General features: G+C 40.4%; 2 protein-coding genes across 3 annotated transcripts; one reads left to right on the top strand and one right to left on the bottom strand.

Moving 5' to 3' along the window:
* The first annotated feature begins 12,311 nt into the window (after window positions 1-12,311).
* On the top strand, window positions 12,312-19,400 carry LOC121876149 (perlucin-like). Its single transcript, XM_042381086.1, has 5 exons — window positions 12,312-12,817; window positions 14,790-14,873; window positions 15,195-15,363; window positions 16,604-16,656; window positions 17,279-19,400. The coding sequence occupies exons 2-5, from the start codon at window positions 14,825-14,827 to the stop codon at window positions 17,500-17,502; spliced, it is 495 nt and encodes a 164-aa protein (XP_042237020.1). The 5' UTR covers window positions 12,312-12,817; window positions 14,790-14,824; the 3' UTR covers window positions 17,503-19,400.
* A 6,258-nt stretch (window positions 19,401-25,658) lies between these two features.
* Window positions 25,659-98,321, bottom strand: LOC121876295 (early growth response protein 1-B-like). Of its 2 annotated transcripts, none has more exons than XM_042381341.1 (2): window positions 97,818-98,321; window positions 25,659-27,755 (listed from the first exon to the last, which is right to left on the bottom strand). In XM_042381341.1, the coding sequence occupies exon 2, from the start codon at window positions 27,737-27,739 to the stop codon at window positions 26,387-26,389; it is 1,353 nt and encodes a 450-aa protein (XP_042237275.1). In that variant the 5' UTR covers window positions 27,740-27,755; window positions 97,818-98,321; the 3' UTR covers window positions 25,659-26,386. The 2 variants fall into 2 exon arrangements, with proteins under 2 accessions (XP_042237275.1, XP_042237277.1); XM_042381343.1 differs by lacking the exon at window positions 97,818-98,321 and adding an exon at window positions 49,331-49,402.
* Window positions 98,322-144,179: the final 45,858 nt, after the last annotated feature.

Genomic DNA, 144,179 nt, shown 5'->3' with positions numbered 1-144,179 from the left:
AGTTAAAACTGGTTTGACTTATTCGGGTTTTAAACAAACACACACACACACACACACACACACACACACATATATATATATATATATATATATATATATATATATATATATATATATATATATATATATATATATATATATATATATATATATATATATATATAATATGTTGTCACTAAATTTATATATATCAGATCAAGGTATACCTGTAGTGTTGCATTACAGGTCAAACCATGGTTGCTCTACAAAGGTGAACTTAATTGTAAGATACTTTCTCTCCTACTGACTCGCATACATAAATAACGTCAGCCCTACCTTTGATATTGTCCCCAGTGCCTCTGACAGTGTCCATTGCATAAATGTTTCCAGGTCTCGCATAATGAGATTGATCTCTCTTGAGAGCATCAAATTTCTTTGCTGTTTTTCATCTACACAGACAGCTCTATGTTTCTCGTCTCGTGTGTTATGACACAAACTTTCATATATCTTGGAACCTTCCTTGTAATATGCAGTTCAAGCACATATTTCCTCATTATGATACATGCATGTCAGAAAGTGTTTTTGGTTACTTTAACAAAAACATTTCAGAAAGCCATACTTTGTCTAACCTTTAGCGCAAACAATTCCGGATTTTTCCCTGTTATATGACACGAATAACAGGATTTTATAGAAGAAGTAACATAGGCACTTTGTTTACCTTGGTTGGACTCCGTCTTGGAGTACCACCTGTATTTTCACCAGCCAACACGGAGCCGGTGAAGGTCTGCTACTGAGGTCTTTATGCTGGATATTGACACCTTACCGCTCGCCCTCTCAACTTAGTGTATCGTTTCAAAGTTCTTCGTTGTTTCTGGCGAGTATCAACTGTTTTAATGTTCGCTGTTATCGTGACACTTCGTTGTCATCCATCACCAGCAGTACGGCGTTCCATAACGATCATCATCACCTCTTCCTCCTTCATCCATCACCGCCTAACACCTCGTTAACTGTAGCACCATCATTACCAGCACCATCATAAGCACTAGCAACACCACTAACAACAACACCGTCACCACCTACCCCAGCTAAAATATCCTGACTACTGGACTCTGGTTATAAATACCCTTAGTGACCTCTACTCTGAAATCCTTGCGCAACCGCTCACAGGATGAGTATAGGGTGCACAATAAACTAGCTGCTGTTCGTGGCAAAATTAAAATAATGAAAAATTTAGCATCACTAATACCAATATCACCACCACTACAACCATCACCACCACAAACATGAACACCCAAAGTGCAATCACCAGACTAACACCACCAACACCCTCACCCCCTCCATTATAAACATCTCATTGATCGCCCATTAGATAAAAATATACCCCGTAAAAATATCTCAGTGAAGGAAATACTTGGCCATGTAGAGTGACTGAGTAGCTGTGTCGACTATTACTCAAGGTTAGAGGTGATCTGATGGAGTCTTGGTGACTGATGGTGAGCGCCTTCCATCAGGGTGTCATCTCCACTCCTCCTTACCCTCACTACACCACACACGGAGGAGAGGAAGGAGGATACCGTGACCTATGACGTCTTTTTGTCTCTTGTGTTTATGTTGAAATGTTCTGATTTTTTTCTTTCGGTTTTTGCCAACCTCTCTCCCCTTCCCTCTTCCCTCTTCCATTCTCCTCTCTTCTTCCCTCCTCCCTCTCCCTCACCTTTCCCCCCTCCTCCCCTCACCCCTCCCCTCCCTCCCTCACCCTTTCCCCCCTCTTCCTCTCTCCTCTCCCTCCTTCCTCCTCATGAGACCTCGAGGTGGAGGAAGGACGAAACTGATGCTGTCTGTTAATACGTTCTCCTGTCTCTGGTAAATTTAGGATCCCGCTCGATACCTTTTCATAGACTCAATGGATGGATTTCAGTTTGGTGTGAACTTTTATGTATCATTAATAAGTTCTTGTGTGTGTGTGTGTGTGTGCGTAAGATGAGCATTGCTAAATTAAGTAAATTTCAGCTAAAGACAATCTAAGTGGCCGGAGCAACGAGTCATTTACAGAGATTTGATTAATTTCTCAGTTCTGTATCGTTGTGTTGTCATAATAAACTCCATATCGTATATATATTTGGAGTTTCCCATTGTGAAAAAAAACAGACCTGAAAATCAATAAATAAATTCATGGTATCGAAAGGTCTCGAGCAAAAATCCGAGACCAAGGATATCCCAGACCGAGACCGACACCTGAATAAAAGACCTCTAGATCTCCATCACTATTACATACACATATATACAAATGCATAAACGTACAACTAGCATGAGCACACCAGTTGCCAGGACCTGTTAATAAACAACACGTGGGTGGTAATTGTTTCCTCTGATGCTGGAAATCTCATTTATCAGATTATCCCCTGCTGTATTTGATCGAAACCGTCAACACAATTTATGCCAAACCTAGTGGTAGGTTCGTTCTGGCTGGCTTATTATAATCGAGCCAACTCATTTCACAAAACTTCAACAATTTCTCTGCGGCTCCTGACGTGGAACACATTTTCTCCTGCTTTTATGTCATTCATGTTTATATACGTAACTGTCCCTCATACCTTTTCATTAATACGTTAAATAAAATATATATATTCACATTTCTCCCTATGACATCCTATTTATTTTTCAATCAGTGCTAATTACTAGGAATAATTACACATTTTAATAACTAAATGTTGGAATATCAAATTATGAAATCGTAGAATAATATCGAAGGATTTTGGTAAGAATTTTCTGTCACAGCGCCACGGTCACATTGGACGTACGTGTGTAGTCAACCAATTTCATCCCGACTAGATAATTTACTAAACGGTATTTACTGAATTGTAAATCGTATATATTATTTATTATTTTGGTGTATCTTTTACTTTTAGCCTTTTGTATTTTATTGATTTGGTTATTCCTCCATTCTATCTCTCAATTATTACCTAGTTCTTATTCTTCCCTTCTTCAACGTTTCTCTTAAGTATTTCATCATTTTCTTCTTCACACTCTTTATCTTTCATCTCCTTCTTCTTCTCCTCCTTCTTCTTCTTCTTCTCCTCTCTTCTCCTCCTCCTCCTCCTTCTTCTTCTTCTTCTTCTTCTTCTTCTTCTCCTCCTCCTCCTTCTCCTCCTCCTCCTCCTTCTTCTTCTTCTTATTCTTCTTCTTCTCCTCCTTCTTCTTCTTTCTTCTTCTCTTTAGTTATATATATTATCTCATTCTAATTTTTTCTCTTTTGTGTCCTTTCCACGATCTTCATATTTCTTTTCTCTTTGATATATTTCACCTCAAATTTTACTACTTCATTCTCACATTGTCATTCACCTCCTCATTCTTCCTTCTCATTCTTTCTCAAAATCCTAAGACCACGTTAGTGTCCCATCTCTTCTCTTCCTCATTTATCTTTTATTTACTCTTACTCATTCTTAAAACTTCTCTCTCTCCTGCTGTTTCTCTCCCTCTTCAACTTCTCAAGAGGAAATAACAGGAAGATTGGACGTCTTTTTATTACGTTAATATAAACAGACCAGTTTCTGAAAGAGCCGTGATAGAGGTTTAAAGATGGCCTGGCTGGAAAAGTTGAGTTTATATGCCTGTGTGGGTATTATACAGGTCTTCACACACACAAAAATACACACAAAGAAACACACACACACACACACACACACACAACCACAGAGAGGAGAGAGAGAGAGAGAGAAGAGAAGAGATCAAAGGCATAGGTACTGTGTTTACTTGTATAATATTGCATCCTACCAGACAATATTAAATAAAGTTCACTTCAATTTGCTCCCCACTGACCTGACTCCCTCTGTGAATCTCTCTCTCTCTCTCTCTCTCAATCTCTGGTTCTCTCTTCTGTCTCTTTCTCTTAATATGAAAAATTATATTAATACACTACACAACCCAAAGAAATACATTAATTATTACTCAGCCAGGTAAAGGTGATGGTAGTAAATAAATACATCTCACTATACCTAAGCTATGAGTCTCCTCAATGATACATCAACATACAAACTCTTAGAAGCTGACACCTCATTACATATTTTAGAATTAGATATTAGAGTATAAAAGTTAAATATGTTATTATGGAACATCAAAGATCAGATTTAGGACGACGTGTGTAATGAGTTGTGTCCAGCTGGCATTAAAACAGTGGCTATGTTTAATGAATTTCTAAGGTTGCGAGGTTTGGTTATCCTATTAGGTTTATTATTTCATCTATAGACACTAGTGAAAGTAGCCTGGTAGTGGTAGGCTTAGGTTAGGTTAGGTTGGTTTCTGTCGCCAATATTTGTAAACCCCACAAAGTGTTGCTGTTTCGTAAAGTATCATTACTAAAGGTACTACATAGGTTTATAGTATTATTTATTCCTCTCACACCTAATAAGTATTTTTAATTTACAACAAACACATCCTTGAAATCCTGCTAATATATAATGTGGTATAAGTGGTGACTTTATCCTTAACCTTTACGGAAAATATACTTAATTTGATTGTTTTTGTTTCAGGTAGGTGAAAGTTAACAGCTCTTGAGGGACCGTAACACACCACAACACATCTCACTACAGGTATGTCCAAGTCAGTTTTATTTATCAGTTATCATTGTTGTTGTACTTGCTCGGGAGTCTTGCGTCTCCACTAATTGAGTACAGTCGCCGTTACCTCCCGTGTTGTATAAGGTCACTCCGGGAAAATTTCTGAATCCAGTGATTTTCTAGACCTGTGACTTGCGTATGTCATTAATTCAATCAACTTCCGGAACTTTGAATTCCTTTACGCCATTATTACCAGACCATTTAAGTCATTTACCATTCCAGCATCATGCATCCACTTAAAACTGATACTGTAATATCGTCCAGTGTTTCTTGTCATTACCAAAGTTCAGGACCAGATTGAAGCTGAATCCAATCACATCTTGATCATCTTTCCTGGAACGAGGAGGACGTGTCTTAGTTATCGGGTTCTTCCTTTAATACATCCCTCCAGTTTGTTATGGTCTTCCTCTCGCATACGTTGGTAGTTATTTGAAACACAATATTACTTATGATTGTCATATTTTGGTTTTCAAATAATATATATCGTGGGGTGGGTGTTGTGGAGTAGGGTGGGGTGTTGTGGAGTAGGTTGGAGTGGGGTGGAGTGGAGTGGGGTTGGGGTGAGTGGGGTTGGGGTGAGGTCAGTAGTATTTTTAGTCTCGTCTTCCATTCGTCCTTTCTGATTGGCCATAGACGATCATAAAGATAATTATAACAGATACAAATGACGAGTTTCATACATAACCTAACCTAACCTAACCTAACCTAACCTAACCTAACCTAACCTAACCTAACCTAACCTAACTAAACCTATCTATCTTCTAGTGGTAAAGACGTCTTAAATAAAACATATCAAATCCTTACCCTCAATTAAAGACAGTGGAGACATTACTACTGAGTGCTATATAATATAACATCGTTCACTCTTCAGCAAGGGAGGATGAGGAATATTTCACCCTGTGCTCATTGGTGGAATGTTCAACTGTGCCACTATTTATTGCAAGGATATTAGGAGTCATGCATGTTGAATATATTACATCATTTAGAGTTAATAATGGGAGAGAGGAAAATATTTTATTAACCTTGTGCTCGAGTAAGAAAATAGAGGTCAAATCCAGCACCTAATTAGGTATGCCAGGAAGGAGATGAGAAGGTGATTTTTTTTTTTTTTAATGAGGAATCCAATTGTAGTTAATCATGTGGTGGTGAGTAAGTGAGTGTTGGTGGATAGTGGATATTAGTGAATGTGATGGTGAGGGTTGGAGGTGAGGAGGGGCAGGTGGTAGTGGTGAGGGGCAGGTGGTGAGGGGGCAGGTGATGGTGTGAGGGTTGTAGGTGATGGTGAGGGCAAGTGGTAGTGGTGAGGAGGGCAGGTGGTGGGGGCAGGTGGTGGTGAGGGGTTGGAGGTGATGGTGAGGGGCAAGTGGCATAGTCAAGGATAGCAGGTGGTGTTGGTAGTAGGAATGTGGTGGATGAGAATTAAGGTGAGAGATGAGAGATATAGTGATAGTTGGTGTGAGAGATAGGTCATAGGTGGTGTGAGAGATAGGTCATAGGTGGTGTGAGAGATAGGTCATAGGTGGTGTGAGAGATAGGTCATAGGTGGTGTGAGATAGGTCATAGGTGGTGTGAGAGATAGGTCATAGGTGGTGTGAGAGATAGGTCATGGGTGGTGTGAGAGATAGGTTATAGGTGGTGTGAGATAGGTTATAGGTGGTGAGGGGCAATTTTTACTCGTGAGTGCCAGCGGTTGGTTAGTGGGGGAAGGGAGGCAGTGATTGATGAAGAACGCTGATGAGGAGTGAGAGGGAGCGGATGGTGGTGATGGTAGTGGGCGATGGTAATTTGGTTATGGTAGGTGATGGTGGTGTGTTATGGTGGGTGATGGTGATGGGTGTTGGTAGATGATGATGGTTGGTGGATGAAATTGATGGGCGTTGGTGGATGATTGTGATGCATAATAGTGGTTGGTGATGATGGAGGGTGCTAGTGAATGTTGGTGCAGTGTTTGTTGACAGGTTGTTAAGGTTGAGTAATCCGAAATGTGAAATAGATAGAAGGAAGAAAAACTGACATTACGAAACAGTCCAGTTTTATTCCCTTGTATTAAAAAAAATATATGCTAAATGTTTTGAGATTCTGTCAACCAAAGAACAAAATAAGAAAAGGTCAAATTACAGAGGAATTTGTATTATGAGTGAGTTAAATTATTATGACACAAACAAGGTTACAAATATTGGCTCCAATTCTTGACTGACGATCTGGTCGGTGCAATTAAGATCGTCAGTGATTGTTGCCCAAAGTTCTAATGAGTTGCTGAGGAAATTAATGATTGACTTAGTAGATGGGGCGAGGGTGGGTGGTGGGACTGATCGGCCACTTGATAATAATACTAATTTACCTCTACTGAATGTATCTATTATAATTAACGTTTATTAATTTGGTAACTACAGAATGAACAGTTACAGTTGGGGACATTTCCGACAAGTACACAGAGCGTTGTCAATCCATAATGATCAAATTTACATAGTTTCCTTTCATTAGTTGTTTACACACAATGGACGGTACACAACACTTGTATATTTACGTGTACTAAAAAAAATTATCTTTTGTTTTCTTTTTTAAGTCAGCTGATCCTGGTCTGTGATTCTTGGTGCCAACCGAAGTGGTGAGCGGATGGCACCAGTCGTCACTTACCAGGATCCCCCCACAACAGTCCCACACGGGTGATCAGCCCGGGTAGTCTTGACCTAAGCCCACAGAGGACGGTGCCAACAGTCCGTCAGGCCACACGAGGTGGTATACCAAATAGTTTTGGAAGTTGTATTTATGTTTCCTGAACCTTTATACTGATTATTTACCTGTTATTGTATTATTATGGTGTATAGTTAAGATTAAAGGTGATATATAGTGTAGTGTGGTGAGGATAAGAAGCGCTATACCAAGAGTATTGACAGTATAACTAATTTTTCCCGATAATATTAGTTATTAATGTCAACTGGCAGCTCTTGTGTATAACTCAACAGTAAATGTTATATGGCAGCATTACAACAATACCTAGTACGTTATTTTCACCTCATTATCATCCATAAAACGACTAAATAAAGTTATATATTGGTAATATAATGCAACATTTTCAATATTTTCTGTTGTGATAACCGAGAACTATTTACATTTCGAACATTAGTTGTCAACATTGTACGATAAATTAGCCTTCAAACACATCTTTAATACCTGTAACTCTCTTAATATAAACAACTGAAATGACGTCAGGGAGATGTTAAGGGAGTGGTGTGACGTAAGGAGACGAAGGGGAGGAGGGAGGAGGAGGGAGGGTCTCTGCGCTCGCTGGACAGAGGACGCTTACTGTAGCAATTGAATAAAAAAAGTTTTCACCCATTTAAAAATTTCCTTTCTAATTTAAGTTAGTGAGGCAGTCCCTAAAATAACCATAAGAGTTAACATTGCTATTCCTGTACCTCCGTTGATGATTAGTGAATATAATTTTTTTATTTTTTTGTAGATGCGTCTGTAAGTTTCTTTCTGTTTTTCACTATTTAAATGTTTATCGTTTAATGTGTGTGTGTGTGTGTCCCATGAAAACTCATCAATTTTTTTGTCTGCGGTCGGAGTACGTGTTTTAGTTTGGTTTCCTCTACTGCATTGTGAGAGGAAGGAAAGAAGCAGGGAAACACGGAAGTAGAGAAATGCTCTTTCTAGGTAACGCTTCAGCCACCAAGCCGTGGCAATGACGTCTCGCATCCTCTTCCGCATCGTAAAGCAAGACTCCTCGAGTTTGGAGAACATAATATTCTCCATTATATTTTCCCATCAAGGATATTGATGAGATTCGGTCTTGTCATTTCGTAAGATGGTTCCTCGTTAGCTTTATGATCAGATACAAATTGAGCCTTTCGTAAACAGATCACATCTTAAGTGGTAGGGGTAAGAGAGTCTCACAGGAAGCATAGCGACAAGGACATTTTAGGAAGACTCTTACTTGGTGATCACCTTATAGTACTGTTTCGTTACATACACCACTTTGAGTCAAGATAAGCGATTCTGCTGCACATTCTCTACGTGCTGGTGTTAAGTGGTACCGTAGATCTTTGGCTGGTGTGAGGGTGTGGTTCTGTGGAAACATAATGTGTTGTCTAATGGTAGACCCTGCTGCTATATGGCATCACAAAAATTGTGACCAAGTCCCAGGTTGCTGATCTGACTTTCTGCCTCATTTACACACAATTGCAGTCTCAATTGTTTCTCTTACTTTGACAACACAACATACATATATTGTTTCTCACTCTTAATTTTTTTCATTTTTGCATTTCTGTATCGTTCTTTATCATTATTAATATTATTATTAGTGTTGTTATTATTATCATTATTATTTTATTTTTAAATTTTGTATTTCTATTATAAATTTTATTTAATGTGAATGGGCGGTCAGACGGTGTAGTGAGGATAGACCGTGTTAGATAACAACAAAACAAAAAATATGAAAATGGAGTTAACGTTACAGCGTCAACACAGGATGCTTGGCTAATTGAAGGTGGACTCTTGTGTCACTAAGTTCTAAATTTGTAGGTAATTGAAATATCTTTTAATATTACTAAATATATATTATATTTATATAAGTTATATAGATTGTATAAATAAATAAATAATTTAATAAATAAAATGTATCACATGTGACTCCTATCTGCAGGCGGTGAGCCGCACATCTTCACTACCATACTGCGGCCACTATACTGTGGCCACCACACTGCGGCTCTTGGATTTTACTTCAGAATCTCAACATTAACTCTTCACGGTGTTTGGAGGTCAACTGCTCCTTGGTTAACTTCCAGTGTTTAGCAGGAACTACAAATATCCAGGGCTGTCAAAGACTCCTTATATTTATAGTATTATCATTAAGACGTGAATCTGTCTGGAATCTCTGGAAGAAGTGCATAGTCCAAGCGTGGTCTACCTTGGTTGACACTCAAAAAGATTAGCACAAACACAGCCACGATGCCATTCCTCGCCGAGTGAGTTGCCATTTAAGTCAAGGACGGGCTGCATCAGCTGGACACAGAAGCCATTTTCGTGGCACCCACCTTGGCACTTGCAGGACAACATTGGAAGCTCATGCATCTCCCCGCTGGTGGTGGGGTGCCAGCCACTAAATGTTTCCGTACAGACACCTTTAGAAAATATTTAAGAAGAGCTGGTGACATGACAACAGGTAGCAGATACAAGGAACAGCATCAGTAGCATCTTGGTGTTCATGGTGGTGATGCAGTGTTCCGGAGGAGCAGGTGAGGAAGAAAAGTCTTGTAAATGTCGCTATGACAAGAATGGTATGGTCAGTAGGTGCCAGGAGTCCTCTCTGTGTGTACACCAAGAGACCAGGAGAGGTGATATGGTAGGTTATATACCACTGAGTGACGTATGACAGAGAACATTCCCTCTTGTCGGGGAACAGAGACGTCACCGCTGACGAGGAAGCTGTTTTTTAAGGATAGTCACCCTGTAGCGGTGACGTCAATATTACCCCCGGGCCAGAGAGAATTTTCTCTCTCGTACATCAAACGGAGTACTGTATAATTATAACCTGTTATATATAGGATCCATGTTTCGTACCTATTTATATTATGAGCGTCATCACCGGTTGTAAAAAATACACCAACATCAACTGATAGACTGAGACACCTCACCTTTCAGACAGGATGTGTAGAATTATAAGCCGCCGCTACTCACTTGCCCCTAACTGGACCCATTTCTCCTTCGAACCTTTGCTCATAAGGTAACCGCAGAAGCAAAACGACACTACCAGTGTCTTTTGATTCTACTATGACAGACCAGCACCCTCTCAACAGCCCAATGGTTTGTGGAATGATGTAGGATCAGCTTCCACCATCCAGTCACTGAGTTCTGCCATGTCGGCGGTGTGGACTCCAAGCTGGTCGTAACACAAGAATGTTAGACTGCAAAAGAAAATCCAATTAAGCTAAACTAGAATTCTAGACTACTAGTATAATTTTATATAGGAAAATACCTGGTTATTGCAGGTGTAGTTTGATGATTTTGGTCTTGATAAAACTTACTTAAACGATCTGAAAATTTCCGTAAGTTAAACTACATGCCGTCACCTTGTTACAAACGTTATAAATGTTCTATCAGAACATTCTTAACTTAACCTTATTACTGATGATTAGCTTGACCATATACAATCTCCCTGACACTCCCAACAAGAAAATATAGGACTTCAATAGCCTCAGTTTAAATATGATTGACAGTCCCAGTTGAACGTTACATAAATACAGTGAAATATAACGTTAAGTCTCTAGAATAATATAGAAACCCTAGCCGTGAAGTGTAGTGTTATTTAATCTTCAAATATCATCACAGTCAACAGAAATTGAAAGAACAACAGTGTATGGTGTACGGCCTGAAGTCTGGAACGTCTCCGTCCGTTACTTGATGGCACGTGTCTGGGCTGGCTCACTGATACGAACCTTCCCGACTTCATGCTGGTATTACAGTACTGTATTTTTCCAATTCGGTTCCATTTAATAGCTAAAAGTTACTAAAACAATTTAATATAAACAAATTATTAAGAAATTTCATTAATAATTATTTCACTTTTCTCTTAGATGATAATAGTTGAACTGATTATACTCAACGACTCAATTGCAAACCTCCAATTGGTGAGGAAAGGCTTGGAACATCCATTCTCATGAATCGAGATGAATCCCTTGGTACTAAAAACTCGAGAGATTTAAATATCATTTCATTCCACATAGAAAAATATTGCGAAGGATCACAGAAAAAATTTAACAGCCATATTGTCTCTTCTGTGATGTTAGGGCTTACAACGCAAAATTCAGCTTGGTAACATATATTTTTTGGATTCATCAAGTTCAAATATTTGGGAGTCAACTTGTTAGTAAATATTAACAATAACCTAGCCTAGCCTAACCTAAGACTCCAGGCACTGGGGTACGTGAACGATGTATGGGTGAAGTGTGATGGTCGGTGAACGGGGCCGGGTGATGCATTCATGGGGAAGACGAACGTTTGGTTTTCCATCACCAATATTGATCTCAGGGACTTCTGGGCGTCTGGCCGGAATATTGACCTTATTACTCCCTAAGAGGTTTCTAACAACCTTATCATCAAGCCCTAAGTTGATGATTAATGAACGACTAACGCCAGCTTAAATACTTAGGTGCAGGAGTCTTACGTGATGCTCACTGATAAGGACAGGTTATATTTTGTGAACAGTAAATTGAGTTTTGAGCGATTTCGCGTGTGAGTAAGTATGTATGGATAACGAAAATTATATCAATAAGAATACGGGAGTAATTTATTATTATTATTATTATTATTATTATTATTATTATTATTATTATTATTGTAGTTGTAGTTGGGTAGGTTGTATGTAGGCTTGTAGTGTTTATGTAAGTAAGTTTAAGGCAAATATTTATCAAGATGTAGAAGTGTGAGTATCAACCCATTCCTTCCGTACCTCTCCCTGTGCCTCCCCAGACCCTCCCCCCCTGTGCCTCCCCTAGACCTCCCCCCTATGCTTCCCCCTGTGCCTCCCCCCTGTGCCTCCCCTGTGCCTCCCCCAGACCTCCCCATGCCCCCCCCTGCACCTCCTCGTGCCTCCCCAAGACCTCCCACTGAGCCTCCTAGCTATGAGAGACACATGATCCCTTCCATCTGGCTTCCTCATCAGAACTCCTCCGTCGACCCAGCTGACCCGCCTTGATCAGCTGTACCCAGTCAACCATAGCACCAGTACAGCAGCGGTTGAGGCAGTAGAAGGTCACCGGGTATTTAGAATGTGGTGTGGGTGATCACTTCTGCCTTAATATACGCTATAAAGAATACTATAGTGTTGAGTAAAGTTGAAGTGGATTATAAAGTGATATTCGTGTACGGTTTTGCAAGGAAGTTGGCAGAACAAGCACTTAGTACTCTGAAGTGGCGTTTGGGATTTGTTTGTCCTCGAACATACAGATATTAGTGGTACTGTGTTCCATCCACCCAATCTAAGAACACTAGGAGGATATCGTGTTTGTATGCTTCAATCTACGCTGGTGACGTCACCCATGCTCCAAACGCTGGTGCTGTCGCTGGTGGTGGTGGCTCCCCATCACTGCTTGGGTCAGGAGGCCACAACCCCTGCAAAACACAGAGGGGGATAACTTGAACCCCTTAAGGCAAAGGCAAGACTCGGAGAACTTGCTCAACACCTCTCGCAGAGCGTGATACCTGCTGTTGCGCTAAAGGTAAGGAACTGTCCATAATTATCTATCACAAGTGAAATATATAATTCTACATTGAGGTAAATACTTTGATAAAAAAACATGAATAAATGAAAATTCTTATATAAACTACATAAAAAAAGGCAATAAAATACTTCAAATAGATACTTCAATAAGTCTAAACAATATCAAAGATAAATTTATTTGATCGTAGAATTAATTTATAAAGTTAATGAAGTGTCTTAAGCCCCACCCAGTCTCCACAGTCCCTCCCATCACTCCCCCGTGCAAACAGTATAGCCTGCCTTCTACTGTATCACTGTTCCTCCATACAACCATGATAAAACTCCCATGCCATCACCTCACATACCACCATACTATTATGCCTCCCATATCTTCCATCCTAACGTGTCATAGTCTTTCCCATCTCCTGCCGTACTACCATAATACTGCCTCTGCCATAACAGTACCTCTCACGTAATCTTCAATATGACCATGAGAGAACCTCCTCCTTCCATCACTACCCATCACTACCCATACCTCCCATATTTTGCTCCATTCCTAACTTAGTGGAAATGGGAAAGATGCCCCAGTCAGACAGACAAACAGACAAACAGACAGAGTAATAGACTGACAGAAAGACAAACAGACAGGAAATCTCTCGACACTTTAATTACCATCTTGTTTCCTCAACATGGACGGAATCCAAGTCCCAAGTACTCAAAATCATTATCACCTCCTCACACTCCCTGTCATAAACAAATGGCAGATGTTGTGTGGATTGGCTTAGTTTGGTCCCTGTTCTGACTCTGACTCCTTTAGAGGCCTGTCAGATTAATGTAGAAGTTAAAGGCAAGTGTCAACCTTCACCATATCTCTGATGACGGCTGACAAGAGGAGTAACTTCGTAGGTAGCTTAGTGGAGGTGAGGTACTGGTGTAGAGGTGTACTTAAAGTTGGTGTGGTGGTCGGTAGCTCCAGGCGTTGAGATTTGCCTCTATTTCTTCTTTTATCTCTTTTCCTCAATGGCATATTAATTAACTAATGCAAATTGCTAACAATACCTCACTAGCCAAGGATTCGAACCCAAGACCTCCGAGTGGAAACTAGAAGTGTTAACCAGTGCACCACAATGACTCTAAATATTAAGTAAAATTTTGTTACACACGTAGCCTGCTCTTTCGTCTTTACAGCATCGATAACCTCACTTGGGGTTAGTCAGAGACACTTATGTAGTTCTGTCGAGAAAAAAAATACAGGATCCAGCAAGATCCATGACGAGTGAAGTATTGCTCGTGTACATGAACTAAATGAGACATTATTGATTGCCTCCATATTCTTTGGTCATACCTAAGTCTGACTGACTTACTAACGGATATAGTACATTATACTGTAGGTAAGACACTTTTCACGTGAATTCATTAAATGTTGAATAACTACATTCCAGTAAGTTTCATCCGTCACTCACGGAAACTGTGCTTGAGAACTCGAAGTCATACTTTACAGGCTGGTGAAAATTACGTCATGCAGTTACAATACTGCGTGCATGCATTTCAGAAATATAATTCAAATACCGTAAGAAAGTAATGTTAATTGATAATTTATCGATACAAAGTTCTTGATGAAATACGAAAAAAAATGAAAATTTGTTAAGACTATAGGTACTGTACTCAGGACAACTCCCCTCGAGAACACTGCACCCGTTACAGCTCTTGTTTGTTATTTCGCTTTGTATTACCCAGAAGTACAAAATTCCAATTCTGAACTTTCAACTCGTCATAGAAGATTAATTCGTAAAGTAACAAGATGCTCTGTATATATTTCGTTGTAGAAAGTCTAGTTTGGTAGTACAAGTAAAGTATTACCTCATATATAGGTGTTTTCTTAAATGATTATTATTTGTCAACAAAGTACAAACAGCAATAGACAGGTATAATTAACACTACATGGTAATAATAAATTCGTGTTATTACCCTGAGGTGCTCCTTCTCCCCAGCTATAGATCGAGCAGTGGAAGTCCTCGATGGATTCATGAATACCTTGACGTCATTACTCAATAAGAACGCCACAACTAACACAGGTACGTGATTGACTCAGATATCTTCACACCTGCCATAATTCACTTAATGGAAATTTGAACAGTTTGTATGACTCCCCAGTGTTCTTGTGAGGTTAGTATCCTTTCTTTAATGCCGAAACAATAACATTATACTAGAGTCAAAATATCATGTCATCATTCAGTTACATTATTGTTATCGTCTACTTTTTTTTAATATTAAAGTCTTGTATACTTTAATTTTTATGGTGAAATACTGTGACAAAACAACGGTCTTACCACTGTGGTCACTGGTATTAGCCAAGGGTACCTCTCATAACTTGACTTCCTATCTTCTCCCTGCAGTAGCTCCGTGTCCCTACCCCTTCACCCAGGTGATCTACGAATGCTTCTACGCCCACCAGAAGAAGCTGACATGGCCGCAGGCGAGACGAGTGTGTCAAGGCATGGGTGGCGACTTGGCAAATCCCGAGCACCCGTTTGCCCCTTCAGACCTACCTGGCAGACACTTATGGTAACCTCACCAGCACTCACTACAGCTTTATTATATATATATATATATATATATATATATATATATATATATATATATATATATATATATATATATATATATATATATATATATATATATATATATATATATATATATATATATATATATATAGATTGTCACTACAGGCTGGTAGCATAGTGGCTGTAAACTGTCTTCCCGCTTTCCTAAGTTATTTATTCATTTAATCATTGATATCCTTAGCTCCTATTTCTTGCTTGTAGACGATTTATATGATTTAATGAGAAGTTGTTTTAATTGGACGGAGTAATGTAGTACGTGGTGTACCTCAGTCATCATTGTTGTCGTCTGTTTTCTTCTTACAACATTTGTTAATCTTGTTCCACCATTTTTATTCTTATACTGTGTACTGACAGCGAGGGAACTAAATAATGACTGAATATATCCAAATCCATGTTTACCAATTACTGTAGCTCCTCCATTGACTTAATGCATGAAAAGATTAGCAATTATTGGTACACTAACAGGGAGGATAGTCATCACAGACCGTACACGTTAACACAGATGAACACCACAAACAATAGCCACAGTTTCATACACTATTCTGTTAATATTCTTCACTCTAGTTGCTATCAGATTTCATTACCAAGTTTATGAATATTGTTTTCCTACTATTTAAACGCAAAATATTTTCAAACAAAAGCGAAGAATCATTCATATAGAGTGCCGCCGAGCGTGACCTGCGCACTGGAGGATTCATCTCGTGCCAACACAACTCATATTGGAGACGATATCCAAACTCAAAGGAACCAATCTCTCTCCTCATCGTCAAAGATGTTTTCAGAATTAACCAGCAATCTCTCTCTCTACACCGTCAGGAGAAAGGTTAGCGGCTTTCACACACTTAAAGCCAATGTGTTGACGTCCTTGCCTAGTTTATGTAGATATTCGCCAGTGAACATTATTTCCCTCTGTCTCTCATTAGTACGTATTAAATGAGCTAATTCTATCTTATATTAAAATAAATATTATTTATCTTTTTCTTGAACTATTTCACCTAACCATACTCTACCTGAGGGGCTAGATTAGGTTAGGTTAGGTTGGGTTAGGTTAGGTTAGGTTGGGTTGTTAGGTTAGCTGAGGGAGGAATATTCAGGTGATTTAATCTTTGGAAAAAATATAACTTGCGTCTGTCTCATAATTGTATTCTGTGTGCATAATTTTACATAATTGAGTCAAGGTGGAAAAAGGCTCCTGGATCTGTTAAAATTTATGGGACAGAAAGATGGATTGGTGAAGCATAGAAGAGAAAATGGATTAAGGAGAATGGGAAGTAAAAGGTAGTGAGAGATGGAGAGAGATACAGAGAGACAGAATAGGATGGATGAGAAGGAAGAGGCTGTGAGAAATGGAAAATGAACGATATAGAGATAGAGACAAATATACTAATAGAACGATTGACAAACGTACAATGAACGTGAAACAGACTGACAGGAAGGGAGGTAGAAAGAGAAACAGATAGAGGAGAGATAAGTAGAGATAAAGACAGAGAGAATGAACAAGGGAAGACAGACTGAAACATATAGAGGGAAATATCAAGCCAGACTCTAGCTCTCTCTGTATGGATTTTGAAGTGTCTCCCAGAAGGCTACTCTCTCTCTCTCTGTTTCATTCCCCACACACGCTCTCTCTCTCTGCTTGTATAACCATTTCACACCTGCTTTCTGGTCTTATTCAAACTCGTTTCAATTTTGCATGTAAAATAATTCTTTTGCCCGCTCTTGACCAAAATGTACTACGCACACACACACACACACACACACACACACACAACACACACACACACTCTCTCTCTCTCTCTCTCTTTCAAACGCATCACTACTTAACCCCCGTTCGTCTTTTCTCCTTCCCTCAGGACCCGGGTACTTCTGGGTAGGAGGCACAGACGTAGGTGCTGAAGGGACATGGCAGTGGGTGTCTGATCGCCCCGTGGACCCTGAAGAGTGGCTCTTTTCTCGCCCGGACAACAGAGCCGGCGACGAACACTGCCTAGAGATCGTTATGTCAGACTACCCTGGACTCTACAATGACGAAACCTGCTCCATAGCTCAAAGGTTCATTTGTCAGTATAGGCATTAAGAGATACGAAAAATATGTGGATGTACAATAAAAGTTAAGAAATTTATTGAAACGCATATAAGATTTATGAAGAATATGAGAAAACATGAACATTTTAGTAAAATATAGATGTATATTAAAGGTAAAATGGTAGATGATTTGGTCTTGTATATTTCTGGCTATTGTTGATACATTCACTTTAACGTAAGAGCCAAGAGTCGACAATCTATAAAATCTGTGTTGTATTTTCATATTTATTTTTTTACAACTACAAGTGTATCCACGTATGCTTATTCAACCAGTAAGGGTATTTTTCTTGTCTGGTAATTACACTAAAAACAAATTAATACATGTGTAAAATAATAGACAATTAAATAGAGCCTCACATTTCCTTATCTATTGTTTATAAGTACAAACAAGTATATAAAATATGTAGACTATTATCATATAAAAGTTTGTATTTGTCTGTTTACTGTTTACATATATATGGACTCATTAATGTACACAGGTATATTTGTTGGCTATTTATATAATGTATTTAGTCTTTTCTCATCTATTGTTTAAAGGTATAAATACATTGATCAGTGTGAAATATAAAGACTATCTAAAAACTTCCTTATGCTGAGTCCTATGATTGGTTGATTTGTCTAGGGAGATATCCAAAATGTTTAGGTAAAATATATTGTATCGGTAACATTAAAGCTAAGGTGTAAAAATTCCCTCTTAAAATGTTAAATAGAAACTCGGAATAAAAATATTTCCTAAAAAAATTGATCCCATTAATATTTTACTTCCGGTATAATTAACTCACCACTTTACTCATCTGTTCAACGTTTTCAAGGACAATAATGATCATTCTTAACGTTTTTATGGCATTATTGAATCCTCAAACGTTATCAAGGACAGGTAAACTACCCAACGACCTATGTAATTCCTTCATTCTCTGGCTGGAGTCTTTCATACACTCCAGGAAATTTATCACCGACTAACAAAATTATTTAGCAAAAGTCTAAAATAAAAAAAATATAATAGGCTTTTCTCTGAGTTCCTGTTTACATATCGAAGGCAGTATTCCGACATAAGCCGCTTCCACAACCTGTAAAAGAATCTTTGTAAACGAGAGATTTCGTAAAAGTTGAATTTCCTCACCCGGCGACGTTGCTCTGTCCTGCCGCCGGCCTGACCTTGGCTTTTGTGCCTCTAACCTTGACCAGGAAGATAAATTCTCCTTGGCTTCTTTATTAGTATTTATTGATCTTTTTTTTTTATTGTCTGACGCTGTAGCTGCTGCTGCTTCTAGTGGGACTTAAGGTGAGAAAATGTCAAAAGTTGATATAATGCTCTTTTCTTCTCTCTCTCTCTCTCTCACCTGTTTGTTCTCATGTTCCGTCTTTTCATGTGGCTTCTCTTGCTCTCATTTTCTCATCGTTTATTATTCCATCTGCTTCTGTGTATTTCTTAATGTCGCCTTTTCTTCTCTTTCTCAGAAATATAACTTACATATAAATGCATCTCAAGTTTTACCAGAGTTACCGCAAACAATTTACCTCGCCGTTTTCTGTTACACTAACTGAACCTGATATTTTTGGCTTCCGCCCCGTAGAGTTGTTTTGTTTTAATTTTGTATCCAGTTTATAAGGCTTTTAATTATGTTTGTTCTTGTTTCTGGTGAAGGAGGGGATAAGTCTATTATAGGATAATTACATTTTAAGGATTGGCTGGGTGACATGTTCTACCTAACTTTTTCCAACAGGAGGAAAATAGGAATTCAGTTCATCCCGTTCTGATCAAGTTTTAATTATGTGTCAAATTTGAATTACTTAGTGGAATCAGGAGTTGTTTCTTGTCCTAATACTAAATGATACTAAATGTTACATAATACTTCCTTGAGATAAATGTATAGTATATATCAGGTGCCTCAAAGAGAGCTCAGGTTCTCAACTGGCTCAGCCATGTTAATATTGTTATTATTATCCACTCTGTATCTGTGTTTTTCTGGCTAAATAAACTGTTTCAATTCAATAGTCACTGGTTCGTGCTAAAGTCACCACCACCGTTCTACTTATTTGTGAGGTGGTGCCTAACTTCGCAGTTGGGGAATTGAAGATAGTCAAATGCAGTGCCGCCCACACTGCCTCCTTTTCTACCCAAGGTTTAGTGCATCGTATCCGTACTGCCCCTATGGCCCTAGCTGTACTTTCACATCTATTATGATAATATTGTCATTGAAAATATCACGTAAAGGAAATGTTGCATGATATAAGTACCATCTATATATTGCAGTAGATTCCTTAAATCCATGACATATATAAACAGTTTATTCTATATCAATATTTTCTTCACCGGATCCTTAATTGTACTGTATAGTGTATTAAGTTTTGTGGTAATCTCTCTCTCTCTCTCTCTCTCTCTCTCTTTCTCTCTCTCTCTCTCTCTCTCTCTCTCTCTCTCTCATCTTCACCTGCTACCTACCTGCACCCAACTCCTTCTCACCTGCCTGTAGTCTCCTTACATTTCATCAGCCCGTGGTTGAACGTCTCGCCTCCACTTCTCTTTCTTTTTTCTCATACATTTTGTTTTCTTTTCTCCTTTACTTTTCCTTTACTGTTATGATTCACAGCAGTTTAGAATCAGTGTCAAGTAACACCTGATGATCTAGAGGATTCAATTATCCATTTTAGTGTCTACGGTGTACAGTTTTCTGCCCGTTCTTGTCAACCTTTTGTGGCTCTTGTGTTTTGGATCAAAGGTTCGTCATTTTTACCTTGTTCCATTTTGTGAATGAATGAGAGAGAGAGAGAGAGAGATTTATGATAATAGGGTTATCAACTACAAAGTAAAAGAAAGAAATGAGATTAAACATCACAAATGTGTGTATGGACACCTGAGTGACGTTGTGTTTGCAATGTGGTATATGGTGTGTGTGTGTGTGTGTATGTGTGTGTGTGTGTGTGTATGTGTGTGTGTGTGTGTGTGAACCACTAGTTGATGTTGCATATGTGAGGCCGTGCGTGTATGACCCAGTGTGAATAGACCACTTATTAATACATTTTAGGGTGTATATATTTGTGCATTACTGGACCAAAGACCTGCAGATTGAGTAAAGGTTTTGAGGCTGAATAAACAAACAATGGTGGTAAGATGTGGCGCGGTTTTATTGAACTCTTATGTACAATTTTCTTCGTAAATACATGATAATCAGCATTCAAAATGTAACAAAGATTACAAAAATATATATAAGATAAATATGAAAGCCGAATATCAAACGAAGCTTGGCCATTGGCTTCGTACTTTGTCAATTGCTACCTAAATATTTATATCCGAGAATAACTTTTTTTTCCAATCATCTCACACAAGAATGATGCTGGGATGCATTTTAAGGGTTTTTAGGTGAACATTTCATCTCTTGCCTCGCACAAGCTTCCTGAGACTGGTATAATTTATCTGGATTGTTTATTATTATTATTATTATTATTATTATTATTATTATTATTATTATTATTATTATTATTGATATTATTATTATTATTATTTTTGCTGAGTATTTTCATCTAATGATTTAGTTTGGGATTCTAGGTATATCTTGTAAATTGTCTTCCTTATTGCACATAACTAATATAAATCAGAAAGTTTGGAGAGTTTGTCATGATAAGATTTTTATTTCATTGTCTTTTTGTGATCACAGATTTTCTTTCCAAATTTGGATACGTTGTAGTCTTCAGAAAACTTAAGCTTAACAAAGGATGTTAAGTTACACGTAGCAAGAGAAATAGATCTCGAAACCCAAGGCTTTACTTTTGGTTGAGCAAATTCTTAAAGCACAAATTCTGTATCTTCAGGGGATGGCAACCGATCCTTTTGTATTAAGTTAAAAATAGCTATTAAAGCTTAATTATTGTTTTTTTTTTATTATGATCAGCTTTCATTCAGTTTTGACTTCCAACTTTATCCAATCACCACTGAAACTCGCATATGACGTCAGATTGTTCCGTAGCCAATGAGAACTTTGGTTAGCCTTTAGTCCGTAAGTCATTCTTTAAGCAATGTCAAAGTTGAACTTGTAAAATTTATTTGTATATCAACCAATCATAACTCATCTAATATTATACATAGTATCATCTTACAGTCATTAAGCTTTACTCATTAATTTCTAACAAGATTAATGATTCTTCAAAGTTACTACATAATGTTTTATATCATTGTGTATAGACAAATAATACAGCTATATAAGTTCATACTCCGGCCAGCCTACTTATAAAGTGGCCCATCTGCTCTCGGAATGACCCTATGACTTAGGCACCCTCTCTGACCAATCACAGTTGAGAGTGAGGGCTTGACGTAAGCCTTGAGCTTCGAGGAGGCAACAAAAGCTTGAAAGAGAATGAGGTAACGGATAATATATAATGGTATAACATATATTACTCTGTGACATCTCGGTGAGGAGGCTAATTTGTAACAAACAAGTAACGGATAACAGAAACAAAAATAAAGGAGAAGCGATGAGACACACTCAGGAAAAGTATAACAAATTAACTAACACGCTGACTTTTATTATCACAGTAGAGGGAAAAAACAATAGTGAGAAGACCTTTTTTATTTTCTATGCCAGATATAAGTCACAAGTGCCCACAGGAGGCGTCAGAATATAATATGAAAAATAAAACAGATTTATATCAAAATACACTTTATTAATACAGATTAATTATTATTATTTTCTCTGCAGTTAATAATTATATATAAATTATGCTTTTGTATATTTCCGTCAAATTTCATATTGATATTTTATTCTGATCAACACTAATTTTGAGCAAGTATTGTGTACTGTTTATTACACAGTATATTGTATTATTTCATTTAATTATGCATGTTATAGAAGAGATATTCTTAATCTCCTGGGAACTACTTAACATCTACCTAGCAAAAGAAAATATCCATAAATGTTTTAATGGTGTAAATGCTCGACCATCAAATTGTAGCTCATGTGGTAACAAAATAAAACCATAAGGCTTCCATAACTATAAAAAATATACGGCTTTCATAAAGGTTTTTTTCCGGGTCTTAAGGCAACCCTGCAGGTGGGCGGGACACAGGCCTTTCCCACTTTGGTAACAGCGAGATAAATTATAAAAACAATATTTGGCGTTTAAAGCTCCTCTGGCTATTATTTCCAGGCTGCTTTTGTTTACTGATGACTTAGTGTAAAGTCTTGTCCGCGTACCATAAAAGAGCGCCATTACAAGCAACAGTTTGACGTTCCATCACGAAGTGCATGGAAACACCAGGAGCTGTTGAGTGCTTGTGCTGGCAATGTTTTTACGGGCCTTAGAATTGGGATAGGACCAGCCGCGACACCTTTTGGGTTTAGCCCCTTACATACAATTCCTTTCAATCATTTTCTTTCACTCTTTCTCTTTTGCACGACCCGGAGCTAACATCCTACTGTCCCCCTCACCCCACAATAAGTTGGAATGCCGGAGTTATTTAATTTCTCAAACATTCCGACATGGAGCAATATTACATAATGGTTAGATGAATAATCTTGTGATGAATGCACATAACAACTAACAAATACATAATTATGATATTATTTTAAAAATATTACAATTTCGTTGCGTCAGAGGTTGTTTACAACTAAGGCAACAACGATCGTGGCCCTTTGGGTGGATCCACGTAAAGCTCAAATCCCTTTATCTTGAAATGATAATCAAGAACCTTATTTGAACCCATCCCAAGGGCCGATATTGCGCATTTCGTCCCAAAAATACTGCATAGCAACCAGAAATGTTGAGAACATCTAAGGTACAGAATTATCTTCAGTATAGAACTTACAGAAGAACGAGAGAATAATAGTAAGGCAGCAGACGTCGGCCCTGACTATTGTTTCAACATTATAATCTATTTAAGTATTTCCATGTTTGGTCTAGTCTAGATTAACGAAGGGAGATATTTTCGTTTTTAAAGAAGGGGTACAAATGCAGTTAGTTAGTACTCAATGCAATCAAATTAATATATAATGAAGGTTTAATTTCGTCACCTTGTACATCATAGAGTTAGAGTTAAATAATAATGAAACACTGTAATTCTCAGTACTTAGAGAAATCTTAGTTTCTTAAACACTATAAAACTACAGGTAATCAGTCCCTCGGGTAAACAATATACAGCTGCAATGAATTAGAACTTTAAAACGACACAATTGAAACAATAATCTAACCTTGAATGCTGCTTAAATAAACTTTACCATACACACAGGAAAAAAGACTGAGTTTCAACATCTTCACTCTCTAGCTACACTGAAAAGTTAAGTACATTTGCTTTGTAATAAATTCCCTATTAATGTGTTAAAACTCTCTTCACCTAAATTCCAATCTATTCTCATTTATAGAGACTTAATAATGACGTACTTAACTTGTGTGTTGAGCTGGTGTGTGGAAGTGGAAACTAGAGCATAATAATAATCATAAAATAGATGATGGATAAGCTCAACAGGGATAGTTGTACTACCTACAAAAGTGCCAGGGACTGGGTATAAACTTCCAGATCTCCTCCAATCACAGTGTTCAGTCAGGTTTTGGCAGACGATCATTGTACTTGACGCCACAAGATATGTTTAGACTGCCAGCCAATTAAAAAGGCACCACGTCATATCCAGTGATCATATTCGTCAGCTAATTGGACGGCACCGTATCACAAGTCATTACATGTAAGCTAACCGAAATTATAGGAGCCTTAGCTCTTTGTGGAGAGAAGTGACGCCAAGGTGATCTACGGTAATTATCTTACAACAAATTATCTTAAATTTGGGAGACTGCAAAGTTTTCTTTGTTATTGTATAATGATTTTAAACCTTTGTTTTCAGTGGGAATGATGGAACACTGCTATTTAAAAAGGAGAGCATTTTAGAGCAGCATCCTTTAGCATATACCGTATCCTATATTAAGAGTAACACCTGTCACGCACGGAAATATGTTACACTAAGCTAGAAGGAATAATTTAAATAATGACAAAGAAAATGATGCACCTTTCCCATTAGCTTCCGCACGACGCTAATTAGACCTGTATTGTTATTTACATCCATATACATATATGACGAGCTCACTAGTTAATACATTCAGTACTGCACCAATACATGATTTCTTTATCAATAAGTACCATTGGAAATACAAGAGAGATGAACGATTTGACTATGAGAGTAAATATGATTTTGTGACATCCGGGGAACGATGGGACCTCGTAGGAAGGTTTTTCTCATGAAATGAATAAATAATTTCTGTCGTTATTCTTAGTCTATTTACATGTGAATAGTTATCATTAAATAATTGCCAAATGGAAGACCGATTTGCAGTGACCAATGAATCGTTGACTTTAGAGACGAGCGCCATTGTTGTGGTTTATGAATCCCAACTTGACTGTTTTGCCTGTGTGGTGTAAACTTTAGTCTGGTACCTTCACCTATTCCCCTCATCAGCACCCTCACCTGACACTCTCTCATAGAATCACCAGTTAGAATTCTCACCTAACACCTTTACCTGTTTAGGTTCTGCTTAGGTGAAAACTAAGATAAGCATTAAGGCGACCTATCACAGGTCTCACATCTGCCGTCGCAGGTGCTTTAGTGAGGCCATGTAATACCCAGTTACCTCAGATGCTGTGCCGAGTTCATTAGCTATCAGAGAGACTTAATTGGAGACTAAACTCCTGCATACCTTATGCTTCTGAAGTTATCTCGGTACATCACGTATACAGACATGCATATATGTTCGAATAGTTGCATATATATATATATATATATATATATATATATATATATATATATATATATATATATATATATATATATATATATATATATATATATATATATATATATATATATATATATATATATGGGCAACTTTAGTGAAATTTGCAAATTGCCCGACGCCTGACCTCGAACCTCTTGACAATATTGTGTCAAGGCCAGGTGCAAAGTGCATCGAGACAGACACAACCAACCTCACAGCCTGGCACAGTCACAATGTAGTCAGTTGGCGTTAACAATATTACAGACAGTATACGTATCTGAATGATCTTCCATGCATGAGGAAATCAGATTACCCATGGAACATTAATACCTTTGAAGCGACTTCAGCTGGTTCCCACTCACTCAAAAGGAGAGAAAATCTCTATTCTTGGAAATAAGTGACCAGGAGTCTCAGGCGAGGCCACTGTTGAGAGGACATCAGCAAGGACTGTCCTCTTTATCACGTGTTATATTCACTTTTGACGCCTTCACCTTCAAGGACTTCACGACCAAACCTTGTCAGGTACCCCCTTCCCCCCCTCCTCGTAGCCTCCAGGTGGTCATGTCGATGAGGTTGTGTGTGGCAACACCAGGCTGCCTCTGGAACCATATGCCTCACCTTCATGACCACACTCCGCGCCTCAGAATTGTGAAGTAACGGACCAGAGACTCGAGAAATAATGGCACCCAATTATGCAAAAGTACAACCTTTTTCAAATCATAATTTCTTTTGTAAGAATATGAAATATATATGTGTGTGTGACACTAGCCAGCTAGTGGTAATGTATTCAGTGTTTTGTCTGTAGAAATAACAAGTAGAACAATGATGCAACTCTCCTACATGAGTGCACAACATGCTTGGGACAGGTTAGTGGCACTATTTACATACATGAGTATTGGCTGCACCGTAGGCTAAACTTATTGTTAATTACTGGATTCCCTTATCCTTCTAACAGTAGGAAGCTGTGAATAACGCAAAGGACGGCTTAAGAACGAGGAGCAGGTACGACAGTGAGACGTGGAGCGAGGCCCATAACTATGGCCTAGCACGGCCCGACACGGCCCGGCGCGGCCCAGCGCGGCCCGGGGCTTCAGGAGGCTTGGTGACAGTGTCGGCCCCTCCGCTCACCTCTTTCCTGGTGGTTTTGGAGCGGTGTGGATCTGCACGTGTTTGGCCAAGTGAGCTTTCTGTCGGAAACACTTCCCGCAGAGTTCACAGTTGAAAGGTTTCTCGCCGGTGTGAGTGCGAATGTGCACGTTAACGCTGTACTTGTCTTTGAAACCCTTGTTGCAGATGTGGCAGAAGTGCAGTAAGCGGCCCTTCGTGGATGGCTCCTCTCCCGCTGTACGTTTCGTGTACTTGCGTTTCTTGGGTTTATGCTCAGAATGTTCCATCTTGGTAGTGGTGGCGGTGGAGAGCTTGTTGAAAGAGGCATCGAGTGTGGTGTACTCTTCTGCAGGTGCTGGGTGGTAGTCGTAGCCCGTCGTTACGTACATCCCGTTACTGCTGCTTATCTGCGTGGAGCCCGCCACACCGTTGAGCTGTTCCGCTTTGAAAGCTGAGGTGAGGGGTGGCAAAGGCGTCATATTGGACATGAGGGTAAGTGTCTTCACATCTGAAATTTTCGCGAGGGGCGGAGGCTGTGAAGGCCCTACCGGTCGCCGGACTGTGCCCCTCAGTGCTCCCTCCAAGATAGAGGAACCATCACTGCTCTGTGTGACATGCGTGGAGTAAGGCATCGGTGTCGTGGCCATAAATGCTGCGTTGTTACTTTCCATGCTCGGGTTGTCTTCTACGGGCCCCAGAACCCCGGCCCCTGGAGAGTACACGAGAGAATCCACTGCCGAGTCCACCAATCTTTCGAGGTCGACATGATCATGGCCACCGGCATTGGGTGACGCCGTGTCCTCTAGTGACGTAGAAATACCTGAATCGCTGTAGCCAGAGCAGACGCTTACGTAGGAGACACAGTCGGAAGCCGGGGAGCGGTGATTGTGAGAGACCAGGCCGTCATAGGGCTTTTCATTCAGAATGGAGTTGAAGAGCTCGAGATTGTTGTGTTCTGTCATGGGGGGCGAGGGGTTGTAGGCTGCCTCGGAGGTGTCAGGTGCGGGGTGGGGGCCTTCAGTAGAGGGAAAGGTGATAATGATGGTGTTGCCCGTCGCGTTGTTGACCACCTTCTCTGACGAGCCACCACCGCCCCACATCTTATCAGTGGTCTCCTTATCCTTGTCGTGAGCTAGGTGAGCGTTCATTGAAGTGGAGGTAGGCGGATCTTGATAGCTCCCATACGGCCAGGATGGAGTCATGACATCCCCCACGGAGACGTTGTTGTTGTTTACGTTGCGACTCACGGGGTCGTCAAGGGGCCAACAGACGGACCCAAGATCCGTGCCGCTTAGGTCGTACTCGGTGCAGTTCACTAGGTCGAAGAAATCAGCCTTGAAGTTGTCGTGGAGTGTGGAGCTCGCCTCCATGTTGATGGTCACCGTTCTGGAAGAAATAAATTAACGTTAGACACACAAACAAGTAATTCATGCTACCTGTATTCCCTGTCATAACAAAATAATTTAAAACTACTACGAAAAGTTTTTGAGTAAGACTTTGATACTTGCACAGTAATAGTGTCATAATTTCCCCATCTGCAGGTTCACTGACTGCCAATCACACATAGAAAGACGCTGATTGCAATATCTTCACCCCATTCTTTAAGAGAAGCAGGTAAATCCTTTTACTAGCGCAAATGGCTAGTAGCCACAGTAGCCACAGTAGCCACAGCTTTGATTACGACCACACACACGCTCTTACGGCGTCTCCCACCTTCACCTGAACCACACCCTCGTTAGGCTATACCTTTTAGAAAGGGCTCCACTTTCTATTTCGTAGTTGAATTATATTGAGCTGTAAGTCGACTCATTTTCCTCCATTCTTTAGTACATAACAAATAAAGATGATGAACGTAGAGTAGGGATTTTATTATGCTATTAGTTACCAGAGTCTATTGTCCCTGTCAATAGCATAGGTTGGGGGAGGTGGTCGCGTCGCTCCCACCATCATTGTCTGGTTACTGACAGCGACGCGGGGCATAAACTCTCGGTAATGTCCAACGTCGTGACGAAACGTTCTAGTTACTACTGCATATAACTTCAACCATTAACCTGAGCAAGTGAGCACTCCTTCTCTCGCGTCTGTGTGTATGTGTGTGTGTATGTTTATCTGACGCCATGGAGCGACCAATCTGATGAGAACTTTGAAAATTTTGGGGTGAAGTATAACTAACTCATGTTAAATGCCCTATCAAGTGTCCTTTACCAAGATAATAGATTTCCTTCCTAATTCCCGGATGTTTTTTACCTTGACACAGATCTTCACTACCTATCATCCAAAAACTTTGCGTAATGGAATCGTGTGTATAATAATTTTGAAAAATAACCTACAGTAGATTCTTATTGATTTTTCACATTCATCTTACACACACACACACACACACACACACGCACACACACACACACACACACACATTCACTCACACACACACACACACACACTTACGCTCCCACGCACACACACACGCTCTCACACACATACACACTTTACGCTCACACACATTTAGGTATACTCAAACCACATACACATCAACTTCCGGAAATCAATTGTGTTAGGCTCTATACAAGAGACACATTAAATATTACAGTCATTAAGGAAACGTAAATGATGCAAGTATAGTTCTTCAAAGATATTTTTTTTCTTTACTCAATAAACGTCAGGTTAACTTTCTTGTATTTGTAACGTAACGAAAAGGAACGAACCAAGTGAAAAATCTGACATGAATTAAGCGGTTTCACTTTCTCTCGAAGACAGTTGCCAGGTAGCGCTATGTTCACCCCAGAGGCTAAGGCTTATATAACCTACGCGCCTATGCACCGTCTCTTGCTATAAGAACTATTTCAGGAACATCATATCCCGAAGATTAATTGACCATTACTAGATATTTAAGTTGTAAATAAACAGTTAGGCTGGTATCCTTCCTGAGACTTGAGGGTTTGTTTACAATTTACTGCAAGGATTGACAGCGTCTCCGTAAATGACGTATTTACATTTAACCTAAGAAAGAGCTTCATGTGTGTGTGTACTGTATGTACAGCGTGTGAAACTTCTGGTAGGTGTGTAGAGTGTAAGTGAAGGAAACACTAATTAAGGGTTTGTTGTACGTCTGGCAGTGGTGAGTCAGCCTGCCAACAGTAAAACAGCAGTTAACTCCGTTTCCCTCTTAGAAACATCAGTCATTACAGTCACTTGAATTATTTTAAAATGTTAAATGTATAAGAGAATAAACAGTGTTAGATTTAAGGAAAGTAAATCTGAATGGGTTTATTGTTGATGGGAATTACCCCCTATGAGTGTTTAAATATAAAGAAAATATTAGAAAGTGAACTAAAATAACGTAGATATGGATTAAACCTTACGATAACGGAATGAGTTTGTAGAGACGCATCCTTTAAAGGTCGTCTAGTTTCAGAAAAAAAATATATAACTGAAAATTGAAAAAAGTCATCACAGACATTGTTGCGTCATTACTTAATAGCCAGCAGACATGGTGAGGTAATAGTGCGCCTCGGGTGTCTGAAGCACCACTGGCGAGCGAGGCCATCACTGGCTATGTCACCATGGGCTAGGTCGTTACTGGGTCACACCACTAGCTAGGTCGTTGATGTGTCACACCACTGGCTAGGTCGTTACTGGGTCACACCACTGGCTAGGTCGTTACTGGGTCACACCACTGGCTAGGTCGTTACTGGGTCACACCACTGGCTAGGTCGTAACTGGGTCACACCACTGGCTAGGTCGTTACTGGGTCACACCACTAGCTAGGTCGTTGATGTGTCACACCACTGGCTAGGTCGTTACTGGGTCACACCACTGGCTAGGTCGTTACTGGGTCACACCACTGGCTAGGTCGTTACTGGGTCACACCACTGGCTAGGTCGTAACTGGGTCACACCACTGGCTAGGTCGTTACTGTGTCATACTAGTTAGATCGTCACCATAAAGTCAACAAATGTTAGGTCAATATCGGGTTACTACTAAGTCACCATACGCTTGGGCACTACTGGGTCACCACTGGCTAGGTCATTACTACGTCACCACTAACGGCAAATATCTGGATCACCGTCAACTGGGCAACAAGTAACAGCCATTCACCAAGTCAGCCTTACATGAATCACCACTCATCAGGTCACCAGGTCACTATTGGATGAACCTCTACTATTTGTACTGTACCCTTGTTACATAGAATTATCTTCAACACCATTGTCTGGGTACCATTAACTGGGTCACCATTAACTAGGCACCATTAATGGAGTCACCATTAACTGGGTACCATTAACTGAGTCACCATTAACTGGGTCCATTAACTGGGTACCATTAACTGGATACCATTAACTGAGTCACCATTAACTGGGTACCATTAACTGAGTCACCATTAACTGGGTCCATTAACTGGGTACCATTAACTGGGTACCATTAACTGGGTACCATTAACTGAGTCACCATTAACTGGGTACCATTAACTGAGTACCATTAACTGGGTACCATTAACTGAGTCACCATTAACTGGGTACCATTAACTGAGTACCATTAACTGGGTACAACTGGCTGGGTCACCTTTGTCTGGCTACCCACTGCTTAAAATTCTGTGTACAAATCGGTACATTAACCCAAGAATGGAAATGGTTACCGTACACGTCCAGTTCATCTATTTTCCATTCAAATGAAAGTAAATAGCATGCATATATATATAGTCTAAATACCACTATAAGAAAGACTCTATTACCTTGCACGATATAAGATTCTATTATCTAGTTTCCACCATATAGAGCTGCCCTTTTGGAATGTTCCCCCTCTGTCTGTCTGTGTTGCTATATCAGAGTATACAGTAATACTCCTAGACTACCCCTCCCCCCTGGGTGCTGTAGCCTCAGTCTGTGTACAGTATGGTCAGTTGGTAGCCACTTAGAGTAGAGTTAACTGCAAATTCTGACGAAGAAAAGCGAAAGCACTGCCACCCCCATAACCACTTTCTCTTACTCCCACTCTTCCCCCCCCCCTGTCCCCCCTCTTCCTCTTCCCCTCCTCCTGTTTCTTCCTCTTCACCCCTCCCCCGCCCCCACTCTCTTATCTTCACATCCATGCGAGCGTTTAAAGGAACAACAGCAAGCACTTTTGCCAGTATCATGAGAAGTAGTAGTGGTGGTACTATTAGATATTTACTGTATATTAATAACAAGAATAATTGTAACGTCATTATTAGCAGCAGTAGTAGTATTCGTATTATAATTACTCTCTTTTCAGTTTTGTACCTCCATTATTTACCAGAAAACTTGGCGCAGAAAGTTTCTCCTTAAGTTACTAAAGATAACGAGGCAACAATGATAATTATATGTAAATTAAAACATTACAACGTCTTCCCTGGCCTAAATCTGATAACATACACTACTATGTATATACAAAAAGAGTCTGTCTACTGCTGGAGGAAAGTCTCCCCCTTACACTTAAACAGTTTTCTGTGGTGAGTCTTCCCCAGAGAGCGCCTACCAGCCCCCTAGATTAATTTATCCGTACGGTACTTGATCTTTTCCGGAATTTTCTTCATTCCTTGGATTCCAGGCGAGATTTTCCTTAAACCACTAATGACGTGTTGTTCTTAGACTCTACGACTTAGAGCATATCTTGCCCACAGTTCTTTAGTCCTTGTAATATTATCGCATATTTTGCTTTGAGATGGCTAAGAGAAAGAATCTATTTGTATAAGATATATTAAAGTAATATTGGTAGATATAAAATAGGAGAGAGATACTTAATACTGGGAGAGATAAAAGTGTCAATATCTCCATACCTAAATGTCCAAACATGAGGTAGGGAGACTAGCCAAGAATAAACTGGTTCAGTATTATTCACAAGAACCATCTTAACAGACCTGTATTGGCTGCAGTAACTCTTGTTCAGCCTGACACGGTAACAATTAAACCCAGTGGCCCGTGGCTACACCACCACGGGTTCATCACCTCAAGCCTGGAAGGGAAACTTACTGGACTGGCGACTCAGGGAAGCTCTTGGGTTTAGGGAAGACCAATTTAAATTTCCGATTCCCGGGCTCGTGTTAGAACGGTGACCAGGTCATATCAGAGCCAAGATCTACACTACACGTGCTTTCCTGCTTCTAGAACCTCAAATATCCGAATGTTTCAAAATTTGAGAACTAAAGATTATAAGCAAACACATTTAATTATGGTAGAGCCAGTTGGGTTCTTCTTCGTTTATAGTGAGGGAGTTAGAAGAGTTCCCTATTCTTAATTGGGAAAGTAAATTTGACTTATGACCATTTCAAATATGAATCTACAAAAGCGTCAGAAAACACTGTTTGATCAAAGTGTTTTTTTCTAACTTGGGTTACAACTGGTAACAAAGGTATCTATATCCTATAAATGAATTGAATGGTTTCTTTATCTACCTGGCAGCTTGGCTCTCTCTATCTCATCGTGTTTGTATGACCTGTTGACAGACCCTTGGCTGGTTTGCCTGCTCTTATATTTGCGACACACAAACATATCTTACAAAAATTTATCACGTCGTAAAAATCAGTACTACACGCCTTTGGTTTTCTCCGGTAACTCTGTTTAGTGATTTTATTCCCATCAACACGCAGAGCAAGTGGCTGAAGTAGTAATATCTCCAAAACATGATGCTAAGTAATTGCTGAGAGTGGCGCTATATCGGTCACTAAACAGCATCAGTGGTACAGAATCACTAGAATCATGTTCCGTGACGCTACAACCCACAGATTTTAGATTCAAATAGCATAATACTCTGAGACATTGGGAAGAAATTCAGCCTTGGTCTCATAGACAACACATAACCTCGCAATTTAAAGATTTATCCTATTTCATTCTGGGAATATCTGCAGTAATGACATATATTGCTGCCCTGTAATAGTGGTTGTGTTGATCTTGGAAGGAGTGATCGTTTTACGCTCTGTCTTTTCAAGGTAGCTGGTACTGTACTTATTAACACGAGGGAAAGTGATGCGTGTTTGAGAAAATCGGGTATAAAAGCATCCAACGGCAGGCCGAAAGCGTGCAAAAAATCCATTGACGTAGTTTCCCAAAGAGTGTCATTTGGGTTTACTGTTAGTACTGATACGTTCATTGTGGTTCAGCCTAACTCCCTCGACCATGAAGACATTTATCTCACTTAGCTTGACCATCAGGACAGATAACATGTCACTATTCTCTAATGTATTGTTGATCTTCCTCCTCAAGCATCACTGTCACTTTTTCCACCATCAAAGATTAACTTTAGTAGGTTTGTTGTTCAAGATTCGCTTGATTTTGTTCGATCGTTTAACAGACAGACAGACAGACAGACAGACAGACAGACAGACCGAAAAAGCGATGTTTGGTTGTTTTACCAAGGAAACTAATTATAGGCGTGAAAACTCAGTAACATACCTTATACAGCAATAATAACAATCATCACTCCGTTAACCCAGAGGATCAGAGTTTAGATGAACTTGGATCCAGACAAAACAATTAACATAGTACATAATACCCAGAATGTGGAGGACCTCCAGCAGCAGTCACCTGCAGGCAATGGCCGGGGTCCGCGGCCTGATGACTCCGATTAAGAAACTGATATCTCAATAGCTATTAATAGTTAGAAGGTCTAACTGTGACAGGGTACAATTATGTAAGCTGGCAGAGCGTCTCATCACCCAGTTTCAGTCCATTCGCCCTTGAGGAAGCCACTATGCTGAGACTGGCATTTTTCACCACTGATATTAACAGCTGAGTGACAAAGTTCATCCCGTCCAACTGTTGCCAAGGGTCTCCTGATAGGTTGATGTGGTCACCCATGGTGCAAAACACTACTTACTAATGACTAGTCATAAAAGTTACAAAACTGGCTGATAGTTTCACGAACGCTTTTTCTTCTATACACAACAACCTTCTTTCCGATAATGTTTCACTAAGACATCTGAGTTTTTATTTATTTTTTTTGCATAATCTTATACACTCAGCATCGTGTAAGAGGAAATAATACCAACGTTTGTTTATGATGAAGCTGAGCAATTCTTCTGGTATTACAATGATATACAACATAATCCCTCAACATTACCGTCGGCCTAATATTCAAAGATGAGATCATTGTCCTCGAGTGTTGCACATCTGACATACCACCAGTTACAGTAAATCAGCGACCATGGCGTGATAACTTTGTTGATGCTAAAACTAATCTAACTTTTGGCTACAACAATACAAATTGGAAGTCAGGACACATGAACTTTAGGTTTTGCCAGAATTAACAAACTGTATGTGTTGCGTGTGTAATACTGCCACGCAGGTACGCATTATATTTGACCTCTTTATATATTAAAACAAAAAATATTAAAAACTTTTATATTTCACGTACTCTTCAAACTTTCTCCGTCTAGGATTTTTTTATTCTTTACCAAAAAGTACATTTGTTACTATGTTTGCTCAAATGTTTATGTATGTCTCAGTGCTTTATGTGTGTGTGTGTGTGTGTGTGTGTGTGTGTGTGTGTGTGTGTGTGAGTGTGAGTGTGTGTGTGTGTGTGTGAGTGTGTGTGTGTGTGTGTGAGTGTGTGTGTGTGTGTGTGTGTGTGTGTGTGTGTGTGTGTGTGTGAGTGTGTGTGTGTGTGTGTGTGTGTGTGTGTGTGTGTGTGTGTGTGTGTGTGTGTGAGTGTGTGTGTGTGTGTGTGTGTGTGTGTGTGTGTGGTAGTTTACACATATACATACACACGCAGAGAGATTTAATCATTCGAAGAAAACAAGAACACGTTAGTTCACAATCATAACATCCACACAACCATATACCTCCACAAACACACACACGTTCGGTATATGCACAGTACACAAAACAATCGTCCGTGCTTCATATAAAAACATACGCTTATGTCAGTGCACATGATACTGACAGGTGTGCACACGCATGTACAAGTAAAAGACGGTCACAGGTACACACACAGCAGACACACCCAATAAGTGAAAGGGACTGAAGTGACCGCGTTGTCCAGGCCGCAGCGTGGAGCCCACTCACACCACCTGCACACACACACACACACACACACACAGGCATGGTTTTACTCACAGTCTTACACATATTTACGCCTACTCGCTATTTAACTGTACAGCAGAATCGTCCACACACACACACACACACACACACAAACATGAACACATGCACACCTATGCAAATGAACACCTCTGTAAATCGCAAACACAAAAAAAATGCATTTATAATTTACATAACTGTAAATGAAACATATGCTGTATTGCAGATAAAAATAGATATACCTGTAAATGAATGTTGTTGACAGAAACCCAACCTAACCTAACCTAACCTAACCTAACCAAACATGGAGAGTAATAAGACCATAACAAACTAGTAAATCAAAATAAGGAGAAACATGTCACACAAGACTGCTAAATCGGGTTTGTTATCTCTGCTAAACTCCACCACCTATTGTGACATTATCCTCACCTCCACCAGCTGCCACGCCACCACTAACTACTATGCTAACAACACCTCACAATACCACCAAGCACCACCTGTCGCACTACCACCAACTGTCACATCAAAACCAACTAACGAGACGACAACCAACCTGCCACACCACCACCACCAGCCACACCACCACCGCCACCTATTACAACACCTACCACACCACACCACCCGTCACACCACACCACCTGCCACAACACCACCACCTGCCACAACACCACCACCTACCACCATCTGCCACTCAGCTGGTGAACCGGAAGTGTTGAGTGACGCAACAAAGTCTTCCGAGATTGTGGCTGAGGCAGGAATCCCGCCCTGTAAGTAGGTCACGTGGGAGGCGAGGCTGGGGAGTGGGGGGGGTAATATTGATGGTTGAATGTGGGATGAAGTGGTAGTGGTGGTGGTCTGGTGGTGGTGGTGTCTACTGGTGGTGGTGCTGGTGGTGGTGGTGGTAGTGGTGGTACTGGTGGTGGTGGTGGTGGTGGTGGTGGTGGTGGTGGTACTGGTGGTGGTGGTGGTGGTGGTGGTGGTGGTGGAATGAGTTGATAACGGTATGAATGCAGATGGAGCTAGTGGTTGGAGGTAGAGTGATGGTCGTGTTAGTAGCGATGGTAGTGGTGGTAGTTGTGGTAGCTGGTTTAGAAGCTTGTTGGAAAAAATGGTATTTGTGGTGGTGAGGTAAGTGGAGGTGATGGTGGTGGTGGTGCTAACAGTGGTGGTGGTGGTTGTGGTGGTGGTTACAGTGATGGTGATGGTGTTGCTAAAAGTGATGGCTAAGGGTGATGAGATATGTCATGGTGGTGTAACATGGAAGGACAGCGGGAAATGGTGGTGGTGGTGATGATGATGGTGGTGAATCTAGTGGTGGTTGGTGAATTTAGTGGTGGTGGTTGTGATGGTGGTAATAATGGAGAAGGAGAAGAGAGAAGTAATGGTGATGGATATGTTTTTTCGTGGAGATAGTGAAGTTGTTGATTGTGTTGGTGGTGGTGGTGGTAGTGGTTGTTTTTGGTGGTGGTGGTGGTGGTAGTGGTGATAGTCGTCGTCTTGCTGGTGGTAGAAGATGGTGGTGATAGTTGTCGTCTTCAATGTAATGATGGTTGGAAATATTTTGTTTTCATACTTTAAATTATCTCACACACACACACACACACACACACACACACATCAATTACAGCAAGAATCATGCAAATAAAACAACATCTCAAAGCAAAAAAAAATATTTATTACGACACGACTTGGCAATTTTCATACACGGCTGGAAGGAAGTGTCTGTTATTGAACAAAGTCTGTCTATACGTGTTTGTTTTTCTTTCGTATCTTTTGTTTCGCGTGTTTGTTTATTTTCGCTTATTTTTGAAGGTGTTTCACTATCATTATCATAAAGGAAATATTTTAGGTTGAATGCATACGTGTCTCTCTCTCTCTCTCTCTCTCTCTCTCTCTCTCTCTCTCTCTCTCTCTCTCTTTCACTGACGGACTCGTGTGTGTGTGTGTGGGTGTGTGTATGTGTGTGTGTGTGTGTGTGTGTGTGTGTGTGTGTGTGTGTGTGTGTGTGTGTGTGTGTGTGTGTGTGTGTGTGTGTGTGTGTGTGTGTGTGTGTGTGTGTACAGTACCTCAAAGGCCTTACCCAGGAGATTTATCTGACTCCGGAAACATTTCAGGAAGTCTTTACCCACAATACATCTCTCAAACATCCTAAAACACCCCCGAATACACCCCGGATACACCCCTGGATACACCCCGGATACACCCCCGAATACACCCCGGATACACCCCGGATACACCCCGGATACACCCCTGGATACATCCTTATCCACACCAAACACACACCGGAACCCTTGGGGATATCCGTCATCCTGAAGACATATTTCACCCTGGATGAATTTCCGGAGCATTATTTCCACCCACACACACCGTACTCACCCCGGACACAACCTCACATACCCTTTACACGGTCCCAGATACACCCCGGATACAGCCGGGACACCAAGACGCTGTAGCTATCTGCTTGGTGACTAACTATACTCTGGCTTGTGGTTCATCTCTGGTTTTGCCGGGATTTCGACATCGGAACCAATGACACCTTGTAAATTATAGTTGTATATTTTTTTTCTTCTAGGAAACAACAAATTCTAAAACATCATAATAATTATATTTTTAACCTTTAGTAGATCATTGTCTTACCTCAGAAAATGTGTGTAACATTTAAGTATGATATTTACGTGTTTATTATAGTAGCTATCATCACACCGTTCCCAGCCTGCATTCAGCGATGTACCCCACGTCACCCTTAACACGTCTTCCATTTATTATTAGGCTGATTTGAAATTCGGAATTTTTTTTTTTACGTGTAAGTGAGACGTGAATGTGGTAGTATGATGATGGCGGCTCTTTTTTTTTTTTTACGTGTATTTTTCTTTATATTTCAGGTCCCGTCATTTAATTCTTCCTCTTGAAATACATAATAGACAGGAATATTTTAACATTATATGAGGACACTTGGCTGTATAAACATAAGATAAGCAATTCATTGATTTTATGACATTTGAGGGACATTCAGGAGCTTCTCTTAAACCTTCTGGCCATAGACAACACCTGGACGACAGTAGGACACCTGAAACCTTATCATCCATGGTTGTTTACTTGGTTTCTTTTGGGTTTCACTTCCTCCGTCTTGGCAAAACACACACACACACACATGATTAGCATATACCGTATATGTAACTATCAAGAATATAGTACAATAGATAGATCCTATTGAGAGAGAGAGAGAGAGAGAGAGATCTAAAAGTAGCAGCAGAGGGTGTGGTTCATGACAGCTGCTGTAATGGCTGTTAGACATAGCAGGACTACGAACACTGAGCCACTGACAGATGGCTACCCACCAAAACACACAACAACTAATTTCTTATGTAATTGCTCAATTTTCTCGTAAGACAAACAGACAGACAGACAGACGAGTGGATATACTGGTTGATATACTCACCAAACAGACATAAGAATGACAGCCGACATAAACACAAACAGACATACTGTACAACTGCATCTCCCTCATTTTCTCCATCTCTCCTCTTGATTATCCTCTTTTTTACCTTTGTCCTCTATCTTGCATTTTTTTTATTCCTCTCTGTTTCATTTCTCCTCTCCCTCTCTTTTATTTTTTTTTCGAATTTTCATAACTTTTTTCCTCCTTATACTGTATCTTAGTTCACTCTTCCTTATTCTCTGATTCGCATTCCTCTTTCTTCTAGTTCTTCCTCATTCGTGTAGCTCTTTCATTTCTTCTCCTTTCTTTATTATTTGATTCTACTCTCACACCTCTTCTCATCCCCTCAAGACGTCTTTCCACTCTATCTTTCCCTTTCTTTCTCCCTCCCCTCATTCTAGGCCCTCTCAGACGCTCATCACGAGGGGGAAACAAAACAACGGATGATAGGGTAGTGACAGTCAAGCAGCTCACGACGGAAGGGTGTCAGAGTGCCAAAGAGGATCCCAGGGTGCCAAAGAGGGGAGGATGTGAAATAGAGTACAAAATGAGGCCGACAAGAGGACAGGGAGAGGGAGATCTTAGGGCGATTAGTTAAGGATAGGCGTCAGGGAAGGGCTAACAGTGAGAAGAGAGACTCAGAGTGCCAAGGAGCTGACAAACAGGCAAGGAAAGTATCAAGGAGTATGGAATTCAGGGATCCAAAGAATACTCAGGAAGGAGACTGTGCCAGGGAGAGGGAAGTGCCAGGTAGGGTGCCAAGGAAGATAGGATATTAAGACGAAGATGATGATAAGGACGGGTATACCAGAGAGGTGGGGGAAGAGAGAAGAGGGGGCGGGAATGTGAAGCTGACAGATCAGGAGAGAAGAGAGAGAGAAAAAAGGGAATACAGGAAATAACTAGAGCTGGGAGAGATAGAGAGAGAACATGAGCACAAAATATCAAGGTATACTTATGAAAAAACATTCATTATTGTATGCAAGTCAATAGAGAGGATGTTGTGCAGAACTAAATCAAACTGACAGACTCAGCCCCAGCCCTACGTCAATACAGGTGTGGGCAGCCAATGAGCGGCCACACCCAGCCTGGGAGTATCTATGTCACATATCACGCCTACGTTCGGAGATACATCCGTGACGTCACTAGCACTCACATTTAATATCACAAATCATACTAACGTCACAGATCCTATTGACGTCACCATCACGTCAGTAGCAACGTCATTAACACAGGACCTACGTCATAGGTCAAGGATACTGGGAGAGGAGTGGGGGAGGGGTGTGGACTTTCAACACGTGATTCTCAGTGGAGGTCAATGCAAGCCAGGACTTCCCACGCCCCCCTAGGAGAGTGCTGTGAAGACGTGGGGCGATGAACGTATCTGCTATCCGACCCCCACTGAGCTACCTGAGAAGAACGTCAGTGGCTTGTTATGTTCCCCATTGTTCTTGAGGAGCTTGTCTGGGCTAGTTTAAAAGAATATTACTGTTCTTGTCCCCGCCTCTTCGATAGGTAGGCTGTTCTGTCGTGTTGCTTATTTGTTTCAAGAAATTCTTCCCTTTATCTGTCCCACGTGACAACCTCACTCTTTTAAGTGTGTGTGTGTGTGTGTGTGTGTGTGTGTGTGTGTGTGAGTGTGTGTGAGTGAGTCTGTATATGTGTTTCGGTGAGAATGTGTGTGTAATAGTAATAGTAGTAACACACACACACACACACACACACACACACACACACAGATCGGTCATTTGATTCTATCCGATTCGACGAACATATAACATATAAAAATACAATTACTGTAATGGTCTACGGTGGTCCACAGGTACATGGCCACAGCCTACCAGTGATGCACTCGTACAATACTAAAATAATGGAGTGACGTATTAATACAGTGTTATAGTACAAGAACAATACATTAACACGATTATAATGACATGAAACAAGCACACTATACAATAAGGCGTTAATGTAGTTATAAATTGATACAATAATACAGACTTATATAGTGTGTGTATGTAATGAAACTAAATCAAATAAGACAATATATTATCGGTCGTAGTGTTGTGTTTGACTGTTAAAGGCTCGTCAATTACCCCGACTTTTATGTATTTTTTTTTATCTTAGGTTAAACTTACACAGCAATGTGACATGAACAAGACGATGATTTGCTGTTTCTGTGTAAGTTTGACTTAAGATGAGAAATTCTCTTGAAATATGGAGGAAATTCTTTTTCGTCTACAAATATTAGATTTAAATTCATCAGCGAGACTTTTTACATTAAACAAGTCTTTCAAGTGTCTCTCACTCAGGTGATAATGGTGGTAATGGTGATGGTAATGGTGGTGGTGGTAGTGATAGCGGTGGTAGTGATAGTAGTGGTAGTAGTAATAGTAGTGGTGGTAGTAATAGATGTACCAGCACCACCCAAAATCATCTGCTTGTAGACCCTAGTAGTAACACCACCACCGCTGCCACCACCGCTCAGCAGGTTGTGGCAGCGTTGGTGGTGGTGGCACTCACACCCGCCCGCCCACCACCACCACCACCAACGCTCGGCCAGTGGTCAAACAACTTTCACACACACAGCAAGTAGCGTGTTTTTGTACCTGTGTAGTACACCAGATGACTATCAATACGCTGCAGCCCGACTGGAGGTGAGGGATGAGGTGGGAGGGGGAGAGATGAGGGGTTAAGGGGTAAGAGGGTATATAGTGAGGGGATGAGAGATACCTGGTGAGGGAGACATTGATTGAGGGAAGAGAAAGATTATAGATGAAAGGTAAGTTGATGAGGGATGAGGGGGAAGTGTGAGGGGTATGGAGGGGGGGATAAAGACTAAGATACAATACAAGCTGATGAGGGGAACTGTTGCAGTAAGGGAGGTAACCGTTGATGAGGTGAGGGGGTACCTGGTCTAGTGAAGTGTACTGTAGATCACACACACACACACACACACACACATACAAGCATACAAAACAGTTACCTATAAATACAAACACACAAACATGTATAAACGCACACAATCAACGAAAAACACACACATCTATAAAACACCTCACGCATACATGGAATCCCCACATATGCAAACACCACCTCTAAACATAAACACCATCCACACACATCCCCCCACACACAATCCCCCCCCACCCCCAACCTCCATCCCCCCCACACACACAAAGACTAATGATCTCAGGGGATTTATGGGTGTACACAGGGCCAGGGGAGGAAAATAACCCCTGGAGCAGGTATAATTAAGGGTCATCACCATGTTGCCTAAGTCGTGAGGCAGACAGACGGGAATTACACTCGTCCCATCTTTATCCTCTCTGAGTTTTAATTTGGCGTAAGATGATAGTGAGTTTGTTCCGTGATTCTCAGACCTCCGCTTGGCGTATTTTTTTTTTCTTTATTACGAATTATGGGATTTCTCGTATGTCTTTTGTTTTGTGGTGTTGGCTTTCAGTGGTGTTTATGCTATTTTTTGTCCTAAGACGTATATATATGATTTCCTTATAATGAATTCATAAAACGTAAGTATAGTCCATATTAAGAAACTTACATTCAACTTTTCTCCAGTTTCAGAATTTGTAAGAATGTTTTTTTTTCTGTTTTGTTTTTTTGTTTTAAACCTTTTTTTTTCTTGAATCAACTAATTTAATCTTTGCTTACATTTTCGAGTCCTCAGTTTCGTGGGAAAAAGAGACAGATAGTTTGAATACATATTTCCAAAATGGGTTAAAAATGTTAAATAAACACAAACAAACTCTCCCTTAACGACACACTGCAAAGAAAAACATTAAGGTCAAGCTGATTAGTGATCCCGTTCATCACCATTAAACATTAACACTAAGACGTAATAGAAAGAGACGTGTATGTGTTTCAAAAAATCATCAAATATGACCTCCCATTACTTCACCTTTGCTTTATCAAGGACGTTCACACTCTTTAGTAAGTTGACCAGTTTATTGACCTCTCTAGGATTAAAGTCTTCGTTAATTATTTTTCCTCAGTAGTGAAAAGATGCTTTGAAGAAGTGCGCGTGTGGGAGAAGAGCAGTAGTATTAGAGGGTGCTTGTGTTTCTGCATTTGCCCGTGTTGGTTACGAGGTCTCTCATCTCACTCTCTGGGTAAGGTCAAGATCAAGTGACTGAGATGATGGGTTGGTGGGTTGGTGGGTTGGTGGGTTGATGGGTTGGTGGGTTGATGGGTTGGTGGGTTGGTGGGTTGATGGGTTGGTGTGGAGAGAGTCCCTTATCCTGAATGGTGTGGATGAGGACAAGTGACTAGTTTGTGGGTTAGTGTGTGTAAAGTCCCTCATCGTGAACGTAGAGGTGTGGGCGACTCACTGGTGGGATGCTGTTAAAAATTACTTCATCCTACACCCTGGAGATGAGGACAAGTTGTTGGTTTGATGCTGTTAAGATTTCTTTGCTTATATACAGTTAATATTGATATGAGACTGACATAAAACGGACAGCAGCTTCCAGTGACAGTATTTTATGGACATACGTTTAAACAAAATAATAAAGATCGTTAAAAATTGATTAGCTATTTAAATTACTACATATGTGTATTGATGCATGAACATACATAAACCGACAGTATATACACACACACACACACACACACACACACACACACACACACACACACAAACAAACACAAATAATCCTAAATGTCAGCCACAAAACCCCCACTGAATCTGCCACGGCACATCTGATTGGCCTTCCCAACCAATACCCATCCAATAACACTCCACCATTTGGAGCGTCTCAGCCAATCATAGTCTCTATAAGATTTCCCATACTGGCCCATCTGCGAATAACGTAGATGAATAAGTTTTCCATTCGTTTCATGGAATATTAATCTCGGTGGCTCAAGTCGTCCACAGAAGACAAATAATTTAATTCCGTAGGAGGAAACTCGTCCATAGCAAATAATTAGAAGCTTGGGGGCAAATAACAGAGAAGGAATGTTATATAAAAATTTGTATAGCTATCTATATATTAATTACTCTCCCTTTTATATAGATAATTAAAATAAATTCATATATATATAGAGAGAGAAATATCTACGTAGGCCTAATCCAAAATGTCAGAATTCATTTAGATTGAAGGCATAATTTTCTCCTATAGATTATCTGTGGTACTGCTTATAGGAACATAATATAAACAGCCTTGATATTAGGAGTATATGGAGGAAAAATCTTAGTATGGAGACTATGTAGTAATATATTTCCCCCCCAAAAAAGAGCAAGTACCACGATGAGGTTAGATTAGGTTACTTATTTTTAGACAACACAAATCAACCCTAACCTATACAAACTTACTATAACAATTAACCATTCTGAATAACTCAGTAATTAACTTAAAAGATAATAGGACTCAACTAAGATTAACTGATGAACTTGCACATTGTATCTTTTTAAATAATATAATTTTTCATTGTCTTCTTCATATTTCTAAAAGTAGTTTGTGTGATTTAACGAAATTAGGGATAATTCTTTAAATAGCCAATTATACCCCAGAAGTAATCTCGGCAGCGATTAAGGTGAAAGTTGCTAAGTTCATCCAGAAATATCCTTAACTTTCACTCGCAAAACTTGTCTGGATAGTTATGCACGTAACTTGTTAATGATAATGAATTAATTTACTCTTTCACATAACTAAAACACGGAGAGATAGAGAGAGCGGGAGAGAGGGAGGAAGGACAGAGGATAACTAGATAACACATGCTATTCAAAATACTAGGCTCAGTAAAAACTATTAATAACTTGATATCATATAATTCTGACGGAGTATAATAAGACATAATTATTATACTCAAAGACATGAACACACTGTTTAAGTCTCAGAAGTCATTCATCTGAACACAATGGAAAGATATGAAAACTATCAATGGTAAAGACAGATTATTATACCTGTACCCCACACTATGGACAGCTAATTAACATCAACCCAGGTAACCCTCACGATTATAAGACGTGAGAAGAGTTTGTAAAGTCTCGTTCCTTCACTAACTGGCGAACTTTGAGACCACACTCTGGAAAAGTGGCAATTTTCACCGTTAGGAAGCATTATGGTAGTCCCGACAGTGAAAGTTTCATTGTTGGCTTCACGTAATCATAAGAGAGGCTTAACCAACCAGTTCCCGGAGCCTCTAAGATACGGTGGTTATTTTCACCCGGGGGGGAAAGGGGGCGTAAAATACACTAAGCTATCGATAAATTAAGCTATACATTAATAAGTGTACGTGTGTGTGTGTATGTGTGTGTGTGTGTGTGTGTGTGTGTGTGTGTGTTTATCTCCCGCCTCTCCCTCTCTCTCTCTCTCTCTGTCTGTCTGTCTGTCTGTCTGTCTGTCTGCCTGTCTCTCTCCAACATCCATAAGCGTGTCACTGCTAGTATGAGGAAACACCAATAGCTGGTAACTGCTCGTGCTGGGTACTGCTTTTATGGTCTGGACTTGAGGCTTCTCGCATGACTGGTCTGACTCCCTCTCGTTCGGCAATAAACAATGAAGCCTTTATCGCCTTTTATTAATATAGACGATAAACACATCTCACCGCAGTGTATCCAGAGTTAGTATAAAGTCAAGAGGGATTAATATGAAAATAAATAAATGGCTAATCAAAAGGTTTACATTCTGATTCACACAGAATATAGGGACATATTTATCTCTTTTTTCTTCTTTTATATCTCATCTATTTTCCTTTTTATTTTCGTATTCTTTCGTATTATTGTTATTTTTCATCATTATCTTCTTTATCTTATCTGTTGTTTATATATATTAAGAACACACACACACACACACACACACACACACACACACACACACACACACACACAAACACACACACACACACACGTACAAACAAGATCACTAGAGGAGGAAGATAATAAAGTAAGGTTACTTTCCTTTGTCATCTGGAGTTATCATTAGCCAAGTTATCATCAAAGGAATGCGAGTGACTTTTGTGTCCTGAGAGATAGGAAGTGAGTGCAAGTGATAGCGGAAAGGAGGGGAAGGGAAGGAGAGGTGAGGATGGAAAATGAAAGGGTAGGAAGGATGAAAGAAAGATAAGGGCAAAAGGGAAATAGGAGGGCAAGGGGAAGAAAAAAGCAGGGAAGGTGAGGGAGGGAGTTGCCTTTTGTGCAATCGTGATAATCAAGGGTAAGTGAAGGGGGGGGGATGAGAGAGAGATAAGAGAGATGAGGGAGGCGATAGGGAGAAGGTGGGCGAACGAGAGGTAGAAGAAGACGAACGAGAGGGAGATGAAGGTGGACGAGAGAGAGACAGTCAAACTGACAGACAGAAACACAAGAAAAACATAGAGGCAAATACATAGTCTGGAGAAAGAAGAAAAGATAACATGGATAGACAGAATGACAATCACAGACGGAGACAGACAGACAGACAGACAGACAGACAGACAGACAACAAAAAGAAAAAAACAGACACATTAAAAGAAAAATAAAGAATGTACAAAAAGGATAAACAAAAATACACAACTACGATTAATGGCAACACCAAAGATGTACCCCCGTGAAGCTTAAACAACGTAATAATACATAATAACAAACCTTTACAAACAACCAATGAGAAGGCTGGAAGATCATGACCCCATCTGCCGTAAATCATCGCTTGTTGTCTTGACCATTTTACATAATTAGATATATCTTCGTTTACTCTTCAATAAAAGCTAAAATATGCTGGTAGATAATGGTGCAAGCTAAGATAGTCTTTTCACAGGGCAATTTGAAAGGTTGTAGTAATATTCGTAGGTGAAAGAAATCTGATTATTTTGTTTTGACAGTCTAAGATTTTTCTGCTATGTATTGTTCAGTGTTAGGTTCAATAGAGAGGGGAAAGAAGAAGAAGTGAGATGTGGAAGGAACGGAAAGTGAAATAAGCAGAGAGGAAGGCGAGAAGGAAAGGATGGGGGGTGAAAAGGGAAGGAAGTCTACACACACACACACACACACACATACTCACATACTCACACAAACCAACAAAGAGATACGAGTTTATTGATGCTTAGAAAACATTTATATAAAGAGAGAGAAAAATAAGAGAAAGGAAAAAAAAATGTATATATGAACAAGTATTATTTGCGTCTTCCTCAGCTCTCTTTTCACTGCAGCGTCTCAGTCATCCGTTTGTTTACATCTGCTTGAAGTACCTTGCCAGCCCCACACACTTAAAGAGAGGGCCATCTCTCTTCTTACGCTCTCCCTCCTCTGCTTCTCACACTCCTTTCCCTCTCCCTCTTCCCCCCTCTCCCTCTTCCCCCCTCTCCCTCTCCCTCCTCTCCTTCTCCCTCATCTCCTTCTCACACTCCCCCATCTTCCCTCCTCACCCTGTCTCTGTCTAATTCTTTGACTCTCCACCTACTTGTTTCCCCTCTCATCCACCATCACCCTTGTCTTCCACTCCACCCTCGTACACATTCCTGCATCATTCATCCACAATCATAGAACCTCAACTACTACTATAATTCCCACCCCTCCTTTCCTCCACCTTCAGTTCTTCCACCCACCTTCCACCCACCACACATCTTCCACCCATCTCCCTCTTCCTTCCTTCCCCCTCCTTCCCCCTCCTTCCCCCTCATAACCCATCTCCCTACCATTCTTACATCCTCGAATACCCCCATTAAGACCCTGGCGACGAGCTGGGCTGGCAACGTGTGGCAACTCAGGCGAGGTCACAGCAGATGACCTGAAATATTGCCTGAAAGGTCAAGTGATGCAAGGGTCGTGGCCGGCTTTGTTTACATCGTAGAGGAGCCTGTTTTCTCATTTACCTTCATTTCCTCCTCTTTTATTTCTTTTGTTTTGGTTTGACTGTTCATACCGGTTTGGGAAGATGCATTAGTATGTATATATAAACTACGAACCAAGACCATTGTAAACTAAGAACCAGGGTGACTAGGGGTGGTACAGTGCACATGAGGAGGTATCTAGCACACAAGGAATTTACGAGTCTTTTAGATACGCAATTCTGGCGTTACGTATCACAGATTGGCTCAGATAGGTTAACTGAACTTCCTTGTACCCTAGATAATTGTATTCCAGTTAGGGTTCTATGTGACAACCCGGTGGTAATATTACAGTATTGGTACAGTAAAGGCTGATACAAGATACCAATCACACGTTGTCTACTAGGTGAGGATTCGAACCCACGATCAAAGACTGCAACCCCCGCACGATTATCTTCCCGTTACGGTATCAACATATATAAAAAAAAATCCGTTTTCCTGCCTAGCTTCCTGTAATTTCCCCTCAAAAATTACTTAAACATTATTTTATATAAAACCTGACAACTTTAAACATTATGATAAAATAAAAATGTTGGCAAGTTTCCTGTGTGCTCTAATGATACACCAACAAACTTTTGACGCACGAGAAAAGACAGACTTTTTGCGTCTTATCCACACAAAAACAACAAGTCACTTCAGACAGCTCAAGCGCTCACTCCTTAACGGTGTGCTGTCAACGATCGTAAGTAACATTAACTGTGTCTTAAGCTTGTTATCTTCCAACCTTAAGGAAACATAGGTGTTATTTATTAGCCACACGTAAACAACAACAAAATACAGTATTGCCATATTTTCGCCATAATTAAAACAGCCTTAGGGGTGTTGCTTTAATGTTGGTTGTGAGTACAGCGGTAGTAAAGGGTGTTGGTATAACATAAACTAATTAAATTTCAAGACAGACATTCGAAATTTATTGCATTTGTATTTATAACGACTCTAAACCTTTACTTTCTACAGGAAATAAAATGATAAGCATGAGAGTTAACTTAAAACTCTATACAATAATTAACACATTAAGGAAAAGTGCCATAATTGTTAACAGAATTATAATAACAATTTTATATTCTCCATTAAAATTCAGATTCACATAAAGATCAATTAGTGAACCATTGAGAGTTTAAAATAGAGAATAAAACAACTTATAATTTCATCTTACACAAAGGACATTAAAAGAACTATGCTGTCGTTTGTACTACACCTGATCAAAGAGTTACCTTGAATTCCAATACCTTTAACTCCATTGTAAATTTGTAGACGTAAAGTACCTAAAGAATAATTCAATTACTTCTGCTAACAAAACATTTATAATTAGAAAAATCACAAAAGATACATTATGAACCTAAGAAATACCTTTTACAGCAAATATTGAATGATTTTTTTTTAAATAAGATGAATATATGACATTCACAAACTGTTTGACCTTCATTAAATGTTTGACTCTAGCTGAACGTGTAAACTTAAATGAATATGTAGACAGTGTTGAGTATTTATCGGACCTAAGCCGGGCATTTACCTTCAAAAGCAGCATATGTTTCCAATAAGAGAAATAACATAAGATAAATGCTTAATTCATCTAAATACTTAAAACACTTAGGTCATGTTCAGAGCGTGTGTGAACTTGTCCAGAGTGACAGCAGATAAACAAGGTCAAACAAGGTCAGCACGATCATAGTTACCATATCGGTGGGAAATCTCCGGTCTGGGGAGGACGCACCTACAGTATCTCCACACACACACACACACACCTGTGATGGGAAAACACGTGTTCAGACACATACCTGGGACACAGGCCTCAGAAATAGTTCATTAAATTAATTATACAGAGTGTATCAGAAAACCCTTTTATAATATGGCTAAACATTTTGTATATCTTTATGATCATATTTAAGCAAATAATTTAAAAATAATATTATCAAGACAAAGAATAAGTGTGTGTATGTGTGTGTGTGTGTGTGTGTGTGTGTGTGTGTGTGTGTGTGTGTGTGTGTGTGTGTGTGTGTGTGTATTTCATATCTAACTCTCACAACAACTCAACAAAAACTCAGATATAGATCAGACACTCTCTTTTACTCTTACAAACACCTACTTTCCCAGGATACACAAACAGATACATACAAACAAACAAACACACACACAAAAAAACCTCTCTCTACACTGGAGGAAGTTATTGTCTTAGTTCTATCTCTCATCTCACATCCACGCGCGCGACTAAGAGATAAAACCACTACCCCAAAAAAGAGACATTGGGAAGAGATAAGAGGAGAAGGGAGCGAGAATGACAACAACAGGAAACAGGAAGAGATTATAATAGTGATAGTGATTGAGAGAGGATGGTGAGGTGGTGGAGTCCGGGAGAGTGATATAGTGACATATATAGTATACATGCTTGCCACCCACACAATCAATACAAGCTTGTTTACATAGTTACACCTCAGTCATTTGCATCCCACAAGCTATTTACCCTCCTCACAACAATAGCGCTTCCAACAGGCAAAAAAATATATAATTATAATCTACCTAACGATTATAATACAAATAAACCTGTAATTTATCTTGTTTTAGGGGGTTTTGAATGCATCCCTAGTCCGAATTCATGTGAGGTCTTTTCGTGGTTTTTTTTAAATGAGTTATAGAATTAAAACAATTGAGACGAGAGGAAATTGATCCTTTAAGGTGAATTTCTTTCTCTCTGAAGTTAGGTTAGGTTAGGTTAGGTTAAGTTAGGTTAAGTTAGGTTAAGTTAAGTTAGGTTAAGTTAGGTTAGGTTAGGTTAGGTTAGGTTAAGTTAGGTTTGGTTAGGTTAGTTCCTGAAAGAAAGCTGAAAGGAATCCAACTAATTGTATGTGTATGTGTGTGCGTGTGTTCTTATGTGTGGGTTTCTATTAGAGTAGGTATGCATATGTACGTGTGTATTTTTATTGGTACATGGCTGAAGTGTATGTACGTATTTTTGTTCGTGGTTATACTTCCAAATATACTTTAGTAACCATATATTTATTAACCTGAATACCTTAGATATTCACCCAACATACCATCTCAATTCCTAACTAATATATTCTCAAGCATATCTCTCTCCATATAGACCTGGTATCTCTCTCTCTTTCCCTCTTTTACCCACTCATTTGAACACTTATTCATTCTTTCTCTCTCTACCCCCCCCCTCTCTCTCTCTCTCTCTCTCTTTCCCTCTTTTACCCACTCATTTGAACACTTATTCATACTCTCTCTCTCTCTCTCTCTCTCTAATTATAATTGACACCTGAACCTCTCTCTCCTCCTGTGTTATTGTCCCACTATCTACCTCCCCGCGGCCAGACGTATAACACACACAAGGGAAAGTGGTAGAGGTGGTTGTACGGTCTGAGGCGTATTAGAGGGGGGAGCCCTTAAATCTTACCTTTACTTTCATTGGCGCGTCTTTGTTACCTGAGTATAGTACGTTGTGCGTTGTGTTAGCCTGTGAACACCTGACTGAGCAAAGACATAATGAGTTTTATTTTTAGTATTAGATGTAATAATAGTTGTTGTTGTTATTGTTGTTGTTATTGTTATTGCTGTTGTTGTTGTTGTTATTATTAGTAGTAGTAAAAACGAAGGAATATTTCACACATGTTTACTCGGGAAATGTACAGTAGGAGATAATGGTTTCTGTCTGTCTGTGTATCCAAAAGACGAACGAAAATTAATACTAGACAAAAGTAAAGAGGTTTGTATATTGAAACAACACTTAACACGTTAATAAAACAAAGACATCCGACATAAAAGAACACCAAAAACTCTACACCGTCCCAGCAAAATACACATGAACAAAGAAGTGAACAAATGAATTCAAAACAAAGACATTACCAAAAACAAACAAAGACTGAGGGTGATGAACACAAGTAGGTAGAGAAGGATAAAGAGAAAGAGAGAACAAAAATAACAAACACTTTTAGGGATTACAGCAAAAAAAGGAGGGATTTACAAGTTAGACTTTTCAAACCACAGCCAACATCAACCCGGCCACAGCTAAACTCTCCTGATCTACATCTAATACATTGTGGTTATACCTATGGTCAATGGAATGTCAGCTAATTATTACTAGTGGTTATAGCTTACCTTTTGGAGCCACAGCTAATTCACAAAAGCCACAGCTAAGTCGATAGAACCACAGTTAACTCCTTAAACCATAACTAATTAACTAATTACCACAGCCGAGGGTGATTCACTTTCAGGAAATATATGTGGCCAATTAGGTATTCATATCCATAAATGAGTCAAGGGGTTGTTTTGCATTATCCTCTCTCTCTCTCTCTCTCTCTCTCTCTCTCTCTCTCTCTCTCTCTCTCAACTCCTCCCTTAGTGTCACAGGAATAACAAAATGACGCGATAACAATAACAACCAACAACAAAACCAATAATATTAACCATGTAACGATAACAATAACAATACTCAAAACAAAGACAACAATAACGACATAACAACCACAAAATATTGTAATTAGATAACAAATACGACAAAGAAAACAAATATAACAACAAAATCGACAAATACAATACAAATAATAGCAAACCACAACAACAAGAACACCAATAATAACAACGAAAGTAAAATCAAACAACCTGCCTCGAGTCTTGGAGGTGGTGTCGGGTTGCCGTGAGGGGAGAGGAAAGGAAAAGGAGTGTGGAAAGGGTTATTGGAGGAGCTGGAGTAACTATGGGACGGTAGATGGAAAGGATACTCTGATCGATACATGGAATGGAGAAGGGTTAAGAGAGAGAGGGAGACGAGATATCAAAAGGGGTGGATAATAGGGGAAGAGAATAATGAAAGGTAGAAAAGTGAGAAAGGGATGAATGAAAAGGGAGTCTCTCTCTCTCTCTCTCTCTCTCTCTCTCTCTCTCTCTCTCTCTTATAGCACGTTCTCAAAGAAAAACCGAAAGGGTAAGAGAGGGATAAGAAATAAAAAATAGAAACGGGAGAGAAGGTGATAAAAGAGAGTCCTAAGGCGAATAAACTGCAAATAAAAGTCAGAAAACAGGAGATTAGTAAAACAAACAAAAAAGAGTAGTGGGAGAAGGTAGAACAATCCAAAGAAAAATTACACAGGTAGGAAGAGAGAATACGGGAAAGAAGATGGAAGAGGTGTTAAGACTACGAGTGAGGGTAAGTCCTTGAAAGCAGTAATCTCATAATCAGTAGAAGAAGAAAAAAAAACACAAAGTCACTGAAGTTACACACGGCAGCTCATAACCTTAGCACCCCCTCCCCCCCCCGACGTAATACTTCCACTTAAGAAAAAAGAAAACATAATTCCAAAAGTAAAAAAAAAAACCTGTACTTTTAAATCATCAATAGTTGAGTCGTGTATCAGTAATTACAAGTGTTTCCAGGTCCACAGTGGAGGCTTAGTGAGGGTCGGCAACCGCTTCCACTCTCAAAGGTTCGTTAAGTTATTTTGTTCAACCTCCTCGAGATGTGGGAACGAGTTAAATAAGTTTACTGTAACTACGGTACTAATATGGCAGCTAAATGGCGTTCAGAGCTGTGCTGAGACTATAACTAGCTGTAATCTTTTAAAAACTTTTATTTAGGAGAGAAGAAATAACGTTGGTGTTTACTCATAACATAATCAGGTTAGCAAGAGCACTTAGGTCTGGCAATATGGTGTCAGAATTGCACCGAGAATGTCAAATTATACCTTCTCTTAACTCAGTTCAAGAAAGGGGAAAATAACGTAGGAATCTTGGAGACTGTTGGCAGGGGTTGAGCAGGTCAACTCACCAAGACCTGTTATTCCCGGACGATACACCGTCACCTCCCCCACCTGTTCTTCCAATGATTAAATAAAACATCGAGAAAGTGAAGGTGTTTGGGGCGCCGGAGGGCAGAGCGAGAGAGGCGCCGTGGTGGCTTGTATAGGGGAGGAGCACTATAGGGGAGAGGTAGTATGGGGGTGAGGCAGTATGGGGGAGCTGTAGTATGGGGGGGGGAGAGGTAACGTGGAGGTTGGGTGGTCGGGGAGGAGCACGGATGTGGGGAATTATGGGGGGGAGGGAGTAAGGTATGCCGAGGTAGTGAAGGCGCTAGGCTGTAGGGAAGGGGTTAGGGTGCAGCTGGTAGGATGGAGAGGTTTTCTGTGTAACGGGTATGAGGGAGTGGAGGGGGCATGGATGGGAGGGGGCAGAAAGAGGTGTAAATTATGGCTATGGGGGAGGGTGGTAGGAGGTGGTTATGGTACAAGAGACAGGTACCCCGTCTCCTCTACCCCGACGACGCACCTGCCCACCAACCTACACCTCCACCCCCTCAACCCTACCCCCTGTGACCTACTTTTTCCTGCCCACCTGAGCTCGAGATGAGAGTGAAAACTGAACCCACGGGACTCAACCCACCGGCTAACGCTCACTAGAATCTGACTCATATACATTTCTGCATAAGGGCGGTAGTTGTCCGTCGCTCAGTGTGTAAACAAAAAGAGCTCCCATGATGACTTGGCTCCATGATCGTTTCTGTGAATAAAAGGCTTATTTATGCTTCTAAATTTTCGTAAGGCTGCACATTTGCTAAGACATGTTGATTTAGAGGAAGAAAACTGTACGTAGAGGAATATTCCACACAACTATTAAAACACACTGACGCTTGACTTCTAATCAGAGGATACAAGACCTTTAAAACCCAAAGTAAACAGTTAGCAAAGGATCCTCTTACGCTAAAAAATATATTCACTGCAACACGATTAGTCTCTCTTATTTTCACAACGATTCGCTGATCACCTTTTATAGCGTTCCTGCAGGTAGAGGCTCCTGGGTGAGTAATCCTAAATGGAAATGAACGATAGTAGTATTAGGTTCTCGGTTAATAAACATTAAAGGCCAAAAAAATAACCAGTTATAATGCTTACCGGGACCTTACCTGTGCCCAGGGTAAGTGACCTGAGTATAAAACCACAAGAACTCTGTATAAGGCCACGGGACCTGTATCTAAGACCACAAGACGTGTATATAAGACCCCTAAGACCTATATAAGACCACAAGACCTATATGAGACCCCAAGGCCTATAAAAGACCCTAAGACCTATAAAAGACCTCAAGGCCTTTCAAAGACCCCGAGACTTATAAACACTTCAAGACCTGTGTAAACAACAACCCTAAGACCACAAGACCCATGTGCAAGACTACAAAGCTTTCGTATAAGGCGAGACCAATTTATAAGACCGCAAACCCGCGTAAAGACTGGAAGACGCATGTATAAGACTTCAATTATACCTGTTGGTGTTGTGTAGTGTAATAAAAGCCGACACAGCGGCTCAGGGAAAGTATGATAGTGGAGCAGAAGGTAATGATGAGGAGAAGACAATAACGAGAGAAACACAATAACGAGAGAAAGACAGAGACATGAAGAGACTACGAGATGAGGGAACATTAACGAGATAAATTATCAACCTAAAATGAAGGATAAACTAAAAATTTAGGGTTCTACTACTACTACTACTACAACTAATAATAATAATAATAATAATAATAATAATAATAATAATAATAATAATAATAATAACTACTACTATTTTTTATATGGCCTCCAACCTTCCCTTGTAGCCATACTTACGCCACTACTACTACTACTACTACTACTACTAATAATAATAATACTATTACTACTTTAACCGGGTTCTACTACTACTATTACTACTACTTAACCTACTACTACTACTACTACTACTACTACTACTACTACTACTACTACTACTACTACGACTTTTGCAACTACTATATAATAATTTCACTACTAGTACCAACGTGAGAAAACCTAGCAAAACATTCACAGCTGGCGGCCAGATCAAGAAACGAAATATACATACACGATATAATAAAAAAATACAATCAATAATCAAATGACCTTCCAAAATATAAATATAATCAGAATAAAAGAATAAAATAAAATTGCAAATAAAAGCATAAAAGGAAGAAAGATGAAGGAAAAAAAAGAGTTAAAGAAGAACAAGAGAAAACAGGCCATCAAACTTGAGTGATTACCCGTGGCGCCCTTCCTGGCCCATGGCGAGGCGAGGGTCCTACCATCAAAATAACAATAATCGACACAAATACCGGTGTGGCGGACTAGAGGAAAATTATACCGTGGGTTGCCGTCGATATCTGGAATCCTAATTTGATGATGATATTCTTCGTGTCGTCAGTCCTTTTAGCTACTTTCCATGGACAGGTTAAATTCTCAAAGTTTCCTATACGTTTAAATGCATTTGCTACACCTACGACAACGTATCTGGAATCATTTAACAATTTATCTATCTCGAATGTTAAAATGGCGTCCATATTGTATCGAGACTAAACGTAACTAGCGGTACTTTTCTCGTCCCATATTACTAGGAAAATATTGACGTACGAATCGTTGATAATTTGGAATCTGACCGCGCGCTCGATCCTTGTACATGGAACTAATCAGCCCACTTCAGACATGTTGTATCAGCTGCCAAATTGTTATCATCAAATCCTTTTTTTTTCAGATTTCTTTTCACTTTGTCTTAGCTTTTGCCTTAGTACTATTTATTTTTTTTTACAGTTTGTTTTCTTATTCAGATCTTTATTCTCTGATGTATTTTCTTTCAGTATATAATTCTTTGATGAAGTTTATTATTATTATTATTATTATTATTATTATTATTATTATTATTATTATTATTATTATTATTATTATTATTATTATTATTATTATTATTATTGTTATTATTATTAGTAGTATTATTATTATTATTGGTAGTAGTAGTTGTAGTAAGGTTGTGTGTTTGCGGCCGCTTGTAGTGTTCATTTTAGTAGGTTAGGTTAGGTTAGGTTAGGTTAGGTTATTACTATATGTTTAAACAGACTTTAATAGTGAACTGGAAACAATAGGCTGGTCGCATGGTTCAGTTGGTATACTGGTGAACAAGGTGAACAACAGGAGCTTTGACGCTGTTGTGAAAAAATCAAGCTTTTGTGTTTTGGTCAACAAATCAAGCTGGGGATATTTAGAGAATAAGACAAGTATCGTAAAGAAGCCAGCTGGGTGCACTAGTCAGGCTAAGTTTTAACAAGATAGTTAAGAGGAATAAACCAGATTTGGTTTAAGAAGCCAGATTTAGATAAACTAGCAAGAGCATGTTAAAAAATACTAGGCTAGGTTTAACAAGCTAGGTGAGGTTTAACAAGCTGGACTACGATAAGAAGATAGACTAGGTTTAAGCAACTAGGCTAGATTTAAGCAGCTAGGCTAGGTTTAATCAGCTAGGCTAAATTCAACAAGCTAATATAGGTTTAACAAGCCAGGCTAAGATTGAGAAAGTCAGATTATTGTTAACAAGCCAACCATGGAGGAACAAGCGAGATGAAATTTAACAACCCAGGTTGAGAGGAACAAGCCAGACAGGGAAGGCGGAGACGAGGTTGTGCAAGGTCTGAATTGGGGTCAGAGTTGGCGGGGAATTACTGCAGAGTCACCCACTCAGGCCTGGCGCTCCCTCCCTCCCTCCTTCCCTCACGCCTCCCTCTTCTTTGTTCCTCTTCCTTCCTCTTCCTCTTCCTCTCTTTTTCCCCGTTCTCTTGATTGATCCCTCTTACATTTTTGTCACTTCCTCTTCCTCCATCTACTTCCTTCCTCTTGCATCTTCTTCTTTCCTTTTATCTCCATATCGTTTCCCTTCATTCCTCTTATTTTCATCCCGTTCAGTCTTCTTCCTCTCTCTTCTGTCTTCTTTTTTTCTTTATTCCTTTTCCTTTCTCTGGTGATTTATCTTTATTATCCGTTATTTTCCTTTCTCTTAGTTTATCGTTCTTTCGTAAGCCATTTCTGTTGTGCACTTTTTCTTTTTTTCTTTCTGTTGTTTTCCTTTTCTTTTCATCTTCTTTGACTCTTAACCATCGTCACTTTTTTCTCTCTCTTTTATCTTTATTTCTTTATTTTACTCCTTTCGTGTCATTATCTTTCTTATCATTTTATCTTTTCTTATTTCATGTCTTTTATTTTATTGCCATTCTCTCTTCTTTCTTTTCTTTCCTTTTCTCTTTATCATACCTGTCCATTCTCTTTTCTTTTCTTTTATGTTTTATTATCTTAATTGACCATCCCTCTCTCTCTCTCTCTCTCTCTCTCTCTCTCTCTCTCTCTCTCTCTCTCTCTCTCTCTCTCTCTCTCTCTCCCTCTCTCTCTCTCTTTCATTTTGCCGACTCAATTTTTTGCTCGTTTTACCAGAACAAGTTTCAGGTTTTTACAGAGTTCAAAATTTATTTCCAAACAAAAATTAAACAATAAAATAAAATAACATTACTAGGAGGAGAATACAATTACTAAACATAATAAACATTACATGAATCTGATATTAAAATATTACCTTAGATAATTATGACAGCAGGTAACATAATAACAATAACAGGAAGCTTCCTAATATGTTCAATTTCTGTTAAAGTAATGAACAAAATATTATTCATTATCTATGTCCTATGAGGTATGAGAATATGTGGATATTTATATGTTTATTGTATGAATGTAGTTAGGTGTGTGTGTGTGTGTGTGTGTGTGTGTGTGTGTGTGTGTACATACTGTTGACAGGCTATAAGAATCAGCGTATACCGGACATTATGCTGGTATGTCCTTATGAGACGGATATGATTAGGGGCAATTATTTCTGTCTCTCTGTTATTCCTTATGTTATCCATCTATCTATTTATTCCCAGTCTATTCCTCTCATTTAGTTCAAGCTCTCGCTGTGTCGTTTTTATAAGTGAATCTCTCCTGCACACACAGGCGCTCCAAGACCTGCCCTCATAGGCCCTCCAAGACCTGCCCTCATAGATCCTCCAAGACCTGCTCTCATAGACTCCTCCAAGACCTGCCCTCATAGACCCTCAAGACCCCTCCCCTCATAGACCCTCCAAGACCTGCCCCATAGATCCTCCAAGACCTGCCCTCATAGATCCTCCAAGACCTGCCCTCATAGACCCTCCAAGACCTCCCTCCCTCCAAGACCTGCCCTCCATAGATCCTCCAAGACCTGCCCTCATCCTAGACCCTCCAAGACCTCCCCTCATAGATCCTCCAAGACCTGCCCTCATAGGCCATCAAGACCTGCCCTCATAGACCCTCCAGACCTGCCCTCTAGACCCTCTAAGACCTGAGACCCTCTAAGACCTGCCTAGACCCTCCAAGACCTGCCCTCCTTAGACCCTCCAAGACCTGCCCTCATAGACCCTCCAAGACCTGCCCTCATAGACCCTCTTACCGGCAATATTAGAATCTTCTTTGTTTACTTCATCCTCCTCCAGGTATAATTATAATATACACACACACACACACCTGCTCCTGGATATCATTAATTGTTAAAAAAATACTCAAATTATTCCACACACACTCACACACACAAATAATTCTCCAAAGTTAAAGCCCCGAGTGAAACGTGTGTGTGTGTGTGTGTGTGTGTGTGTGTGTGTGTTTTAAAGGTGTTTCCACTCTTTTGTGTTTTAAAAACTGGGGCATGAAGGTCATATTCTAACACTACTTCCTGTGTTGGCTGCCATACCTTCATCACATGACTCCTCCCTCACCTCTTCCCACTACTTGACTCTCTCTCTCTCTCTCTCTCTCTCTCTCTCTCTCTCTCTCTCTCTCTCTCTCTCTCTCTACTACCTCACCCATTATACACCACCTCCCACCTCCAACCTTTCTCCACCACTCCTTAGCCACTCCACCACTCATTTAGGCACCCTAGCCATCCATTAGCCTCTCCACCACACAACACAGCCAAGATCTCTCTCCTCCACCCACCCACCCACGAAAATCTGGTCACTCCACCACAACCTGTCTTCACCTCTTCTCACTCATCAATATTTGCACTTTCTCATCCCTTCCTCAGCTCCACCCAAGGCAAACACTAACAAAAGTAAAGTAGCGTGAATATATATATATATCGATGTGAATTTAAAACTATTAATAAAACAAAGAAACATTTAGAATATGGAGTGTAAAAGGCACCAAGCGAAGGTGATGGGCTGAGTATAGCTATAATGTGTGTGTGTGTATGTGTGTGTGTGTGTGTGTGTGTGTGTGTGTGTGTGTGTGTGTGTGTGTGTGTGTGTGTGTGTGCGCTATACATTCTACTGGAAGCTGACCATTTTTCATTTTCCTCACAGCCGTCTCTACTTCTCTTCCTAGAATCGTTAGTTTAATCATTATTTCCTCTTCGTTTCTTACCTTTACTCTGTATCATTGTATAATTCTTCTACGTCCTCTGTCCATCTCTATTTTACTATTTCTGCCTCAAATAGGATCTTATTGTCTTTACTTTTAATAATCCCTCCATATTTAATTTCTCTTTACTGGTTCTTTTTTTTGTTAATCTCTCTATGCATTTCCTTACAGTTATGTCTCATTTTATCATTTTCAATCTCCTTGTATTTCCTATTTAGATAATCTTCTTTATCCCGTCTACAGTCCTTTCTCATATCTTTGTTGAGTTGTTTTGTAAACCTCACTTCCTCTTATCATCTTTCTTCGTCTATCCACTCACTTTTAGCCTCGTTTCTCCTCTGTCCTATAAGATATTTCCTCTATTCTCTCTCTTCACTTTTATTTCTTTGTAATTATCCCACTTTCGTTATGTGTCTTGTTCATAAATCACAAAGTAACTCACAAGACAACTCATAAAATAACTCGCAATATAAATCACAATATAACGCAAAATATAACTCACAATATAACTCACAATATAAATCACAGTATAACACAATACAAATTATAGAATATCACAATAATAATCATGAAATAACTTAACATAAATCACAATATAACTCACAATACAACTCACAAAAACTCATAATACAAATCACAAAATAACTCACAAAAATCACAAAATACGTCACAATACAAATCACAAAATAACTCACAATACAAATCACAAAATACGTCACAATACAAATCACAAAATAACTCATAAAAAATCACAAAATATGTCACAATACAAATCATAAAATAACTCCCAATACAAATCACAAAATAACTCATAAAATTTCACAAAATATGTCACAATACAAAAAATAACTCACAATAAAAATCACAAAATAACTCACAAAAAATCACAAAATGAGTCACAATAAAAATCACAAAATACGTCACAATACAAATCACAACATAACTTCACAATAAAAATCACAAAATAATTCACAATAAAAATCACAAAATAACTTCACATTACAAGTTGCCTCACCAGAGTAACATAAAAACGGAAATTCTTAGGAGTCACATCTTATATCCCACCTGTAAGGCTCCTGATGATCGACCTGGGGAAAACGAAGTTCTCTGGGTAGCTTGACCTTTGACCTTTAAGCGCCGCGGACAAAGAGATACGGGAAAAAAATTATATACACAGAAAAAAAAAACAGAGGGAATGCAGAAGGCAATTTCTCATAAGGGCAAAAAGTGTGTGTGTGTGTGTGTGTGTGTGTGTGTGTGGCTTTTAGGGGAATTTTAGGGAATATATTTATATTTTAGAGTTGATATAATAGTTAAGATTGGGGGAGATAGTGGTTGAAGGGTTTGTGTTTTTGAGTGCGTTTCTCTGTGTGAAGTGTGTTAATAAATTGTAGGAGTGTGTGTGTGTGTGTGTATAAGTGTGTTTGTGTGTGTGTGTGTATATGTCTCTGTGTGTGTGTGTGTGTGTGTGTGTGTGTTTATCTGAGAGAGAGAGATAGAGAGAGAGAGAGAGAGAGAGAGAGAGAGAGAGAGAGAGAGAGAGAGCCCATCATACCACCTTCATTCATAACACATTTTGACCAAACAAGTTAATTATGATACTACCTGTACAAACACACCTGTGATAATATTTACACCGCATCATTAAACAAACTTTATAAACAGGCAAACAAGGATTGCAACATTCATTAGGCCTGTATACTGTATTAATAAACGACTTGGCTAACATGACAGAGGAAAATTCTCTCAGTGAGTCAGTGAGTCAGTGAATCAGTGAGTCAGAAGAGGGATTCATAAACCTAATGTACTTAAGATTACAACTAAACCTAAAATAAATGATATTTCGTATAAACCCAAATTACGAAGAACAATCTGTTGATATATTCAGGTTTTTTATATTTTTTCCTACAACTGATAATATTCTCAGATATATATCCTTGGTATTCTTATTTTATTTATTTTTTAATCTAAATAAAGAAAATTAAGTAATTATGATCAGTACGCAATTATCAACGGGGATAACCAGAGCCAGGGATACACACGAGGGTATATTCCCAGAAGGTAGAGTTGTGTGGGTGGAGGAGGGTAAGATTACAACACTTGGCTGACCCACCCTCACCTCACCTCACTTCACCTCACCTCTTATAACTTCAGAGTAAGTGGTCCAAAGGGATGCTGGGATGTTCAGTGTGTTGTTGGGGAGTCACGGTTTTACTCTCTCTCTCTCTCTCTCTCTCTCTCTCTCTCTCTCTCTCTCTCTCTCTCTCTCTCTCACTCACTCACCAGACTTCCATTTCGATTCCTTATTCAACAATGTTTTGATTTCATTTACTGTGCTTAGTCCTGAAAACACAGAAATTTTTCCTTAATTGTTTTCCTCTCTCGGGAAAACTATGGAAACAAAGGGAGAAACAGAGAGAAAAATGAAAAAATAACAAAGTGAAAAGAGGGACAAAATTATGAAATAACTACCTATTGTTTTCAGATCTATAATGAATGAAAAGTACAGTCCCCTTCACTAGTGCGTTTACAGGGGCTCGCCATACAAACATCCCACAAATCATTACATTAATATATTTGATTTAATATTGTTTTACTTTGATTCCATAGTATGTTTACTATTAAGAGTTTTCCTCTGTCGAACGTAAACAAACACAGGGCTGCCACGCTGCACAAAACCTGACGAGTCCTTGTTAACGCACTATTCAAGGGGACTGTACATTATTTCAAGCACAAAAGACCCAATAGTTCAGCAAACTCATCAAACCACAACTATATAAGGATTCCACATTACCTATTCAGTCATGACAGCGACATCTCTCGTTAACCAACATTCACATACCTGCAAATAATAATAATAATAATAATAATAATAATAATAATAATAATAATAATAATAATAATAATAATAATGATGATAATAATAATAATGAGGAAAAATACAATAAACCGGAAATTAAGGCTTGTGAAGTATATAATGAGAGAGACGGAGAGAGAAAAGGGGACACAATGATAACTAGAGAGGAGAGAAGCGAGAAGGACAAAGGGATAGGAATAGAGATGGTAGTAGCTAAACAGCCTGACAGACAGACAGACAGCCAGACAGACAGCCAGACAAACATAAGGCCCTGACTTGGCTCCCCGGCCTTCGCGTTGAGAAGCTGATGGGATGTGAGCCAGTCTGTGTTGAAGACGTGGCCGTCCCTGAATGGTGTCTACTGTACTTCCTACTCTCTCTCTCTCTCTCTCTCTCTCTCTCTCTCTCTCCGTTGCTGTGCTTAATTTTGTTATATTTCCTTATTCACAACAACTGAGAGATCACATTTGAGACTCCCTACCACTGAAAGATGCTCCCCTAGACTCTTCACTTCTGAGAGAAATCTAGTAAGGCTCCCCTCACCAAGCCAAGCCAAGCAGGTGATGAGTATCAGACGTGTTAATCAGGCTGTGTGCGGTGGGTGACCCCTTGACTGAAGGAAGGAGGGAGGAAGTGTACACCGCCTTTGGGATGAGCAAGTGGCCTTTGTGCACAGTTTCCCCGAGACCTCGTTATCCGCTCTCGGGTTCGCTCGTCTGAACGCCTAGTGGATACAACACCGAGCGGGTTCACCTGGATCATCATGGCTTTGTGATCGAGTTTCGCTTCATTGGACTTTGAGAATAAGTTTTTTTTATGATCTTCTCCTCGATAAGCTCTTGATAAACACCTGGTAACGTTTTTCTCTGAAGTCTTACAGTGCAGTTTTGATAATATTTCGTCTTTTCTCTTTCCGTCTCATTAGAATTTTGTGAACAAAGTATTCTTCCAGACTTTCGTTGCACTAGAATTATGAAAATGAACACGTCCCAAAGTTCCATCAAGTTATACAGGAATTTTAAGGATAAATAGTTAACTTTGTGATGTGTTGCACCTCACAAAATTTTAGGCGTAACCTTTTCCATGAGTTGACTTTCATGTTACTAGAGTTTTGAGATAACCCTTGATAACATTCAGGTCACGAGGAGTGTGAGAAAAACTTTTCGTAATTACATATAACTTATATAGAACTTTAAGGATTATTTTAACCTTTACCGTGTGAGTAAGATTAACCAAATTAATCTATTAATATTTTCCAGCCTCTACATTTGTGCCATTTTAAATTCTGATAATGAGAAATATCAATTAAGGGAAATTTTTCCGGCAATACTTCTGCTCACAACAGCTTTAACTAATATTTTCCTCATAAAAATATATTCTATTTAGATTTACATGAAATTTAGTTACGAATATAGAAACTTAATCACGAGAATATTGCCTGAGAGATGACTGTTTACCAAGAATACTTCACCCTATGACGCCTTTTCTACCTTACTTCATTAGCGACGTTTTCCAGGTAATAACATAACGTAAGTTCACCTTAACGTGTGTGTGTGTGTGTGTGTGTGTGTGTGTAAACTATTAATAACAGATCGAGGTTAATCAACACTCCCACCAATATCATTTTCCTGCCATACTGTGTTTATGTTGACACTAATTGAGTGAAGGACCACTAGGGGGACAACCCACACTACCTCACCCTAATGAGTTATGAACATCCTAGGGAACAGACTAACGATCAAGGAAGAATGACCCTTATGATGTGTTATTATAAGGGCGGGAATGTTTGAAGTAAAAGTCGAAGTATAGTGATTTGCTGTCAGGATCATTTATATGTTATGAAACACACACACACACACACACACACACACACGCACACACACACACACACACACACACACACACACACACACACACACACTGAACCCTCTACATAACGGACTACCCTTTCCATATAAGCTGTCAGATAACTTAAGATATTCTAAAACACAACCTCACAACCCCTTAAGAAACCTGATTACAACCCAAAAGAGAAATTTATAATTCACAACCCAGAAATAAACTTCCTGATCAGAACGCAAAACAAATCCTCCAAATCATAACCTCAATGATCCATCCAATCATAACCTTAGTAATCCTTCCAATCATAACCTCAATTATAGCCTCAGTAATCCCCCCAGGCCCTAATCATAACCTCAGTAATCCCTCCAATCATAACCTCCTCAGAAATCCCCTAAAATCCCCACCTAGCCAAAATAACAAACTGTGGCACCTCAGGTATTCTTCCCGTAATCCTTTGTGACTGTGTCTGTCTCGCGTGACCTAGCGTGACCTCACCAGGCCCAGGGTAATGAGTTGTGACCTGTGAACGGCCCCCACACCCCACCCCCTTCCCAGCTTGACCCACACAAGAGTTTTTGTTTGTTTTAAAGATGTTTGTGTTGGATTAGTACCTGTTCTTGTGGTCTGCTGTTTTATTTTGGGTTTTTTATGTTGTTTTTTTATTGCTGCTGTTATTTTTGTTTTTTAATCTAGTTGTTGTTTTTGTTGATGTTAGTGGGGTTTTGTTATTGTTATCTTTTGTATGTCTTGTTTTTGTCTCTGTCTTTGTTTGCTGTGGTTTTTGTTGTTGTTTATTTTGCCGTTTTGTTTGTTATTGTTGTTCTAAATGTTGTTTTAATTTTGCTGTTGTTTTTTTTATAGCTTTTGTTCTTGCTGTTGTTTTTTTTGGTTTATAGTGTTGTTGTGTTTCGATGATATGACGTGTGAAAAATATTAACCCAAAACAGTTATATTATTTTTGGGGGCTTACACACACACACACACACACACACACACACGCACACACACACACACACACACACATCCACACACATCCACACACACATCCACACAGATACACACACATACACACACATCCCAATAAGATAGTTGGGTATGAATCTTTCGGTTGCTAAGCTCATAGAAGACATCCCGGGGCTCGAACTTTCCATACGAGATGTCACAACCAATCACTTGAGACCACTGGAAACTCCTGGCGTCTTGTGTTAGTGGTGTGGATTACGGTAGAGACTGTTGCTAGGGTCTGACGAGATTGAGTGGCCAACAGGTGGTTATTTCTCGCCTGAGTTGTTACAGTGTTTGGATCAGGATATTGAACCAGATTGATGGTTTTCTTGATCTCTCTCTCTCTCTCTCTCTCTCTCTCTCTCTCTCTCTCTCTCTCTCTCTCTCTCTCTCTCTCTCTCTCTCTCTCTCTCTACCATGACCTCATTATATCAATCTACATATATTTAGCGGATCTCGTTGTATATGACTGTGCTATTAACTTTTTATTTTTATATTACCCATCTTCGCTAACTGTCAACTTACCAGCAAGTCAGATGATGAGTTAGTTATCTGTTAAGCCCTGTCATAGGCGCTGGATTATAACAGGTTCTTAAGTGTGACTGGACAATGCGCCACTGTTGGTTTAGCCTCGATATAAAACAGTTCGTGCTTGGTGTTGTCTCGTCATTCTCTTGTAGATTAGTCCACCCTTCCATGGCTCCTACAGTTATTTTTTTTTCGCTGGTCTCTTCTTTATTTTGTATCTTGCACACACTTGTATGGTCTTTTTAATCACATGTGAACGAATTATCAGCTTATAGGCGAAATTTAGACATTACTGAAATAAATGTTTTTATTCCCCCTCTATTAAATAGGAATGGTACTGTACATAGTATTATCCCTATTATCTGTTCAACTATATAAGAAAGTTGTTGAGGGTCGAAATTTGTAATGCAGTTTCACACCAAGAAAATCTACTCTGAGTTCGATAATCAGTATTTTTCATTCGACCTAGAAATTCAGTCCAGTATGAAGCCCAGTTTAAAGTTCTTTATTCCACTACATTAATTTGTCTCTAGATATGCTGGTAACCTCTGCTAAAGCCAGCATTTGAGTGTAAACAACGGGTCCTAATCAAATGTTAATCCGCGTCTCTAATCTTCCATCAAATCCCTTTAATCACGATTAAGGAGCCTATAGCTGGTTATTTTTATATATGGTGGGAGTCCTGCACCTCTACCTTTCTCTTTCCTGATTGCAGGTTCGATAAGCCTTTATCTGATGGGCGAGAGACGTGATAGAGCCATCAGAGTGACGGGGCGTGTGGTGCCTGGGGGTGAGGAGGAGAGAGGGAGTTGGAGATGAAGAGGGAAGGAAAGGGGTGATGGAGGAGGGAGGGAGAGAGAGAGGGAGGGGTGAAGGGGAATAACCAATAAAGAAAGCACAGAGGGTTAAGGAAAGGAAAAGTAATGGGTAATTAAGGAGAGTTTGATAAAGGGAATAAGAGGGAAAGCGTTGATGGAAGGGGGGGGGGAATATGAGGGAAATAAGGAAAATGAAAGGGAGATGGAGAAATATAGAAAGGAATTAAGAGAAGACAGTCAAGCAGTGGTAGGAGGAGAAAGGAAAGAGACTAGAGTAAACAAAATGAGAGAAAGAAAAATAAGGAGACTTGAAATAGGAAGGGAAGAAGGGCAGTGGAGGAACGAGAGAGGAGGAGTAACAAGAGGAGAGAGGAAGCGAGAGAGGGCAAGCAGAAGGAGGAGGTAAAGTGTGTATCTCTCACAACTTTGTCATGGGTTCGACTTCTGGCCAGGGACACACGTGAGAAGGGTGTTATCCAGAGTGACCCTACGGTACTCCAGTGTTTCATAACAAAGTAACAAAGAACAGACCAAACGCCCAAAGGTAATAAGTAGTGAGATGGCAAAGTAATTACATAAAGAGAGAGGGCAGGAAATGATGGGTGGGGCAAGGAGGTGTGTTGTGATTGGTCAATGAGATGATGATTCTGGCCAATTAGCATCTGGGTTTCTATTCTCTTCATCATGCTGTGTGATCGGAGAGACAGACAGACAGACACAGAGAGACAAAGCACTAGTCAGAGAACGTGAACGTGCGGGGTGAAGCGAGCGACCTACAGAACGGCCTTGCCACACTCAACATCGCCACCAAACCAATCATCTGAATCTCCCATGGTAAACTGCTCACAATTCTTCCGCGATAAACACAACTTCATGATCTACTCCACAGCAGCAGCAGCAGTATCTCGGGCAGCAACAGTGAAGTCAATGACCCACTTCTTGCTTGTCTTTACAACGCAACAGAGAGCAAAGAGCGAGGCGGCAGTGTGCAAGGCAGCCTTTGGAAATTACGAAAACAAATTCCTCTCATTGTTTCTGAGGGCGAGTTCTTAACATTTAGTTTTAAAGAGACTTGATGCCTTTGTTGAGAGATGGGAGGGAGGAAAGAAGGTGTGAGGAAGGAAAGGAGGGAGTGAGGAAAGAAGGAAGGGACTGAGGGAGGGAGTGAGAGAAGGGAGTGAGGATAGAAGAGAGGGAGTAAGAGAAGAATGGAGGGAGTGAAGGATGGTGGGATGGAGGATGGAAGGAGAGAAAGGAGGAGGAAGAGATGCTGGGAGGAATGAGTGAGTGACTGAGGAATATAGGGAGGAGGGATAAAAGGTGGATATATTGGAAGGAAAGGGGAAAGAAAACTGGAAGGGTGAATAATAGAGTGGGAAAAAAGGAAGACAAGGAGGGAGGAGCTGATGAAAGTCGGAGAGAGGGATAGAAGATAAGAGGAAAGAAGAAGGGAAGATGGGGGAGGAGTAAAGGCAGTATTAAGGATATCAGAAAAGATGTGCGAAGGAGGGAGGGAGGGAGGGAATGAAGAATAAAGAGAGATTATCAGAGAATCAGAAGAGAATATGATATTAAACAGAGGAAGAGAGATTGAGAGGTAAATAAAGTCAGGAAGCCAATACGCCAGAGAGTAACCTGGATATAATGCCCTAGCAACAACTAACAAACATAACCTAAGCCATAACAAACATTGAGATAGTCATATCCTTTTCCCTTTGTAAAATATCATTAAAAAGTATTATGAAAATCTGTAGTCATTACGGTAAAGGTGAAGAGTGAGACTGAATAAGAATTAAAGATGTGTGTGTGTGTGAATCAGTATCTAACTAAATATCCCTCACCTTATACCTGTGACGCCGCGACAAAGCCTCAGTATAGCGGGAAAACTTCAGCTCACTCTGTGTCTTGCAAGGTTCTTTGAAACTTCTCAATGACGGTGGGGTCGGGAGGTGAGGGGAGAGGGAGGGGAGGGTAGAAGGGGTGGCGCTGGGGGGACAGGGTGAGAGAGGACGAGTGGAGGTGTGTGAGAGAGGAGGGGGAGAGGCGGGGAGGGGGGTGAGAGTGAGGGAGAGTGGTGGGAGATGTAGCGAGTGAGTGACCGACCTTTGAAGGTGACTGAGCTCAACACTCCAGCTTTTTGTTGCTTGTTTTTCCCGAGTGTGGAAGCTGCGGCCCAGTCTTGGTAAAAATAGTGTTGTTGTTGTTGTGTGTGTGTGTGTGTGTGTTTATGTGTGTGTGTGATGCACCAGGGGGGGTACACATAACAGCACGTCAACTGAAGGGCGAACGTAACTGACAAATGACCTATATTTTATTCGCTACACCACCACGGAGAGGAAAGAGGAGGTTGCACGATTTTACTCCACAATAAGTGGTGAGAGTCAGTCAGTCCAACATGGGAAGTGCTGTTAGTTACATATGTAGAGCAGGACGTGAGCGAACAGTGAGCTCCACACACGGGTAGTAGGAGGACTGAGTGTGTGTTGGGTGGGGGGGGGGGTGTAAGAGGTTTATTTGTTGTCGAGTGTCTGAGTGTTAATAGCTACGTGGATGTTACGTAACAGTAAGTGTACCTGTGTGTTTAATCCACGGTGTGTGTGTGTGTGTGTGTGTGGACGAGTGTACGATTATGTGTTTGTATGTGTGTGCTGGCTGGCAGGGAATGTGTACACACTATACTGATAACTAATCTTAGCTTCCTGTGTACCTTACCAACCCACCGTCTCTCTCTCTCACACACACACACACACACACACACACACACACACACACTCGCATCAATGTCTTCTACTTCTTTTGTAGGTAAAATCTAGTTGTTGGGGAAAGAACTGAGAGTCTGTACAAGAAAACAATTTGTGAGCTGTACAACAAATATATAGTCCTCCTTTGTGTATGTGTGTGTGTGTGTGTGTCCATGTGTGTTTTACTTCGTGTATAAGTGAATGTGCATCATTGTACGTGTACGTATCAGTGTTGTGTGCGTGAGAATATGCGCGTATGTTCCTTCGTGTGATTATATGTGTGTGTGTGTGTGTGTGTGTGTGTGTGTGTGTGTGTGTTTTATTCTGTGTATGTATAATTGCGTGTTTGAATGTGAACGTGTGTGTGTGTGTGTGTGTGTGTGAGAGAATATGCTCATGTGTGTGTGAGTGCCGGACAGAAAATTCACAAACAATGAACGAATTCTGATGAAGAAATTATCAAACGCAAAAAAGCCTTGACATTTGTAACATTTAACACCGTGATCAGTGAAACGTTAACAACAAGCTGTAAGAGAAAAATCACCAAGTCAAACACACCTGTAAATTATTTCATTGTGCAGGTATAAATATGATAATTTTACACCGTTTACTCATTTTACATTATAATTATATACCGTTTGTTCATTTTACATTATAATTTTAACAAGTTATTTAATTTAATTTTAATATTTAATTATTGTGTTGTTGTTTCATTGTAGTTACTTCTTTTCTCTCTGACTCCCTCCTCATCCTCCTCCCCCACCACTATCTACACCGTACTCTGATATGTAAATTTAATAAGAACATAAGAAAATAAGGAGTCTGCAATAGGCCGGTTGGCCTGTGCATGGCAGCTCCTGTCGAGAGTTACTACCACTCTCTATCATCCATGAATCTATCTAGCCTCCTTATGAAACTTTCCAGAGTTCCCGCACTTACTACAAAGTTGCTAAGCTTGTTCCGCTCGTCCACCACCCTATTTGTGAACCAGTTTCTTCCTATCTCCCTCCTAAACCTAAACTTATCCAACTTGAATCCGTTGCTCCGAGTTCTATCCTGCTCGGATATTGTAAGAACTTTATCTATATCGCCTTTATTGATTCCTTTCACCCACTTAAATACTTCTATCATATCTCCCCGCACTCTTCGTCTTTCTACGGAATGCAAGTTAAGTTTCTTTAACCTATCCTGATATGGAAGGTTTCTAAGTCCCGGAATCATTTTTGTCATTCTTCGCTGCACCGACTCTAGTGAATTTATATCCATTCTATAATAGGGGCACCAGAATTGAACCGCATAATCGAGGTGCGGCCTGCTTAGCGCAAGATATAGTTGCAATAAGACCTCTGCACTCTTGTTACTTACACTTCTAGATATAAAACCCAATACTCTGTTTGCCTTATTTCGAACATTAACGCACTGTTTTCTAGGCCGTAGGTCCGGGCTTACAAGTACCCCTAGGTCTCTTTCACAAGTCGACTTCTCTAGGTTGATTTGTTAAGGCTGTATACATTATCAGTATTTGTTCTTCCAATATTAAGTACGCTGCACTTGCTGGTGTTGAATTTCATTTGCCATTTTTCAGACCACCCCTGCAGTTTATTTAGATCCTCCTGTAATGCATTTGCATCCTGCCCTGAATTAATCTGCCGCCCTATTTTGGTGTCATCCGCAAACTTGCTTATGTCACTGCTGATCCCAGTATCTAGATCGTTTCACCATCTACAACTTGCCCCTACCCTACTCCAGGTCCTATTCCTCCCCTACCACCATTCCCCACTAACACCCCTCCCTCCCTCCCTCTCTCAATTCTCTTACTGAGCTAAATCCGCAGCGTCAACATATTTGTCTCGGGAGCAATACTGTGCGAAAGAAAACGGTGGGTGGTTTAGGCGAAAGTGACAAATTTCTCCATTAAATCTAAAAGGTGGTGGGTGTGAAGAAGCCCGCTGGAGGCCTTGTGTATGAAGTTCCCAGCCCTGGTGTAAAGTTCTTGAAACACCTTCGTGATAGAGAAAGTTCTTCCCTTTTCTTTGGTCTTTAGTTTATTAAAGTTCCTTAATCAGCTACACTTATATCCAGATCCCAGCCCCATAGGAAGGTCTTCAGAGTCATGTCTTAGTCTTTAAATCTATGTAAAGGTCTTTAAATGCATCTATTTTAAATCCTCAGATAATGGACAGGTCTTCAAGTACGTACAACACAGATTTTCTTTTCTTTTCTTACATGTCCGACTCAACAATAGTCTAAACACCTAAAAAAGGTAAAGAAAGTTTCTTTGGGGTGTCTTGGTTCACGGAAAAGTCTCTCAACACTTCCAAAATAAGGAAACTTTTCAGAGGGTCAGAACCTCAAGTTTCTCGGCTCTTTGTTCTGGCACGAAAACAAATGAAAGTCGCTAAGCGTGTCCACACAAGACTCAGTGCCCAGAACACACACACACACACACTAATGCGCGTTAGCTTGTTACAATGTGATCCTTCATGGAATACAATAGATCATTTCGAGGAAGACTTAGTTTAGGTAGTTAATAGATCAATTGGGGTGAGTGTGGCGGTGTGAAAGAGAAAACACCTCACTCACGACTGGTGCAGTGAACCAGACTGTGGGCGGGTGGGTGGCTGAGTGGCTTCTGTAACTAACGTATCTCTCTCTGTCTCTCTCTCTCTGGGTATCATTAGAGAATTATTAATGATAACACAAAGCAGACTACCTGTCTCACTCCATGGTAAAAAGTCGTTCTGAAGTGGATTGAGGAACCAGTCGCAGACATTCAAGAATCCACTTTAATTCGGCATTGCCTGGGGAGTAGGCTGAGCTCGCAAGATCCTATTCTCGTTTATCATGGGTTAAAGATTCAAAGGAACCAATTGTTGATTCGCGTGTAACTTTTCCAATTCACATTTGATTAGGGAATTGTGAAGAGAACCAATCACATTCTCATGGATTTATCTTAATTTATCATTGGCTAACGAGTTGGCTGAAAGAATTATGGAAGACTTTCGTGTGTGTGTGTGTGTGGTGAGTAAACTCTCTGCTTGATGATGACATGTTCTTTCCTATAACATACATATTCAACAGTTCTCTACCAAAACTCTCTTCACACACAAAAAGGAAAGTGCAAGAGTCAAAAACTATCGCTTTACTTCAGCTGTTCGTTGTTACACGCTACCGTTAACAGTACTGTAGCCTTACCGTTAAAAGGTTATGCGAACAAACAGGAACAAAATGCTACTCACAGAAGAAAATTCAGGTAAATAAATTTCCCGAGGCGACACCGCTGAAGAGAGCACGTCTCAAACTTTCTCTTTCTATTCTGTTCGAGTCGTCAGTCTGGCTAATGTTCACCAAAGTCACTCCTCCTTCCGTGCCTCATGCTCTCACTGACGGCTAAAATTCCACACTTTATGTGTGTGTTTTGTGTGCAATTGTTGGTAATTTTGTCTGTTATATTGTAAATTGTCGGGGTTTCTGTCTGGCTTCTGTAGGTTTGCTCTTGTATATCTATGCCTGCACGAACATGTGTGTGTCTGCGTTTATGGGGTTGCGTGTCTGATTTCGTGGGGTTTTATGTGTGCACGTGTATGTGCATGTACTTATATCAACACACATACACACACACACAGATATGTAATTCTACTAGATGCACCATTCAATTAGTTAATTAATTACAGATGGATCGAAATTGCTTCTTTCTTGATTCAATTAACACTCTCTCTCTCTCTCTCTCTCTCTCTCTCTCTCTCTCTCTCTCTCTCTAACATTCTCAAGCTTACGGGCTATAAGTTGACGTGTCTGAATAACATAAATCTATATGTTTGGAGCTCACTGGACCCAACTGTTATTTGTTACTTCTTTTGCAACCGAGAAAGAGAAGATATATTACCATTATTTTTCTTTTACGTATTTGTGTTATTTGAAGTTTGTTATAAGCCAGCGTTGTAGGCCCTATTCAACTCTACAGTACAAGGGTCGTTTATGCAGTTTGGCGTTTAGTATAAGGCAACAACTTGATATATTAACTACCTTTTGATATCCTGACAATTTTTGAAAATTTTTGATAACTTTAGAAAAAATTTTGGACAGCTTCTTGGCAATTCGAAAATTGTCTTGCACCTTTACTGCTTCTTGACAGTTTGACAGCATCCTGCCAGCACCTTCTTGAGTGCTTTCTCCTTCCTTTGTGACCACGGAGGGATCAGTGTGGGCCAGCTGCTTCCACTCCTTTGTTTTATTGTTTACCTCTCAAAATATTGTTTCCTTGTCAAGTCGATGTAGACAATGGCATTATAATAGACGGAACAGAATCACAAGGTCTAAAATAACAAGGAAACCTTTTGTATCATGTAATGTTAAAAGGTTAGACAAAATAGTGAGATAGACTCAGAGAAGAGATGAATTCAAGATATATTTCTTTACTTCAGAGGAGTTTGAAAAATATTGGCACAGCCTGTCAATGGTAATAGTAAGGACAGATGACAGAGGTACAACTCCACTAACTATTCCTTCTAATCGTCGTTCTCTTATCCCGTTAATTATTCAGTGTTAAGCAACGAAGGATAGTGAACTTGGTACTTTATATACTGGAAGAGTTATTGTCAGTGTTTCATTCTGAGTCAACTTGTGTCCTTTTGAACTTGATGTAAAAATTGTATGTCGATTGTTCTCTCATTTCTTTCCTTTTTGAAGAAGTGTGCTCTCTCTCTCTCTGGTTAGGGTGACAACAACAGTAAAGGTGATTTAGGTAATGGTGGTCATGGTTGCAGGTTGCAGTATTAGTGGTAGTGGTTGTATCACAGGTGCCAGGTAGGTGTTGATGGTGGTGGTAGTGTGGTTGTAGGTGGTTGTGGTTGTAGCGTGAGTGATAATGGAAGTCTGTAAAGTAAGATTACAGGTTGAGTGTTGGTGTTGAAGGTGGTGTTTAGGAGGAGGTCGTAGACGAAGAAATAACAGTGGTCGTAGAGGTAGCAGCAGTAGGTCCCGGGTCGTGGTAAGGGGAGGGAGGGGGGGGAATTAGGGGAAGGGAATGGAGGGAAGGAGGTGCTGAGGTACAGCACCCTTCCTCCTCCACAATCAACCTACCCTTCCCCCCTCATCCCTCCTCCCTCTCTCCTGCCCCCTCCTCTTCCCCTACCCCTCCCCCCCCCACACGACTCACACCACCACTTTCTCCTCTGGTCTTAACGTCGAGTCATAAACTCTACTTGAACCTCCTCTAGCTAGCTAAGATCGTACCCAACGGACGTGTTAGTAACTCTCTTGTTAAAACCAGTGACGGCTTGATCCAGGTGAAGATGACCGTTAACACGATCATTTCATTTCCTTCACCACAGGTAGAAATTATATCGTATTGTAAGTAATGTTTATTTAGGGAACTTTCAAATTTCCGGATTTTCTTTCTTCTTTCTTTCTTTCTTTCTTTATTTATTTATTTTTTGGTGCAGAGATGAAACACAGACAGAAAGTGAATAAATATCGGAATCAAAGAGGGGAATAGAGGAAGAAATACACTCAGAACTGCTATCTTCTTCTTCCTTCTTTCTTCGTCTTTCTTCTTCTTTCTTCGTCATTCTTCTTTTTCATCTTTTCTTCTTTGTTCTTCTTTTTCTTCTTTTCATTTTCCTCCTCCCCCTCCTCCTCCTCCTCCTCCTCTTTTTCGTAGTAATGAAACTCAAACAAAATAAAAATGAGAATCAGGTCAGAATCACAGACAGGAACAGAGGAACAACAAGCTCTTGCCTCTCAGTACCTTCCTGACACTCGCCAACATTAGTAATACTTCCACGACTTGGTCCGCCTGCTACCCGAACGAATGGCAGCCTCAGGGGGTAAGTCTGGTTTTAGTTATGAAGCGCTGTGTGTGTGTGTGTGTGTGTGTGTGTGTGTGTGTGTATGTGTGTGTGTATGTGTGTGTGTGTGTGTGTGTGTGTGTATGTGTGTGTGTGTGTAGTGAGGTATATTGTTTATGTGTGTGTATTTTTTTATTCGCATGCATGAATAACTATGTATATTAAGTACTTTCATTTGCACATGTGTAATAGTATTGGTCACAAAATACACATAAATACTCTTGTTTTTGTATTCCACTTGGATATACAAATTAACATCTTCAACTCACAATACAACAACAATTAAAAAACAACCCATTACAACTCATACAGACAATTCAAAACGAACGCATATCTCATTAACCCGCGAGTATTACGAACACAGTGGGAATTAAGACAACATAAGCTTCACGTCTCAATAAATGACTACCTGGCAACCCACTGAGAAAACAGATATAATGACAGGTAACAAACTCACTAATTACTTTCACTGATAAATAGTGTTCGGTTATAGTCGGCCAGGTGACTTGGACCTTTATTTTTTTTCTGGAGTCACACACACACACACACACACACACACACACACACACACACACACATGGATGAGTGGAGAGGGGTGAGTCATTTACAATACTCATTATTCCTCGTTGATAACTGATTGAGGAGGGAAGAAATTACACTACATGTATCAGAAAATGAAAATAGTGTGAATGTCAGTAAGCCGAAAGGGAAAACGGTAGTGTGTGTGTGTGTGTGTGTGTGTGTGTGTGTGTGTGTGTGACCCCAGTACGACCTGTGAGGAGGAAACTAACCACAAGTCGCTCACCACAACTGTGCTTGTGTGCCCCGCCCTCTACCATCAACCCCTCCCCCCAACTTCCTCCTCTCACTCCCCCCTAACCCTCTCCTACCTCATTTCCTTCTCCCTTTCCTTCTCTTCTTCCCCCTTTCTTTCCTTCTTTCCCTACCCTACCCAGTATTCTTCATCGTACTCTTTATCTTCTCCCATTACGCTATACTCCAACTGCTCTTGTCTCTTCCTTCTACCCCTCTCCTCCTCTGTTCCTCCCTTTCTTCAGCTCCCTGCTTCTTCTCCTATCTTCTTCCCCTAACCCATACCCCCAGGCAAGTGATCAGCGCACTAACCACTCCCACGGGACACACAGACACAGAGACGGCTCGTGGCTTACAAATGGCTGGAACACAACCACCTGCCCTGCAGCACTCCTACATAAAATTATATATACCCGAAGGAGTAGTACAGATTTACTAGTTTTGCTTGACACGTTGCAGGTCCCTGGCGGCGGCACATTCTTTATAGTTTCAGCTATTTTGTTAACGTTTCCGTGTTACTGGGGGTGCGTTTGAAGTACTAAGTGGAGTTCACACTGAGAGGGTGCACCAGAGTGCGGAACGAAAGTCGTACCCAGAGGAGTGACCCTCCGTTAGGTTTAATGACAGACGGCGGAGGGGCGTGTGTGTTCCTGTACTCACGCCGCTCGTCTGGTTCCACTCCGTTTGTAAACAAAAGTGAAGGTGAGACCTTGATCCAGCTCGATTGGTCGTGGCGCTACTAAAGTTATCACCGAAACGTGGTAATTAAACTAACCTCACTAGAATGGTAGTCGTTTCGTTGTTGGTCAGATAATTTTTAATTAAAATAATTCATATGATAATAACTACCTATCACTTCACACATTCAGGAGCTTTTCTTAAGGCTTGGTCTGACAGTCGTGAGTTATCCGGCGGTGCTGTAAGACAAGAAGCTATTGAAATAGACGTGAAAATTCTCGCAGTGTAAGAGATCATTGGTCCTATATCAAAGTGAACAAACAGTCTCTCAACATGATTATCAGGACCCTTCAGGAAAGTGAGAAGGCCACTAAAGAGAATTGGCCCCATAGATGAAAGGAAGAGTGCCGTAAGAGGAGGGGAATGGCTCTTGAGACGGAGAAAAGGTGTCACCTGAAGAAAGGGATCCCGGGAGATTGACATCTTGAAGTGCCTCTAGACGGTGGAGTGGTCGCCACCTTAGAGACGTCGTGAGCCTTAAAGTGAATGTCTGTTGTTGGCTGGACCACCGCGCCGCCACACAAGATAACTTAAAAGCCAAACCCAAAACTCCCCCGAGTGTCAAACTGAGGTCCCAAACTTTCTTTTCGTGACTGCACGCCTGGAGTACTATCAGAGGCTCGTTATTGCAGGTGTGTGGCCCAGCAGATCACGGTGGTTGAGTTGCCTGGCCATGCATCATCAGATCACGAGCTTCTGGCAACAGACAGGCCAGTCAGTCCAGGCAACTTTTTTTTCATCTTCCTTGGTTCCCTTGTTGCTGCAGCTATCATTATGTCCCATCATGCTTCATCATAGTCGTACCTGCTGGACGCTTACCTGTTCTGTCTACCTCTTTCTTTGACTATTTTTGGACGTTAACGACTTGACTAAATAAGGCCATGAGAACTGCTGGAACATGTACTCGTAAATATTAAAAGTGCAACTTCTAGTAACAAACTTTTGATGAACGAAGTGTTGACACTTTGGCAGTTTGAATTCCTCATTCATGCATTAGATTCTATGTTAAAAAATCTAAGATATAATGTAGTGAAATTAAGTACCCTAAAACACTTGTATATGCAAGTAAATCACTGTAGGTGCGCGTGATCCAAGTATATGCTGTTTTCTTGTTTCCTTGTGGTTATCAGCACATATATATATATATATATATATATATATATATATATATATATATATATATATATATATATATATATATATATATATATATATATATATATATATATATCCCTTGGTAAATTTGAGGCAGGGGAGAAAGCACTATCAAAACTGTCATTCACGACGCATGATAAATTAAACCCACATTTTCACCGCGGGATCATGCACTCCTACAATTTATTGAGCTGATAACAAAATTTCCTTTTCACCAACTTTCTCTGCGTGAAAATGGAAAGTTAACGTGATGTAAGACAATTTAGGCGGTGTGAACAATGTCGGTAACCCGAGAGCAGAGGTCGGTGGGGCAGGTGATGAAGGTGGTGATAAGAGAGAGAGAGAGAGAGAGAGAGAGAGGAGGGAGACCGATACTATAACTCACACGACAGTAAGAAGTCAAAAGTAATTTGATAAACGGATCAGAAGGAGGACACAGAAAGAGGTGACGGAGTATGGAAAGACTGTCAAGATAGTGGACAAAGGCAAGAATTAGAAGATGTATTCAGGAATGGCGAGTAGGATACAGGAATGACTGGTTGGTTTATACACTTTGGGAAGATGGTGGATGGAGTAAAGATAGAAGGAACTTGCAAAGATGCTTGAGTGGATGTGAAAGAATGGATGGGATAGATGGATGGATTTCATTAAGATGGTGGATAGGACGCAAGAATAAAAGTGTGTGTGTTTGTTTTTTACCGAGAGGAGTAGGTAGGTAAGTGGGTAGGTGTGGAAGGATAGGTGAGTAAGGCAGGTGTGAGATGGTGAGTAAGGCAGGTGTGAGAGGGTTGGTGAGGCAGGTGTGAGAGGATGAGTAAGGTAGGTGTGAGTAAGTGAATGAGTCAGGTGTGAAAGAGTGAATAAGGCAAGTGTAAGGAGGTGAGTAAGACATGAGTGAGTATGTGAGTAAAACAGGAGTGAGTGTTTGATAGTGGATCAGAGGAGCAGTAGACGTGGGCGTGGGTAAATAGTATGCAGACGTTAGTTGTGTGTGTGTGTGTGGACGGGTCAAGGATATGGAGTACGTGAGGGAGACTACTGAGAGAGGTGAGGGGGGAGAGGTACTGGGGGAGTAGATGATGAGGAGGTAGAGGGAGACTGCTGAGAAGGGGGGAGGGAGGAACTGGTGGAGGGACACTGCTGAGAGAGGTGAGGGGAGAGGTACTGGGGAGTAGATGATGGGGGAGTAGAGGAGACTGCTGAGAATGGGGGAGGGAGGAACTGGTGGAGGGAGACTGGAGAGAGGTGAGGAGGAGAGGTACTGGGGGAGTAGATGATGAGGGAGGTAGAGGGAGACTGCTGAGAAGGGGGGAGGGAGGAACTGGTGGAGGGAGACTGCTGAGAGAGGTAAAGAGGATAAATGGAAAATGAAAGAGGAGATAAGTTGACGAGGAAGACGTAAGGAGAGGAGAGAGAAAGTGAGAGAAATTGATAAGGGAGCTACATAGAGGAGAAAAGAAGAGGGAAAGGGAGGGATTGATGGAGAGAAAGAGATGTAATTGGATAAATAGAAAAGATAAAGTCATAAAGAGACACTGAAGAGGATAAAGAAGAAAATGAAAAGCAAAAAAGTAAGAGTAAATATAGGAAAGAAAGAAAACAAAAACAATCTGACGAACAAAATTAGAAACAAAATTATGAAAAAAGTGAAAGAAACAGGAAAACAGAATGAAGGCGAACAGGATGAACTACACGACTCTGAACTGTAAATAAAATGAAGTACATATGAGAGGAGGCTAAATGAAAGGGGAAAAAGATAGGCAAGTGGAAACAAAGAGATAAGAAGGGAACAGTGGTGAAGTATGAAGAAGAACGAAAAGAGTGATAAGAAACAAAGTAGAAAGGAGTTGCAACCAAGAAACCAGAGTAAAAACAAGATTGGAGAATAAAGAGGACAGCAGATAATAGAATAAGAAAGAGAATAAATAGAAGATGAAATATATTAACGAACGAGATATTAAAGCAAATACCGAGAGAAACTCAACAAACCTCATTAAATATATAAACAAAACGTACAAGAATATATTGACCTATTCTCTTACTAATTCCTATCCTATTCAACCTATGCCTTATATCTTCCTATCCCTCCTATCGTCCTTCCCGTGATCCATACTGCATAAAGATGGGAGATAGAGTAGATAAATAAACGAAGGGGCATATAAAAGGCATCGTAAAGATAGTAAATGAGGGAGAGACGAAGAGAAAAATAACATACATGCCACAACAAAGGAGCTGAATATTTCTAGGCACTCGAGAGAAACCAGAGGGGGAGTGTAAGAGTAAAAGGGGGGGGAAGGGGAGGGGGAGGAGAAGGAGGGAGGGGGGATAGAAGGAAAAAAATATGAAAGTGGACAGACAAGGAGAGGATGAACAAAGGCGAACTGCAATGAGTCATGTGAACAGAGGATAAAGAGGAAGAAAGCTCAGAAGGGAATAGAAATAGGGAAAGTTGATGTATGTTAAAAATGAGAAAGACGAGAATAAGAAATATGACAAAAAAAGAGAATGAAAAGCACAAAAGAAGAAGATGGGAAAATTAAGGAAGAAATAAATAAGAAATAGAAGAAGGAAGAGGAGAAGAGTGATAAAGAGGAAGAGAAGGACTGAGAAGAAAGAAAAGGAAGTAAAGGTTGCAATGTGTAAGGAATAGGATAAAAACTAAAACTAGGAGGAGGAGGAAGAGGAGGATAATAAGAGGAAGAGTGTGAGTGAAAAGGGAAAATGAAGAAACGTGGATAGACGAAAGAGAAAAGAAGAGAAGAGAAAGATAATAAAAAAGGATGAAAGAAAATAGAAAGAGGAGATGCGCAAACGAGAGGAAGAAGTGGAAGAAGAAAAAATGGAGGCAAAACAGAGGGAGAAGAGAGGAGATTACTGAGAAAGACGGAGAAAGACGATGAGAGGGATAGAGAAGAAGATTATAGGAGAGGAGAGAAAGTGCGAAGGTACAGGGAAAAGGGAATAGAAGGAAGAGGAATAGGGATGGATAAGATAAGTTTACGGAAAATTTAGAGAAGGAAGGAAGAGGAAGAGAAGAATATAGAGGAAGATGAGAAGAAGAGGAAAAAAGGTGAAGGTACGAGGAGAAAAGGAAGTAGTAGGAGGAGGAGAAGAAGAAGGAAGAGAAGTAGGAGGAAGAGAAGGAGAGGAAGAAGAAGGAAGAAAAGGAGGCGGAAGAGGAGGAGGAGGAGGAGGAGGAGGTGAAGGAGGAGGAAGAGGGTGAGAGGAGAGAGGAAGTGTAGGTGGCGGGCGTGGGAGGGCGGAGACAACTTTCTCCCGGAGGCGTGTTATGGTTGAGAAGGCGACCTAACTAACTGACTCTTCCCGCCCCCCCCGTCTCCCACAACCCTCTCAGGCCGCCATGGAGACTGGGGGAGACGGGACGTGGAGAAAAAGGACCGAAGATGGAGATAGAACGTGGAGAAAAAAGACGGAACATGGAGAAAAGGGACGGAAAATGAAGACGGGAAGGAAGGGAAAGGAAGAAAGAGACAGATGAGAAATATGAACGAAATAAAGAGACTGTAATGGACGAGAGATAAAGATGATGTGGCAAAATGGATAGGAAGATGGAAGGGGAAAAAAGTTAGAAGAAGAATGGGATATATTGGAAGAGAACAGAAGACAGGGAGAGAGAGAAAGAGAGAGAGAGAGAGAGAGAGAGGGATGATCAGGCAGAATAGGGGGAGACAAAGATAAGAAGAGAGAAAGGTTAAAATGTGGTGTAAGAAGAGTAATGTGGAAGAGGAGGAGGTGAAATATAAGTGACAGGGATGAAAGGAACAAGGAAGAATGACACTTACAAGAAAGATTTAAAACCTGTTGGATAAGTCCGTCGGGAAGAAGGAAATAATGAAGGTTGAGAGAAAATTCGATTATTAGGATAATTTAGAAGAAAAAAAAGATGAATTAATAACAAAAAAGGAGGAAGATAAACAGCATAACAAGAGATAAATTGGGACATGGGATATAGAATAAAGACGAAAGAGTGGAATAAAGGAAATAAAAATAACCCGGGGAGTAGTTCACGTCACTAAAAGAGGAGCTGGGAGGTAATCAAAATAAATTGAGACAAAAAATCAGAAAAGTACAGAGGGTGAAGTAACAATACGCGCGAGGGAGTGAGAGGTCAGGTCAAGAATGAGGAGGAGGAGGGTGTGGGAGGTAGTGATAATCTCCATGCTTGGGTGAATTTTTGTGTTATCACCGCAGCCTAACACCGAGGAGGTGAAGTATCCTGCTGGGTGTTCGAGGTGTTAAATGTATTGACTTTGGTGGTGCTCTAAGAACCACCAGTATGTATTAACTCTTCCATTTCTTAGAAAATGTGTAAACAACTGACGTCACAGCATCTGTAAAGTCACTTAAGTATATGTAATTATTTAATAGATGTATCTGTTGACCTCAGTAAAAACATCTCAGAGATTCTTGTATAGACGTGAATTGAAGGGCTACTTAGACCCTGAAAGAGTTAAGTAAGAAAAATAAATGTTCATTGTGTTAAAAAACAGAATCTATGAATCTATAATACTCTCACTTAAGAATAAATAGACCCTGAACGTTGTTTGTACCATGAGTGTACAGGTCCCAGATGACTACAGGGACTGGGGTGAATAGAAAGTGCTCCAGGTAACCAGATGAAGGGTTGAGTACCTAAGGCCCCAGTTGACAACAGTGAGTGGGGTGAGTAACCCGGGTAGTGAGCCAGGTTAGCTGGCGGGTCGAGGGAGGGGAGGAGGTGTGGGCGTCAGGTTTCAGCAAGTAATAATTACAGGTAGATCTGGGTGACCCAAGAAGGGGAAGGCAGTGACCGTCACTGCTCATTGAGAGGTGTGTGAGGGACGCTCAGGGGGTGACTGTGCTTTCACTCCCTGTTGTGTATGGATCACACATACAAATACAAAACTACGTGCATATGTATTGAGATAAATGCACGTATTTTTTATGCCATACATTCATATAGACACATATTACATCCATATAAAACGAGCAATCACATTCATACACACGTATATACAGTATAATCATATACGCATAAATTGTCATAAACTTGAGCATATAAAAATATGTACTGTATAATGTACATGAACAGACAAACAAACTCAAGTGCACATATACAGTATATATACACAACCGTACATGCATGTAAATAATATATATATACAAGCAATACACACACACACACACACACACACGCACACCTATCAAGTATTGTACATAGTGGATAAAATAAACTATCAAATATATAATTTCTAAAGAGTGATTAAATGGAACTCAATGAACCTTTGTTTACCAAGTCCTTCTAATTGGGTATTCTCGTCAACCGATCTCTGGGAACGTTAGTTGAGGGGATTGTGAAACGAAACCACGATGAAACATTTATGGAATTCACATTTCCTTAATTTCACTCCATATACGAATAAGCAACATGTGGGTCAATGGGCGTAAATGTCAGGCAGATAATGGGGGAGCCAGCAACCTGTTAATGAAAGGGGAGGAGGCACCAAGGCCCCTTAACAACATCACTTTAATGGATAATACAAATAAGGGAGACTACAGTTCCTCACTAAAGCTCAACTGTTAGGGAGATAATCCAACAACATCCCATTACATTCAGTCAGTTAAAGGGGAAATGCGGGGACCTCATTACTGGCAGTTAGTTAAGGATAAACTTCAACACCCCGGATCAAAGAACATTTATTGTTAGAGAGATTCTGGGAGTGTCGTGAATATTTATGCTCAAGGTTAGAGGTGGAGCTCACATCAACAAAATATTGAGGCGTGTTAGGTGTGAGTCGCGTCAACACCGTGAAATATTACTCGTAAATAATGACCACAATATCTTTATGGAACAAATCACATGGAAAATAAGTAATAAGTATATGAATTATATAATGAAAATAAAAACAAGTGTGAATGGTGAAACTAAAGCTTAAAGAAGCATTAAACATTATTTTGAGATTAATGACGAAAAATATTGTCCTGTGATAGATGTACAGTACTGTTAAGGAACCTCAAAGTAACCCCCCAAGTGTTCACCGAATCTGATTTTATTTTCCCTAAAGCATTGTTGGATATAAAGATCGACATTCGATTTTATTTTTCACAACAGGAGCACTTTTATGTACAGCAAGTGAGTACAGGATACATTTTAAAGTTGAGACGAGGATAAGAATTTATTGGTTTGACGTAAAGAAAGATTTTTTGAAAATATATTCTCTTCCATTTTTTTTCAGTTTATTGACTTTGTTCATATATTAGAAAATTATATCCAAGGATTACATTGAATGAATGATTGAAGACTTGATCAGTACTGTAAACATCATCACTGTCAGGTATACTGTTCTTATATACTTATTACAAACTAGAATATTCATACACACTGTAAAACTAAAAAAAATGCAGGGTGTATAATTTCAAAAGTAATTTTAGTTATTACCTGTCTTATAATTAACAAACAGAAGCTCAAAACTTTACTTAAAATAATATTCTTTATGAAGTTTACAGGAAGTATATAAAAACGCAAAGAGGAATTTCGAGATATCAAGAACAAAGCAGTTCTGTACAAGAGTGTAAGTGAGGTGGTTGTGGTACAGCCTCGGGTGTCAGAGTGGGTCCTATTTCACTAGTGAATGTAGCATTAAGTAATTGAGGGCCTTAAGTAGGTTTGGTAGAAAGTGAAGAGCTTGAGGAAAGAGCGTATGAAGCAGTAATGATCGTCAGTGTGTGGTCAGACGGGCCTCCCCGGGCACTAGCCAGACCCCTGCCAGGATAACTATTTACTGTCGCATTGAAATCATCATCACACCCCTGGTCGACCCCGGGGTGATCTTCACTACACGAGCCCCGAATGAAATGTAGTCAATACTATTATGCTGTTTGGTGGTCCATTGTAAGTTTTTTTGTACACGTATGTTAATCATCATCATCATTTCCATAATCCTCTATTTATCTATACTAAATAAGGTGTTCTTCCTCCCATATTCTCCACAATTTCATGTTCAATATCTTCATTTGATCCTTAACTTTGTTTTGGGGCCTACAGTACGTTCAGGTATAAGTATATTTGTATATGTAAAACAAAGAGAAACGTTAGAGGGTTCAATTAATAATAATACAGTACTTACTGTACAGTAGACCTATACATTACGTATACATACATAAAACAAAACAGCAACGATGATGACGACGACGGCAATAAATATACTGTATGTACAGTAGATAATGATACACTTCTTAAACGTTTCACAGTTTTACAACAACTGTTTCGCTTTCTGTTAATCGTGCTTAACCTTTTTGGTTTCGTATATGTACTGTATGTATGTACATTTATTGTGTAAATTACAAGTATTCATAATTTTTATTCTTCGGTGAGGCTGAAACATGGAATTATTTTGAGAAATATTTTACCCTCGCTGTCAACAAACCACATGGTGGAGGGCCCCGTGCGATGTCTGGCCTATGGTCAAGAGGGCAAATCATTTCCTAAATGGAAGGTTATCCCCCAGACTATTATCCCATAACGAAAGAGTCGTATCCGTTCCCCATTACGGAACTTCGGCGGAGAAAATATCACGCAACGATTCATTTGTATACTAACTGCAAAATAATAATAATATTTTTGTGGTATTTAGCCAAAAATCTTGTTAATTAAAACGAAAAATATTAGTAGGTTCCAGGTACCAAGTCGCTTCCCGGGTCGAGGAACAACTGAGCCACGATACTAAATAACTCAAGACGTGAGCCAAATCCTCTCAGGTACCTCCAACCACCGATATTTTATTACTCCAAGAACTTCATATTTCTTCATGAATTTGTGATAAATCTTTCATCTGACGTTTTGTAAATTATTTTCAGATTTTTTTACCATTATCTAAACTTAACAATGAAGAATATATGCACAGAAACAATAGTTGTCCATATCGTTATCAGGGAGATATTTCCTCTTTATCTGCTATACACTTTTGTTCACCATCACAGTAAGAACAAAGTAGTTCCATGAGGCCGTCGGAGCCTTTTCTTGTTCAGTCTACCACAACAAATATAATATATTCTTCTCAGCTACCCTGACAACGTTCCACTAACAGTCAGGTCCTGGTGGATACTTCAAATTCAGCTGTTTTTTCGGGGCCTTTCAGACACGACCGACTCTCTTAACCAAACTATTCATGTGAAGCACAACTCGACCAGTAATTCAATGCCTCATGAAGCTTATCGATTTTCTCCTAGTATGAGTTTGTAGAATAAATCTGCTGTGTTCAAGTATCTGATAGCAGTGACTCTATTACCAGTATGATTATAGACATCTCTGAATGGAATGTTTGTGGCAGCGATGGTTGCATGACTTCACCTAATGGAGAAAATTAATCACATACCTTCAAATCTGACCGCCCGAGTTGGTTCAAACTTGGTCCTAATCTGTTTATATGAGTATAGAAATCTGAATGTTTGTAGCCATGAGTTTCATTATTCCAGCGTCCGATTTTGATCCAACATACTCGTAAGGTTGTAAATATATCTTAATGGAATCTTCGTAGTAATGGTGTGTGTGTGGGTGTGTGTGGGTGTGTGGAAAACAAATCTCCCTCGACGCTCCTGCACATCAGACCATAAAAGTCCACCAACTTTACTCATGACAATTAGATTTACAAGTGTAAGAATAACCAGTAAATTTGCAGCGCCATAAAAAAACTGTTCAGATATTCAAATCGCGACTTTTGCTATGCCATAATGGGAGAACGAAAAAGTCATTCCTGATGGCACTACCAGTTTCACCCGGTTGTACCACAGTTACCACTCTTGATTTCTTATATTTTTTTTTTGTATCCTCTTGATAGCCGTACGATTTTCTTCCTGTAATGTTTTTATTAAGTCCGACCTATACAGGTTTTATAGATCAACTTGCAAGTAAATGTAGTCAGAAATAAAGACTTTGTTGCGATATATAGAACGTTAGGGAGTTATCGTACACCGCCAGCATTGGATACCGTGCGATGGATAAAAGTGAAATTTCGCTCCAACATCACGAAGACCAGTCGTTTTTTTTACACCTCCCAACAGCCCATCCTACTTAGGTAAAGTACCAATTATCTAAAGCGCAAAACTGAGCCTTCTTATACGCACAGAAACAAGGTTGTGCCATTTTAATGCATCCAGAATGAGGAAAGTAATCTTGTTTTTTTCAGGCCGGGGAGCGAAAAGTGAAAACTGGCCCGGAGCAGCAGCAGGTTCTGACTGGCCCACCCGTTGCCAGTGTTCGTTTCCTGCTCAACCTCCTACTTTTATTTTCTTCGTCATTTGTTGGCTATACTTACGGTACTCTTTCACCCCCGCACTTCCTGGTTTAACTTCTTCATTAAACACAACAGTCGCTACAATTACCTAGATCTCTAAACCTAAAGCCGTGTAGAGTTAACAATAATTTCTTTCTATATCTTAGTTACGTAAATATTTCCAGGCCTATATACTGCTTCATAAACCTGAGTATAATAATAATGCTAATAATAATAATAATAATAATAATAATAAAAGACCTATAACAGCCTCCTACCCCAAGTGTCCAGCCTTTACACACACACACACACACACACAATATAATAAAGACATTAATTTTCCAATGTCAATAAAACATAACCTTCATTTCACATAATTTATCATCGTTCCATTATCTTTTATTACCAAGGTTGATTTGGTGCTTTCCAATTCGTTCGGTCATTATTATCTTTTAATAATAATTCTTGCTCTCATTCATTCTCTTTTTCTTTTAATTTGTCTTTCATTCTAACTCGTTCATTTTCATTCATTCGTTCAATCTTCCTTCCTTTTACTGTTTTTTTTTTATTTCATTATTACTTTTATTATTATTTTCCCTGTTGTTTAGGCCCTTCATTAATATACTATTTCTATCACTAATTCTCTCTTTCCTTCATTCTTTCATTCATTCATCCTTTTTCTCATTCTTTCTTTCCAGCTTCATTTATATCTTCTTTCACAGCTTTCTCGTTCTTCTTTCAGCTGAGGCGTGCGAGTGTATGGACGCGTACTGTGCATTATTGATACGACAGGTTTTGAGAGGTGTTCCTGATGTGACTACCTGGCTCTCGCTCCCTCCACCTGCTACGTTATTGCCTCAGGTGTATAGAGGCCTCTCTCTCTCTCTCTCTCTCTCTCTCTCTCCTGTGTGTGTGTGTGTGTGTGTGTGTGTGTGTGTGTATTTTTGTGAGTTTGTGTGTGTACATGTTTGAGTATGTGAGAGATTGTTTTGTATATTCGTGTATATATCGAAATCCATCTAAATATATTATCTTGAAGTAAATAGGAAACCATTTAAATAGAAACAATAAGAAAACCCTTTTAAATCATGCACAGAAATTTATTTACGTAGCTTAGAACAAGAGTAAAAGTAGCCTACGGTAAAAACCTTAATAATACACCTACGACCATTATTTATGGTAACAAACATACGACTTTCGCCTCTGAGCTTACGAGAAAATTGCCTCACTTTTGATTAGATGTTACGGGGGTATTCTCACAGTGTATATCCTAAGGTGTTACGCCGGACGTGTGACGGTATGGTTTCTTTTGTGACGGTATAGCTCTTGTGTGATGGTATAGCTCCTGTGTGACGGTATGGCTATTTTTGTGACGGTATGACTCTTGTGTGATGATATAGCTCCTGTGTGATGGTATGACTCTTCAGATTTACAATAGGATCAGACTAGCAATTAAACTGACCAACTCACTCTAAATCTGACCCAATGATTCAAGTTCATCCCGTAACACAAACGTCATTAAATCCACCTCATTTACTTTCCAAACACATGCTTATTAACTCGAATCATTGTTAGGTTGTTTAGTTTCTTGAATCACTTATATATTACGACAGCCAGATAGCCCTTAATCGCCTCCTCTTCAGATACTCTAGTCCAACATTTAGTGACAATTTTTGATGGTCTTTGCGTGATACGTGACAGGTGATGTCTAATTATGACAGTTGAAATCCAGGTATGACAGTATTACAAGTGAGACAGAAACGATGAGGTATGACAGTGAACATTCTGGTATGACAATGAGTGCACAAGCGTGAGAGTAGAGTTTAAGTGTGATGGTAAAATTTATGTATAAGTGTGAGAGGAACGACCAAGTGTTACAAAGAATGACCATATGTCAAAGAACGCACATGTAAGTGACAATGAACGTTTAGCTGCAGCAGTGATTGTTTAGTGTGACAATGAACGTCCAGATATAACAATGAACGTTTAGGTATGACAATGGACGTCTAGTGTGGCAATGAGCGTCCACGAGAGCCTGTAAACATTCAGATTAGAGGAACGTCGACCCAAAGTTGTTTGGATGATGTGTGGTGCTATGCAGTTAGCCAACTTGCGGTGTAATGAGAAAGCTTGGAATACAGTGAGCCAGGTTACTATATAATGTAAGCCAGCTTGGGATAAAATGAGACAGCTTGGGGTAAAGTAAGCCATACTCCGTAAGCAGACTTGTGATACACTGAGGAAGAGTGTGAGGAACTGGCAGTTCTTGTAATGGATTAAGCCCTCGGGCGATGCAGTAAGCCAACGCAGTCATGATACGATGCAGTGAGCCTTCTTGTGATACACTGAACCATAATACGATGCAGCAAACAGTCGTACGATGCAGTGAGCCATTATGCGATATCATGAACCACGGAATAAGTCAGTGATTCATCCTGTGATGCATCGCAGTGAGCCATGAACCGATGTAGTGAACGTTCGTGCTATGTAGTGAGCCATGATGAGATGCAGAAAGCCTTCATGAGATGCAATGACCTTTTGAGCACTGTAGTGACCTCACATGAGATACAGTGACCCATTATGCGATGCAATGATCTCTTAGGCAATCAAATGACCTTATTTACGATGCTGTGACATTTTGCGCAGTTCTCACCACTTGTGTGGCGCAGTGACCGTTATTGAGCATCACTCTTGACGATCTTGTCCCTCACGCCCACCTTCCTTCTGGCCTTTTAGTAGACCAACTGGTCCACCAAAATCAAACGGAAATCTACAGAAATAATAATACTCCTAATACCAACAACAACAATAAATGGTCTTAGGACAACTATAACGGAATAAAAATTTTTAGTGTAAGTAAAATTATAGACTTGATAAAACCAGACTTACTGTAAACTTTCCATCATTGTTTGACTCAAGGTTTTGGATGGTGATATAACTCACTGAATCACTCAAGTATTGGATCAATGTATATCTCAAGGTTTTGAATATGTGTGACTGAGTAAACGAGTGTGTAACTCCAGGGGCTGAGGATAGATGTGCTTCTGGCTGGAACAGACTCGCTGCTGAAGGGAAAGTGATGTGGCAGCTGCTGCGAGCCAGACGGTGGAAGACCAACGAGTACCGTGGGGCCCCTGGTGGTGTGTCGCCTCTAGGAACACTCCTAGTGTACTAAAGTTCTACAAGGAGAGACGCTAGTTGGTGCTTGTTAGGCTTCCTGCTCCTATTTCTTATCTTTCGTTGGATTTGAGTAAGAAAGAGAGAGAGAGAGAGAGAGAGAGAGAGAGAGAGATACCTTTATAAGTCTTTAGGTCACGTCAAGTGGATAGATCTAATAACTACACCGATTGCAATCATCAATTAAACTAATTTTGTATTTTTTTAATTGAAGGAGAATTTATAATGGGTACAAGACGAGGTTCGCCTGTCTGCCCATTATTCAGAGAACTTCTTTTCTTTTAAACTCTGGGACAAGTACTGAATTGTGCGTCTTGCTGTAATTTCATAGAAAAAGTCGTTAGAGAAATTTAAGTTTTTATTTAAGATCCTTCAACCCCAGGTAGCGCTTACCCTCTCTTATGTTATAATGGCTTGTAATTTACACATTATACTTAAATAAATTATCATATCTATATTTTTTTCCTTTTGGACGTTGGTCTATTAGTATAAGTAGTTTTATTATCAGCAAAGTAAAAATTAATAGAAAACGGTCTAAATGTTATCTTGCAGGTCTTTAACTCGCCCAAAGAAATAACAAAAAAAAGGCCGAGTTCAGGACGAGATAAGACCCGATAATGGACGATGGTGGATTGTTTCTCGGACAGCGAGCAATAATTTTCACGTTCTTGGGCAACACTTCCTGATCACGAGAAACGATGAAGGTGTGACTTTGCCTCGGTAGGAATCTTGAAAACCGTCTCGGTAAATAACAGGAAATTGTGGAGAGACCATCTTCCAGGCTGAGGTTGTCCTGCTGGGCACCGAGATATCCTAATCATTTCCCAAGATGTTTTAACACTTCCTTGCCTTTGAATTTATACGTATTGTCCAAAAGGCTGCTCGAACGTGTGTGTAGGCACGTCACAGAAACAGTTACTCAAGCGAGAAATTGTATCGTGCGAGTTTGTAAAATAAACAGGCATCACAACAGCTGAAGCAAGATCAGCATCAGATTATTTATGTGATACAGATTTTCAGCAGATGCAAGAAGCAGATTCCGTGGATATGCAGCTGCAACAAGTAGGGTAATGCAGGGTATAAGCTTGTAACAAAAACAAATGCTACAAAAAGGGTAAAGCATACAGCAGATGAAGCAAAAGGGACCTTGCATGATACACACTTACAGAAGAGGCAGATGCAGCAACAAAAGCAATATGGCTGCACATAAACTCCCACCACAACTTTTCCTGCAACTAAGCGTGGCCGAGCGAGAAAGTGAAACTCGCGGCTTGAGCATCTGCTGTTGCACGCCGGTGGAGGTTGGGAGGTGGTGGTGGGGGACGAGTTAGGGAGGGGAACCTGCTTTAGGGGGTCGAGGCCACTCCTATGGGGGTGGTGGTCGTGGGCTGAGCTAACCTTCGGGGACACACCAATGAGAACGACCTCACAAGCAGCTCCTTAACCTCCACATTAACTCCCTAGTAACTCTCCGTCCTCCTCAACCTCCGTATTCCCTGCTTGATAACCCCCCCCCCCCATAAAATCCTTCTACCTTCCCATCACTTGTCTTTCTTCCCAATTCCTCCTCGATTCTTCAACCTCCCTCTGATCTCCCTAAATACACCCTCGACCTCCCCAGTCCCTTACCCCCTTGAACAATGTTTGACCTATCCAACCTGTTCTCCTCCCAGTCCCTCTTAACCCCCTCCTCCTCACCACAACAGACAGCTAGTGCAAGTCAACACCTCCCCTGTTTGTCGTTCATGCATTTAAGGGAATCAGCTTTATAATTTACGAAAGTTTCTTTTTTGCAAATTTCACCTCACAATGACCATTTCCACTGTAAATTTCTTTGTCAGTAACACCTTCACCCCCTCTACGCTATAAGCCGCTGTACTGTTCCAGGAGTTTTAGCCCCAATTATTATTTGCGATAAAAAACATCAGTTGCTTTATTCAGTATACGAGTTAACAGTGACCTTCTATTATATCACAATGACCTTGTGATCAAATAATGACCTTGTGATCAAACAATAACCTTGTGATCATACAATAACCTTGTGATCAAACAATAACTTTGTGATTTAAAAGTGACCTTGTAGCCTAGTAATAACCTTATGACCTAACAGTGACCTTACGAGCCAGTTTTGTGACGACGAGAACCCAAACAGGTCAGGTCATCGAAGCTCGTCGGTCCATGACCCAAAAGATCAAACTGAGATACGCAGTTGACCGCTTATGGTTCACGCGCTCTTAAATGCCAGTGTACTGCTGCGTTTAGTAATAGAAGAACACTTTATTGTTATATTTCATTTGTTCCTTTCATTGTTGGATGGTGAGAACAGTATCCACGCCAGGTACAGCCCGATAATCTGGCTGTAATTTACCCACCAGAAATATTCACAAAACTTTCCAGTATATAAAACTCAGGTCAAAATATACCATGTCATTCTCGTGATATAAAATGATATATGTAAGGATGATGTCTGCTTGCATGCATATGTTTGTCTTTGTGAGTGTTTTCGTTGTGCTTGACTGTGTATGCCTGTACGTGCGTGCCTGCACCGATATATAATGTACAGTACATGTGGACAAATATCCACTTTATTTAGAACAAACACATAAGTTACTCACACGACAAACACACATTACCTATTGGCGTCACAAGTGGTGAGTGTGTTAGTCCATCATAACATTGCTTTGTTTTCTCACTGTGAACAAAACAAACTCTGATTCTGGGCTTGTCATCGGGCTCTCTTGTTACGATAAAGAAATTAATTGTTTTCGCTAAATTACACCTAACAGAGAAACCACGCTTTTTTTTTACCTGTTTTTGTTTAGGATTGGAACTTTTGTAATGACATCAAAATTCTACTTTTCTATATGTTATGGCTGGTACGAGGAGTTCTTACTTTACTGTTGTTATAAGTAAGGGACCTTGTTCTGACTCCTGGACCATAAAACAAGACTTTTTGTCCTTATGGTGGTTATTCCACGAAGATTTTTTTGCTCACTTTTGCTATGAGTAAGGACTGTTTTAATGACTCGTGAGATATAAAAAAAGGCTCACTTTTTAACTCGAGTCCTCAAAGAATAGTGGAGCTTATGTGGTCATCCCGCCCAGTGTTGGTGATGGTGATAAGTCTGGCGTTAACTTGGCGGCTACTACACAGAGACTCATTTGCTATTAACAGTAATAGTCTCTGCATTAGCTCATTGGATACGAGTATAATGAATGATGTCTTCTATAATAGCTCATGAGACACAGGAATTATATTAGGAGTAAGGTGTTCTGTTCTACCTCGTGAGACATAATGAAAAATTTCCTTTCTCAAAAGACGAATCTCAAAATAGATCCTTAATGAATGAGAACTCACAAAAGGGTCATACATTATAAGAACTTCATTCATCGACTGGGTGAATAAGAGAAAGAGTGAAAGCGAAGTAACAAGAACGTAAAAATGAGAGAGTGACAACGAGACCAAGATACAGTAGTCAGGAATGCGAGAGAGAGAGAGAGAGAGAGAGAGAGAGAAAAATTCCACAATAAATTCTTGGGAATGAAAACTTCAAGTAAAACTACAATAGGTGAAAGAGAAAGTTTACTGAAATAGCTCTTCAACTTTCTCACAATATAAGACGTTGAGAACAAGAATCATCCAACCAACATAGAATTCACCTTCAAATTAACATGATTCTTCGAGAACAAGTTAACATCAGAATCTTCTTTTATGTACCATTGTTTCATTGTGTTGAATGGACAAGGAGTAATATATTCTCTCTCTCTCTCTCTCTCTCTCTCTCTCTGTCTCTCTGTCTCTCTCTGTCTCTCTCTCTGTCTCTCTCTCTCTCTCTGGTAATACTATAATTAACATCAACTATTAGTACCTACATCACTATTAACATCATTATTCTATTCATTATCAATTATTGCCAACATCATTATATTTTACTGTCAATTATCATCAAAGTCATAACAGTATCTACCATCAATTAATACGCCCATTATTCTCTCATCATCATCATCATCATCATTTGTTCAACTGCCACTTATCATTTTCATCATCATCCTTCATCAATTTTATCCTCAGTTGTCATCATCAATCTTACCCTCAATTATCAACTTGTGAATTCCACCATCAATTATTATCATCATTAATTCAATTACCACTCTACCATGTATCGTCAACATCGTTTTCACCATAAATTATCCGTATCATCAATCCTAGTTTCAATAACCATTAATGATCATTGCAGCCATTAACTATGATCATCAATTTATACATTAATTAATATCATCATCAATGTTATTCATCAAAACCACCAATTCCATTCACAATCACCGTAAACGTCAATTCAATCACCAATTATCACCATCACCAAATATGTCATCAATTATTATGTACATCATGTCTCCTAACCTAACCTAACAAAAAACACACATTAAACTAAACTGGTTGGATTACCTGAAGAATCACCACCCCAACTTATTCCGCCTAAAGATTAACCATCCTAACACTATTTGGGGGATGAGGTTAGATTAGGTTAAGTTAGGTTAGGTTAGTTTTTTATATCTGAAAACATTATTTCCACCTGTATCACCTCCTTCGTAACCTTACTTTTGTGCCTTTGAAAGAGAAGAAAGAAGGAAGAAAGAAGATAAACACACACACACACGAAAAGGGGAAAAGATGAGTAATGATAAAGCCAGTGCAAAAAACAACACAAAGATTAAGTAGGCCTAAGTGCTGAGCTAGGACTATGGTGTAGGTCTTTGAGGGAGAGAGGGCTGGGGTGTAGGGGAGGGCTGTGTGAGGGCTAAGGTGTAGAGGTAGGTTAAGAAGAAGACCTGGGTGTAAGAGGGAGGTTAGAGGAAGGGATAGAAGGGTAGGGTATAAGGGAAGGCTAGGTAGAAGGGTGAAGAGCTAGGGTGTAGGAGGAGGCTAAGTAGACGGGTGGAGAGCTAGGGTGTAGGAGAAGGCTAGGTAGAAGGATAGAGAGCTAGGGTGTAGAAGGAGGCTAGGTAGAAGAATGGAGGGCTAGGGTGTAGAAGGAGGCTAGGTAGAAGGATAGAGAGCTAGGGTGTAGAAGGAGGCTAGGTAGAAGGATAGAGAGGTAAGCACACATATTACATTAAGCTGTGAGAATAATACATAATACACTAAATAAGTTCTATTACCGAGAGATCAAATTCAAGACCTTCTCCAGGTATACATTTGAAGAAAACAACAATGAACAGGTAATTGATAAACACAAACATATGTAATCCAGTAAACTCACTTTTCTTTTACACGGATGGCGGATATGTTCGTTCATTCACTGTTAACGTGGTATCCATATGTTAATAAATGTGAATCAGAGTTGTACTGTATTTTTTTTTGTTATTACCATCTCTTGTGAAATATATCTCTCTAAATTGGTAACACTGCTGACGTATATGTTGTATTTTTCATTTTTAACATCGTATACCTGAGTTGGTGACACTACTGAGAGTTATGTTTATATTTTACATTTAATTTATCACACAAAGAGTCTCTCTAGGTTGGTAACTCTACTGAGAAATGTTGCATTATTTATTGTTAGTGTGGACTCCTCACACGTCTCACCAGCTTTGTAGTACTGATGAACACCAAGGCAATCTCTTCCCTCTTCGCTACTCCTACTACACATCTCCTCGAGTTGGTAACACTGCTGAAGAGTGGTTAAGTTTCTTCATTGATAATTACCTTATTCCTTGCCTGGCAACACTGTTGACAGACGTGACAGTACCATTATGAGGAATGTCGTCTTTTTGGGCTGGTAACACTGCTAAGGAACTTATTATTTTCTCCAATATTGACGTCATCTCTATAGTTGGTAGCACTGCTGCCAGATATCTTAATTTATTCAGTGTTAACATCGTGTTTCTATATTGGTAACACTGCCGACAGTCGTGTTAGTTTCTTCAGTGTTAATATCGTTTTTCTGTGTTAGTAACACTGCTGACAGCTCTGTTAGTTTCTTGGGTATAACATCGTCTTTCTGTGTTGGTAACACTGCTGACCGACATATTGGTTTCCTCAGTGTTAACGTCGTCTTTCAGCGTTGGTAACACTTAACATCCTTCACTACAGGACTGTGAAGCGGAATGTGATCCTCTTCACTACACTGTACATAATATAAGATACCGTAACAGAAATAACACAATGAAAAAAATCACATCAATTCTACAGCTAAAAACCGAACATCCTATGAAAAGAAGTGTGTGTTTACCCTCAGCTCCTCGACGAGATTCAATAAGGAGATAAGGGAAACACGTGTATATATAAACAGATTGCATTGTTAAGTTGATGCCCCTGTGCCAGGTAATCATTAGTCTCCCACGCTGCGATCTCGTCTCCCTGTCGTGACTTCCTCGTTCTCAACCCTTGCCTCGCCTGCTGCCGCTTCTTCTATCTGTTGTGTCGTCCTTCCCCCCCCCCAACACTCCCCGATGGTTCTCTCACCTATATAAACGTAAATATCCTCAGAGAATAACCTAGCGTTGTTGTTCTTCACCTGATACAAAAAACAACCGATGTTTTCCTTACACTGTTCGTGTATCAATATCTGTTTCCTGTTAGTTAGTAAATGGAGCCAAGTACTTTTGGTAACGCCTAGCTAAACAACGGGCTGTAATATTAAGATCTAGTCAAATTTAAGACGTGCCAGTGCCAGGCATCATCACTGAGGTACACATACCAGTGCCATCAAGCTGTGTCTCTTTGGTCGCACTCAAGGACAACTACCTACCGTGGGAAAGCCTTCAGTGCACCTTCATATACCAGAGTCAATTTAATTATGTAAATGCAGCTCCTACAAAAACACTCAAGGCACTCAAGCCAGTCTCCTGCTGGACACACACTGACACAGGTTCAGTCACCAGGCTGCTGGACGCTAAACGCTCCTCACACTCCCAGCTGCAGCACTACTACAGCCTTGCAATGTCTGATATTATAGACTAGTCTCTACATTCACTCCAAAGAGTTCCTTGCAATCCCTGTTGCACCCTTGTGGTCGAGTATGCAGCATTGATCCCCGCAGCGACTCCACTCGTTGTATTTCCTGGAACTCGGGTCAGCGCACTAACAGCATAGCGTGGAGACTTTAATGCTCGCAAGTGATCCTAACAAGGGCAATAATCGGGCTTACCTGGTGTTTTGTCCTCTGTTGTTGGTCCTCTACGTAGAAGTCACTTGTGTTGTCAATAATCACACGTCACACAATTATCCGTATGCACTGTTTAGGCTAGTACACAACACTGCCAGTGACTGCTTGCATTTAGTGACTGGGTGTTACACTGTATATACACTTGTACACTGCTATGGTTGACACACCACACTGCACCAGAAGATACTGAAGTCAGAGAGCACCGTGGTGGTCACGGGGAGGGGCGCGCCTCACACACGCTCGCAGCAGACACGGGCCCGACCATCGCATACCACTGTAAAAGCGAAACTAAACCTGACCTACATACGGGCCGATACTAAAAGGGAAAACCCGCCACCTCGCGTCCGCCGATGGGCCGGCAAGTTTCACTTGCTGGCGCGCCTCCCTCCTCGCTGCTGCGGCCCTCCAGCGTCAGGCGGGACCCACACTCCCCACAGCAGCCGAGGCAGCAGCAGCAGCAAGTTCTCCCTCCCACTGGCTGAGGCGGGGGACGCCACCACTAACCTACTGACTGGCCGGCGCGCGGCAACGGCTGGTGCTGGAGAGACCCGTTGTGGCAGCCCAGCACCGTAAAGTAACGGACCGCCGCCGCTTCTGCCAGACTCCCAGCCTTGGACGAGGTCGCTCCCCACTACCTCCTTACTATACTCTCCTTTATCGTTGATTTTACCCGCCTGTGTCTCTCCCTACAAGTAAGAATCTGACTTGCAGTGCCGGGCAGCTGCTCACGTCCATATTTGGAGAAACAGGTGTAGCAGGTGTCTGTATATCCCCAAACCTGTCAACGGTTGAAGCTCAACATGCGAATATATATATTACAGATGCTTCAGTAAATCAATAGCATGAACCAATATTTGTGTAAGTAAACTACGTCGTCAAGTGAAGCAAAAAATAGGGAATAGATGAAAATAAAGCCAGAGTGGTAGTCTCAACCCACGCACTTGCACCACCGCAGTAGGAACCGGGAAGACGTGGCAGCGCGGCGGGCAGGAGGGGCGTAAGAAAGTTGGTTGTGGCATCAGTAAGAGTGGTGGTGGAGTCAAGCCATGCACCTCTAAAACCAGCCTATTCCATCTTTTTCTACCCATGATTTAAATATTACGTATTCTAAAACTACATGACCTACACTGTGGAAAGATTATCTTTTTTTTTAAGCTTTGTAGTTGAAAATTCCGTTGCGTAAGCCGGAATTAACGCGAGATAGTAAGAGTGATGACGGCACACGAGCCTCGAGCTAAAACAGGTTCGTATAGCAGTGCCGAGATCCTTAACTTTATGGCTTTAGAATCACTTCCAGCTCCTGAGGTTACTTTATCGACTGTCCGGATCGCTGAGGGTACCGTGGGCCTCACTTGATATTTTACATAAACATTACCGCGATCTTCTAAGCAATTACTCAAGTTAATGTATAAATTAACTAGGAAACTATTCAATGATTCTCTAAATTATAAAATGAACTTTCCTCATTGTTATTCCAAAATCACTAAGAGAGAAAGATTATCCATTAAAATTCAATTGCTGTTGTATCTCGTAGAAACTGAGCCTTGTTTAACTGTGCTTAAGTTACCCGACCAATTTAAGCACTTGAAGATAATAAACCAAATTAACCCAAAATTTCGTAAATCGTTTCTTGTATTTTCAACGTTAGAAATTTGTTCTTAAGAGTTCTGATATAGAGACAATTAGCTCTACACATCTGAGCTAAATAACATCTCAAGTTTACCTGCATTTTTTCTCACTTGTCATAAAATCCCAATTTCTTGCTTGAAACTGTTTCATAATTATGGCTCTAAATAAAGTATATTTTTGTCTTTTTGTGTCTCCAAATATCCTTTCTTCATCCCTTCGTCAAGACTAATTATCCATTTATATATCCGTTCTTATTTTTAATTTGGTGATTCTTAATCTTCTTCTGGTATTTTTTTCAATCTTTATTTAAATCTTTTCTTGGTGTGCTGACTTAAGCCAGTCTCTCAGGTTTATCATCGAAGCTTCTCACTTATCAGCTTACTCTCACTCTCAAAGCTTAATTTCTCACCACAATATTTCCTTTAAACCAGTCTCGCTGTTTTATAATCTCTCACACTAGAGTTTCTCCATTTCATCATCTCGTAAACTGGAGTCTCTAAGGTTTACAATTTTCCAGAATGGAGGAAGAGGGGAAAAAAATAAGGAGGAAAAAGATAAACTGTATGTGTATTCCTGTATTCCTGCATAAATCTCGTAAATAGACGAGAAAGTTCCGTTTGTAATGATAATACTGTAAACTAGATATGAAAAAGAGGCAAGACTAAAGTTACTGAGGTCCCCCCCCCCCATGCACACAGTTGAAACGTGATGCAAAATCTGTTTCTTAAAGGTACAGGAAACTCCAGGAATCCGGACAGATAGATCCGGGAGGGTCGGTGGTGGTGACAGGGATGACCCAGTGTGGTGCAGGGCTTATGTCACGACCCAGCCACCCCACGGTCAACCTTCCGGCCACCACCACTACCACCCTAGCCACCATCACCACCCTTGCCACCACCACCCTGGCCACCACCCAGGCCACCACCACCTTGGCCACCGCCACCACCCCTGGCCACCATCACCACCTTGCCACCACCACCCCTGGCCACTACCACCCTGGCTATTAGCACCATCCCGGCCACCACCACCCCGGCCACCACCACCCCTACTGCCACCACCACCCCACGGCCACCACCGGCCACCACCACCGGTCACCATCACCACCCCCGGCCACCACCGGTCACCACCACCCCCGGCCACCACCAGCCACCACCACCAGCCACCACCACCCAGCCACCACCCTGGCCACCACCCAGGCCACCACCACCTTGGCCACCGCCACCACCCTGGCCACCATCACCACCCTTGCCACCACCACCCTAGCCACTACCACCCTGGCTATTAGCACCATCCCGGCCACCACCACCACCACCCTGGCCACCACCACCCCACGGCCACCACCAACCCCGGCCACCACCACCGGTCACCATCACCACCCCGGCCACCACCACCCCCAGCCACCACCACCTGGCCACTACCACCTTGGCCTACCAACACCCACACACCCCTGGCCACACACCCCCACACCACCCCGGCCACCACCAATCCCTGGCCACCACCAATCCCCGGCCACCACCACCCCCCGGCCACCACCCCAACTCCCACCACCATCCAAGCTGACTTGTGGCTTTATAAACAAACTCTAACAAACCGTAAAAGCACAAATGATAACAAAATACGAACAAACATTAACAAATCAGGGAACCCAGATAGTGTGAGCTCCTCGGCCAGCTAGAGTCAGTAAATGGTGTCATTCCGTGCATAAGAAGTAAGCACCTGGAGCCCCCTGTTGCTCACACACACCCACCTACCAGGAAACTTTTGCTGCTCTCAGTTCTACTCTCTTGAGGTGTGGTACGTATAGCTGCTGGTGGTTGCTGGCGTGGTGGTGTGGTGGAAAGATATTGTGATAATGTGGTTATGGTCGAGGTAGGATGAAAATGTAATATAATTCTGGTGTTTGTGTGGTATAAATATAGTTAGCTGTGATGTAGCTCTGGTTGAAAGTGGGGTATAGCTGTGGTGTAGCTGAGATTTAGCTGCCTCTTGCCAAACAGACCAGAACTTACCTAGTTTTCTCCGTTTTTAGAGGCGAGTTTCCCCTGTGATCATGAAGTGATACTAAATGTCACTTTGATTCCTGTAAGAATATTGAGTCAATGGAACCTCCACCTGTACCATATTTAGAGTACGTATGTGTTCATCATCTTCATACAGTCATTATCACATACGGCCAGGCATTTTTTTTTCTTGCATGAAACCTCAAAATATTAGCAGGCAACTGACCTCTCACACACGCGACAGGATGTAGTAGTCAGCAACAAAAACTGGTATTCATGCATTCTGGGAGGTATTAGTTGTCTTTGAACATTGATTTAGAGTTGTTAGTAATGCAGGTTTGTGTGGAAAGATAAACTGAACGGACAAAAGTATTATGATAACTTCTGTGGGCTACATACTTATAGATGCAATAACGAACAACGATCCACACACACACACACACACACACACACACACACGCCATTGTGCTTTGGTTCAAGAAATAATGCGAGAATCATATAACTACTTGTATAAAGTCAGCGTCTGGTCACCTGAAGACGATGCAAAAATGGAGACAATTAATGAGGGAAGAACTGACCACTAAGGAAAATTAATTAAACGGAGGAAAAAAAAAGAGAGCAGAGAGGGTGCCAGGTGTCAGGTGTCAGAAAAGGCGAGGTATATAAGTGTGTGTGTCATTAGGAGTTGTTTAAATGGTTGCAACCCATCAGTCACCTGCTACACCACATCCCACCGACAAAAATCAATTTCTTGTGAAAGTCTCGCTGTCCCCAACCCAACAGAGAGATGGCCCAGGGTGGTAGAGGTGGGGGGGTGTTCCAGCGGTACGTTACCTCTGTTTGGGTCAGCTAACTGGAGGGAGAAATAAGGTCACATTCACACTAAATTTACTGTATCTTCAGTGACGATGATTCTACCTTGAGGAAATGTATTTTGATTTGCTATTAAAGGTGGTAAACTTTCTTGTTATTGATGTCAAGATGTGATAGTCTGAAGTCTTATACCTGATGTTGATAAGTGTCATTCCTAAGCCTGGCTTCCTTTAATTACATTTTATTATTTTACTCTAAAGATCTTGAAATTACGGCAGAGCGAAGGAGAGAGTTGCTACAGATGTGAATGATTATTTATCCATTCCGGCAAGAGGGAGGGTGTGAGATGGGTGTTTGACTGTGTCTGTCTGCATGTTTGTTCGACTGACTTGTTAACACATCAAAGACGAAGCTGCCTGAAGTATCATCAAGAAATATGGTACAGAGATGATCATGGTTTGTTTGTGCTGGTCATGCCGCCATAATCTACAACATTGAACAAACTAGTAGTACCCAGGGCCGAGCTAACCGCAATTTCACTCGAATATTCATACTAAAATAACAAATTTAGTTAGGATAAGGTACAAGTGTTTTAAGTTAGATTAAGGTAGTTTAGCTGAGAATAGAAGTTTGTTGGGTTCGATTCTGTTTGTTTACATTTGATTAGAAGTACAATGGGTTAGATTAAGTTTGGATAATCTTAGAAAGGAGTACGTTAGGTTAGGTTAGGTTAAAGGTATTTTAGGTTGGGGATACCTTGATTAGTGGTTAATAAGCCCTACCCTAGGTCATTTCATGTCCCAGTAATGAATTTAGTGGGGCTGAAACTTCCTGAAATTGTATCTAATTAGGGATGAGGGATATTGGTAGAAATATTTATGAATAAAATGGAGGGGAGTTGGAGTCAGGGGAGGCAGAGACTAAAGGATGAATCAACCTAAAAGCTGAGGTCAGGAGAGACGCGAGTGTAGGTCCATGATCACCAACCCTCTGAGTATACGGATGGCAGATTACTGATTGAGATTAGATTAAGTCAGGCTAGAGTTCCGGTTTAAGGTACAGGGGTTAGTTGCATCTCTGACTGTGATATGAGTAAACTTCTTACTACACTCTACTGGGAAACACTTGAGACTTGGTCCTAGTTTATAAACAAGTTGTATGAAACACACAAAAAGTACATCTATTTATGTGTGTGTATTTTATATAACACAATACCAGAGAGAATACCAACTACGTACTATTTCACGTGTAACAAAGGGATATATATCACATGTACCAGCGGCCTGCCAGACCTTGTGACACCCATTAAACTTTGTATTGTACAGTACTTTAGTGCCACGTAGACCTTCATGTATACGAATATGTATGTATGTTTTTTAATATAAATTAATATATATTTTACTATGACATACAGTAGGACCTATCAGAAACCCTTTGATTGCTTATTTGATGTTATTATATGATATCAATGATGCTGGATGGCACGACGTCAGTACAATTATTTCACAGGTTGGTCCACTGGACGTGTTAGTTTATCTCCCGTGAACAATGCTGCCACCTGTCAACCACCAATGATTGAAAGAGAAAATTATAAATTTCTGCACGTCTGTGGAACATAAGAAGTTTTATAGCTGAAAACAAAAATCGGAAGTTTTGAGTAAGTCATGAAAGCGAATCAAGAAGTCATGCTGGTACTTGGAACTGTAGTTAGAGAGAAGAGACATGAGGGGTTCCTAGGCTGACACGCCGCCGACAATGTGTTACCATACAACGTAAGTGAGGCAACGTAGTAAGGTAGACTGAGGTGTTCCTTAGGTTTGTGAGATTTAGAAGAGAAATAGATGGAGTAATAAATGAATGAAGGTAAGATAGGTCGATGATAGTTCTTACACTTTGATACGAGGTTATTAGCGTGTTCCCATACGTAGCCATACATATAATGCATCTGTAGAACAAGGTAGTTGAGACATATTGTAATAGATGAATAATTCTAGGAGAAAGTGGCTATATGCCTCATGGTTCTGACACTGTGAGACGCTAATGCTAATGTGTAGTCAAACAAGTAAAGTGTAGAAGTGAAGCAACATAACAAACAGGTCTTGGATGTATTACAGTGGACGGATTTGTGAGTTTTGGCGAAGGAATACACGAATAAATGAATGATAATGACAGATTAAAGAAAAGGAACGTGATGGTTCCTACCTTGAGGGTCGTGGAAGCTAATACGTCATCACATTAAGAGTACAAATTGAGCAACGGAACAAAACGAACTGACGTGTCTCTCACCTGACAAATGAACAGAGAAAAAGGGTGAATGACAATGAATAAAAAGAGGAGTTGAGAAATAAAGATAAATGAGGTCTGGGATGTAGAATATTTGTTAGTTAGAAGTGAATGGTAGTGAGAGACAAAGAAAAAATGTCAGTGTCCAGTAGAGGTGTGTGGGGAGTGGCGGCGACACTACACTTCCTAGACGCAGTACAGGACAATTTTTTGAAACAACTAATTACAGAACCTACTAGAGGTGACAACATATTAGACCTAGTATTAACAAAAAAAGAAAATATTATCAGAGATATCACAGTAGGGGAAGAATTAGGCAACAGTGATCACAGAGAAATCAGGTTCACCCTAATTTGGGAAACGAAAAACAATGACAATATGGTCAGAGTCCCAAACTTTCGGTTGGCGGATTATCAGGGGTTAAGAAGGTACCTAGGTGAGGTGACCTGGGAACAGTCACCTCAGTCCCCAGTAGGAAGGGGTGAGGTTATGGATGACACAACAATTGATCATGACTATAATATATTCACTAGTATACTACATAAAGCTCAAGAACAAAATATACCATACAGAAAAATAAGGTCAAATAAGAATGAGCCAAGGTGGATGACCAGAAAACTTAAACATGACATAGGAATAAACAAAGGAATATATAAGAAATTAAAGGGAAGGGAGGAGCAGCTCAGAAATAGGTATAATGAACTATCTAGGAATGTTAAGAAAAATGTAAGGAAGCAAAGAGAGACTATGAAATCAAAATAGCAAAAGAATCCAAGGCGAATCCCAAGGGATTTTTCCAGGTATATAGGACAAAGGTCAAAGACAAAGTTGGGCCTTTAAAGTCAGGGAGGGGAGAAGTGATAAATGGCAGTGAAGAAATAAGCAAAGCATTGAACAGCTACTTCTTATCAGTTTTCACAGAAGAAATTTGGGATGAAATTCCAGAGGTGAAACTGATATTTAAGGGAAAGGAAGAAGAGAAATTAAAAAATATCACTATCAGAAAAGAGGATGCTCTTCAGAAGATAAATAAACTAAAGAAAACAAAATCCCCAGGGCCGGATGAAATTTTCCCTCGAGTCTTGAAAGAGTGTAGGGAACAGATTAGCGGACCCCTCGTAAACTTATTTACAAAATCATTAGACACTGGAGTTGTGCCAGACTTGTGGAAACAGGCAAATGTAGTACCCATATTCAAAAAGGGAGACAGAGCATCAGCGTCAAATTACCGGCCGATCAGTTTGACGTCAGTAGTGGGGAAATTTCTTGAATCAATTATAGCAGATAGTACAGATCGCATCTAGAGAAAAGCAAATTAATCTACGGCTTTCAACATGGATTTACAAAGGGAAAATCTTGTCTAACAAATCTGCTAACGTTTTTTAGGAAAGTCTTCGAGGTAGTTGATAATGACGAAAATTACGATGTTATTTACTTAGACTTTAGCAAAGCATTTGACAGAGTACCGCATCAGAGGCTTCTGAGAAAAATTAAGGCTCATGGTATCGAGGGGAAAGTTTTAAATTGGATAAAATCATGGCTCACCAATAGAACGCAGAGGGTCAGCGTAGATGGTGTTAAATCTGAGTGGGGCCGTGTAACCAGTGGGGTTCCCCAGGGGTCAGTACTAGGCCCACTCTTGTTCATAATCTACATAAACGATCTAGATACTGGGATCAGCAGTGACATAAGCAAGTTTGCGGATGACACCAAAATAGGGCGGCAAATTAATTCAGGGCAGGATGCAAATGCATTACAGGAGGATCTAAATAAACTGCAGGGGTGGTCTGAAAAATGGCAAATGAAATTCAACACCAGCAAGTGCAGCGTACTTAATATTGGAAGAACAAATACTTATAATGTATACAGCCTTAACTAAATCAACCTAGAGAAGTCGACTTGTGAAAGAGACCTAGGGGTACTTGTAAGCCCGGACCTACGGCCTAGAAAACAGTGCGTTAATGTTCGAAATAAGGCAAACAGAGTATTGGGTTTTATATCTAGAAGTGTAAGTAACAAGAGTGCAGAGGTCTTATTGCAACTATATCTTGCGCTAGTCAGGCCACAGCTCGATTATGCGGTTCAGTTCTGGTGCCCCTATTATAGAATGGATATAAATTCACTAGAGTCGGTGCAGCGAAGATTGACAAAAATGATTTCGGGACTTAGAAACCTTCCATATCAGGATAGGTTAAAGAAACTTAACTTGCATTCCCCTACCTCCTCACCCCTTCCTCCTCACCCCTACCTCCTCACCCCCTACCTCCTCACCCCCTACCTCCTCACCTCCCTTACTTCTCACCCCCCTCACGGATCATTATAAAATCACATTATTAAAACAGATTAAATATCGATCTGTTCCGGAATTTGGACACAAGGCGGGAGACGTATGCAAAGAACGGAGACATTCCCTGGAATCTGCATGACGGTCCTGGTGGTCAGAACTAGATTGAGCACGTTCCCACACCAACTAGTTCATGGCCCTGTTGCTTTATGCTGTGAGTCACGCCCTTGCCTATAGCACTGCGGCACCGATGAATGTGGGTTAGCACTATTAGACAGCTCAAGAATTTGGTACAGTCATATTCTCGATAAATCTAAACATTAGTGAACACGGATTAAAAATTTGTAAAAAAGAATATGTCATGAATATTACTAATTACATATATATGATCCTATGTATTTAGCATATCACGTGTTATAATGTAATACTATAGAAATAATATACCGTATATGTACTCTTAACACTGAGGCAAATTCAGACCGCAATAAGTTCATTTATCCTGAATCTAAGTGTTGTTTTATACCATCATGGTTACCTCAACTAATGTACAAATAGTGAGAAGCAATGCGTCACCATAACTGTAGAATCCCATGAACACGGGTGAGTAAGGCCCAAGTGACGGGTCCAACAGTACCGGAAAACATATCTTCACTTGGTCAAGGACGTTACAGAGGCGTTTACCAGGAGACGTGGGGGAATTGTCGTGTACCTGCTGACTCACCTGCTGAAGTACGTGGCCCACGTTTCCGGCGATTTGCAGTAGTTCGGAGTAGCAGTAACGGGCGGTCCTTGAGCCCAGCCCTTCACTGGATCATAGGAAAGGGACTTTTCCGTATCCAGCACTGTGTTGGTCACTGCACAGGAGAAAAAGATGTTGCTGGTATGTCACCTGGAGAACAGGTACTGAGGTTATACAAGTGTGTGTGTGTGTGTGTGTGTGTGTGTGTGTGTGTGTGTGTGTGTGTGTGTGTGTGTGTGTGTGTGTGGTGTATAATGTCAGTGAACAAGAGACTTCACAAATATCATAAACTAGAGAATCATGGAGGCAGTAGGGCAGTGCAAGGCAAAGAGATAATTATATTTTTAAAAAACTTTAATAAAAAATAATATGCAACCACGAATGTGTGGAAAGTCCTCGGTGACATCATGATCATTCTTATCCTGATTTTCGGGATAAACTGTGGATGTACTTCTTGTTATGGTTGTCTCACCCCCCACCGTTGTTTACCTGGATTGCCAATTTACTAAACATTATTCTTTGTTTACCGTGAATTACCATAGGGATTTTTATGCCCAGCCACTTTTTGTAAAAGATGTATATTATGTTGATGTATCCGTCTGTCTGTGCATATGTAGAAGCTAACTTTTCTCAAATACTGCAGCCATACAGGTAAAAAAAATTAACCTGCCCTCATATTTTGATAATTATAACAGTTTCACATCTAACTTAGGTCAATGAGATTTGAATTTTTTTTTGACGTAGGAAGAGATTTTATTCGATCTTTTGATTAATTGTTTTAACACCAGCTATAAGACAGTAGCTGAGGACGTTGTTTGCCTTTGTGAAAACTGTATCGAACTCTGATGTTGGTTTTGGTTGCGTCTGAAGCCATCGTATGCGGATAGTGCCTCTCTCTCTCTCTCTCTCTCTCTCTCTCTCTTTGGGTATTTTATACACTGTTTTTTCGTAACACAAATTGTGCACTTCATTGTACAGTAAGCGCCGACATAAAAGCTACAGCATAGAGTTTTCGTACCTTCCCAGTTTTGAAGATAGTGAACTGAGACATGGTAGGGAGGTGCGGGTGGCCCAGTAGATGATTGTGCAGTGTGAACTATCCTTTGTCCTTTCACCCCCCTTCCCACCCCCCACCCTTTCTCCCACCCCTTATTTTATGCTACAAGTTGAACCAAACCTAACCTAACCTAACCGAAAATGAAATGTTGAATGAATAAAAATCTGTGACCACTATTTGACAGATCTCGAAAAATAGAATGAACGCTGAAGGAGCACCATGTAACAGATTAATCGACAGTGTTACTGATAGTCACTGTTATTGTGTAATTTCCTGGATATATCTTATTTTAGTGACGCCATATAAAAACTTCGTTAATACCCTTACTACAGGAGCGCCTCTTAACTACAGGCTTTGAGGACTTTGTTTATAGTACACTTGTTACTTGATGTACCTGTAGCTAACGAGTCCATTGTCTCAACTAGAAAAAAAAAAAAAGGAATTTGAATTTACTTATCTTATGAAACAGTAAATATCTTCTGTTTACTCTACACGCTCTAGCGAAGGAAAACACACCATCACTGAACTCTGTCTGATTTTAGCTGAAACGGACCACTGAGCATTGCCAAACTGTATTCCTTTCCTGCTAAAATCAAATAAATATCAGTGATGATTTGCTTTCATTAGCCGGGCCGTGCAGAACACTTGAGACTGTGGCGTATTTGCTGCTGCATAACTTAAGTAAATTCATGGTCTTTTCTTTGGCTCCCCTCTGCATTTGCATTCTATGTATTAAAAATAAATATATACATAACGATACGGAGTCATTCTAGACATTTACTGTATTCTCAAGTTAGGTTAGGTTTGGTTAGGTTAGGTTTTCTTTGCTTGCCTCCTTTAGTTAGTTTTAAAAGAAAGTTTATGAGCCTGCAGCCTCCATGACGGAAACTGCTTTCAGGATATTAAAATGAAAATCAATATTTCACAGTTTCGACGACAGATCTGTAAACTGTGAGTAAATCCAAGAAATAAATATTCTATAACCCAAATCCCAAAAACCGGTAATTTAAAGGTGCTCCTGTTTTTAGGAATGTACTGTAGGGAAAAAGTCACAATCCTAGCCTAACCTAACCTAGTCAAACGTAACGTAACCTAACCTAACCTTCATCTAACCTAATCCTATCTAATTTCACTATATTTAAGCTATCTTAAAGATCTTATGATTAGAAAATTTTATTACACTCAGTGGTTTCTGTTCTTTCTACTAAGTTAGCATTTTTTTTTATTATAACCCTATGAAACATTTGCGAACCCAACACCGCTTCGCTTGGATTACACTTCGTTTCATTACGACTATTTGGGAGACTTGCGTTTGGTTCAGTCCAGTCGCCTGACCAAGGATTGGCCCAAGGTGAGCAAGGTGGAGAACGGCGCCTCCTCCTTGTTAGTATAGACACTTACGTAATATGTATATAGTATAATCAAGAAATTAGATAATCTGCCGTTTAATACTCTAAGATGTGTACCCCTAATTACTGGATATTAATATGGCACTAGGATATAGTTATTGGATTTGATATATGAATTGGTAACCCCATGACAAAGTATTTTTCAATGAAGGTTATGAAGAGCTGGAAAGATGGCGGGCCAAATTTTGAAGTGAAATTTTCCAAGAAGCAAGTTTGGAGACGACTTACTCTGTGGCAACTATCCCCCAGCCACCGCCGCATGTAGTGTTTATTCCTGTGAATGAATACCAACCACAACAAAACAACGTCTATTTTTACCATGAATGAACCAAAGTTTGTCTACGCTTAGTTATTCATTCCTGCTAAAATCCAGCTTAGTTCATAGGTAATTCGTTTTAGTTCCATGGAGGCAGTGATATCCTTACCGTGAGCTGAAGTGTAGTTTTACCATGAGTGGTTTCCAAATTTAATTTTTCTTTACTCTTACGTCGTATTTACACTCTATACACTAAAGCAAATGTGTTGATGAAAATTCCAGTGTAACAAGATTTATGATTCCAGTAAATAAAAAAAATCCTGCCTCTCTCTCTCTCTCTCTCTCTCTCTCTCTCTCTCTCTCTCTCTCTCTCTCTCTGTATGAGGAAGCCTCCAGGCGATAGAGGATACAACAACACTCGCCAAGGTCGGTCATCTCTCCCGGTTCATTATAGGGACAACACCCAGTGAGTGAGTGAGTGAGTCGGTGTCCTTCATCCTGCACTCAAGGCCAAGGGTTCGAGCCTCACTCTCGGACAAGGACAGCAATGGTCACCCTTACATGCCTACGTTTCTCAGTCACTAACGGAGACGGTGTTGTGATGTGAATGTGGAATCCTACCACTGAACACTCAAGGCCAGTAGGTTTGATTCTCAATATTTAGCGAAAACGGTAAGGTGATGCTTGCTGTGTTAACATTGATCTCTCTGTATTTTATTTTCTAAGAATTTTTTTTCTGGCAGCTCTCGCGTGCCCAGAGGTAAAATTCCTTTACTTAACATAACCTTACCTAATTTAACCCAAACTAACTGTTCCGCTGTGCCTCGCTATACTGCACAGCTTTATAAACACAACATACACCACAATACTTATTTTATGGAAGTTAAGTTTCATCTCTTAAGTTACAGAAGTACACATTGATTCTCCGCACTCCAATAGATTAACGCACGCACCACAAACCCCATACTCCAATACAAGACACCACAATGCACTAAACCTCCTCAATACAGTGCCCTAATGCAAGTCTCATTACTCACCAGATCGCAATAGTGTATGAAAATGGTCCACAAAACACCTTGATGCATTGCACTATAACACACAGGTAAGTAATGTTTCCCTTTAGCAGGTGAGACGGGGAGGGTGAGAGGTGCGCCGTAACATGGGCCGGAAACATGGATACCCTGAGCCAGGTGACCACTGTGAGGAAGTGACCTTGTTGTGTTGCTGTTACTGATAGGAATGCTGTTGCTGTTACTGGCATTGGAAGAGTTATGTTGCTGTTACTGACAGGGCTTCGATTGTTGGCACTTCTTAGATTCCTGTTGCTGTCATTGGCTGGGTTGCTGCTGTTAATGTTGCTGTCACTGGCTAGGCTGCTGCCACTGTTATTATTGCTGTCACCATCTGGGATACTGTTGCTGTGGTTCCTGTCACCATCTGGGATTCTGTCACTATTCCTGAGTCTGCAGCTGTTGTGGTTCCTTAATACTAAAAATCACTCGTAATTTTCCCTAACAACTCGAAACTCACTCCACATTCATTCATAATTCACTTCAAATTCGTAACTCACTCATATTTAACATATTATAATTATTCCAACTCACAACAAATTCTTTTTACTCGGATAGGTGGTTTGTAAACAGGTGGGGATTGGACAAATGCCTCCCCCATCCCACCTGACCTGACCTGACCTAACCGTTAGAACTGGGGGCTAATTATGTCGAACCCAAATCTCAACAAACTCAAGTCTTAGAGGACCTCAGTCTTAACGAACCCCAGTCTTAACAATCCCCAGTCTTAACAAGCCCCAGTCTTAACGGACCCCAGACTTAACAAGTCCTAGTCTTAATGGGTTCCACGCTAATGGAACCACAATGCAATAGGTCTCACTTCAAATTGTTAGGTTAGGTTACGTTACGTTACGTTAGTTGTACAGTATACTGACTCCTAACCTCAGAGTCAACATGTAACAAAAGCAAACAATCACTTAATGTTCTAATCACCTTATCAGTATCGCTGGATTATCACTCTGGCAAACACTCACCCACATCGTTATCAACCCACCTGGCGAATTTCAACTTGATCCGTTCATTCATATTCTTATAGATGAAAACTCTCTTATGCCCTACGGACGGATGTACAGATGGATACTGGCGTTACTATACACTCATATCCGTTTCCTGTACGATATATTGTGGCTTCAAGAGGATCCCAACGTACAAATAAACAAGGAAATGTATGTAATAAATAATCAAGGAAGTGGTAAGCTATAACTGTGAGGAGAAATGATAATGAAACCGAGAATTAGAGTTAATGTGTGAGTCGAGGTCAGTAGACACGACCAGGGAGAGAAAAAAAATGATTGGTAGTGATAATGATGATGAATGGTGACAAATGAGTAGTTGTATTTAGCTTACCTGTACGATACTGAGAAGAACTTATGACTTAATCCCTTTTTTTTGTGTCGTTGTTGTTGTTTTTGTTGTTGTGTTCGTTGTCGTTGTTTATGGTAGTCAGTTTTTTTTTTTAAGTTAGATCTATATATATATATATATTTTTTTTTAGGTATGAAATTTGTGACACTAATCATATGTGTGAGGGATAGCAAGAATCTGGGTAGACAAGATGCCTGAAGCCAGTAAGAAGGAGGACAGGAGTCAGGGAACATCAGGCCAACAGACTCCGATAACAAAATCCTAACAAAAGAGACGATAACATTACCCATCTAAGGAAGTCATAGGGAGTCTTATCCTTACATAGTGATACAATAGCCAACTAGTCTCTCCTAACGGTAACCATTGAAGTTAAAGATAAAAATAAGAAATCTTTAATGGTTCTGCCTATAAAAATATTTTCCTTGCATTTTCTGGGACTTATTTATCTCCTATATGGAAAAAAAAGAAATACTAGGAAATTTATGTAGGTTGCAACAGCGTAGAGATAATCTTTTCTCCGCTCGGTTACTGGATGAGTGAGTAAATGAGTGTTTGACAGAATAACGTAGAGAATTAGGTAGAGAATTAGGAAAATTATTCATGTTGATAATCTTATAAATATTGCCTATAATCTGGTAATCTTAGACGTAATAAAGAATAACCAGAAGCGACCTACAGTGCGTTGCTGAGAGACTGTGTGGTGGTGGTGGTGGTGGTGGTGGTATCTAGTAGGTGGCAGCAGCCGGGGGGAGAGAGTGAAAGTGTTGGTGGTGGTGGAGCGGCAGGTACTGGGGTGGTGGGTGTGATGGTGGTAGCGGTGATAGCGGTGGTGGTAGAGAGACAAGTACTGGGATGGTGGTGGGTGATGGTGGTAGTGATAATGGCGGCGGTGGTGGTGGTGGTGATGGTGGTGGTGGTAGAGCAAGTGGTTGAGATAATAGTGGTGGTGGTAGTAGTAGAGCAGGTGTTGAAGTAGTGGTACTAGTGGTAGTGGTGGTAGTGGTGTTTGTTTTTTAAGGCGTGAAAAGAATCTAGCATCAAAATTTAGATTCTCCTCCTGCTTTGGGCCATTAGTCAGTCAGTCATGGTCTCATTGGTTTGCCCTGAGTGTGGGGTGGGTTGAGATTCTCGCCCTGGATCAAAATTATGTTTCAGCCTCAGGAAATGTATTCTTTTTCCTCCTCTCTCAACCCCCACTAAAATATAATTAGTTAAGCATACATTATCATATCACTCCTTGTATTCATTTAATGCTTAGGTATGCAAATGATCTGTTGTGACCTAAATTGACGGTATTTTGTAGGAGTGGTCTTGATGTGAACAGTAATTTTGCTTATGAGTTCGACATTAAGTGAGGTAATTTGCAATGGAACTTTAGATAGACAGTTGTTAATGTAATGAAGTTATGAGGTTTAGTTTTTTGTTAAGGAATTGGGTGGATCAGAAACACAGGGAAAGAGAGTGAAAAATTCTCTCTCTCTCTCTCTCTCGCTATGATTTGTGTGCGTCTGTCTCTCATATTTTTTGATGACTTGAAAGTTTTCGTTTTCACAAGAACTAAATGATTAAAGAGCTACAAGTAATTTGCACATGAAACCCTGAACATGCGCAGGTCAATATGTTCTATAGATAGAGAGATACCTGTGTTAACTTCTGTGTCCGTACTCTCTTCTCTGTGTATATTTGTATTACTGGGTGTGTGTGTGTGTGTATGTCTTGATGAGAATCAGTAAGGTATTACCGGTTTGTGTATGTTCCTCACACACTCAAGTATACGTTGGTGTGTGGCCTGTGTATGCATAGCGGGGCGTGGTTTTGTAAACAAGTATGTTAAAAGGTTCATCATAGGCGGGACGATAGTTAGGGGTAGTTTATTCATATGCAAATTGTGTGTGGAGGCTGTTAGCACATTCATACGAGAATGAGCCTATTGACATGTAGGTCACTGCTTAGCATTTTTATTGTTTCTGAATAGTCATGTTATATGCTATAAAGAAATCATAATGCAGTCGTTCACTACCTGTTGTAGTTGTCTGAGTGTTGCTTGTTCCTTATGAGCCAACATTAACCGTCATCTATAATTTAGCCACTGTTCACTTTTATGTGTCTGGGTGTTGCCCAGATCATGAAATGTGTTCCCAAAATAACCTATATCAACCTAACATAACCTAAGCCAACACAACTCAACCCTACCTAACTTAACCTAGCTAACCTTGGTTACATTACGTTACGTTACGTAACGTTACGTTACGTTAGGAACCCGTTTCACGAACTGAAAAGAATGACTGCCTAGTTCACAAACAGTTCCCCAGTAACATATTGTATATAATATTAACAATACCACAGTTGGTGTCTCCAGCGTAGCTCATCTACGGAGTCGTCTTATCACTTCCCGTAGGGCAAGTCTTTGTAGAAATCTCCCTCCCCCCTCCTACTCCTCCTCCTCCTCCCTCATCTCTCCGTCTCCCCAGCCTCCCCCACTCCCCATTGTTAAAGTGCAGGGAGCGTGACGGCGTCCACACAAACAAACAAACACATAAGCCAGGGTTCAAGCAAGTAGACAAAGAAACAGTCAGTCATGAAAAATATAACCAATTAAGGAGATTTGGGATACACTAGTGACTTCCTCTGTGGGTAGGTGAGTGGGTGGGTGGGTGAGTGGGTGGGTGGGTGGGTGAGTGGGTGGGTGGGTGAATGGGTGGGATTAGGTGGGTGGGTGAGTGGGTAGGCGCATTGGTGGGTGGTTTGAGAGGTGAATGATTTTGTAAGACTCCACTAATGTTTTGCTCATTTATTATTATTATTATTATGATTATGATTATTAATATTATTATTATTATTTATTATTATTATTATTATTATTATTATTATTATTATTATTATTATTATTATTATTATTATTATTATTATTATTATTATTATTATTATTATTATTATTATTATTATTATTATTATTATTATTATTATTTATTATTATTATTATTATTATTATTATTATTATTATTATTATTATTATTATTATTATTATTATTATTATTATTATTATTATTATTATTATTATTATTATTATTATTATTATTATTATTATTATTATTATTATTATTATTATTATTATTATTATTATTATTATTATTATTATTATTATTATTATTATTATTATTATTATTATCAATTTATTATTATTTTATTATTAATTATTATTATTATTATTATTATTATTATTATTATTATTATTATTATTATTATTATTATTATTATTATTATTATTATTATTATTATTATTTTTATTATCATTATTATTATTATTACTATTTTATTGAAACAGAAATATTGAAATCAATACTAAATATAATAGTAGTAATAATCATAAGAATAATGTACATTCTTGTCTTTTATATCTGGCGTGTCAGTCATGCACCAAAATAAAATCACACGTAAACTGACACAAAAACTAAAACGTGGTATTTTCTATCACGAAATTAGTTGGTTTGGGAACTGAGATCTTCATGTCTTGAAAGAATGGTGAAAACCGGATCAGAGAGAGAGAGAGAGAGAGAGAGAGAGAGAGAGAGAGAGAGAGAGAGAGAGAGAGAGAGAGAGAGAGGGTGATAAACTAACAGACAGATCGAAACACCCATTCGAATTCGGGTAGAAAAACTGACATGCGAGTATGTAAATTAAAATATAAACGAAACAAGGCACAGAAACAGACAGACAGACAGACACACCATCCTTAACCACGGGACCACATAACACTAAACATCCACTACCACCAAAACCTCTTATCCACATATTTTTCTTTCCACGTATAACTGGATGTTCTACATATGATAAATCCTTCTCTCGTAATTATTAAAAAACTAAAGGTGATTCATACCTATACAAACCGTACCTAAGTTCACTAACCACCCAGAAAAGTATCTGAATATATACTCTCATGTACCCAAGAAGTAGATTAGAAAAATAGTATCGAGCGGCATTGACACACAACAAGGTAGGTAGTCAGGTATTCTCAATATACGCAGGGTGATAAAACTCTTAGATTAGGACAATTTGTACAAGAGGGTGTTGACGCAATAAGGAGATTATATACAGCGTAAAGGGCGTAAAGAATGTATTAGAGCCAAAAAGGGAAGATACTATAGAGGTGTATCGAGAGATGATCTGCTCTCCTTCGTGTTAATTTCCATCTTCAGGTGAGAATAGATGAGAGGCTACACGTACAGAATAACACCTGATGGGGGCAATGCAGTGTGTGTGTGTGTGTGTGTGTGTGTGTGTGTGTGTGTGTGTGTGTGTGTGTGTGTGTGTGTCATTTCGTCAGCCTTTACAAGTTAGTTTTATATGACACTCTTCTCTCTGGTGGTATAGGATCAGTGGACAGAGTATAAGTGATTGTATGGCGTAATTGGTAGTTAGAGCTGGTGTAGGAACTAGTTCAACCCTAACTTGTCAACTTCCAACCACCAACCAAACACAACACTAACTTCAGCACTGTATCGGTAACCTCACGACACTATACTATCTGACTTGTTATAGTGATAAATGAGTTGTTAATGCTGAACCTTTGTGTGGTGTCAGGCATCCTCATAACCGCTCTTCTCAGTACATCATTTTCTTATTCATTTTGACATAACTTCTCATCAATCATATTCATATCTTCTTCTCATTCCTTCTACTTGTCTCATTCGTCCTCTACTTTGTTTTCATCTCTCTTCTTCTATCATACCTCATCCTCATATTATCAACAAAGTTCCTCTACTCCTTCTCCTCCTCCTCCTCCTCCTCCTCCTCTCCCTCCTCTTCTTCTCCCCCTCCTCCCGCTCATCGCCCTAGTGACGTCATCAATATAACATCCAATCAGTGTCGTCCTCCCGCATGGCAGGTTTCAATACATATGCTAGCTGTGGTGTCATTTCCTGTACCACGTGACCTGTTTGTGAGCTTGAGGAAATGTTTGGGTGAATCAGCATACAGGTTGAGGCTGGATCAGTAGGCAGTGTGGGAGTGGATCAATAAGCAGTGTGGAGTAGTTCGAGAGGAAAGATGAGTGTTGGTCAGGAGGTAGAACGGGTGTGAATCAGGAGGCAGAATAAGTATGAAATATGAGACAGAATAGGTGTGGATCAGGAGGCAGAATGAATGTGGATCAGGCGATAGGTTGAGTCAATAATATGAGCTTCAATACACGAGGAAAACTGACCACTACTGTTCCTCCTTCCAGGGTCATGAGACTCACCATCACCCTAAGTTGGAATTCTTGAAACATGTTATCTCATGCGTACATCTGAACCAAGCATGAATTTGATATTAATCTCTCTCTATCTAACTGTCTATCTACATATATCTCTCTATTTAACTCTCTATATGTCCCTCTACATTTATCTATATATTTCTATGTATTATTCTATATATTTACCTCATTTATATAAGATTCCCTATATAAGTGACCCAATCGACTCAAAATTCCCGTTTTCTCTGAGGATTTTTTTTAATCTTTCTTCTATGTTTAATGTTATTGCCCCTTTGTTTATCCACAATACCTAAAGAAATTTTTGACGTGTACATTGTAATCTGATATCCCATTTGTCAGATACACGCATATTCATTATAGTAGTAGTAGTAGTAGTAGTGGTAGCATTAGTAGTAGTGGCAGTATTGGTAGTAGTAGTAGTAGTGGTGGTATTGCGATTATTATTATTATTATTATTATTATTATTATTATTATTATTATTATTATTATTATTATTATTTAAAAAAACGCTACAATTACTTACGACGAATCTGATCCGTAAAAAAGGTAATTGTTATGTGTCGTAATGATTATATATACACCTGATTTAATTACCTTTTTTCTTATAATTACTTTATAATTATAAAGGTCTGCCACCATATATTCCTACTCGTCCTCAGCTTTCATTGGCGAATATAAAACAGAGGTAATTAATTTTTTCAAGAGGAGATGTTGTAGTGTTAGAGAGAGAGAGAGAGAGAGAGAGAGAGAGAGAGAGAGAGAGAGACGAATAAAAGAGAGGAGGGAGAGAGACGAATGAAAGAGAGGAGGGAGAGAAATAGAGAGAGGGGGGGCAGAAAGAGTGAGAAAAAAGGAAAGTGAGAGAGAAAAAAGAGGAGACAGGGAGATTAGAAAGGGAGAGAAAACTGAGAAAACAGAAAAAAGAGGAGAAAGAAAGACAGAAAGTGAGAGAAAATGAAAAGAAAACTTAAAAGAGGAGAGAAAGACAGACAGAGGAGAGAGTGTAAGAGAGATAGAGAGTACAAGAAAGAGAAAGTGTGTGGTAGACAGCGTGCCAGAGAGATACTTAATGCAAGACACAGAAAGACAGTGATAGAAACACCGGATTAACACACACAGACACACACACACACATACACACACGCATACACAGTGCAAGAGAAACAAACAATAGACAAATAATGAAAGAGAGAGAGAGTGAGAAAGACAGATGAAAGAGAGAGAGAGTGGGAAAGACAGATGAAAGAGAGAGAGAGTGAGAAAGACAGATGAAAGAGAGAAGAGAAAATGAAAGAGGGGGGGGGGAGAAAGGGACATGGGGCTAAAGAATATTTCATTGTGTGAGAGAAACAGCGAGAGATACACTAACAAAAGGTGAGAAACAGACGGAGACAAAGCCCAGTTCATCTGGGTGAACACATTCCAATGTTAAGTTTCAACCCAGTCAGCCATGCGTTGAGGAGGCACGTACTCGCCTCGTGGTCCTGTTAAACATTCGCTCCTCTACCACGAGAAGCCTTCATGTGTTCTATGGCCTTATGGAACCACTTTATGAGACACCTTAGGTTGTGTAATAAATGAAACACATCTCTATTTACTAAAACCACAGGAGGAGTGTAAGAGTGAAAACGACAGCATCAGCAAAAGTGAGCAGCAGCAGCAACGGTCTTGCCCTGCGGGGAATATTGCATTTGACCTCAATATTGAGGAGTGACGGCGTAGGTTCTGTCACAGGCAGCGTCGCAACATGACTCGGCTCTTGTGGCTGCCTTGGCTCTCCTGCCAGCACTCACTCAGTCTCCCACTGATATAATGCCTAAGTCACTCCACTCACTGAAATTCAATCGTCTTTGAGGTTTAGTATATTAATAATAAATATATGAAGTTGGAGACTGGGTTACAGAAGCTAAATATGACTTCATTGTTGAAGATTATTATCTGGAGACTTCATGACTGTGAATCTGAGTGGACACTACCTATGTATATTCAGTTGGAGCTGGGAGACACCCTCACAGATGTTTATTAAATGAAGTAACGAGCGTTCTGGGACCTGGCACTCTCCCCTCCCCTATCCCCATACTCAGGACCAGTCCCCCATCCCTCTCACCCCCTCCCCTCCTTGAGGCCAGAGGCAGGGAATGCTCAGTGGGGTGATGGAGCGCGTTGCTGGGGCAGAGCTCGTTATAACGTTCTCGGGTTATAGGCAGTGAAACCGCAATTTGCCTGAGGAGGAATTATGGAGTGTGGGACAAAAACTTGTTCTCTGGTACCGTCACAGAGGCATATGTGTGTGTATGGCTGGTTTCCTTTGAGCTTCCGTGTTAAGCTCACTCCTTCTTGCCTGCAGAGCACGTCTTACCACGAGAGAGAGGTGTCATCTCAAGGAGGTCATGTTTTCCAAGTAAATATATGAAGTCAATCTTGGGTATCTTCAACCCACACACAGTATACGAATTTTCGTTGATATATCGTTCATGAAGAAACTTTACAAAGACGTGCAGTGAATTATCGAGAGCGGCGGAGTTGCCAAGAGGGCCTCACAATGCCCAGGTCACCTATACAGTAACCTACTTCTCAGGTCCTTCCCCAGCAAGAGAGCTTCGTTGCCTTTGGACCATTCCCCGGCCCCGGGCGGACACATACCCACTGCGGTAGCGGAGTATTTCCTCGCACCAGCTGACCTAAATATCGGGAGCATGAGCTTCATCCGCCGCAGCGACTGTGTCACTAGGTTACCTCTAAGCTTTGCTCGAGTAACATACAAGGAATCTCGCCTTCAGTGACCTAGATTCACACCACACTCGACAAGGGGAACCCTTCCATTTAACCTTACTGCCACGTGCTGCAGAGGCATCTAGAATTGACCATTGGTTTATTCCGCAATATTCTTCATTGATATAATTTTATCAATTCATGTGCAAACATTCGTAACAGTTGTGGTGGGTGTGATACAGCTGTGTGATTAAGACTACAGCCTCCCTCAGAGTTGATGGTTGTTGCGTAATGTAGTCAACCCCTTTGGAAGAATCTCTAGGTGATACCTGATTGGCCAAGGAGCTATGGCGTCATCTGCTGCTCTGCCAATAGCGAGGCAGAATCATATACAGATGATGACATCACCAGAGATCGTTGTTCTGACTGGTCACCCACCAGGTTCCCGGATGCCTGAGTCATTTCTACGTCGTTAGTATTACAAAGTCCAACGGGATCTAACCAGAGATCCCGTTGCATCATGAGTATGTAATTAAATATCCACATGAATCTTTCTTCAACTGTATGGCTAACATTTCCAGTAAGGCCCAAGAAAGTGTGTCAGATGCCTCAAGTGCTTCAGCAAGGACTGCTATGAGACTAATCTATTTTCGTCTCATGACTTGAAGATTTTCATGCGGCTGTAAAATAACAAGCTCAGTTTTCTCTTTTTAATGTCTTCCCTAAGAAATCTTGTTTTGTTTTTTTTAGTTTATATTAATCAGCAAATGTCGACTGTGCAACTACAAATGCTGAATCAGATTTGCAAATTAACACTGCAGACAAGTTGGGGAGAAAAGAGAGTGTTTGCAGGTCGTAGTGACTCGTCAAACTGCTGCTGGTGTTTGTACTCGACGGCGAACTTGTGGGACTTGTCTCTTGTGGGTGTGAAACTCTGAGCCCAAGGGAAAAATACACGACACAGAAGCTTTTGTGTAGAGTGACGATCAGGAGCTGAGCCGCACTTCCCTCAGGGTACAGCTCAGCAACACCTGCCACATGTTACATTTCATTTCACGTTACCAATCTGATAAGAACAATGCCGGCCAAGGTACAGGCAGAGATACAGATACAGTAATGTTATGAAATTAGTATCAGCGTGATAGGTAAGGACATTTTATTAAATCAGAAACAAAAATTTAATTGCAGTAACAGGCAAAGATACAAAGATCTTCTCTATTTATCAGTAACATCACAGGTACTCACTCGTCCATTAATTACAAAACAACAATAGACACAAGCAACATCAGATACAACGATTCCATGATAAAAACTTATACACAGACATTTGGTAGGTTAAATATAAGTAATTATGTTGAATCTCCCGGTGTATATATAAAGAAAAATCGACTTTTTTAACACCACAATTGTACTGTACACGTCAGACTGCCCCACCACACACCACATGCTCCAGAATTACTTAATACTCTCAACACGAACGTCTGGCTAAGGGCTGTAATCACAACTCAACGTGACAGACGAGTATGATGCATTAGATTCAGAGGTGATGTTTATCCTGTATAACAAGGCGTCAAAAACGAAGATGCTTAAATATAGCGACGAACAAAAATCATGTTGTCTCTCGGACCGCTTCACGAACCCCGAATCAGACTCGTGAACCCGAAGCATCCGTGGACAGAATAATGCATCAGTGTCTACTGCCTTGGATTCACGAGTCTGGATCGCAAGTTCGTGGAACGGCCGGGGAGGCGATGAGGCTTATGTTCGTGACAGTACGTGAGTGATGACTACAGGATTATTATTACCTTCAACTTAGTGACTTCAATATAAGTTCAGTGTATTTTTGTGTCGCTCTCAGACTTAAGGTTGTAGCATTAACAGAATTACCGACATTAGTGACTTCAGATTTACAGTGTTAATATTTCTGTAGTTCCATTTTGCTGACGATAATGTAGTCTCTTCCAGTACCTTCACACTGTAGCATTAATACAGTGATAAAGTAATGATTTTTATTATGTGTTTATTTTATAATCCATAAACTTCAGACAGGTGATTTTAACAATAGTATTTATGTTTATTACATTACTTTCAGTGATTGTTGTAACAATGACAACATTGATATGGTTATAACATTAACATAACTTACTACACAGGTCTGACACGTTTGTACCTGTATACTACGCACTATACTGTTTATCTTGTAGAGAAAATTTCAGAAATGCTTTATCCAAATTTAAAAAATCAGTCGACTTCGTTTCCAAACAAGGCTAACTAGGAACTGGTCACAGGGAATTTCGCTGACGAGAAGCAGCCAAACATCTTTTATCTAAACCCTAAACAGTCGCCGTTTGGTTCTTTAGATGCAACAGGTCGGCTGTACATACATATAGATCACTTCATCAAGTTGTTGTTAAAATGTACAGAAAAGTATAGCCAGACATGACAGCGTAATCAAGTGTGTAATTACCTAACCAGCTATGGGGGCTTCCCTGAGCTCTAACTCAATCATGAACGCGACAGAATAATCAAGTGTTGCAGACATTAACGAATTAGACTTGCTGAAGCTATATATATACTCGTATATGTCAAACAAATAAACTAAAACATTACCATAAATTTTCATTATTAAACGACTAGTATTAATGAAAGCGGAGAAAATATCCAACGAGTATACTTTCCACGAAAAAAAAATAATACGTCTGTACTTTCTGCGATAAAATGATTTATCGGTACTGTCCACACAAAAAAGGAAAACATCCATTCATCAGTACTTTCCGAGGAAAAATTGACCAAACCACCACAGCCGCGAGCATGTAGGTTGAAAGAGAGTGAAGGTGAAAAGTGGGTGTTAGTGCAAGTTATCGCGGGTGTGACGAGGCTCCCACGCACCTTCTCCACCCCCACTGTTTACTGCTTTCTAAAGAACTTATGTCGACTACGTTGAACCTAATTCACTAAGACTCTCTACACAAGACACAAAACAAAGTTCTGTACTTTCGTGTTGTCATGTATATCGGGTCAGTTTAAGATGTTGTTCAAGTAATGAAAAAATACGAAACAAAATAGCATGTTGCATCAGATGTCGTCAGAGAGGTGCTACATTGCAGTGTTGCACGAGTTGTTGATATCTTCTGCTTCTTCAGTATACCCTGCGGTATTCTAGTCGTCTTAGGTGTATTCTCAGGGTCATTGTTTGTCTTGTCGAAAATAGAATCGCAAACATAAACACTTGATTAGAGGGAGTGTGGGCACGTGACCTAGTGGGAAAGTCTCCAACCCTCCACGTGACCCACTACTGCTACTACCTCGCCTCCTCCAGGTGTTCTTCAAGCTCTTAACTTGCGCTCGTACTCTGTGGAAAGTTTCAGGAGTCTGATTAATGTACTGTGATTATTTGATATGAATTAATAACTGTATATCTTGTCGAAAATATTTACAAGCACAGCAGTTAAGTTTCGGGGTCACTGGGTAGCGTCATAGCACTCACCCGCCCACTGACCAGTCCAGCTGCTCAGCATATTGTGTTGCAACAGTGACCTATTCATGTGCTGCAGTGACCCATTTATGTAGTACAGTGACCCATATTTATACTGAGGTGACCGATACGTGTGTTGCAGTGACAGATACGTGTGTTGCAGTGACCGATACGTGTGTTGCAGTGACAGATACGTGTTGCAGTGTTCCATATTTATATTGCACTACCTTATATCATTGTTGTGGTGTCCCATATTCTCGTTCTAGTGGCCCATACCCTTTCTGTAGTCATCCATATACGCTTGAATTTTTCCCTCTTCATGTTTTCCCAGACGGTCCCACCAACGCCCACCCCCCCCCCCCAATATACAAACTAGAGCCCCCTCCCTAAAATCGAAATTTGCACGTCATTCTCATCGCCCCTAGTCTCTAACCTCCCCCTCTCCCCTTATCCCACCCCGATCTTTGGTCCACCACGCCCTGAAAGCGAAAGCTGGCGAGTGAAAACAGTTCCACTTCTAGAGTAAGCGTGAGACAGGTCCCCCTCCCCCCTCCACCTACCCGGTTTACTCTCTTCTCTCTTCTGTTCCCTCTATATCGTGTCTTCTCCTACTCTACTTGTTCTTGATTCCTGATTTTCTCTCTCACCTTTCTTCTTTCTTTATGGTACTTAATCTCCCCTCATATCTCTCTGCCCTCTACATCTCCTCCTCTTTCTTGTAGTTGCCCTTCCTCTCTCTCTCTACTTACGCTATACTTTTTTCCTCTTTGTCTGTTATTCATTCACTGTTCTTTCTTCGGTTGTTTATTGTTACTTCATGCTACCACTACACTTCCCTATCTCTCTATATCATCCTCTAATTTCTTTACACCTCAACACCTTTCTGTCTCCTCTATTCATCCCTGTCTTAATCCTGCCTTCTCCTCTCTTGCCCTTAACTCCTGCATCCTCAGTTTTCCGTCGTCGGGAGACCCATCAAAGTCTCCCACTTGAGGAATACCGTAGATAAAATTCGCATGTCGTGTCCACCATAATACTATAAAAACATTTTGCTCTATCTTAATATCCTCCCTAACTTTCCTCCTTTCCTTCTTATCTTCCTCTTCTTTCTGTCCCACTGTCTTCTCCCTCCACCCTCCATACTTCCATCTCTTCATCCCTTATCCTTCATCCCTCTGGTAGAAATTTATCGAAGGACCGCTAAGGATACTCACCTTGAAGGACACCGCTAATAAGTTTCTTGACAATTACCTTCGTTTAAAGATAGGTAATAACGTAGTAGATATAAATAACACTGATTTAATTTTATAATCTTAGCAGATCTGATTAAGTGTATGATGTGATGTGACTGGAGCAGTTTAATGTGATATGGTGTGGAGTGGTGTAACAGGATGTGGCATGGCATAATGTAATGTGACTTTTAGTGGTATGGTGTGGCGTATAATTATGCTATGTAGCGAAATGTGGTGTGGTCAGAGGTGTCTTGAGGTGTAGTATATTGGTGTGTGGCGGGTCCTGGTATGATGGAACGTGGTGAAATTTGGTGTCACACGCCATGGTGTGGTTTAGTCTGACGTGTCGTGACGTAGTGTAACATGATATAGCGTGATATACTACTGTGTGGTACGGCTTGATGTGTTGTGGCACGATGTGACGTCATAAGACATTTCGTGAAGTAGCGAGATTTATTGTGGCTGATGTGGAGTAGTGTGACGTGTTGTGGTATGATGTGGTGTGGCGTGGTATAGCTGGAGTGCAAGGCGCGGTATAGTGTTACGTGTGGGGGGGTATATCGTGGTGAGTCCTGATTTAGTGTGGCGTAAAGAGATGTGGCGTGGCGTGGCTTGGCGTGGCGTGGCTTGGCGTGGCGTGGCGTGGCTTGGCGTGGCGTGGCGTGGCGGCGTGGCGTGGTGGCGGCGTGGCTTTGCTTGGCTTGGCGTTGCGTGGAGTACAGTGGTGTGGCGTAGCATGGCGTGGCGTAGTGTGGCGTGCAATGGCGTGGCGTGGCGTGGCGTGGCGTGGTGTGGCATGACGTGGCGTGGCGTGGTTGATAACATGTCTTCAGTTATGTTTCGGTCTGCCAGCGTTGAATAGTGTTGTCACTGTCAATGATGTATTATGTGTAGGCATGCACGTAGACACGCATATGTGTAGATATTCATGTATAAGTACATATATGAATGTATACCCACACACCATCATACGTGTAACACATACAAGCACAAATACTAGCTAAATGTAGAGACATGTACTTAATTATGTATTCGTACATACATACATACATACACTTTTAAACATTTATATAAATAATCACATACACACACACGTACATACATGTATACCTACAGATGGACACAAATAGATGGATGGTCACTGGACGTATCTAAGCGCTAAAGTTCCTTGCTGACAGAAAGTAAAACGCTGAAATCGAAACCAAATTCCCTTTCTGTGCCCCTAGACAGAGACGTATCTGTACAGCTCGTGCTTCCAGAGAAAAAAGGAAAGTTACCAGGGAGAGTAGTTGGAGAAGAGAGTTGCCAGTCAGTGTTGTAGAAAGAGAGAGTTGATAGTCAGAGTTGTGGAAAAAGAGAGTTACCAGTCAGAGTTATAGAAAGAGAAAGTTGACAGTCAGAGTTGTGGGAATAGAAAGTTGCCATCATTGTTGTAGACAGAGAGAGCTGCCAGTCAGTGTTGTACAAAGAGAGGCATGCCAGTCAGAGCTATAAAAAGAGAAAGTTATAGAAAGAATCAGTTGCCAGTCAGAGTTGTAGAAAGAGAAGGTTGTCAGTCAGAGTTGTTGAAAGAGAAAGTTGCCAGTCAGAGTTTTAGAAAGAGAAAGTTGACAGACCGAGTTATAGAAAGAGAAAGTTATCAGTCAGATAGAAAGTTCGCAGGTAGAGTCGTAGAAAGAGAGTTAGTAGATAGAGCTGTAGAGATAAAAAGGTATCAGAATGGGTTGTAGAGAGAGCCTTCCCCATTGACTCACGATGGAGGAAGGACACTTGTACTAAAACATCCATCAGGATTCATAATGATAAGACTAGAATTAATATTTTTTTTTATGAGACTGTGTTGTAAATTCTCATAGACAGGTAGGGGAATTTTCAGTGTCTGGTACTCCTTTTTTTTTTTTTTTTTACTTCTTGAGAGAGGAATCAATTGTTCTTTCATTCTGTACCTGTGAGATGTATAAAGGCAGTCTATTATATCCAAAGAACCTTATTGTTCATCTATAGCCGATGCCGATGTATAAAGGCATCCAAATGTGACACGGGTGTATAACTTCTCGTTGATTGGCCATTCACTTGAAGGTTTGGTGATTAGAGTTCAGTAATTGGTGTTACACTGGCCCGACCTGAGTCACATAGAGGATTGTCTCTGACGTCATTTATTAACTAAACATCATCTGGATTCATGGGAGACAGATAACAGAACATGCATTCACCAGTACTTGAAATGTTTAACAGGGTAGCAAGTTAAAGGTGATGACCACAGCTACAGCAACTACATATTTATGAGAATGTTGAAGCGCATCAAGTGCGTGGTGAATATAAATAACTGTTGGAGGTAACTTCGAATTACTGCAACGTTTTTATGTGATCAGAATTTGCAAGTGTTATTATCAGATGATTCTCGTTCATACAAGACTGTAGTAGAGTGTTGTTTACTCCACCATAGGCAGTGGTTCGCCCAGTTGAGCACACGAGTCTCAAAATATTAACCAAGAAAGATGAGGACATAGAGAGTAGGAGATAGAATTGTTACAGATAATAAGACTCAACAAGTGAGAGTAGGTTCACCCACTAGACAGCCTCCACCACCAACACTCCTCATCGCCGTAACAACATCACAGTATTACCAGTCACGTACACTATCTCTTGTCCTCCTTCCTCTGAACATCAACAGTCCATTTCGACTCAGTGATCGTCCTCTCAAAGACTCGAGGGTATGAGAATAAGCTCCAAGTCACAGTAGTCAACGTGCAACTTAGACACTACATTCATCATCATCATCATCATCATCATCCTCATCGTGTCGTATTTTAAGTTAGTCATGCGTATAATTAAATTTCAAGTTACAATGATAAAATAATTTGCATATGTTCGAGATTTCGGATCCAAATTGTACTTTGTTTCCCTGACTCATTTATCCTTCTGAAGAGTGAAGTCAAGAACTACATGACTCCTTTAACCAGTAAGAAATGAATCAAGAACAATTTGACTTCAGTAATCTGAAGTCAAGAGTTATAGTACAAGTCATCTCTAAATTGCCGCAAAATAAAATCAAGGAGTTGTTAGTAGCATTAATAAACCCTAAATCAACTACATTTATAAAATAGTGGATGATACCGCATATTTTCATCTCATCCTAATATTGTTCTTCCTCATCCTAACATAGGCATGTGTGTGTGTTGTGACACATTTATTGCATCAAATTTTTGCTCGGCCGCACAAAGCCTGTCAAAGAAAGTTTGTGTCTATTGTCTCGCTGTCTTCCACACTTGTCGTTGGCATCGTCTTAGTAAGTTAATACATGAAAGTCGCTCTATACACAAATTCCATCTCTATTTTCACTCTTGCAAAACGCCATAAGAATTAATATTTTATCACCGGTACTTGGAGGCGACTTATCATTTCTATTCCATATTGTAGTTTCTTCTCATTAACATAGAATAACAAGAGCTACAGTCAGCCAACGTCCCACTCAGGCGGTCGGGGTTGAAACACTTGACCAAAATACAGTATGGGTAAAGAATATTTATAATGTTTTTAATATTTTATGCTCTCTCTGTACTACGTGTACGAAGTGTAACGAGCTCTGTTATCTGTGGCATTTGCAAGACACTGGGGAAAGTTCATGTTTGCTATTATGCTGGAAGGCGTAAGATGTCTTGTGATAGTAGAAATAGCAGAAGTAGTAGCAGTGGTAGGTCTAGTAACAGGCAGTAGAACACCAATACCATCAACAACAGTAGCGTGAGAAGGAAGGAACAGCAAGCAGAAGGAGCGACGACCCCGTGTAGTCAGTACCCTGCAGCGATACACCCATTACTTCCGGTGACGCCAATGTCGCAACACTTCCTGTGTGGGGCGTCGACCCTCCTACCTGCCCCCACCCGCTCCTCTCTCATACCTTAGCACTAAATATGTGAGGATGGTGGATAAATGGATAACAGATAAATACGGATGCTGGATGTACAGTACCAGCAGGAACAAGCATAGAGATACTAACACGGTATCCAGCAAAACATGTACTGTAGTATACGTGTAAAGTAGTGTTTGAAGTTTGTATGTATTCTGAGGTCTTGGAATTGTAAGAAATGTTAGCCAAAGAAATTTTACTTGGTTTAATTTGCAAGTGAACACATTTTGAGAAAACAAGAATACTTCCCAGTGGAAATGTATCATAAACTACGAGACAGATGAAGCGAGAGAACAACAATTATTTAAGGAAGTTACTGAAATGTTGGTTGAGGAACAATCGGTGAACCTTTACAAGACTGGCACAGTGAGTGAAGGATTAAGTGTATTAGAGTCAAGGAAGAATATATTGTAAATGTAATATGAGTTGTGGTTCTGACTTATCATAATGTATATCTAGTTTACAAAACTTTTTGACTGCTCCTCGAATATCTACCTGGATATTTGTGAGGCTGTGAGGATGGGATTATACTATCAGTCTTGACCCACTACGGATATCAATCAATATTGCCTTCTAAATGAGAACTCGAACTCGGGAGCACTGGACTGCTAGCCCAGTTCGATAACCACTACTACTCCTCTCACTTTCACTGAGTATCTGAACTCACTTCACGATTAAAATTGATTTATTTATTTTTAAACTCACTGAGTGTTGAAAAGAAAATTATTAATATTTAAGATCCCTTATGGTTCCATAGTTGCTACACCAGCTGCACCCTCGCCACTGTGGATCATCACGCTGGACGTATCACCTGTTACAAAAGGTCGGTACGATACGGTAAGTCCTTTCGTGTAGCTGTTAGGAAAAGCTAAGACATTGAGACGCACACACACTCTCTCTTTCTCTCTTTCTCCAGAAATAACTTAGTACCTGAACGATGATATCATACATGCTTAAGATATTGGACTGCATGAACAATACAGCCGCAAAATGCGTTACGCACGACCGATACGTTGAAACACGGGGCATTAACACATAACTGTATGCTGAAGCTGTGCATGGGTAACTCAGCTGTGAAAATTAAGATGTGCTGATTCTTACCTTTGTTCGTGATGAACCTAGAGTGTAAGTAGGATATTACTGCTACAGTCATCATCTCTGATCTCTGGTGGGATTTAGTGTACGGTTACATGAACAGTACCTGTATACGCGCTCAAAAGTCCCTCAGCAACACAAGTGCACAATACTTGCAGTAACATAATCTCACAAGGCCTGCAGCAAGGTTGTTTCCTGTAATCAAACACAGGCTCGAAACTCCTCATGCATTAGATGAATCTCTCGCGTAGTGACCCACATGTTTAAGGTCATGAAGGCACCGGGGCAAATAACCCACGTGCCTGATATGTGGAAGGTTCCGTTGAGGGTGTGTCATGTGGAGGGCCTTGTTTAGGGAGTGTCATGTGGAGGGCCTTATGGAGAGCGTCTTTTGAAGGGTGTCGTGGAGGGATTATCTGGTAAGGGCTTCGTGAAAGGAGTAAAGGTAATATGCTTAACCATGTGAACATCAACACAGCGCTATACACAATACTAAGACTCACCTCCCATTCACCCCAAGTTCACAGTCAAGTCAAGAGATCGCAGTGGTAACTCCAGGATCATTGAGCCAACAAAGAATGCAGTTACTACAACTCCTTAACATAAACAAAGCTTAGTTGACATTATACTATAAAGATAAAAGTCTCTGTAAACAATTACAATTACTACATCTTACCCACTATAAGCTTATAAACACACCTCCATGACCATTGTGTCGACAAGGAATGCGGATGGCAGAACTTGTCACGACTTCTCTCTGAAAGAATAATGCCAACAGTTCACATTCCCGCAGCATAATTATGCGGCGGGTGCCAGTGCTCTCTCTCTTTCTCTCTCTCTCTCTCTGCGTGACACAGACACAGAGCCGCGAGCCTTGGCATTGATAATGGTACTTGGCCTGAGAAAACACTCGCTGTGTGTCACGAGAACCTTCCCTAAGTCTGGAGCCGCCGTCACTTACACTCACGCTACACTATACTACCAGCACCTCCAGTACAGAGTGTCTTGATACTTAGTTCGCATCAGATGGTTGTGGATGTAATAATGGTTGCCCTTCGTGTAACGAGGTTGGCCGGTCCAAAGGCCACCTAGGCGTGAATTTGTTTAAGGTGTAGAAGCTGTCGCCAACACAACAACCACACCCTAAGTTAACGAGTTGCATGACCCAGTGTCAAGGAATAGTCCGAGAAAACCGGACAACTCGCCAACTGCACTGACTAACCATTACCCCGGAATGCGATCCGCAAATCGATTAACATCCAGGTTCCCAATTACTGCTGGGTAAACAGAGGCAAATGGCGTAAAGAAACTTGCCCATAGTTTCACCCTGCCCGGGGATGTACGACCATAGTCTTTACTAGAACATTTGACGAAAAGTGACCGTAGTGGAGCGGTGAGGGAACGCCAGTGGGATGTTGATCGTGTACTCAAATGACCTGGTGAAGTGTGTTTAGGACTAGCTGGACACTTGGATATTCCATAAAAATGAGTTTTTAAAGACTTTCTGGCCAGTTCTGTTATACTAGTAATCACGTTATTTACATAACTTTGTACAGTATTTCCACTGAGAAAAAGGGAGAGACTAAATGAGAAAGAGAGAGGGTGAGCAGCTGACCCTCAGGTGAGTCACTTGATGCCTTGTTTCCCTTTCTCTAATTGGTCTTGTTATGCCAGGACACTTACAATATCTGCGTCTGTGTCAGCCATCAGACAAGCGTTGTACTTATCACACTCTCATCACAAACAGTCATCAAATATGTATTTCAGTCATCACACTTGCGCCTTAATATGCGTTCTAGTCACCCGTGTGTACCTCGATCACCACCCACGTGTTCTCGTCACAAACGCGTCCTAGTCATCATGCTTGCACCCCAGTCATCACGCTTGCACCCCAGTCATCACGTATGTTCACCAGTCACCACATATGTGCCCCAGTCATCACGTATGCATGCCAGTTATCACACATGCGCGTCAGTCATCACGTATGAGCGCCATTTATCTCGAATACGCCCCAGTCATTGGGTATGCATGCCAGTCAACACAGACAACAAATATCGGAGTTGTCATCAGGAAGACGTGGAAGTTACTGTGTCATAGGTCAAAGGCAGCCAAGTGTTGACCCTTACCAGACCAAGCATAGCACCAGAAATCAGGAATTGGGTCCGTAAAAATAGAAAGGAAGAAATATATCTCGAGACTCATTGTTTGATATTAAAAGTTTGATATTTGTTTATGAAATGGCAAGTTTGCGTAGCTGAAGGACGGAAGTGATTTCATCTTAACGTAGCGTTCTATTGTGTAATGTTTACGTATTTTTTTTTTTCTGAGGGACTTTGCTAAGCCACCAGATGCATCACCGTTTTTTATATAATTAGTGGACGTTTTTTCCTATGTTAGGAATGTTATTTTTCAAGTAAAGCAAATGACAAATTCTTGGTCAGTCATCTTGATTTTTTTTTCCCTTGGGTGACAATCATCCCTACGATAATTAAAAGACTTGATTTAAGAAAGCGATTTAGTGGTGACTTCAAGTCTTACCTCAATAAAATAAATACAAAAATATCTACATAAGAAATCGTCTACCTGTGAAATAAATCAACCAGGTGAGGAAATATTGACGTTGGGTTGACTAAAGGCAGCTAAAAAAATTACAAAAAGTTAATGGTGTAAAAAAATCTGATGTGAAATTTTACAAGCAAACCATTGAAAACAAACTGGAGATAATTTATTACCCAATGTATTAAGTATATCCAGCTGGTGGCCTCTCTCTCTCTCTCTCTCTCTCTCTCCTTGTTTATTTTGTTCACTTGAAGTGTGTCCTTAGTTATGGTCTTCATATAAAAACGTGGAACATATTGGTTAGTTTCTGTTACTGGAGATAATGAAATGCACTCTAGTTAACACACTCCGGGTAACACACTCTAACACACTCAACCTAACACACTCCACTTCACACACTCCACCTGATATACTTCCATGTAAAAGGTCACTTATTACAAAGTAGAGTGAAGGGTGAGGGAAGAATGTAGTCTCGTTCTCCTTACAAGGCTGAGACGCTGAGCAGAGGAGAAGAAAAACACAAGTTACAAGGCATTATACAGAGGTGATTATACCCTATGAGGTCTGGCCCCCCTCACTAATTTACCCTTTTCCTCTTAATTCTTGTCCTCCGCCTATGTTCCCCCTTTCCCCCTTTACCTCCCCCTTTACCTCCCCTTACCCTATCGTGTTTCTTGCTCCCCCATGTTCCGCTCTCCCCTTTTTACCTTCCCTTACCCCATCTTGCTCCCCCCCTATTTTGTTTCATCTTATTTCGTAACTTCTTTTAATTGGATATAATTTGAGCTAATTAACCCAAGGTAGTACAGGTGGTCTTTTATCCAGGTGAGTATTCGTAAAAATAATCCAAAATTTTGATGAGAATGGAATCAGAAGTGCGTAGGATGTGTTCAGACTTGCTATTAATTATATAGGTAATAGAGAGGTACACCTGACTCACACACAGACTCAAACACCTACCACAGATTCAAACACCTGCCACAGACGGACACACCTACCACAGATTCAAACACCTGCCACGGACGGATACACCTACCACAGACTCAAACACGTGCTACACACAGACTCAAACACCTGCGACAGACTGACACACCTACCACACCTGCCACATACTAGAAAGGCACACCTGTAAAAGCGATACAACTAGCAAACGATAGACACATCAGGCAAAAATAGACAGAACTTCCACAGCAAGACACACCTATGTTAATTTCACCATTCCTTGCTCTAAAGACTGTGACGCTAAATACTCCATTGTATTATTTTAAGTACATTACATTCTACACAGCACCAGTAAACGTCAAGATTAAACTGGCTTAATGTTCCATCTCATTTAATATCACGCTTTTACGCTGCGCAAACACGTGATACTAAGCGATTTTAACCATAAACAGTATATAATAGAGATCCGGTAGTCCAGTGTACACAACGCTCGCTCCTATCCTAAGGGGCGCTGGTTTGTACTCGTGGCACCCCCAGTTCACTCTAACGATGATTGTGTACCTAACCTAACCTAACAATACAGTTTGGGAAAGAAAAGGCAGTCAAGTGCAGTGACCGCCAAGATGCCACCTTGTGTACCGAAAAAGGTTGTGTCTTCGGTCTACACTACATGTACTATACCAGCCCTGCTCCACAGAGGCCGTCAAGCTAACAGGATCCACTTTCACTCTATATACTGTATTCTGGTTGATTAATTACTATATATTCGGTGTTAATCAGGTGGTATACTGGACATACATAGGTGACTAGAGTGTGTTAATCAGGTGGTATACTGGACATACATAGGTGACTAGAGTGTGTTAATCAGGTGGTATACTGGACATACATAGGTGACTAGAGTGTGTTAATCAGGTGGTATACTGGACATACATAGGTGACTAGAGTGTGTTAATCAGGTGGGACATACATAGGTGACTAGAGTGTGTTAATCAGGTGGTATACTGGACATACATAGGTGACTAGAGTGTGTTAATCAGGTGGTATACTGGACATACATAGGTGACTAGAGTGTGTTAATCAGGTGGTATACTGGACATACATAGGTGACTAGAGTGTGTTAATCAGGTGGTATACTGGACATACATAGGTGACTAGAGTGTGTTAATCAGGTGGTATACTGGACATACATAGGTGACTAGAGTGTGTTAATCAGGTGGTATACTGGACATACATAGGTGACTAGAGTGTGTTAATCAGGTGGTATACTGGACATACATAGGTGACTGTAGTGTATTTAGTGGATAATTAAAGGATCCATAGTGCTAGTAAATCAGTGAAAAAAAATCTACCCTGGTAAACGTTAGTGATGACACAATCTCTATCAACACTACACGTTCATTACCAGACGAACCTTTACCTCCTGCCCTCCCTTCTCTCCCTTCTTCCTCCTTTCCCTCTTCCCGTCTCGTTTCCCTCCCTCCTCTCCTCCCTGTGCCTCGCTCCACGCATGGTGTAAGACTCATCAGCAGGAGCCAGTGCGTCCTCGCTACTCACTCCATAAATCTAATTTCTGGAGGAGAGGAAACCTGTTGGGTAAACGTAACTGACAAGGACAGACAAGATGCCTGGCACAGATGCAATCAACAGCATATAATAAAAAAAATGTATATATAGATTTTTTTTACCCATTTTTTGCTAATGGTTTGCAGGAAAGTGTTGCTTTTGACAGGTAACTCAGACGCGATATGCAATAACTGGTTCTAAAAATATTGCCTGTCCCCGAGATTCTGGTGAAAATGAATATGAATAACTAGCTCGAGTGAACATAAAGCACTGACTCTCTACTAATGACGTCAACTGTGTAAACTGCCGCTCTTAATTATCAGGTCCCTTTATCAAAGCCTTCAGGCATGAGGTAAAGTCTGATGGTTATTAGTAATTATTTATTTATTTTGATTCTCTGATGAGGGAGTGTAGACAGTTAATGAAACATAACGCAGTGAAGGTGAAGTTCCTACTATCTTAAGTGTCAATTATTTCACCAGTCGAGATATCTATCTATACCCGCACCTCCCTACCAAATTTCAGCTTTTCCATCTTCAAACCTGTGGAGACGGACGAGTCCATAAACGTATTCATAAACGTTTTCTTTATTGCCTACGTTTATACAGCCGAAAAGAACAGCTATAATTTCCACAGTAATTGGGTCATCGAGATCCATTTTGAATATTTACCTTTGTTTGATGCTGGAATGCGACTCGGCTCGTGTGACCGCTTTGAGCGTAGCTCGATGGAATTTTAGTGCCAGATTAGTTTCCCGGGTTGAAAAATTGCCAGTGTAGGTGTTCACATAACGCCGCCTGCATGAGTTGTACAATAATTGTACAAGGTCTAGTCACTCTCACAACCCAGTTAACACCACTCATAGAAAGGTGTGACATATGAACACTCACTGACAGAATACTGATGATAATGGTTATTACTCTCTCTCTCTCTCTCTCTCTCTCTCTCTCTCTCTCTCTCTCCCTCTCTCTCTCTCTCGCTCTCTCTCAGTCTTTTAATATAACCCAGAATGAATTTAAAACAAAGAGAAACACAGTGGTGGAACTCTTCAGGTCCCGGAAACGTCGTGACCAGACCAGAAAGATGTTTGGCCTGACTCCACTTCCCTACCGCAACCCTCCTCCCGACCCCCCCCACCTCCGACCCTTTCAGCCCCTACCTAGCCCAGCCCCAGCCCCAGCCCCGCCCAACCTAACCCCAACCTGCCTCGCCTCTCACTACACGACCCGCCCCGGAACTGAACACCTGTGTGGTAGTCAGGATCTTGGCAGTTACCTAATGCTCATTGGTTTATTCCTTCCAGTGATTGTTTTTTGTTTTTGTTAACTCGTCTATACAGCGTCACTTCTTCTCTATCCAAAAGTCATAGTAAGTTTCTCCTCTTGTCCATCCTTGCAAACTTCTACCCCACAACCCATAAAACTCTTCAACCTCTCAATCCTTCAGTCTCGCAACCACTCAATCCTTCCATCCCTTAATCCTTTCATCCCTCAATCCTTCCATCCCTCAATCCTTCCATCCCCCAATCCTTCCATCCCTTAATCCTTTCATCCCTCAATCCTTCCATCCCTCAATCCTTTCATTCCTCAATCCTTCCATCCCTCAATCCTTTCATCCCTCAATCCTTTCATTCCTCAATCTTTTCATCCCTCAATCCTTCCATCCCTTAATCCTTCCATCCATCAGCCCTTCCATCCCACAACCCCTCAACCCATCAACCTTTCCGTCTCTTAACCCGTCAAACCCTCCACTTTTCCATTTTTCTAACCACCCCTTTACCCATCCACACACCCATTCCTATTCATAGCCCCCTCCACCCTGACTCTCCTCTACTCTGCTACTTAACCCACTCTACCTCGCTGGTCCTTCACACCTTTGCACATAGCCCATCCACTCTTTCGTTGTCTCCGTATGAATAACATTTCGAAAAACTAAAAAAAAAAAAAAATCAGTATTCCACTCCTAAGCTGGTAGTGTAGTAGTGCTTAGCAAGTAGCGAAGTAGTTCTCAGCAGGTAGCGAATTAGTGCTCAGCAGGTGGTGAAGTAGTATTCAGTAGGTGGTGTAGCAGTAGTGCACAGCAGGTGGTGTTACAATGTTAAATAGGTGGTGTTGTGTCGTACAGCAGATGGTGTTTGTAGTTTAGAAGAGGTGGTGAATTTATTACCAGCATGTACTAGTGCAGTGTTCATCAGGTTATGTCGTATTGTTCAGCAGGTGGTATTGTAGAGCTCAGCGGTTGTGTTAAAATACTCAACTGGTGGCGTTACAACATTCAGCAAGGACTGTTGTAATGCTGATCAGAGAAGTACAGTGTTCAGCAGAGTTACAGTGCCCTACAGGTGGTGTTATAGTGCTCAAGACAAGAGAAAGTGCTTTATACTTAAGAAGGAGTTTTAGGGTGCTCAGTAGAGTGTGACGGGGCTCAGTACGTGTTAGAGCGCTGAGCAGATGGTGTGTTACGGTGCTTAGGTTACATCACGAAACAGGAATATATAAGTGTTGTCTCTTTACCTAAATAGTTTACGATAAATAGGACATAATATAAATATACATATATACCAGATGAAGATTAAATTAATTCAGTATTTAAATAGTCGTAACAATTAACATATCGATTTTAATTGATCGTTGAAGGTGGTAATGACTCCAAGAATAATATCGTAATTATTCTATTAACTAATTGTGGTATTATTTTACATCTTCTTCATAAAATAGTTTATGGTTTATATTTCACATTACTTTTATAATTAATGGAGAACAAATACGCTTCATATATTACAAAATTATAACTGATTTTTTTATAAATAGTAAAGAATAAAATAGCTCAGTAGATTAGAAACTGTTTGTGTTAACTCTGGTCAGTAGCGAAAGACTAATATTGAGCATCCTGGTGTGTGTGTGAGTGTTTGGGCGTGGCTCATACACTGACCTGGCTGGTGGACACTCCCATCCCCCGCCCTCCTCCCCAGCACCACATCTTTTCCCTCCCCACACTCCCTCCCCACTCCTTCCCCCTTCTCAAAATTCTCCCCTCCCCCACTCTCCCCACACCCCACCTTCTGATTCCTCCCGATTCTCTTCCTTGCCCTCTGCACATCATCTTCCCCCTCTCTACCTCCTCCCTCTCCACACACACACCTCCCCCACTTCTCCCAACTCTCTCTCTCGCTCTTTCTTCCCTCCCAACTCCCTCCTGACACTCCTCCCCACTTCTTCCGACTCTCTCTCTCGCTTCTTCCCCACCCACTCGTCTCGACCCCTTTTCTCCATTGCCTACTCCCCTTCCCCTCCTACCTCCCCACCCCCTCCTTACTCCAACCCCCCTCTCTCTCTTCTCTTCATACCCCCATCCCCCACTCTCCCTCCCTTCCTTCCCCCCCCCCCCTTCTTCTCACTCGCTTCTACTTCTTTTTGATTAACTTTAGTGACAAATTCCGTCTCGACCACAGACCCCACACCACCTGCAGCACTCAGTAAGGCAAGGTGTCGCACTCTCCACATTGGCCTTACACTATCTATCTCATATCCCATCCTGGCAGTGCTGGTGACCCCGCGGAGGTCACAGCACTCCTACTAGAGTTTCATAACGACCTCTTTAAGATCCATACTAGAGGGAACTGGATTAAGAATTACAGAAGGTTTTATTATCAGACAAAGGAGGTTAATGTCCAATCGATTTAATTAATAACTCCAGCTGGTCACTCTCTTGCTCGTCTGAATGTGCGCTTTCCCTTGGCAGTGGGGCTAGGTGGAGGGGAGGGATGGGGGGATAGTGTCTTGGTTTAAGATCTTCTCTTCGTCCTTTTCTATACATTTTCTATATAAGATTACCTCATAGTTTATCTTCCTCGTTATTGTTTCTCGTTGGCTGTGATGCAAGAGAAGGATGGTGAAATAGCCTTCTGCCTCTCATACTTTATCATCATTTATCAATCACGGATTATTCTTAACATCATTTCGCAGATAACATTCGCGGGAGTCAAATGATTCTCTCGTCATCTGATCTTACTTTACAGTCCTGTGTAGTATTGTGTACCTCTCTTCTCCTTATCTTCCTTCCTTTAACTCTCTTCTGTCTTTTCCCCATCCCTATCTTGTTATCTTTTCCCTCTCCCACCCCCACCCCCTTTTCCTGCCCTCTTCTTTCCTTCCTTCCTCTCCTTCTCGCACATCCCCCACTTCTTCCCCCTCTTCATCCCCCACCCTACAGCTCTCATCCACTCTACACCTCCTTCTTCTCCCACTCTCCACCTCAATCTTCCTCCACCCTCCACCTTTACCCCCCGCTCCCCCAGCCCCCCTCCCCCTTCTCGACCCTTTCTCCCCCTGTGCCTGGGGCCTCAGGAACCAGTTGGGTGCTGTTGGTGTCTGGGTGACCGGGCCCCGTGTGCCTCTGCCGCCGCTTCAAGTTTCTCTTTCGTTTGTCGCTGGCCTGGCCTGACCGCCTCCACTGCCCCGCGGCTCTCGTACAACTTTCTTACTTAATATGGCAGCCAGATAGAAACAACGATTAAAACTTCAGAATTTAAGTGAACTTTAACTATTCTGGTGTGTTTGTGATAACAGTCTTGTTTTTTTTTATGATATAATTACTAATTCTTGAAAATGTTTTTTGAAACTTTCTACTTTAAGACAGACAGACAAGGTGTTCGACTCTATAAAACCTCAATGAGCTTATGATATGAAGGAATTATAACATGTTTTACAATATTTTTTAGAATAATATTGTTATGCCTCATTTCTTTTATCACCGAGAGGCAGGTTAAAACTTTCTCTTAATATATCAGACAGAAACGTTCATCAAAACATGGAAATTAAATAACGATCTAACGTTACAAAAAAACTTGATTCTTTTGTAATAGAAGTGGTGGACATACTGTATGCCTCACGTATGCTTTCTGACTGAATATAACATACTGAAATACTGAACCTATATACACGAGTGATCATCTAACATTACCAAATTATATAATGTGTCTTTGTTAGGTTTTGTGATGATTGTCCTATTTATGCCTTAAGTACTTCATAAATAAAAGACATTTTAGAAGAGTTTACGATACATGGCAAGAAAATAAGAGCAGTCATTTAAACCTGAAGCCATAAATGAGACGTTAACCTAATAAAGTTTCCTTACATGTACTGCATTTGTGTTCCTTGTCTGCTGAAACTGAAGAGAGAACTACAACTTCTCCATGATTGTAAAACTGCTTGAAAGAAAAAATTAAACCCAATAATCTATATATGAAGGTTTAATTTTATAGACTTGTGAAACTGTGTAATACGTTGAATAGAAGTTCTGTGATCGGTCAAAAAACTTTTTCACCCAATATGACATAGAACTGGAAATGGCAAATAAAAACTAGAAATATGAATACCCCCAAAAATACTGTATTGTGTGTACTTTATGCTGGGTCAGTTTCAGTAAAAATCCCAAACGAGTTTCTGGCATTAATACAGCGTTAAATTACGGTTAATTATTGACGTACTGTATACATGACCCACATTCAGTTAAAAACAAAATAGTGTTCGAATAACACAAACAATTACATGATACGTTTCTCATAACACAGTGCAGTATTTCTGTCATCGGTCGGCCTTCAAAAGTATTTGGAGTTCTCTCTTGATGTAACAAACAAATTAATGTGAATATAAACATTGAATGAGTCTCTGACATTACAATTACCAAATACTTCAGATCTCGCTGTAAAAGAGTTACATTGACATCATATCCCGCAATTGCAAATAATTTAGTATATAACAAACCTTTTTTTTACTCGGTGGAATAGTTGTATAAGTTTCAATTCGATGCCATAACAATGTCTGGTCGATAACAATGTGTAAGAATATTATCATCAAGGAATTGGTTTGATCCCGTCGACTGAGACTAGATTGATAGCGTTCATCAGTTATGTTGTAACACACCCAATAGTTTCTAGTCAATGTACAGTAGTAATATATCAACAAGCAAACGGATGATATATAACATAAATTACCAAGTTATATTGCAATCAGTTACTGCTAGACCAACGTGTTTATAACATGAATATAACAACGTACAATAGGATAACCAATATAACCAACTTCTCCTCAGGCAAATATGTTCGGAATTCAATCAAAAACAAGATATAACAATAAACAAACTACACCATATATAAACAAATACTGTAGAATTCTGTATAAAAAAAAAACAGATTTACCAACAAGAAACATCAGCTAGTCCTCAGATAACGTGTTCAAAACAATAATACAATAAGATAGAACAGTTTAATCATAATCAAACATAATAATAAAAAAAGGATAATCGTGACTGAAACAGGAATATAACCAGATGCAACAATACAATTACAAGACGTCAAGGCAAGTAAACACTCCAGCTATACAAACGAGGCAAAACAGTAATTAAATTCGACCAAAGATAACCTAGATGACGCCACCATCAGCTTATTTACAGTATAATCAACAGATGGCAAAACAAAGAGACATACTGTACATATTAGCTGCAGTAATACACTAGGGATGCAACGTGTCAAACAAGAGACGGCAGCCAAGTTGTTTTCCAAGTTCAAGAACAGAGAGTGAAAGGTGACGGTGATACGCCCATCTGTTACTACGCCGTTGTTACGGAGAGGGAGAAAGAGGTCATAGTGCAATTATTTCTCTCTCTCTCTCTCTCTCTCTCTCTCTCTCTCTCTCTCTCTCTCTCTCTCTCTCTATCTGTCTGTCTGTCTGTCTCTCTCTCTCTTCCTCCTTTTCCCATCCATTCTTGTTCTTCTGTTTTCTCTTTTCTTTCTCCTTTAACCTCTTTCCTATTTCCCTTTTCTTATGTGTGTCTCTCTCTATTCCTCTCTTGCTTTTCTATCCTCTCTTTTTCCCCCTCTTTTATTTCTTCTCTCTCTCTCTCTCTCTGCTAAATATCGACATTATGTTCGTCTCTGGGAATGTAAAGAAAGTTTAGTGTATGTGTGTGTATGTGTGTGTGTATGTATGTGTGTGTGTGTGTGTGTGTATGTGTGTGTGTGTATGTGTATGTGTGTTTTGATATGAGTGGTGGTTTATTTGTAAGTGCCTTTGTTTACTTATGTTTATGAGGACGCGCGATTGGATACGTTTATATAATTTTGTGTTCGTTTTTGTATCTGTATTTCAATATATGTGTGTATCCTCGTCTGTGTGTATGCGTTCTTGTAAGGGTATCAGCGTAGATTCATATAACTAAATTAAAATCATCAAACTCATCTGTATGAATATTCCCTGAAGACACGTTCACAGAGGCGACTGAGCTGGATACTCATGAGAAGAAGATTGGCTAACCTCAATCTGTGTAATCATCACTCTGATAAACCGGTCCGCATCCTAATCCTCAAAAGCTTCGCATATTTTTTTTTTTCCTTCTTAACTGGAGACAAAAGGAAGATTCTCGTTAAGGCAAAATCATAGTGCAATGTGCTCGTTATTGAAGCAGCCATCCTAATCTCTTTAACTTAAATGAGGTAATTAAAAGCTGTCTAATATCTCCAGGAAAAAGGTAAGAGATTTTAAAGTAAGGAGTTTTAGGGATCCTAACCATGGTTATGAGGGTCGTGGGTACACAAGTTTCATGTTGTCTCCCAGGCTGAGGCACGATCCCACTACCTTCACCCCCTCAGGGCTAACACCACGCGTGGCAGAGGAGCCCCGTCACGACCACAGGTGGGTGGATGTGAAGGAGGGGAGGGGGGGAGAGGGGAAGGATGTTATGTGGTTGGTAGTGGGGAGTTGGGGTTGGTTGGTGGGGAGAATTGGTTGGAATGGATAGTTTGGGTTGAAGTAGGTGGAGGGGGAAGGTACTAGAGAATTGTAGAGTGGGTTAGGAGTTATGTAGGTTTGTGTGAGTATAGTTAGTGGGGAGGAGGGGGGAGGGGGTGACGAAGGAGGGGTTGTGGTAAAAGGTTTTGGTTTACGTAAATAACAACAATAATTGGTAGGGGTGAAGTGGGGTTGTGGTGGATGGTATGGGGAGGGGAGGAGGGGTGAGGTGAGGTGGGGGGTTGTTGTCTGACATGGTAGCTGAGAGGGAAGGCTGCCAGGAATGTCTTAGAAAACGTCATGATAAAGAGGAAGAACTTGAAAGCTAACAATGACACTAGAGAAACTACTTTACAGGTCCCAAAATATCATAAATTATCAAAGAAGAAAGTTTATCTAACAAGCAATCGTATAACAATTAGTGTTAGGAATAATTTTACAATTAGATTTAATTTGTTCTTAGTTTAGGTTCTGCAACATCCACTTACACGTCTCTGATAGTAAGTCATTATAATTTTATCTTCTGAAGTTATTGTAAAGTCATGCTGGAAGTTATAGAGTCATCGTGATTCCGAGAGACAATGCAGAGTTGACCACGTTACTTCATTTGGGGAAACGATGCATCGATTTCAGTGCATAAAAGAGACAATGCAGGCGCTCGGAAGGTCAGGCATAAAGTTGGCCTGTTAGGAGAGAGCCTCCATCAACCTGACTGAGGGGGCAGGTACACCTGAGTACCTGGAGGAATGACTTGGCGTAGAATGTGAAAACGATTAAGGTTCACTTGTTCCACTCCAGTTAGTTTGATTAATAGATAAATAGACAGATATACACACAGATAGATAGAAGGCCACTGACGGTAAATTCCATTCGGCAGTCCACCAGTTCAAGCTTCTCACACAAAAACTAC

Source organism: Homarus americanus, unplaced genomic scaffold (assembly GCF_018991925.1).
Source record: "Homarus americanus isolate GMGI-L3 unplaced genomic scaffold, GMGI_Hamer_2.0 scaffold34921, whole genome shotgun sequence".
NCBI lineage: Eukaryota > Metazoa > Arthropoda > Malacostraca > Decapoda > Nephropidae > Homarus > Homarus americanus.
Note: the sequence above shows the minus strand (reverse complement) of the source record. Positions and strands in the feature narration are given on the sequence as shown.

Coding starts and splice junctions, on each gene's coding strand:
- LOC121876149 (XM_042381086.1), top strand. CDS start 14,825: ATGAATACCTTGACGTCATTACTCAATAAGAACGCCACAACTAACACA. Junction 15,364..16,603: donor CTACCTGGCAGACACTTATG/GTAACCTCACCA, acceptor AATTGAGTCAAG/GTGGAAAAAGGCTCCTGGAT. Junction 16,657..17,278: donor TGGGACAGAAAGATGGATTG/GTGAAGCATAGA, acceptor TCCTTCCCTCAG/GACCCGGGTACTTCTGGGTA.
- LOC121876295 (XM_042381341.1), bottom strand. CDS start 27,739: ATGGAGGCGAGCTCCACACTCCACGACAACTTCAAGGCTGATTTCTTC.